We start from the raw sequence: 144,179 nt of genomic DNA on the forward strand, positions 1-144,179 counted from the left end.
TATGTTGTGTTCTTTTTTTCTATCCCTTGGCAAATGGTGTGCATCATCTATTTTGTTCCAAGGGTTATCCTGCACTGTTGTTTCTTAATTTCTAAGTAGGTAAGACTATGTTGGTAAGGTTTTCGTAATTTATTTCCAATTTCACTTGATTCATGATAAAAGCATAATGTATCAATATATTTCTTTCTCTTGAATATGTATCATATGTGTGTGTATTCAAGAAAAGATACTTTACATACAGGAGAACAAAGATAAGGTTGACTGTTGTTTTCTTATAAGAAGTTAAGTAACCAAAAGTCAATGCAAAAAATAATTACAACCTAGAGTTCTCTTTCAAGAGAAAATACCTATCGAAAATAAAGGTTTAGGGCTTCCCTGGTGGCGCAGTGGTTGAGAGTCTGCCTGCCGATGCAGGGGACATGGGTTCCCACATGCCTTGGAGTGGCTGGGACCATGAGCCATGGCCACTGAGTCTGTGCGTCCGGAGCCTGTGCTCCACAACGGGAGAGGCCACAATGGTGAGAGGCTCGCGTACCGCAAAATAAATAAATAAATAAATAAAAATAAAGGTTTAATAGCCATTTTGACCGGTGGCTATTATAACCTTTATTTTTGATAGGTATTTTCTCTTGAAAGAGAACTCTAGGTTGAAATTTTTTTTGCATTGACTTTTGGTTACTTAACTTCTTATAAGAAAACAAGAGTCAACCTTATCTTTGTTCTCCTACACACACACACACACACACACAGAAAGTTTAAAAAAAGACATTTTAAAACAAAAGCTGACAGACTTATTATTAGCAAATACTTACTACAAGAAATGTAAAAGGAGTTCTTTGGATAACTCTTCTAAATAAAGGAATAAAGAGCACCAAAAATGATAAATATGTGAGCAAATATAAAAGTGACAGGAGGAAATAGAAAACAAAATGCAAACCCTAATCATAAGAAAGCTGGAGTGGATATGATACAAAGTATATTTCAAGACAAAGAATATTAGTAGCTATAAAGAGGGACATTTCATAATGATAAAAAGGTCAAGTTTTCAAGAAGACATAGCAATCCTAAATATGTGTATACCTAATAATAAAGATTCAAATCATGAAGCGAACAATAACAGACCCAAAGGTAGACAAATATAGTTTAATACTCATCACTCAGTGATTAGAATAAGTAGAAAAAAAGTCTGTAAAGGTTTAGAAAGTTTAGACAATATTATCAATTAAAAATTTCTTCTCAGAAAAATATATTGTCAATGAAATAAAAGTGCAAGCTATACCCCAGGAGAAAATATTTGAAATAAATATAACTGACAAATGATTTACATATAGAATATATAAAGAACTCCTACATTTCAATAATAAAAAAACAAACAACTCAATGAAAATAAGCAAAAGATGGACAGACATGGTGCCAAGGAATATATGCAAATGGATAATAATTACATGAAAAAAATGCCCATCATTATTAGTCATCAGCTAAATACATAAAATCACATTACATCCATTAGAATGGCTAAAATTTAAAAATAATAATACTAATTATTGCTGAGAATCTGGAGGAATGGATTCTCTCATACATTTCTGATGCACATCTTAGAACATTTAGTGAAAGTAAGGATTATTATGGGGTTAGATTTTTGCTTTTAACTACTGTGCAAGAGAACCCGGGAAAAGAAAATGATGAACTCAGGGTTTTCAATTCCTAGCTAAATATTCATATGCAAGATCTAAAAATTATGACTTCCCTGAAAGAGACCTTTACCTCCTATAGTCACAGGGCCCAAAATTCTGAAAATCAAACCTAATCTAACACTGCAGCTGGTTGAATTACAATGCAAATTGAATTTTCAACTTCACAAGTCTTTGTTGTTAAAGCTAAGGCATTTATTGGGAAGGAATGGGATTCTGAGAATTGGGATTGGAACATGAGCAGATCCTGATGAAGCCACAGACACTGAGCATCAAAATTTCCCTGAGCCTTCTTGCTAGTAGAAACAGCTCTTCCACCCCTGCTTGAAGAATTTGCGCTCTCTCTCTTAAAGAAACTGTAATTAATTATTACCTTTCAAAAGCCCATTAAAAGTGGTAAAAAAAATGTTTTTAAACCTTCCTTTAGTGGTGACCTAGCGTTAAGACCTAAAAAGCCCAAAAGGAATATTTTTAATTGAAGTAGAGTTGACATATAATATTACGTTACAGGTGTACAATACAGTGATTCACAATTTTTAAAGGGAATACTCCTTTTATAGTTATTAAAAAATATTTGCTATATTCCCCATGGTGTACAATATATCCTTGTAGTTTATTGTATGCCTAATAGCTTGTATCTCTTAATTCTCTAACGTTATATTGCCCCTTCTCCTTCCCCTCTTCCCACTGGTAACAGCTAGTTTCTTCTCTATATCTGTGAGTCTGCTTCTTTTTTGTTATATTCGCTAGTTGGTTGTATTTTTTAGTGTCCATCAACGGATGGATAAAGAAGATGTGATATATATATATGTATATATGAATGCTAACAACTATCTCATATTTATTTCTTGAGGTTATTATGATAATGGACAGAAAGCTGTCTAGCAAATAATTATTTTATTATTATTAATATTTTTGAAAGGAAATGCTAAGCAAAAGGAATTTATCTTACTTTGTAAGGGGTATGGTCATAATATCTCCATTAATAATTGGCCCTCAAGCTGAGTCTTTTAAAAATGGCTCAGTTGGGTAAAGATGGGGAAAGGTCATGCAGGTAAAGAGAAGACATACCACTAGGAGTGAAGAGGACGGATGTGGTTGTCTGCGGTGTAGCACCTGAGGTTTGATTACCTCATTCAGGTAGAAGATAAAAGATGCTGACAGTGTGGTGTGAATATTCACCCACTGTGCTCTACCATACAAAGGTGGAGGCTCCTTCCTCTAGGATTCTACGTTCGTGAGCTATATCATGTCACTTGTCACCTCCTTTGGGAACTCTGTGTATGCATATATCCCCTCAACTAGATCCCAGGCCCTTTGGAGGACAGGGGCTGGGTTTACTTCACTTTTTTTTTTTTTTTTTTTCCTGAGTCTACAACTCAGACCCATTTCCTGAGTTTTGAGTGGAGTCCAGGGAGGGGCCAGCTCTGCAGCGGGCTCAGGCTGCAGTACAAATGGCTCCATCACTTGGGCCTTTTATGATCCAACAATAGAAGCCCTGATAAAGAGTCACAGCACATGCACATAAGCTCTTGGAGGAATTCTATGCTGTGTTCTGCAGAGAACGACTTTTCCTCCTGATTTAGCTGCAAGCTTGCTTCTAGGACCTGGTAGAGACCGAATGTTTGGCCATGGGCCTTCGAGTGGCCATGTGATCTGGCAGTCTGTATTCCTAACTAGCATATTACCTGGCACATAGGATTCAATACATAAGTGTATATTAAACAACAGTAGTGAGTGCTGTAATCGAGTTCAGAGCAACGTTAATGTGCAGAGAGGCAGGGAGCCGCTGACTCTGCTGAGAGTGCTGCCAAAGGCTTCATAAACAGGAATGTCCATAAGCATTTTACCAGGATTTTTGTGTTTATGCTACTAGATCACCATTCTCAAAGAGAAAGTTTCTTAGACAGTATGTGACTTGTTTCAGTGATCCCTCAGGATCTAGAATTTTTAACTGTTTGTCCCTCGAAGTTTAGGAATGAATGTTTCTACAGCTGCTGATTTATTAACATTACTAAGGTTATACAAACCTGGTGTGTCTGGGCTGAATTGCAGCTTATCTGGACTAAATATATTTTCTAACCCCAAAACCAGAACACATAGTCTGACAAGTAAACTTTTGGGAAAAACAGAATACGATATTTGAAATGGCAACTGTCTTGGAAAATCTCTGTAATCTCTGGTTGCTATTAGCATAGCCTGTTACTTCCTCGTGCATAAAGAATGTGTGAACTACTGAGGGACCCATAGGTGATGGTCTGTGGTTGATAAAGAGAACTGGATGTGAGTAGAATTCAGTGGGATTCTACAGAAGTGTGGGGCATCCACAAAAAGTGGACGTAGTAGGAAGAGGAAATGGAAGATGCACTCTGAACTTAGAATTAGATGCCTCTGAAGAAGTCAAACAGAAAATCCAGGCTTTCTACAACCTGGTTTGTAGTTAAAAGGAGGGAAAAGAAAACTAAAGAGGGAAGGAAAAGGAAAACACCAAGCTCAGTATTGATAGATACCATGTATTCCAACGTGTCACCTTTCTAGCTGTGTGGCCACGAGCTCATCACTGACTCCCTTTGAGTGTTAGTTCCTCATAGAATAAAATGGAGTAAAAGTTCTGGTATCATAAAATCATGTGTGTATCCACCAAGAATATAAGCAAATTAAATTTGGAGTAAGAAGGAAGCTGTATTATATTGTATTTTTAAAATATTTTTATTGAAATATAGTTGATTTACAATGTTAAGTTTCAGGTGCACAGCAATGTGATTTAGTTATATTCTTTTCCATTACATGTTATTGCAAAAAACTGAGTAGAGTTTAGTTTAGAGTTTTCTTTTCCATTACAGATTATTGAAAAAAAACTGAGTAGAGTTTAGTTTAGAGTTTAGTACTGTATACTTCCCTGTACTATACAGTAGGTCCCTGTTGGTTATCTATTTTATATATAGTAGCATGTATGTGTTAATCCCAACCTCCTAATTTATCCCTCCCCCACCCCTTTCCCCTTTGGTAACCATAAGTTTGTTTTCTATCTCTGTGGATCTATTTCTGTTTTGTAAATAAGTTCATTTGTACCTTTTTTTTTTTTAGGTTCCACAAATAAATGATATTTGTCTTTGTCTGTCTGGCTTACTTCACTTAGTATGATAACCTCTAAGTCCATCCTTGTTGCTGCAAAAGGCATTATTTCACTTTTTTACAGCTGAGTAATATTCCACAGTGTATATATACATTGTGTATATATTGTATATATTGATACATATACCACATCTTCTTTATCCATTCATCTCTCAATGTACATTTAGGTTGGAAAGCTGCATTGTAGAAATTAAAAAGAAGTAGTAGAAAGGAGTCAAAGATGAGAAAAAAAGAGCAAGTTCAGAAAAAGATAGGAAGAAATTAATCCCAAGAATGGATGATATAATCTTACCCCAAAACAGAATTTTGTAACACCAGAGACTCTGAGGGAAGAGAAACTAGAAGTGGGAAGCTAATATAATCTCATATGTAGAAATGATTTGAAAAGTTAAAGAAAACATCCAGATGTGAGGAGTCACTAAATACTAAAGCAATGTAACCATGAGCCAATATCAGGCTTTCACAAGTGGTCATAAAAGTATAACATCAGATATCAGTCCAGAGTTCCGGATTTGGCGGAATGTGACAGATGGCCCAGCTGGCTGAAATCTGAGACCAAATACCTTTTTAAACAAAGGAACTAGGCAGACGCTTTATAAACAAGCCTGACCACAGACTACAAGAAAATATTCATGTGTGCACTCCTGTATCCTTCTCTTTTTCTTACTCACTTAGATAAACTATGACTTTATTAGTGTTAACCTCCAAAGAGAAGGATTTAAAAAGAAAAATTATATTTTTTATATGCATATACTTTCATCCATGGATCTTCAATAAAGAACACACAGACATTATTCAAGATTTTCACTCTATTACCAACCTCAAAAATACTCTTTAATGTAGAGTTTGTTAACAGCACACTGTAGAGTCTGGCATAAAAGAAAATGAGCTCCAGGACTAGAACCAGAAGATCCCCACTCTAGGCTCAGCTGCGATGATGCTAACTGTGTGACCTTGCCAAGTCGTTCTATGTAATGTGACCATTTTAATCCTACCTACTATGACCACTTCACAGAGTTATGAAGACAGTCAAGTGAAATAAGGTTGAGAAAAGCTGTACAAACAGCAGTTATTATTAGGTCATTGAGTACTAAAGAGGCCAAAATATCTCATGTAGATATCTGGTAGACCAATTAACTGTTCATGATTCTGTATCAACTGGGTTAATTTGTATTCCAGACTCTCGGGACACAGATACTAAGGAATAAGATATGGCTCCAGGGCTTCCCTGGTGGCACAGTGGTTGAGAGTCCGCCTGCCGATGCAGGGGACACGGGTTCATGCCCTGGTCTGGGAAGATCCCACGTGCCGCGGAGCGGCTGGGCCCGTGAGACATGGCCACTGAGCCTGCGCGTCCGGAGCCTGTGCTCCGCAACGGGAGAGGCCACAACAGTGAGAGGCCCGCGTACCGCAAAAAAAAAAAAAAAGATATGGCTCCAGCCTTTATTCAGCTCACAGTTAGGAACTGGCTGGAAGAAGGGAGCAATGCAATGGAGATTAGCACATATTATTGCTCTTTCTTCCGGTGATACCTAAAGAAGTGCTTAGTTTCTCTGCTCATGCCTCTGATGATTGACATTAGCAAGATATAACAGGGAGCAAACTGACCTGAATGACGGGAGAAAAAAGCCTTATTTTGCAGGTTACAAAATCTCTTCATACATATTATTTTATTTATTCCTCATCACCTCTTTGTGTTACAGAAAATATAGGTAGCCCTACTTTTGCAGACAGGAGTCTCAGGGAGTTACTTCTGCTGCCCAAGATGGTATAAAGGAAGATCTAGCCTACTACTACTCAGATTTTGTGATTCGAAACCACATATATTGGGCCAACAGGAGAGAAGTGATGGTTGTAACTAGAAAAGCCATTTTTTCATCTCTAAAGCCTAATATTATCTACACATGATTTTCTGGAGTCTGCACTTACAGTTCAAAAAGACATTGATTTAGTTTTTACCAAAATATGCCACCTGTATCTTTAAAACCTCTTGCAAATCTGTTGGCTGTCTTGAGGAGCTAAGATCTGAGTAAATACTTTCATTTGGATTTCAAACGCCTTTATCTTCATGATGCAGACACTCGAGAGGTGGACGATAAATAAAATGGAAGGTCCCTCACACAAGCTAAAAATATACACTCTTTTGCTTCTTCTACCTATTCTTATTCATTCTAGAAGGAAAATTTCCCATTCTTGCCTGGGAAATTTTGTCAAGATAAGAAACATGCAATCCCCAAATACCACTAAACTTTTTTAGAGGAATAAAGTGTACTTTTAAAGGGGTAAGATTAGCTCCCTATTCCTGCTTACCTCCTAAAGTGAAAGAAATGCCATTAGAATGAAAAGTCACAATAGCTACCCACCGGAAAAAATCAATAATTATATCTTTTCTCTATTTTTTTAATGGTTAGCAAGTTGTCTGGAATTGTGCAGGGATAAAGAACCTGAGAGTTGTCTGACCTACTTACACAGAAAATGAGCAAAACCAAAGAGTCAAGGAAATTCAGTGCACAGATACTTTAAAGGAGGTGAGTAAGTGGCTACCTGCCTGGAGGAGTCTGAGATGACTGAGGTCCCTCAAGCCTCCTGATTGGTGCCAGACTCCCCTCCTCTCAGTAATGGTATTTATCACATTGGACAGCAAAAGTGGTGGGTTGTAGGAAGGATATTTTTTCCTGAGGGCATAGTTAAAAGCCACAATAATTTCCTTTCATGGCCTGTCCTAGGAACTTGGGAAGAAAGGGGTATCTGGAATTTTTCATGTCCAGACTTCTTCAGAAGTTAAAATACCAGACCTTTGTTTTTCTAACACTTGTCAAAGAAGTGAATTCCTTAACTGTTCCACATAATTATCCTATCCAATGGGCAGGGACATGTCTTTAGTGAAAACATACCAGAGGAGAGGAATGTCACCCACGTTAGTTAGGTGGAGTCTGATGGGTGTAAGGGAAGTCCCCCAGGGAAGATGATATCGCTGCCCTAATTTTTTAAAAATGTGTAGGTGTTAGCTAGGTGATAAAGAGGGAATGTAGTGAAAAGAACTACCTCATGCAAGGCCTACAGCATGAGGAAGCATGGCACATTGGAGTTCTGCAAGATGTCACCTAAGGCTGGCTGGTATAGAGAATATTGCAGATAGGGATTCAGGGTGCTATTCTCTAGGACAGTGGCAAACCAAATTTTAGAGTTAAAACAAATTTTTAAGAGTAAGAGTAATTTTGAGGTCATCCGTATGAGAGTAGATGTAATATCACTGCATATTAATATAAAATATTTGAAATGATAAGCTAATAAAAATTCAGGAATGTTTTTAAGTGAATTTGTATTTGCTTTAAAACTTGAATATTTAAAATAGTACATGGATTTGGAGGTGTTATTCAATCAATGGGTAGTGAACAGTGTCTATGTGTCTTTACAAATCTACAAGACTCCCTTTGTACCCTGGGACAGGAACCTATCAAGACCATGGAAACTCATCGAAGGGTTTTAAAGAGGGGAATAGCATGATCAGATAAGTCATGAGAGAAGTAACACGATCAGATAAACACTCTAAGCTGTTGAAGATTTTGTGTTACTCCTCCTAGGCGAATTTACATTTAAGAAAGAACAATGATAGACAATGCTTAACAAAAATTGAAAGTTGAAAATGGTAGTTTGCAATTGGTAGTTAAGGAATTTAGCATGAGAACTTTTCAAGTTCTTCAAATCCCAGTAAAGAGTAAAACAATACCTAATAGTTGCTAGAATAATATGTAGGATAAAAGACTGTTCTATGTCCATAAATCTTTATTTATTATTCAGTGCTGTCAGGGCATGAGGCCATATATAACGTATACGGATGATCAGTTTTCAAAAAATAAGGTTACAATAGACAGACCACTATTTCCCTCAATCAATGCTATCGTCCCCTCAGTCGAAACACCCTCTCCCTCTGGCTGTCTTCAGGAAAGTCTTAAGAATTAAGCAATGTGTATCATCCTGCTAGATTTAGTCACATTAAAGTATGAATAGCTAATAACTTTCTAACAGGATATTTTACTTTTTAATGTGTAGTTTGTTAAACATGAAGGATATCTAATTGGGAAAATTATTAGAGGGGTAGTGGACAGGAGTACACTTTTGAGAAGCACAGTTTTTCTTGGCCATCCCTACCCTACCATTTCTCTAGTATCTTACATTCTTTGATATCAACTTTCAGAACACCTATTATTATAGATATGTGAATAAGGCATAACTCGAATATTGTTCCAAAGAAAAAATACCACAGAATGGGAATCAGATCATTGGTAAGAAGCATGCTGTTATCCAGACATATAACTTTGGACAAATCATTTCGGCTCAATGAGTCCCAATTTCCTTATCTTTAAAATGAAGACAGGGAAGAATAATTTCTAAGGATGGCAGAGTGGGTTTTTGTGTGTGACTGTGTTGCTGGACTGATCAGGGCAGTTCGCTGATCTGACTGGCCAGGCAAGTGGGTGCCTCCTTTGCTCCCACGGCCTCAGGTGTTTTCAACCCCCATACCCCCTAGATGCTGGTATCTCAGCTGAAGAGAACCTTTGCAGAGAGCGGAGGACTGGACTTTCATCCTAGGCATATGAGAGCATTTGTGGTGTCTATTCCAGCTCTGACATTTTCTGAATCTGGATTTTTCTCATCACCTGGAAACCGTGCCCCATAGACATAACAGAAGCCGGCGGATAACAGGAATTCTTGAGCTCGTCTTGCAGAACAACAGATAGGGGAACAGCTTGTTAACACCCCTCTGCCTGTAAACTACCTTTCCTGATTAAGCTCACTTTAGGTTAATTTTTCCTTCTTTCTCCACCCACCCCTTTAATTGTATACCTTCCCAGCTTCCTATAACTTCAGGAACTAGGAGTCAGCTCTTGTCCAGTGTGAGCCACTTAAGGCTGGTTGGGGCCACCGATCCTAAAACTGGGCCTGAACAGCTGTCTAAGGAATGGCATTTTGACATCAGAGGGCTGGAAAGCTCCAGCTTCAGATCATGCTAAGTACCTCCATCTTGAACATGCAGACACATGTAAACAAGATGCACCTGTGCAGAACACCGATTCCCTCACCTTTTCTCTACATCCAGCCACCTTTCCCCATGTCTAAGACCACCCTGCTTATCCCATAAATATCCCAACCCCCTCACTTTCAGGGAGATAGATCTGAGACATGTTCTCCCATTTGATCGCTTGGCCGCTTTGAGAATAAACTGTTTCTCTGCCACAAACCTTGGCATGTCAGCCTTTGGCTTACTAAGTGGCAGGTGAACAGACCTGATTCTGGAACGACCCCTGTTCTCGTTGTCAGTAGAAATGTGAGTGAAACTCAAGTAGACATATTATGGCTTTCACTGATAAATTAAAAAGTAGTCAAAATAAATATTCAGTTAAAAGAAATACAGGAATATCCATCTTCATTCATCCTTATTCATTAATGACCCTGGACTCCAGTTCCTATTTAAATATCTGTGATGTTCCATAAGGATTCTACTTAGAAGCCAAGAGGCTTTGGGCTTTTAGTGACTCAATCTGAGGCAAAGCATCTATTCGTCACAGGTCACAGACAGGTCCTTCTAGCGGCAGACAAGGCACCACTTCTTCAAAACATAACTAAGACTTCCAAAGTCACCTGTGGGAGAGCATACCCACCCCTGCCTGTCTGTCACACACTCTGCATCCTCCCAAGGTGGGAGTACTTTGGAAATGTGACATTAACTAAGAGACCCGGCGGCCTGGCCATGAGGCCTGGCTCCCAAGGATTGAGTGAAGACTGCCTCCTCATAAGCTTGGCTTTCTGGTACAATTTCCATCCACATTTCAAATTGTTTTTAATGAGTTTAAACATTGAGAAGGTAGAAATAGACTAAAAAGTGGAAAAGCATGGAATTTGGACCAGGAATTTGCTAGATGAAACTAATTTACATGTAGAATACACTGAGGTATTGGGAAGCCATCTGAAGAGTTAAGGTATTTGGAAAGTGGTTTGTGAACAAAATAATTTTCAAGATACAGCTGATTTAGAAAATGTAAAATTAGCAAAAGACACTTTATAGATTGGAGAGCTTGGAGAACATGGCTTACATCACTAACATGATAGAATGGACTCCCACTAGGGCAGGGGTGGATTTAGCCTGTTTTACTCAAATTAGAACCAGTAATCTTAATGTTTGAGGGATCACGTGTGGTTCCTTTTTTCTTTTTTTTTTTTTGGCGGTACGCAGGCCTCTCACTGCTGTGGCCTCTCCCGTTGCGGAGCACAGGCTCCGGATGCGCAGGCTCAGCAGCCATGGCCCACAGGCCCAGTCGCTCCGTGGCATGTGGGATCTTCGCGGACTGGGGCACGAACCCACGTCCCCTGCATCGGCAGGCGGACTCTCAACCAATGCACCACCAGGGAAGCCCAGCGTGTGGTTCCTTTGGTTGAATGGATCAACAGCAGTCTGAGAGGCAATCTGACCTGTAAGCTTTATTCTGCCACTGATTCACACAATGACCTCGAGGCATCACTTCTCTGTGGGGCAGATAAAAGTGTTAGTGATCTTTGATCTAATAATGCTTCTTGGTGGAAACTGTCAGAAAATCATCCAAGATAATTCAAATAAAGAGGAGAATAGAATAGATGGTACTGAAATGATCCATGGTGATTGCATCTACATTAAATATACCTAGGCTTCATGGGAACTGTGAATGAGAACTGAGAAACTGTCACAGGCCAAGCAGACATTCTCTAATCTCTCAATTCCTCTCTCCCATTCTCCCTTCACATGGATTCTCATCATTGTTTCTCTCTGTAAACTGATTCTATCCATGCCTCTTTCTGTATACAAACTTTCCCTTTCATCCAATCCCAACCCCACTAGTTGTATAATCTGAGGCCATTACCTAAGCTATCTGAGCACCAAATCTAAGGTCATAGAATTGAGTTGCTTGCAGTGGCACATGGTTTTCAGATCTTTCACCAGTGCAGGAAGAGAAGGGAATAACTATACTCACTGAATATTGCAGGGTCCAAATGGTATAATGTGCTCAGTCAGTGCTAACAGTGAATACCTGCATCAATAAGGTGTTGCCATCTGAATCCAAGGGAAAGTAGTAAACAGAGTGTATGAATATCGGGCACTTTGTGTCTCCCTTTCTGAGTTTAGCTTGTCAGGATGTATTACAGTTGATATTTATTAGGAGAGGGATCCTCCCAATTGATCAAGGGCTCACCTGGTATAAGGAGCGAAGTGAATAACAAGCCTACCTTAAGATAGAGTTTCATATCAAGAATGTTCAGGAGTCAAGAAGGACTCATATGAGGTTATTATATAGATATATATTTAATAGAATATATGTGATTGTGGTTACAGATACATATTTGGTGCTTTATCAAGAAGTATGAGTTACATAGTATACAACGTATTGGTTACAAAATTAGAAGATAAACACATTGTTTCTAAATGAAAAACTTATAAGATAAATGCTGACAAATGGATTTCCAAACCTTTCATTTCTACACTTTTCTCTGGGCTGGTCTCCTGAAGATGAGTTGCGAGTTGCAGCATTCTTAAAAAATTTAGTCCCCCCACATTCTAATAACATATGACATGAAAAGAACTTTTGGCAAAAATTATCCAGATTACTTCTCTCCATTGGAAAAGTTTTCAGCATTTCCCATTGTTTTGTCTATGCCTTAGTTTATACATTTTCCTAGATAGTGAGTTAAATGCTTTTAATTGTATTCATTATTAGATAACAGTGGTTAGACTCAACTATTTAAAATGTATCCTCATACAGGGGGAGAAAAGAAATGGAGATATAGGTGTGAGACAGAAAGGAAAATTGTCTCAGGTGAAAAAACAAGAGGCTTATCAAACTGGATATAAATGTTGGTTTTGTAGCTTCTCTACTAGAAATGATTATTATTAAACTGTGAGGTGAGGATAATATTCCAAAGTTCGGGTTGTCTGTCTCTTTCCCTTTACTCTCTGCTATGAGTTTCCATTCAAAGCTACAAATGTCTCTGTTGGAAGTCTTGATCTTTTCAGTTCCAGTATGCTGGGGAGAGCCTTTCTTTGGATATCTATTGCTCTGGTCGGCCATATAACCTATTTGAATGAAAATATGTTTAGCACAGTGAGTAGTTGCTAAATTGCTAAGGAGCCTTATCCAAGGCAAGAATTGAACACACTCTTATAGAATGGAGAGCCTGGAAAACCCATACACTGAGATGTATCAAGACATCGTGTCCAGAACCTACAGAGAGTTGCCTGGCCCTTGGGTTTGGACATTTGGATGTTAGAAACTGGGTTCTCCATGCTCTGCTCTCTGGCACATGCAAGCCCACTGGGGAAAGAAAATCTTCCATGTTTCTTCTTTTATCTAATCAAGAATCCCTAGGATATTAAAATGGATTTTCACATCAATCTGCATTGTTAGTCAAGAAAAGCCTTCCTGCAAGTCTTGATGGTGACAGCAGAAACTATTTGATTTTCAATCAAGTGGAGCTGCTCTTAAATGTCTCCTAGTGAATGGTCTCACTTTGTAGGTCTGGGCACTTACTTCTTTACCACTTCCCATCTCTCCTTTCCCCCCTTTCTTTTCTCATGACCCTATTTCTCACAAACTTGCTAAATTACCAGGAAACAAGGAAAATACCTGCTAGAGGGAATGATTTCAGGGATAAAAATGATTCCTCTGAAATATGATAGCCTTTGAAATGATTCTCAAATTATCAAATTTGTGATGGGACGGATAGCTTGACAAAGCCCTGGCAGAGAATGTTTATTAGTTTACCAATTGATTTACTAATGGTCAAGTTTTTATTGAAACTTCTGGATATCTATTATTCTTTGGGAAATAATAACAAGTCCACCCTGTTGAAAGGGAGTGTATACAGAGAGCACATCAACCAAGCATAATCCATGGCTTTGTAGAGGACAAAAGTAAAAACAATTTCTTTAACAACTTCTTCTCTTTATGCACTAAAAACTGAAATCTGCTTAAAGCATAATTTATACCATAGAGAATTAGAGTACATAGGTGGTATGGGGAGTGGGGCACAAAATGTTTTCATAAATTTGATTCTATTGATTTGAAAGCAAAGTTACTGAAACACCTCAGTTCTGCATTTCAGAAGATGTCTATCTGAGAGAAAGAAAATGTGTATGTGTGTGCATGTGTGCGTGTGTGTGTAAGGAGTTGTTCACATAAACAAGCATTGCTTTAGCAGATGAACATGGAACACAGCCTCCTAATTTACTCTGAGAGTCTGTCTCTTTCTTCTGGTCAAGTTTAGATCCTAATCAGACACCAACCACAACCACAAACTATATCAAACCCAGGCAGAAAAACAGGTTATGGTGGTTACCTGACCTACCTGCCAATCTTAGGTTTCTCTCAAGGATGAGAAGCATATACTCCTATTCCCATTGACTACCTCTCTACATTCCAGATTCACTTATGACTGTTACATTTTCACAAGGAAGGAAAATGTCAGCACCACAGGGCTCTCTCCTGCATTGAGTTTCATACTTTCCCAGGCAATTTACTCAAGGGAGAGTGTGGAGGAAGGGGAGGAGGCAAAGGGAGTGATAAACAGATGTTACACATCTTTTTTCCTGGAAAGATCATCCCAGTTTTCCTAATTTCCCAAAATTTAAAAGAATGTTTATTTTGTTTGTGTTACTATGGCAACTTCTAGCAGCTCAGTTTTTTTTCTAAGTTTAAAAACACCAAAGATTTCAAAGAATTTTCTAGGGCAATTTTTATACATTTGCTTTTTCATTTTGGGCTGTGATATTTGTACTCCTTTTAATTTTATTATTTAGAAGAGTGTGTGTGTATGTGTGCGTGTGTGTGTGTGTGTACTGCTTTAAATTTAAAATCATATTTACATATATATTACATGTCACCGGTTGACTGAAAGGCATTCATGCTTCTTGTAGCCTTTACAGCATTGTCCTCCTGGTGCTTTTCCTGCCCTCTGCCTCCTGGGTTCAGCTTATGAAAAGGTGAATGTCCTTCTTATCCTCCACTGACAATTCTACCCACTTACATAGGATGTGCAGTCAGTTTGTGAATACAGTCAGTCCGAGTCTTTGTCATATCAACCATCTTGGTGAACTCTGTAATCTCTAGTTAATTCTCTGGGTATTTTCAAACATTTTGTTGTTTCAAATAATATGAATAAAATATTTGAAATATTAATGACATCAAAATTTTTCTTAAAAGTGTTTTGGCATTCAAGAAAAACATAACTCACCTAGATTCTTCAGTTCTTAAATTTTCTAGCTGCATTAGCAAGTAAAGGATTGGTGATTTTATACTGATTTGGGGCAGCATAGACAGATGCTGAGGATGGTTGTGCTGGGAATTCTTGTTGTGAGTTGCTTGTCACTCCTACACGAATAGACATGGTGAGAACTTCTTTTTCATGCTCACAATGTTGGTCTGGCCTAGCTGTCGACTGCTTGATGACGGAGTTTCTTTGAATTGAGCAATACTGACAAATATGAATGAACTCATACCAGACTAGCAAGAGTTGGCAGTAGACCCAGTCACTCCGACCCACTTTCAGAGTTTGAAATGGCAAGTATTCAGGAAGGGCACATTAGCCTTTGAAATACAAAAAAAAAAAAAAAAAAAAGGAAAACCCAACAAATACAGTCAGTGTTTACTCAAAGAATACAGTCATATAGTTGCTTCGCTTTCAATACTCTTAGGAATTAAGTGAATAAATGGGCTACAAACATGTGAAACTAGGAGTGTGTGAAAGAAAAAAAGAAACAAAAGGAGTAAATACAAGACTAAACAATGTAGTCTTCTATTTAAACATTTCAGATTTTTATTAGTCCTTTAAAAATTACTTGTTTAGTTAACTCTGTGTCCTCACCTTGGTTATATTCATACATAGTTTGACTCTATTACTAGATTATGTAAATCATTGTTTAATCAAATCTACTAAAGATAAGAAAAAAATTCTAGCAAGACTTATAGTAAGGAAATACAGAATTAAAAGTTTAAACCTACTAAAAGTACCATGGCTTATCAATTGGTTGTGTGTAAGGCATGTTAGGGGTATAAATGTGCATTTTGACTATAAATACAATTCATTAATGCAGGGAGCAAAATAGGGAGGGAAGTGAGGGGTTGCTAAAAGATCAGATTATTTTGCAAAATGCAGGGTACTTTAAAATTTTATCTCACTTAGAACGTCTCTGCCTTTAGTCAAATTAAGTTTTCCAAAGATAATTTGGTGTTTTAAAGATAATCGTCTTTTACTAAACAAACTGATGGCATCATAGGAAAACTAACCATTTTAGGCTTGACGAGATTTTCCCATCTTAGTGTACAGCCCTCTTGATATTGAGGTGGGAGACCACTGCAATGAGTAGCAACTGTTTTATATGATTGGAGTCAGAAATTTTGGAATTTTATACTCACACGAATTTTAAATAATTTGAAAACTGAAACTTTGTGCCTACATACTAGAGGCATAGATACCTGTATAAAGTAGTCCCTTGTCAATCTCAGGTCATTGATTTAATACAGAATTTGGTAACTTTATGCATGGGAAGGTATGAGGGAAGTATAGGGAAAGAAGTTATATGGATGGCGTTCAGATCGATTTTATATAAACACAGCATATTTATGTATCTATATCTCTTGTTTATAATCTCTAGCTAACACAAAGATGCTCTCAGAAGATCAATATTTTTTAACAGCGTATTTGCTTAAAAAATCCAATAGTGGCTCTGCCTCATAAAATTCTTAGCAACTTTTACTAACCAAGTTCAGAAATAATGAGAGGGGTGACCCCCTCATGGATCAGAATTTTTTTAAAAATGAGATCAATTAGTTTCAGTTGAAACTGGTCTTTCCACATCCACATTCTTTTTCATACCAATTTAGGGGGAGATCCATTACCTAAACCAAATGGACCTACATTCAATGATATCATATTCTTATCTTATATTTCCTTTGATAGATTTTTTTCTGTCATTCTGATTGAGTTTCACAACAACATACAAGAGTAGAGCTTAATTAAGAATGGGGGCAGGAAGAGGAAATTGGAAAAGGAAGGCATTTGGGCAATAGATAAACATCCAAAACAATGTGGGCAAAGGAGGAAGCAACACTCTCTGGGGTTTTCCATTTGAGAGTTTTTGAGCAAAAGCTGCTATAGGAAAATATGTGGGTTGCTGGAAAGTGCAGGGTTATTGTGGAGGAAATAACTGTCAGGATGATTCTCACAGACCAACTACATTGCTACTTGATGAACTCCTGATAAAACCCAGAGCGCACAAAGCGAGGCAGTGAATCCTTTTCCATCAGAGCATGGATTCTTTTCTGGGCCACATCAAAGCTGCTTGGGGAAGGTTCCGCCAGGTTCTTCACTGTGATGTCCTTCGTGAAATGATCAATATTCACCTATGAGACAGGAAACAGGGTCACTGAGTCAGCCAGGTTATGGGATTTGAGGAGGGGTTGGGAGAGAAGTGGAATTTCTCACCAGTATAACACACGAGGGGAAGAGAGTCATAGCAAGTGAGAAATATCATTTCTACTTTATACGCAGTGGGGTAAGGCAACTTCAACAAATGCTTCAACAAATGCATGACTCAGATTAAGATCAACCAGTGATAGACACCCACTGTTAGAAACAAGCAGCCAACACATGCAGACCTCATATAATCCTCACAATAACCCTAAGAATGAGTCTTTCCTTTTGTAGGGGAAAGATAGATAGATAGATAGGTAGATAGATAGATAGATAGATATAGATAGAGACTTCTTCAAGATCACAGAACTAATAAATGTATTTGAATGCAGAGACTCTGAATTTGAATCCAAGTATCCTGATGCCTAATCCCACAATCCTCCTACCACAGCATTTTGTTTCACACCTAGTGGGGAGAATGAAGAGAGAGAAAGAACTTCTGACCAGGAATCCAAGAACTTTTGCATGGTTCTCGAAGAATAAAGAAATTTGGTCTTTTCCTGAAACTAAGTGGGAAACAATGGTTCTAGTGCAACAATAATAACAATAGCAGCTAATACTTAATGAGTGCGGAGAGCTTAACTTTTACAGGCACTGTGCTATGAATTCATTGAATCTTACAACTCTAGGAGGCAATACTGACACCTACATTTGACACCTGAGGGACAGAAATGTTAAGTGACTTGCCCAAGATCATAAGTGGTAGAGAGAAAACTCAAAAGCCCAGCAATGTTGCTTTTACCCAGTAGACTGCAGTGTTGGAAGGCATTATGGCGTATTTGTCCTGAATGCAGGGCTACTACATCGAACCATTCCCAGGGACACCATTCATGTTAGGGTCCGTGTAAATGGCCCCTGGAGTTGTACAGTGTACAACCTGCCTGGACTTGTCTGAGTATGATTTGAGAGAAATCACTGTACAACACGTAGTATGTTTCAATGACTCTTAAGGTGTCTGCATGTAAAAGAGAAAGAAACAAATCAACCAATATTTTGAATTGGAACATGAGAAAATGTTTTAGGTCTCTCCTGGCCTGCTAGAAGTTCTTGATACTGAGAAAAGCTATTTGGGCTCAGAGAATTATGCAGCAGCTTTAGGTCAGAGTCAGGGACAAAGACATGATTGGGGAGTACCAGGCCAGAACACACAGGAGTGACTGTGACTGAAGGTCCAGGATGAAGTGAGTTGAGGCTATGACATGTTTTCCACAGGTGAGAGGGGCCTGTGTGCTTTATGCAGGAATGGCAGAAGACTACACAGACACCACTGGAAACAGCCCCAGAGGTGAGGTAGTCTGACTCCTGCCTTCATGGGTGAAGACTCCGAGACCCAGAGAGGTCATTACAGGCCCGCAAACAGCTAGTGAGGGACAGAGGTGAGGCTATCATGTATATTTCTCTATTCTCAGTCTGTTATTCTTCTCACCACACGAAAGCGATATTTCTTCCTTCTTTTAAATATATACTGAGCTAGGTGGGCAGCCTTACTCAAATAGTTACATTTCTAAAAATTATAGAATTATCTCCTAATCCTACTTTTTAAAGAAGTGATGTATTTAAAACTTTCTAACACATTGTATGCACCAGCAAAAGCAGCTATTTGTCTTATAAGTTTTATGTGCATGGGCTCCTCTAATGAATCATTTTGATATATACTCGTCCGTTTGCTAGAGAGCCAAGAAAATATTTTTCATTAATTTAAAATATGGACAGTTGACAACTTGCAATATACGAGTTTTCTACTTATTGAACTACGCAGGGTCACTTCTCTTTTTTTAATCTTAGTTCAAATTTTTTTACAACTGTATCTCTCCTTCAGTTCCTTATCTTAAAGAACTGAGGTGAATATTCAGAGAAAGAAAATTTAGATTACTATTTGCCTGGGTAGATTTGTTTTATAGGTCAATCTGCTGGTCACCAAAATGAAATAGTAAATTTGGGGGTCAAAATACAAGAGTTGGAGAATTTAAAAAATTACAGCTACAATTTATTAAACATCCTCTAGGTACACATACATATATGTGAGAGGATTACAGTTAAGGGAACAGAGAATTAGAGAGCTTTAGTGAGAAACTTGCCCAAAGGTACACGTTGAGAAAGGTCTGGGTTGGGACATCTGCACCCATTCATCTCACAAATATTCACTGAATGTTTATTATGTGTCAGGAGTGATCCACATTCTCTCTGATGCCCAGCTCAGAGACTGGAGGCCAAGGCTATTTTATTTTGAGCTCACAGGTCCTCATAATGAGGGCCACCATTTGTGTGTTCTAGTAACTCAGCCAGGGTTTTGTTTATTTTGAAACTTCTTTTTTTTTTTTTTTTTGCGGTACGCGGGCCTCTCACTGTTGTGGCCTCTCCCGTTGTGGAGCACAGGCTCCGGACGCGCAGGCTCAGCGGCCATGGCTCACCGGCCCAGCCGCTCCACGGCATGTGGGATCTTCCTGGACCGGGGCACGAACCAGTGACCCCTGCCTCAGCAGGCGGACTCTCAACCACTGCGCCACCAGGGAAGCCTTTGAAACTTCATTTTTAATGTCTCATATTTTCATGATAAACACCAATGTTCTAGTAAGGAACCTCGAGAACAAAACTTTCCTGGAGCTCAAAGCAATAGTCCAGATGAGTCTCCACGATGTACAGATATTGCAACAAATCCTAGACTTCTGTAAATAGGAATGATGTTGGTAGGAAGATAGGCTGGAAATGGGAGATCAGTTGAAGTCAGAAAATGGGTGTCAAATTTAATACTAATCTCCTTGGTAACATCACAAATAGAGATTCCACGTGGATAGAAGAATAATGTCCCAGCACAAAAGGCATCAGAAATAGGGGAAGTTAACATATATGCATAGGGTGGGAGCCTGAGGAGTAGAACAGGAGATCTGGATAAGATTCCACAGCAAGACTAAGCCCAGTTCCATCTTAGGACTCTCACTTTCTCCACCTTGACCCATGGTGCTCTATACTCTTATGCTCCTGACCTCTACCTCCTGTGTCATGGAGGGAGCTCATCTGTTGGTATTAGGTATATAATTTGTCCATCCATTCAAACATATTTATCTTTCAAAAAGGATCAGTGATGAATAATCCATTACCAAAGGAATAAATATCAAATGGTGGGACCTCAAGAGTCTAGAGCACCTGAGAGAGAAAAAGGGTATTGGGGTTTTCCCCTCTCAAATAATCTTAAGTTAATTACTGCCTACCTAGAGGGTTTGTTCAGATCACCCCTGTGATTGACCCCAAATCTTGATGAAATGTTTGATGTCCAGATTGGATTATGGGATGCAATGTGAAATTAGTGACCTGACCAAAACATGATGAACAGGTCTTGCTGAGGCCATCCTGAATTCCACAGAAAGCCTTTTCAATTCAGTTTCATAAACAGCAAAGGGCAGATAAACTACCCCAAATCCTCTTTGAAATCAACACACATCTTGTCTTTAGCAGTCAGTTAATGGTACATTTTCTTCTGACATCTCTAGCACTATTATCCTGTAATCATTTGATTTTTTGTAAGTAGAAACCCTGTTTCCCCTGACTAGAGTGTAAATGGAAAAGGCTTGGGGGAAACAACGGGATGGGGGACAATAGAAGGGAAAAGAGAGAGTTTTCATAAGAAAAGAAAGGGAAGGAGGAGAAGGGGAAGAGGAAGAGAGAAGAAATTAAGTGGTAGAAACATTCAGTAAGCATTCATTAGTTCAAATGCTGAGATATACATTTTCACGTCCGCTCTTTAATTTCATCCTCACAACAATAGTGCAAAAATAGCCTTCATTACCCTCATTTTTCCCAAAGAAAGAAACTAAGTTCAGACAGACTCAATCATTTATCTAAGATCATACAACTAGTATCATTCTGACTTGCGATTACATACTACTGAAAAGAGACCCATGATTGCTTAGAAAGTGACCTAAACAGAGTTCAAGTTCATACCTGCTCGACTGTATTGCTCTGCCTTTCCACTCAGTAGGCGCTTACAAAAGGTGGCCCACTCTCAAATAGGAATAGCCTGTGGCTGCAAAGTGTACTGCAGTTGGAAATCCTTCCTGGGAAGTTGTTGAGCTGACCACACTCACCCACCTTCCCATCAGGACCAACCTCTTTAGGAGCCTCTGCTTGGATGAATTCTTCATAAATTTTCTTTGCCTTCTCAGCCATCTTGACAGGGGACTTGATCTTCTTGTAATCCTCACAGGCCATCCAGAACTCAAGGTTTTCCTCACTAAATTCAGACCTCAGGAAACTTTTGAAACTGGCAAGTCCGTCTAGCAAGGAAAAAGGTTATTTGAGGAAATGTATTCACCCTATCTATCTATCTATCTAACACTATATCCCACGTTGTAGCCTAGGTTTATTTACTATATATTCCTGTCATTTATGCCATAACCTTACAAAAGTTAACTCATTTGCTCCTCATTACGAATCTATTTTACAAATGAAGTCAGAGAGATCAAGTAACTTGCCCTTAGTTAACCAGCTGCTAAGTGGCAGAGCTGGGATTCGGATCCAGACAGTCTATACTTAGGTGATGAAGGTTTACCTGTATACAACAACCAGGGACACTGTGAACACTAATGCCATTCTGGATACTTATCAATTACCAAAAGGAAAAAAATACATTTAAAACTTGATTTGGTAGTGTAAGTAACATTAATGTTGATTCTCGTGTATGAACTACTTGCAGTCTTTTTGTTTTTCTACAGATGATTTTTGAACAAATATCATGTTCTGGGAATTATGGCAAGTAAAATAGACATGGTTCTGGCCCTAATGAAGTTTATAGATCCTGGGGGAGGTAGAAAAGAAAATGAAGAAACACACACAAATAAATGTACACAACAAAAGAAAACCATACGAAAGATAGTAAGAGTAACAAAAGGGGTCCTAACCTCGTTTTAGGTTTAGGGAAAGCCTCCATGAGAAAGTGACATTCCATTTGAGACCTGAAGGAGGAGTGGGAAGGGGCCCAATGAAGTCACCACTTGCAGAGTAGTTACTATGCCCGTCAATTATACATCAGTCTATAAACATATTAAATTCAGTATAATTATAACTACTGTGATTCTGTTTTCAGTGCACTGTTGCTCCTGTAGAATATATTTCAGCTTATAATTTAAATATATATACATCTATATACGAATATCTATCTATCTATCTATCTATCTATCTATCTATCTATCTATCTATCTATTAGAGATTCTTGGGCCTGATCCTTTTGTTTTCTTTTTCTTTCCTACCCCTCCAGCTCTAACCTCCAAAGTGGTAGATAAGTAGAAGGCAAGGTCAGGATTTAGGAAGGCACTGGAGAGGAACAAAGGAAAAATCACTCTTTATCTTCAATATTTTCTTCCTTTTAAAGCTGTCTCTCTCTTTCTATCTATCTATCTATCTATCTATCTATCTATATATATATATGCTTTTTTTTAAACCCAAATTCTAACAAATGCATATGTACTGAGAGAGAATCCATGTCAATTTACTATGTAGGGAAAGTAGATTTCTAAAGGAAGGAGAGAAAATTCTAGTTTTCCACAGACTGTATCACAATTACAGACATGCCTGGCATGTCATTTGCCTCTCAGGGCAGAAGGTTGGACTGACTATAACCAGTACATCAGGGTCCACCTTTCTAACTTGTTCCCCATCAGGAGACACTTCTTCAATTCATTAGTTTTACTTGCAGACATATTCATGTACTGAATTCATTTCCTTTGACCTAATTTCTATCTATTTCCCTTCCCCTTGAGTATTTCTCCCTACTCCTTTTTATGGACTCTAAATTTTCATTCATTAATCATTGCTTAATACATCGATTTTATACAATATGCACAAAATGTGATGATTAAGCCTGAAATATATGGTTGTCTTTTTTCAATTTTCCTTCTGTGCATTTTTATTGTCTTCATACCCCTCACAGTTCCCTGAAACTGTGTTCAGTTCTAAAGAAACAGAATGACTAAGTTATAATTAATTGGATTAGGGTCACCAGTGATTCTGAATCCAAACAAAACACTTTGCATTTTAATCCCCTCTCCCTGTACTTAACCTAAAACCATTTTTTATTGATCAACACCTAAAAATACTTTGGGAAGTGATGGTAGGTATGATAAACAATTTTCTCTAGAAACACAGCTAGAAGAATTACTTTGAAACCACTTGATAATGTTTACCTGGTTAACATCAGATGTATTTTCCCTCTCTCTCTGCCCGTATTTCCCACCATATTTCCGGCACTATTTGTTATCATTTAGTGGCACGGGAGTCAATGGTACATGCTGAAAGAAGAAATAACCCCCGAATTCTCTCTCTATCATTCTTAAAGTTTTCATTGTTTCTTAAACAAAAGGTGTCAGGTAGTCTTTGTTGAAATGAGAAAATTCCCAGGCACTTTCTAGCTACCGGGAAATGACGATAGGAATGAAGTCTTATGAGCGCCCACACAATCAGGTCTAAGATTGTAGACAAAGCAATAACTTCACAGAATAAGTCTGGGCCAATTTATTCTCATTAGCCCCATGTCCCCACAACATGGTGATTCAGGCACTCTGAATCACCCTCTCCACATCTTTGAAAAAGGTAGAGATAAAATTCTAGTCCTCAGAAACATTGTTATTTATGACCTGAGGATACATTCCAGGATTCCACAGCAATGTTAACATTTACCATACATATACCAAGTCGTCCGATACAGAAAATGCACTTGGAAAATAACTTTCCAGTGTATTGAGTCCATTTCCTGGGTACTGGTTTCATCATTCTCTTGAATCCTCAAAATCAAGACTCATAAAGTGGATTTATTATTGGTCTGGGAGATGTTTAAAGCTATTCTTTCTCTCATCTGGATTTTGAGGATTCTCTAGAGGGTCCCTTCCTAGGACCCTCTAACGCCACTCCCCAGATGATTTCTCCTCCTTAACTTCTGGTTTTCTACTGGTCCATTCCTCAGAGACTCTGAGGAATTCCCATTACCCCTGAGGAAGTCCTCTTGGGTCAGAGTCAAATCTACTCTAGGCCAAAGTCTCTATTCTGTGAGGAACACACATGTCTTCTTTGCCTCACATTATTCCCCTGCCCACTCCACACCCCAGTAGAGTCCTCAGTACACAGCCCTGAAAAATCCCTACATTATTCCTTGCTGAGCCCACACAGAGCCTCAAAATACCATTCCACACACATCTTCGGGCATCCTTTTCCTAAGAAGTAGGTGAAACCCACCTGATCTTCCGGTCTGGTGGCAACACTCTGGGTTGTGACCCACATTATAATCCCAGAGCTGGCCCTAATGAGTGATGCCACTTTTGACATCCCTGTAAAATAAAATAACAACCCTGCCAAAGAACAAAATGAAACCACCTATAAAACCACTTTAAAAATAAAAAGAGTATAAGACAAATCCAAGTCCAACTGGTATAAAGGAAAAAAATGCTGAAAAGTAGATTAGCACAAATCTCTTCTCCTAGAGGAAAAATAGTGAAACGTTACTGATAGTTGGTAAATACCATTTCATAGTTTACTTTCAAAGCATGGACTCTAGAGTTAAGATTGCCTGGAGGTTGATGCTTACACACCACACTACTACAGTAACTTGGGCAAGTAATTTAACTTCTCCAAGCCTCAGTTGCCACATCTGGTAAGTGGGGTACTAATGGAAACTACCTGACAGGGTGGTAATAAGTGTTAAATAATTCATGGAAAGCTCTTACATGATGTTGAACATAATGATAGCTCAATAAATGCTGACTTTCATCATTATTATTCATGCCCAATTTAAAAGTAATCTTTATCACCATTCAAAACCCAACTCAAATGTTGCCTCATATACAAGGTAGTCTTTACCCAGTAGCTCCAACTTGCTGTTGAGGATTTTTAGCATCATAAGAGGAGAGATCACTTTCTCGGTTTTGGTTGGGATTATTTGCTTCTATGGCTATCTTTCCCAGGAGGCTGTTGATGATTTGAGTTCAAGGTTTGAGTTTCATTTATCTTTGCCCTTCTTTTGAAAGCATCCCACCTCCTAGTCTAAATCTGTGGGCCTAACATTTAATAGAGGTTCAAACTGAATAAAATAAGACCCATTGAGACAAAAGTTTCCTCTCAAGTCTCAAAACTGAAGAATACAAACATTAAGGAAAAATAAAATGACTGATTTTGCTATTGCTGTAGTATTTTATTTCATGGGCAAGTTACCTAAGCTCTCTATGTCTCAGTTCCCTTTTCTGAAAAAATACGGATTGTTTTTGCACCTGTTTTTGTAAGTCCTAAAATTATTGAAATCGTTAGATAAACTAATAAATGCAAAGTGCATAGGACAGTGCCTGGCACATGGTGAATAATAAATGTAAGCTATTGCTTTTATTGTTATAATTGTTGCTTTAAAGGGAATTGTGGCTACCAGTGAGTAAGATGATGATAAATGTGAGCCAGAAAATAGAAGGGAGGAAATTGGAAACAAAAGAAGAGAAGCAGAAGGAGAATGCAAAGACGGAAACAAAAAGAGGAGCCCGGAGCCAGGCTATTCCATTCCCCATGCAAGAGTCCAAATCTCAAGCGTGTCTCAAGGAAATGTTCTGACATTTTGGAACTCCTGGGGCAAAAAGATTCACGTAAAAACTTTGCTACTACTGGGTTGTGTTTCATTCTTCGTCTGCTCTTAAAGACAGTCGTGTGGAAGAGTTTAATGTCACTGTCTTATGTAAACTCCCACGTGCAACCTGTTTTTGTGTTTAAAAAGCAATACAGCAGTTATGTGCCCCATGGACCTTCAAAAAGAAAACAGATGGTGCCACATATAAAACTGAAGACAAGAACGTAAGGACAACTGCTGTCCTTTCAGAACAGAGTCGAATACACTGGGCTATTAAAAACTAGTTTTCATAGGTTATCAGGTAATGCCTATTAGGTTTTAATAGGTTTAATAAGTGATTATCTTGTAATAACCTATAACAGAATATAATCTGTAAAAAAATGAATCATTCTGTACACAATGCAGTATTGCAAATCAACTATATTTCAATAAAAAAAAGATTTTTAAAAACTGAGGAAAGAAAGAGAGGAATCTTGTGGAAGAGAAGAGATTGAGGAGCAGCTTAACCATCCTTTTTTAAAGAGGTTTGGTACCAATTGATTTCATTTCCACTCAAGAAAATTTAAGAAAAATGTGGATTTAAGAAATGCTTGGGGAACTGAATCAATATCTTACATTAGCACAAGAGAATGCCAAATGTTCCTCATAAATCAGCAAATATGCCATTCCTTGAGGTTAAATGATTTAATTTATCAAATCAAACATGCAAGAAGGGATTGTGAAGTTTTAAATACGCATTCTTCAAATGTATCTTTCTTCATTACCTATTCTGCATCAATCACAGCTAATGTCAGAACTATCATGGTTCTGGTTATAGACCGTTAGATTTGCAGATTCAAATAAGAATATCTCATAAGAACTGAGTTGCCAAAGTTTGGCTTAAAAGTTATTCACGGTGCACGAAAGCTGGTGTTTGGGGAAAAAGGTCAAAAATTGTTTCTTTAGGGCTTCGCTGGTGGCGCAGTGGTTGAGAGTCCACCTGCCGATACAGGGGACACAGGTTCGTGCCCGGGTCCGGGAGAATCCCACGTGCCGCGGAGCGGCTGGGCCTGTGAGCCATGGCCACTGAGCCTGCGCGTCCAGAGCCTGTGCTCCGCAATGGGAGAGGCCACAGCAGTGAGAGGCCCGCGTACCGCAAAAAAAAAAAAATTGTTTCTTTAGGTTGACGGTGTTGGGGTAGAATTACTTGGGCATGCCTGTCATTCCACTAGTCCTCTTCTAGAAATAGCTGGACAGAGGGCAGTAGAGACAAAGTGGCAAGAGACAGACACAGCAAGAGGGAGAGTCATAGAAGCAGAGATAGAGGGCAAAATGGAAAGAGAGGAAGAGACGAGACACAGAGCAGAGAAACAGAGGCAGAGGGAGGGAGAAGCTGTCTTATTCGCTCATGGCATCACCTCCCATAGAGCATGGCACTCTTTTGTTTCTGTGAGATCTCTGTATCCATACCAGAAACCCTCTTTTTCATTCATGCTAGTTTGAATGGATAGATATCTTCTCAAGGAAAGAATTTTGACTAGAACAGTTATCAAATGCTTTTCCATTTATTGCTTGGGGAAATTGCCCAAGTCTTAAAAGTGTTAATTACTTAAAAGTTTAATGATGTGGAACTTAAGAACACACATATATATACACAGACATATACTATATATATAACATATACAGTATACATAATTTTAAAATATATCTAATTAAATAAAACATTGTGAATTTTATATATATTTACACACACATGCATATACAGACTTCCCCTCTAAGAAGCAGAAAATATTACTGTGAGACTCTCAGGCCTCAAGCTCACATCATGAAAATCATCTATTTGCAAGCTGAAGAACTTCAGTCCCTCAACAAATGCTAAGGTGTTAACACCAACTGCCTCTGGCTTAACTTATAGTTAAGTTCTCCTGAAAGCCTGAAATATATGAACATGTGGCCCTAAGGATTAGTATGACTGAAAAGGATTTTATATGGCCACATAAATATATATCCTTCTCTTTAATGGTTTTAAAAACATGGAAGTGGTTCTGCTAATTCTCAGGTTTGTTGACAATAAATACCTGTACCCAGGGTACTTAGAATTCATAATATATAATATGTCATCTGTCAGGTTGCTACTGGCCCTAAAACCACTGTGTAACACAATAAATAAGTCAATTGATAAACATAAATATTTTCTCCTAGTTGTCTTCATGGACTTTCTGTGTCCTAGAAGAATAATGAAATCATTCATTAACCCAGTTATTCAATAAGCATTCGTGGAACAATTTATATGTATCAGGACTGGGTACTCTGTTTAACACAAGAAATAAAAAGAAAATAAAAAATGGATAATATTGAGAAAGTTCCAAATCAGAGGCTTTGGTGTTCTGCCTCCAAATATAAGATATTGATTCTGTCACAGGTAAGCAGATTAACTCACCAAAAACAAGAAATAAAAAACGTTTGTATACAATTCAACATACATTCTTTGCTATGTAGCCTGTGTCTATTAATCTTGATGGTCCTGTGGGAAATATTTTTTAAATTCTTATTTTTGCAAAGCATTTAACAAAGTTTCATATTCCATCTTGTGATGAAAATGGAAAAATATGGGTTAGATATCTTACATTGAATCCTATTTTTAGAGTGAACGATTCAACAAATATTTGTTTTCCTATTACCGTGCACTTCCTGTTATGAAATTATCCAGAAGAAAAAGACTAAATCCTGGCTGTCAATGAGTTTATAATCTGTCATAGGAGGGAGACGGCTATGATCAGAGTACAATGTAGCAAGTAACAGCGGCATAAAAATGTGCAGACAAATTGCACTGGAACCTCAGAGAGAGGATAAATCATTCTGGACGGTCAAGGAAGACTGGGCATTTAGTATTTAGATTCGCTTTTATAGGAGAGGAGAATTTCAACAGACAGAGATATGAATACAAAGTATTCCAGCCAAAGGGAATACATGTAGAAATCCTATATGGAGGGGAGAACAGTTCAATTTGACTGCAGACCAGCCGTATCATCATTATTATGGAGAATCCTAAACATTGGAAATTTGAACTTGGTACTTTAGGCCTGGGAATCAGTAAGGATTTTGTATTGGGGAAAGGCAAACGGTGCTCAGGTATATTGGTATTAGCTTGGAGAGGAGTTCTTACTGGCACTTTTTTCATGTCTTGAATGGAGATATAAAAGGCCTGCTGCCAGAAGAGGAAACTGTGGTTAGGGGAGGTTAGCAACCCATGGCGGGTTACAAAAGCAATGAATAGCAGTTTGAACTGGGACATACACCCAATCCATTCCTCATAGTACAGTGATATGTACCCTGCTACACTGAATCCACAGCAAGCCATTATGAGGCCAAGCTGGAAGAGGCAGTATCTCTATTTTACCGATGAAAATTTTAAGAACTACACAGATCAAGCCACTAGCTCCGCTCACACAAGTAAGCAGGACAGATGGGAATACAACCTGCACTCAGGAGTCCTCAGGACACCTTATTTGCACATTCTCCCACCATGAGCTAGATAACTACACTCCCCTGGCATTCTTCCAAAATTGAAGAAACGTCAAAATTGGGGAAGAAGGACATGGGCAGCCTAAAGCGCTTTTTTTTGCCTCTGTCCTTCCCCTGACCTTTATAAAGATAATTCAGACTTACAGTTGTTCTGCAAGAGCTTGTCCAGGGAATCACGCCACTGCAGGGCCTTGTCCAATGAGGGTCTAAATCAAGTATTAAGAAAGAAAAAGGAGACAGCCATAAGAAGGGAGTTAAGCACATATACCAACAAAGACTTGGATTTGCTTTTCTTTGAAATGTTACAGTTGATGACCCATTCTCAGGACAAGGGAGTTAGAGCTGTTTTATTCTGAACAAGTGGGTATGATGAGCTGGGTTTGCTTGCCTACGTCTATCTTGCATATTTTCATCTCTTGTTGAACAATTGGGTTAGGCCTCTCCCTTTTCAGAAGGGCCTATTTGTCATGAAGCCACGTCTTGATATTCTTGTGTATCCCATAACAGTGCCTCCAATTGTGGTCTTTTTTTCCAAAAGTAACTGAATAAAATCCAGTTGTCCCATTATAGGGCTTGAACTCATGTTCCCTGCTTCACTAGTGCTGCACTTTAAACACCAACTTAATCCGCAAAGGGCGTCACAGCCCTTCGCCACCTTATTGGGATTGATGGAAGATGCAAGGTGTGAAGCTGCCTTGTGTTGGGAATGTGCTCACAGGAAGTCTACATTTTAAAAACTCTGGGTGCATTTTCCTGCCTAATTAGAACAGGATAATTTTTTTTTTAAGATTTATTCTTTCTGAGAAGAGTTGTTAGACACCGTGCAAAGGAATGTTGTACACAAATGCTCAGGATGCTGAAGGTACGAGTCAACACATAATTCCCCCTTAGGCTGTTTTTATTTTAACGTTTATATATGCAGAAACCCTGCAGCTCTTTCGTTTTAACTACCAATTTTTCTTTCACAGCAGAATTGTGTCAACGTGGGCTGGTATTGTCTGGGAAAAATGGCTGACTGTGCTCTCCCAGGGCTCCCCCCTCAGCCCCCGCTCTCACTCTTGTGTTACAATGTGAGTTCTTTGTTGTCAAATCAAAACAGACTAACAAGGCATTTATTAGAACATTAAGGCCAATGAAGGTGTTTTTCCTAAATTGGAATTTCCTTAGCTCTTAACTGGTTGATCAGCTGTTCAGACAACCCAGGAAAATTCCTGCGTCTGGCTTTTAAAAAAATAATATCTTAGGGCTTTAATTCTTTAGGTTATCAGTGAGATTGATAAGAGTTGCTGATTCTCCTTTTCGTTTTGCTTTTGAGGCTCAGAGTCAACCTCACTTTATCTATGTAACGAGTGCAGGATGGCAGTAGATTTTTTGGCTAAAATGCTGTGACCAGTTCCTTCCATTCTCTATTCCTCACTGTGGAGCATGTGCAGATTTTGAGTCTTAATTATACGACTTTCCATAAAGTTTTACGCTTTTACTAGTTGAAGGTTAAAACATGCCAATACTGAGAGTAACAAACCTGGTGGAATAATCTTAAGTGGTTTCATTTTCCTGGCTAGAAACATATGTATCATAGATCAAAAACTCAACACTAATTCCCTGGAAATTTATTTTTAATGAGTGAACTACCTTCTCTCCTCCCGTTTTCTTCTGGTTAGTGTAAAGAAACACAGGGAGGAGAAATGACATGAGGAAGGAATTTCAAGCATGCCCATATATTTTTCTGCCTCATTTTATTTCTAACAAGAAAAAGAGCTATTTTCTAGAGGTCAGTAACTCCTTTTGGCTCTTCTATATTACTTCATGCTGAGAATTTTTCCTATGTATATATTATTTTGTACCAACGTTTTTAGCACAGTCTTACGAATCTTAATTTCTTCACTACAGTGGGTTCCATGTTTTACATATGACACCCGCGAAGTCTTTATTGTTGACAGAAACAACAAGACATTAAATAATTGAACAAAAGAAACAGAGCAAGGGGAAGGCTGAATCGCCTTCTGATTTTGTAAATACCCCTCGTAAAATGAAATCACCTTCCTGCCTTCCATTTCCTCTGGCTATTATGGAGGGGCACAAGAAGAAGAAATGGCAAGAGCAGGTGCACCGAACTTAAGCATGTTACCAGATCCAAGCTGTCCCAAATGGTCTTGTTAGAACCAGACTAATGGTCACAATCAGCAGTGCCTCACAGCCAAGATTAAATTCCTGAAAAGGATATGTGCAGAACCCGCTTGGGGGTAATATTAGTCCAAATTGTTTCAAGGACACAATCGAGCAGAACACATCCTCCACACCTCGAAGCCCAGTATTCTGATTCCCAGCCTAGGAGGTGCCACAGGTTCATCCTGTTGTGATTCTCAGAATCTGCCATTAAGTCTGAATTCTTTGAAATGAGATAGATGCAGATCTAAATGACCAATAAGTGTCCTGGTTTGCAAGGTTGTAGCTGCCCACAGGGAGTTGACATGGAGTTTCTGTGTGTGGGTGTGGAGGGAAAGAGGAACCCAGTTCCAATGAAAGGCAAAATAAACATTTATAGAGATGATTAACTGTTTTATAATGGCCAGTGTAAATGTCACTTGGTCCAGGAAGTGATGATCTCAGCTGGAAGTGTTCTCTCCCTCTTTACTGTACTCTTACCACATTTACATCTTGAATCTCCTACAAGGCAATGATGCACTCACTGCCTGGAGGTATAGCTTGTCAGCCATGGAGAACTTTTCCCATTCTACCCTGTCCGACAGTGCGTTCCCTGCAGCATTCATCTAACCAGCAATATGATGTCAGATTAATGTGTAAATTAATAACGGTTCAGTTTGCTCAGAGTTAGTCTGGTTGATGAAAGCCACAAATAACCCAACACTTAGAGTACAGAAGTTTTAGCCCCATGAACCATGACTACAGCTATAAGCAACTCTGGCATTTACTAGCTCTCACCTTGGGAGATTATTTTAACCTCTCTAAGCACCGGTGGTTTTCTTTTTTGTTTTCTTCCTTTTTAAAAATATCTACACAGTCCCTGGCATACATTTAAACACTCCTGATAATGTTTTCACGTGCTCTTGCCCTTGACAAGGAAAGTGAAATCCAAGTTATTTATTGGCACTTAAGTGCCTGTTCAGTTCTCCCTTCCTTCCTGCAACGTGTCTGCTCATGTCCAGTCTCAAGTTCATGGACATTTATTGAGCCCTCCCCCCACGGCCAACAGTGACTTGGGCACCATGGATGGGAATGCAGATAAATACACCTGCCACTTTTTTTGTTTTTGTTTTTGTTTTAACATCTTTATTGGGGTATAATTGCTTTACAATGGTGTGTTAGTTTCTGCTTTATAACAAAGTGAATCAGTTATACATATACATATGTTCCCATATCTCTTCCCTCTTGCGTCTCCCTCCCTCCCACCCTCCCTATCCCACCCCTCCAGGCGGTCACAAAGCACTGAGCTGATCTCCCTGTGCTATGCGGCTGCTTCCCACTAGCTATCTACCTTACGTTTGTTAGTGTATATATGTCCATGCCTCTCTCACGCTTTGTCACAGCTTACCCTTCCCCATCCCCATATCCTCAAGTCCATTCTCTAGTAGATCTGCATCTTTATTCCTGTCTTACCCCTAGGTTCTTCATGACTTACTTTTTCTTAAATTCCATATATATGTGTTAGCATATGGTATTTGTCTTTCTCTTTCTGACTTATTTCACTCTGTCTGACAGACTCTAGGTCTATCCAGCTCATTACAAATAGCTCAATTTCGTTTCTTTTTATGGCTGAGTAATATTCCATTGTACATATGTGCCACATCTTCTTTATCCATTCATCTGTTGATGGACACTTAGGTTGTTTCCATCTCCTGGCTATTGTAAATAGAGCTGCAATGAACATTTTGGTACATGATTCTTTTTGAATTATGGTTTTCTCAGGGTATATGCCCAGTAGTGGGATTGCTGGGTCATATGGTAGTTCTATTTGTAGTTTTTTAAGGAACCTCCATACTGTTCTCCATAGTGGCTGTACCAATTCACATTCCCACCAGCCACTTTTTGATGTCTATCCATGGGCCAAACATTGTGCATCCATCTTTAATCCGCACAGTAAGGCTCACTCTGCAGTTTACCAGGCCGGAGTGTATGTAGGACAACAGTTTGTAGTGGTTCTCCCCCATGCACGGGCTAGGGACTGTTTATGTGTGGAGGTCATTCTAGAGTTATAAAGTGGCAAAACAACAGCAACAACAAAAGATAGTTAAAATTAGTGACATCAACAGAGAGTAAATGAACATCTAGAATATAAAGTAAACTATAAAAATATCTACACCAGCTCTTGAGTATTTTGCAATTGATTATATTATGAGCCATGATAATAGTTACTGTAAACTAAATTTACATGGTCTTGTAACATCTTTATTTTTCATTATGAGGACCTATAGCAGAGCCTTAGGGAATGCTCACATATAGAAGGTGGACAAAAGTGAGAGCCCTTAGAGAGAGAGAAGGCAGTGGGAGAATTCAAAATTAGAAGTTAAGGTGGAGAGTTTTAAGGTGGCCAACTGGTGAGCAGAGTCAAATGCTGTCCACGAGTCAGGAGTTAGCACTTGGTGATGATGGTTTCAGTTAGGTAGTAAGGTTTAGACCCAACAAAAGGAGTTAAAGAAGAAATTGAAAGCAGTGACTTTCCATTTCTAGAGTTTTCCAGCGTAAGCAAGAGAAGAGATATGAGTAGAAGGGGTGAGGGGCTGGGAGGGTGTTTTTCAGAGTGGAATATGGTACTTGTTTGTTCTAGTGGAAGAGGGTCTAGAGGGAAAAAGAACAGTTAAGAATACTAAAATGGTAACAGAGGCTGGCCTTGGGTGGTAGGGATATAGGCAACTTTTTTCTATTTTTTTAAATGGTTCAATTTTTTTCCTAACGAGAAGAATAAAAATATATTTTAAAAAGAGAAAATGCTTTTTTAAAAAGGGATTGCTTTTTCTAAAAAGATGAGAGGAGTTAAAAATACCTTCCATCCGGAGAAGGTCTATTTTCTCCTCTGAGATTTATTTTCTTCTCCTTGAGAAGAACGTGGGTAAAAAAAATACAGAGAAACTTTTAAGTGAGGAGAAGCGAGATCAGCTGAGTTCCTGCAGAACACAGTCTTCTCCTGCTTGTTAAAAAGCATGGAAATTTGCCAAATATGAGTGAAATGGGGTTTACGAGTTTGGAAGAGGATAGGAAAGATTTGTAATGGTCACTGTTAAAAATGCAGTAGAGATGCACAAGTATTCTCTAGGGATAAGAAAGATTTTTTTCCAAAACAATTCAAACTTCTGGACGAAAAAGGGGGCTAAGAGACAAGAGAAGAAAATAATCCAATGAGTGTCAGCCCCAAGTTATCTTCCAAAACTGCTTCTCTCCAAATCCTTGTTAAAGCCAAATAGTTCAAGTGTCTGTGTGGGATATTAAAGCAGAGAATCAAAGGAGGAAATGTAGCACTGTATTTATTTTTTAAAAGTTAATTCCAACAGATCAATAACCACCACAATGTTTATTTCAAAATAGACTTTTTCATCTTTTGCTATTATGAAATGTGGTTCTTATTCTCTCCCAGTACCTGGTGTCCGCCACTCCACATTGAATTAACTTCCCTTTTCTAAGCACAGAAAACTCAATTATGCCTCATTTCCGGTTTGGGATCACTTTGAAGTAATATAAGGAGAGTGGAAACATCCACTTAGATTGATGAAAAAAATTTAAAAGGAATAACCTGTCTCTCTATCCCCCAACCAATCCAGCTATATTAATTTGAAGGTCATTTGGAGAAAAGATTGGCCAATTTATACAAATATTAAATTTTAAAAGAAATGGAGATTAAAAGGGATTCCTATATTTTTACCACACTTCTGTGATCTCTTCCAAGCTTTTAGGTAGTAGAGTGAAGGGGTTTGAATACATTTGGCTTTTCTTCTTCCCACTTTCCTTTCTTGATTTTAGTGGTGTCTCTGTTTTAAAGGGAAGATGGAGTGTATCTGTCTAGTCAGTGTCGGGCTGTGTAGCTAGTGGAACAACGGTAAACACCATGAATGCTGTGAGTATTGTTATTAAGTTAGAGTAATGCCAATGAAATTGTGGGCTACGTTCACTGCCATAACATCGTGAATATTGAGAATTACAGCTTCTCTCCATGCCTAAATTGATAGAAGTATGTTGGTGCGTGGTTAGGGACTGCAGAAGTCCTGTCAGGACTATTAATTTATGGACTGGGGAAAAATTGCTTGACGTGCATTAAATAGGAGTATCTGGTCAAGTATTCATTCCTCCACCAGGGAACAGTCCTCTGCTCCTCTTTTAGACCTTGAAGGGACAATATCTTGGAGAAGAAACCTTTAGGCTTAATAGTCTGCCTTGAACTTAGCCTCTTTTTGAGGGAAATGTCACCACTTGTATCTCCCTGCTGAGGAAGTAGCCCTCAAGATATTTCCTGAGCAGGTGAGCATCCAGGGATCATAATTAATTGAATCAGCGGTGCTCACCTGACCCAAGAACAGCAAGTGAGTGGGTATTTTTAACCACGCTTCTGTGTGATGAGGTGGCTGGTGCCATTTTATAAGACACGGCCTGTTTCTCCAATGATGTCCCAATATGTGGCCTTATCTCCATTTTTTAAGCATCCTGCCAGTAAGCAATATTATGCTCCATACACGAGAGAGTGAAAAAAAAATCCTATTCACAAACCAAGTCTCTGAGTACTCTTATGATCTTCAATGAGTCACTGAAGGGGGGAGTTCTACAGAGGAAGGATGGTGCTATACACTTGAAGAATAGCCATCCTCTGGAGGAAACGAGTGGAATCCATAATCATGACTCACTTCTGGGTCTTGGCTGGTTTCTCCGCCTTCTCAGGGTATGGAATGACAAGGTCAGCAGCAGACTCCGGCTTCTGGAGGAGAATTCCCAACTTGATCTTAATTTCCTTGGCCCTGAAAGAAGAGATGTATGAGGGGAAATGGACAGCATATTAGCATAAAGATCTAAAAAAGGGATTTCATTCCGTGTCAAAGAAACAAAAATGAGCAAAACCCCATTTCACTGTTGTGGCAGAAAGAATACTAATGTAGAAATTGGGACACATGAGTTCTAATAACATTTATCATGCTCTTAACATGTCCCTGGCTAATATGCATTATCTCATTTTAATCTTAATTATTGTTTTATATGTATTCTTTCATGTTATATATGGCAGATACTATAGTAGTCCTATTTTACAGGTGAAGAAACTAATGACAGAGAATTCAAATAACTTACTTAAGGTAACCCAGCCAGTATGTGGTGGAAATGGACTTGACCCCAAGCTGTCTGACTTTAAGTTCACAGGTGGAACTCACTGTATTGCCTACCAGTCTTCTGAGGGCTCTGGTCCCAACTCTGCCATTAATTAGACATATAATGTTTGAAAAAATAATCATGTTTTATTGCCAGACCTCCGTTGCCTCATCTGTAAGATGACAGAGTTAACCTAGATGTTTTTTTCAGTCATTTGCACCTATAAAATTAAATTATTCTGCTTGATGATTACTTCTCTGTAAACTGTTCTTCTTTTATACGGATTTGACTTTTTTCCAACCCCTTGCCCATTGTTCCACAATGGCTATTGTAGTATCTTACACGCAGTAAGCCTTCAATAGATGAGTATTAATTACCAACAGACTGACAGAATCATATTACTCCTTTCTATCTTCAATATTTTAGTGAACAGACATGGTCAGAATTCTGGGCACTTCTCCACCCTAGAATGCAACTGTTTTCATGCCCAGTTCAAAACTAACCTCCTAAGTTACCCATCATTTTATCACAAGTCTGAATTCAAAAACACCAAGCAAATCTTAAGCATTAATCCATAAGACAAGCCATTGTATACTGAGAGACCCAAAAAGCTGTCCTTTCACTGTCCCCTTGGCACTTCCTACATGCTTTTAAGATAGGGCTTATCATACTGCATTATGGTTACTGATTTATGTGTCTGTTTTCCAAGCTGGATATAAGAACTTTTTGCAGGTGGGAATTGAGTCTTAAATACCTTTTCAACCCTGTGCATAGCACAAAGCTTGGCAGCATAGTCAATATTCAAAAATATTTGCCAAAGTGAACTAAAAATATCTTGATTTTTGTTCCTCACAAATCTGCCGACATTTATTTCCCAGTCAATGCTGATCATAACCGAAGCCTCACAGAGCTGTGTCGGGATTAGGATATCATGCTGTTGCCAGATAGAGTTTTGTTACTATAAACACACTTTCCTCATCCATTCACACGGAGACAGTGATGAGACAATTTAAATAAATAAAATGTGTGACATTAGCAATTATGGATATTAGGGAGAAAAAGTTAAGGACATATACTGTATAACTTAAAAAAACATAAATATTCAATCATATCGTAGGTTCCTTTAGTATAGTAAAGTTATTTTGAAACTCTGATTTAGAATTAGTAACCTCCACAATGTCTTTTCCTTTTCGTTTCTTCCTGCCTCTGTTCTCTCCCGAGGGCCCGCTCTCCAGCTTAAGACAACTCAGGTACCACATTACAGCAGATCAAGCTCCGCTGAGCACATTACAGCTGAAACAGAATGTTCTGCTGAGGGAGCTTATATAAAACATGAGAATAAGAATAAGTGTACTTTGATTCCAGGCTCTGCAATTTGCTTAAACTATCTAATGTTAAGTTTTCTCACCTAGAAAGTGGGACTGATAAAATAGTACATACTTATACAATTTTTGTGATGATTAAATATGTTAATGCATGTGAATCACTTAAAGCAGCAGTTGGCATACAATACTGCTTCTTCCAAGTTAGTTCTAACTGCATAATAATTTTTTTCCAGCCAAACTCAAGCCATGTTCCCTAGCTTTGACTACCAAATTAAAACATTCAGAAATTTCCCACATGTTACTAAGAATTAATACACCCACTGCCTCCCATATTCTACCTCTGGAGACAAGAACTGCCAACTTTATATTTATCTGAAGGATGAAGAAAACAGTATTTGGGGCGAAAAATGCATGCAATACATGTGGCTACCCTCTGCTGGCCAGTGTATAGTACTACAGCCAGAAGCAGCAGGTTCATCTTTTCCATCAAGACACGCTATCCCACCCAGAACTTGAAGAACTCCATCCATAATACCTCTTCTGCTAGCTCTACATGCCCCTCAGTTCCTGCCCATAAGGGGAAGTCGTGAAGCAACTGTTTGAGTTTCACTTGACCCAATAGTTCATTCACCAATATTTAGCTAAAGATTATCTAATGAATGTCTAATGAATGTTTCTCCTGTGCTTGGTATTTTGGTTGGTTCTTTAGATTTTTGTTTTGCATTTTTTTTCCCCATCTCAACTTCTGTTTCTTTTTTCTTTTCCTCTTTTGCTCCATTTGAGCCATTTGCTTTTGTAAAAGGCGGAGAGATATTTGTGTTTGATTGCCTAGTGAAAGAGTAAGTGGGACATGAACAGGTTATTAGAATGAAGGGGTTGAGCATTTTAAAATTTCATTTATTCATACTACTTTACTCCTTGATCATGTTACTGTGTCATCAGTACACAGTAAACAGACAAACACTCACAGGGTTTTGTCTTTGCCTGCAGGGTACTTATAGCCTATTGAAGTCTCAAGCTTGTGAGCAATCACAAGCAGGTATTAAAGAAGAAGATGCCCAGAAAGCAGCATCTCTCTGGGCATCCAGTGTCCACAAAGGTGAACAGCAGAGCACGGGGAGAGGACCCCAATGTCCACAAGTGTGAGTCAGTGGGGCTTCTCAGAAGAGGCAGGGGTAGAATAGCAGTTAGCCAGGTAGACAAGAAAAGGCTGGGACTTCCGGGTAGGAAGAGGATAATGTGCATATCATTTGAAGGGATGCAAAAGTGGTTCTGCATTGCCTGAGTGTAAAGTGTGACTGGAGAGAGAAGAATGCCATGTTAGATGAAGCCTGCTCACTCTGCCTCCCCTTCCTGATGGAAGGGTGGATGATGGAAGACCTCTGCATAGTATGCAGCCTTCAGCAAATTTGGTATGAAAACCAAAAAGAGGTAAAACTATTGAAAGGTGCCTTCAAAGACTTCTTCTACATGAAGAAGTGGCAGCCTGTCTTACAAATCTATTTCAAATTTTTCTTTTGCTAATTCTTTCAGGATGCATTTTCCCATGAAAACACTGTCTATACATGGTGGTTAAATTCTCCAAGACATCCCACAAAAGACTTTTAAAACCAGAATGAACCAGAATCCTGGTATAATTTTATCTATATCACTATTTAAATTGTCTTTTTGTGGGATAATCTAGAAATCAACCATTTATAACACTGCCCATAGAAAATCAGATTTCACTTCCTCAAAGTAGAGAAACATGCCAGAACACCAGATTACTCTTTTCCTCATACTTGCCCTGCGGATGTAAGGGAGAAAGGAAATGCAGTGCTTCAGAAAATACTTCTCTCTATGGTTTAGTATAGGCTCAAACATAGGACGTTAAAATGTTAACGCACATAAGTCGGGAAGACCATTCGGTTGAATTAGGAGTTTGACAGCATATAGGGAGTGAATAACATTATTGTCTCTCTTATAAAACAGTGAATGTTTAAAAGCTGAAGAGTTGACCAGTGCTGAGATTGAAACTACTTGAAACATTTTACTCTTTGCGTAGGAATAAACTGTGTGACTACGTTTGTTTTTCTCCTTAAGAGTTCCTGGAATAATATTTCATTCCCCCCTCTCCCCTTCCTCCCCACCATACGGACATATCAAAATATGGGAATGAAAAAAGAAACAACAACAAATGGAAAATCAAGCAAAACAAAAGCTCAAAGCTTCCATTTTATTTTCTCCTTTAAAAATAAGCTTGAATGTATCTGACATTCATTTAATGTCAAAAACAAACCCATCCAGAGAAGAAAACTTTTTAATATGTTTATGATTTCAACTCAGTCCTTGGCTCTGTTTGACCGCCCACCAGGCAGTTTTCCTGGCTATATTACATTAATGCCTGTTAACAAGAAATGATTCGTATCTCTTCTCATCACACCCCCAACCCTGCTATCCTTTGGTTTTACAAAGAAAAACTTGTTTTGAAATAAAATCATTGGAAATGCCTGGGTGAAATTTAAATTAAGGGTCCAGAGGAAGATAATCCTTTCACTAGATGGCTCACATTAGTGATTTCAACCTGAAAAGAGTTTGAATAATTGTAGAGTTGTGCAATTTTAAATCTGTGCCCTGTGTGGGTATGCTTTCAAAAGGCCTTGGACCACCTCTGTCCTTCCAACTAATTGGTGAATTGAGTGAAAATTATTACCTTAGGGTGAATAAGTGTAGAAAACAGTACAAGCAATCACTAAAACAAACACATACCAGAATTTTTCAATACAATTATACAATTTTCAATACAATTATATTCAAGTAAAATTTATCAGTAACCAGCTATATATAAAGTCCTGTGCTAGGTGTTTCAAGGATTACAAAGATGTTCCTTGCTTCAGCGACACGTGGAACTAAGGAAATGTAGGACATATACGTGTAAACTGTATGCTAAATATTTTTCTACTCATTGATAAAAGTGGAGGGGATATATTAATAAAAGAACATAGACCCTAGCCTCAAGGAGCTCAAACGTGATAACACGAAGATAGTGTAATAGGAGACACATGCTTTAACAGCTGCCCCTACTATATTCGCAGAGGCCTCTGTATTTTTCCTTCATGGTCCTTATCAATTTGCGTTATGTCTCTGTGTATTTATTTGAGTCCTGTCTGTCTCTCCCATTAGAATGTCAGGTCCCCAAGAGCAGGGTCAATATCTGTTTTGTTCACAGCTCCAGTCTCAGCACTTAGTCCAGGGCCTGGCACTTAACAGACATGCAATAAATATTTACTATATAAATTGATGAATCAGCAAACGAATGAATGAATTGAATTGCTAGGTTATAGTAAAACTGCATTTTGGGGCGGGTGGGTGAAATATTGGGGTGTAGCACCAAATAAGCCATCGAGGACTTAGATGTCTCTGATTTGGTTAACTGCAGAGAGGTAGTGTCATTAAATGACTGCAAGGACTCTGACTGAACTCGATTTCTGTCTGTTAGAGAAGTTGGAAATAGACGAATGGGGGCTGAAACGGAGTATGCTCTTCAGTCCCTCACACCAGATAGGACACACTCTGATGAGAGGAGGCAGGGAGGGTAATTACAATCACTCAGTCTAATCAGAATCCATCATGAGACCAAAATTTATCAGGATTTACTTAAACAAAATTATTCCTGAGGCACAGACTAGTTCTGAGATTGGACATATGTCGGGAACAGCCAGGAAGGAAGACAGGAAGGAGAAAAATTGGGAAGTATAGGACAGGGTATTTAGGACACATTTCTGAAAGAGGTGTTCCAACCTGTCCCCTGTCAAGGACAATCCAATTTAAATCCAATCCAACTTAAATCTGTGTTGCAGATGCCCTCTGCTGGACATGGGAAATTGTGAGCATCAATGAAAAAGAGCAGATCTGTTCCAGGCTGCTGCTTTCTGAAGAAATACCACAAACCTTGTTTCTACAGGAGCAAAAAGGACATGCCTTTTCTTGGCTCCAAAAAGTGTGATAAATACCCATTAAAGATAAATAAAAGTTCCTAAAACACTTGTTAGCAACAAGATTCCACAGCTGGAGAGTACTACAGCCGGATCTGAAAAGCAGAGGAAGAAATGAGCTTTCTAAGTTCTTTCAGCCAAGATCTGAGTCACGTAGACAGAACCCCAGCAGATGTTCATGGAGAGAAGGGAGCCCAGAGGACTTATGTCCACTGTGCTGGACCCATCTAGAGAGATTCATTTGGTTCAAGAGTGGAAAACCTTCTTGTTGACTGCTCATTGAAAACTTGAGATCGATGGAGTTTGTTACTGATAGATGGCTCCTGAGACACAGGGGTGATCTTGAAAACCCTTAGTAGAGTATAAGGAAACATCTGTGGAAAATCAGGTCAATTCTAGAACTGAAATTCTCAACTCCCCACGATCCTCCATGCATGGCCCCTTAAAATCAAGACTGACTCTCAAGTGCAGGGGGAAGTCCCTCCAGGGTCATTTTGGTGGAGAGAGAATGTATGAGTTTGGCATCTACCATTTTCCTGAATTAACCTTCTTCTACTTGAACCAAAGAAAGTCCACCCATTGCTTATGTTTTAGCAGAAAATGAAAAAGTAGTTTACTAATGCAATGTGATACCCTGTTAAAGTCTGTATTTTTTTATCTGACACATATTAATATATGATACATTATGGAAAATGACTCTAGGTTAGTTAATATGAAATACTCCTCAGTGGTCCAAATGATAGAAAAATGAAGAAAATGCTAAAGAATATACGGTATTATTATTATTCATGCATTAGGATATAACGCCAGAAATCTGTTTCCAAACACAATTGAATCATTCCCTGGTAGAGCTTTAGGTTTTCACTTATATTAATCATGAATTAAATAACAATCCATGTCAAACTGTAAGATGGCTGGAAAAAATGGAATTGATGAGGACTTCCCTGGTGGTGCAGTGGTTAAGAATCCACCTGCCAGTTCAGGGGACACAGGTTCGATCCCTGGGCCAGGAAGATAGCACATGTCACGGAGTGACTAAGCCCGTGCGCCACAACTACTGAGCCTGTGCTCTAGAGCCCGTGAGCCACAACTACTGAGCCCACGTGCCACAACTACTGAAGCCCGCGTGCCTAGAGCCCATGCTCCACAACAAGAGAAGCCACCGCAATGAGAAGCCCACATACCGCAACGAAGAGTAGCCCCCGCTCGCTGCAACTAGAGAAAACTGCATGCAGCAATGAAGATCCAACGCAGCCAAAAATAAAAATAAATTCATTTAAAAAAAATGGAATTGACAATGTCAGTTGTGTCAAATGTGTGCATAGAAGTCACTTTTGTCTATTATAACCTTCCAACACAGTATTTTCTAACCTCTTCTTTCAGTAAGTTCTCTTAATGATAGCTATTTTCATTATGTTCAAGCTCTTACCTCAACTACCCCAGGTTGATTCATCACCAGGGCCCCTCACAGGCAACCTGCTATAAAAGACTAAGGATTCCGTCTACAAGTTTACTGACTTGGTTTCATAGGATCACAGTTGAGATTGAAAAGACTGGCCTCAATAGCTTCTCCTCTTGCTCACTTATTTTTTCAACAAATTAAAAGTATGCTTATTAAATGCTTGCCATGTGCCGTAGACTATTACAGGTTTTGAAATCCCCAGTAAAACAAAAAGACAAGATCCTCTCATGGAGTTTATATTTCAGTTGGGCAAGACAAACACAAAATAAGGAATGCAAACAATGAAATGAAAAATTTCAGCTGCTTGTAATTGCTACAGTGTGACACTGGGTAAGCGTTAGCTTCTGCTACTTGCTCTAATCACAGTGGCAGTCAACAGGCTTGTGAAAAAGGCCCCACTCCAGAGGTGGCTGCTAAGTGCCTCAGCTGTCTTTATAGAGAGCAATACCAGTTGCTTTGTCAATTAGCAGAGCACGTTAGAAGTGAGTTTTTACATGTAGGTTTGTTCAATAGGGAATGGGCTCTCTCCAGTCATAATAATGATATTCAAGTCATTTGTGCTAGAGACACTATTGTGCAAACTCACACCCACTCCATAGAAAGGTTGTAAGAATGTAAATAGCTCTTTACTCTTAGAGATGGCACCTGTGGCTCGATCCCTAAGTAGTCCTATATCTAGGCCTTGATACAGAGATTTCTTTTTGCCTGATACCAGCTACAAAGGTATTAGAATCCAACCTCAGAATATTAGTGTCAGAGTAAAATTTTCCTACACATTATAGTCGGAGCACAAAGAATTGTGCCTTTATTGAGATTACAGAGCCAGTTGTATAAATATTTTGCGCCAACTTGTTAGTAACTATCTGCCTAAGTAAGTATGGAACAATTGGGTTTCATTATATATATGGTGGTCTTGCTTTCACTAGCTGGTAGTGAAGTTGTGGAGAAATAACTAATCATCACCCACCACTAACCCCTAATAACTACAGTTATCTACCAAAAAGAACCTAAGAGTTGGATGTGAATAAATTGGTTTAGGCTACTTTTCAATAGCCACTTACAATCTATGGAACCTTATGCAAGCTAGATAATGTCTCTTGGTCTCAGTTCCGTCATTTGTAAAATGAAGATACAATTAGTGCCTGCTGTAAAAAGTTTCCGGGTGGAGTGCATGAGATGATGCATGTAAAAGTTAGCCCAGTGTCTGGCACGTAAATAGCATGTCATACATGGTCACCATCATCATCATATCTACTTATTTAATACTATCTTATACCACTTGGTGTTACAGTTTGTAGCAGTTTCCCTTAACATCTGGCGTATTAATATTTGATTGCATTACGCTCATTTTCTCTCACTTGGTTGAGTGAATTATATGCCTTAAACAGTACTTGCCTGGCGAAAAGCCAGAAGCAATTTCTGGTGACTCTGTACGGGGGAAGATAGGAGGAAAACTACATGTTAAAAGCCAGGAAGGTACTGGGCTGCAAAGCAATGACGAAAAAAGAAAGCGAGGCCCTGACTCACTTAGAAGCAGTGGGGAAAAGTCTATCTTCGCAGCATCTTTGCTCCCTGTCAGTCAAATGCAGGCTGGATGTAGGCAGGTTAATAGAGCCTGTCCCTACCTGATGATGTATCCTCTTCCTCCATCACCTGGGGGAGAAACACACTCTGTCTCCCCACATCCCTGATATTTCCAAGTGTCGAAGACCATGTGAGGTCACTGGACCTTCATTTTAATCACAAGATCCCTGAATCTAGGTGCAAGCATGCCAGCTGTGGGCAAGAGTTCACTCCTCATGGCACACAGGCAGAAAACAGGTGGCCTGTAGCAACTCTTAAAAGTAATAATAGGGCTTCCCTGGTGGCGCAGTGGTTGAGAGTCCGCCTGCCGATGCAGGGGACACGGGTTCGTGCCCTGGTCCGGGAAGATCCCACATGATGCGGAGCGGCTGGGCCCGTGAGCCATGGCCGCTGAGCCTGCGCGTCTGGAGCCTGTGCTCCGCAACGGGAGAAGCCACAGCAGTGAGAGGCCCTCGTACCGCAAAAAAAAAAAAAAAAAAAAAAAAAAAAAAAGAAAAAGTAATAATAATAACATATAAAATATTAAGGTACTGAGGTGTTAATTCATGTTTTCCTCTACTTATAGTTTTTCTTCTGACTTTCAAGAAGGTAGCTAGGCATTTCTTACCTCTGAGGGAGTTGTGTTGTGAGGCCGAAAGCAGGTATTGATGGAAGATGGTATCCCATTTCTGGCCTTTGTTTTCCAAGACCCTAAATTCACTGGGGAGATATGCTGGCTTCGTCCGAAAGAGAAGGATTGCTTTTGATGAGTGAGTGGTAAAGGAAGAGGCAGAAAAAACAGAGAGGGAAAATAGGGAATCCCTACGACAAGGTCAGAAGACTGTGGTTTAGGGTTCTCTAACTAATTGACACCCCACTCTCCCCTGTCACACACACCTTTGTGGGACTCCAGGGAGGTGGGAGGATCACAGAGGGGGATAGTTATATGCTGCCCATAATGAGACTTTGCCCTTAGCCCCAGAGCTCCCAGCTTCACCCAAGCTGATACCCAGACCCAAGCAAGAGTTCCTGGAATGACTTTAAGGCACTGTGACGCTTCAAACAAGAAAGATATAAATAATGATATATCCATTTAAAAATTGTTCAAAAGCCAGCCACCTCTAAGAGTGAAAAAGCCCTCACACACACACACAAAAAACGGGAGGGTTCAGGAGAACTTACTAACCGTATGGTGATAAAAACATGGAAATAGTGAACTAACTGTGGCCAACTTTCCATTGCTGAAGAAAATTCGTCAAGAAAAGACAAAACCAGCTGTTTTGAATAACAGCTAAGTCATATGACATCTGGATCTGTCCAGATGATTTCATAAGATACTTTCCAGATCTTGAGTCCATTATTATAGTCACAAGCAGCATGCTGGATTGTGTTCAATCTCTCCCCGACCTTGGCAGAGAAAATTCCAACTCCTAAGTGTGGCAAAACTCCCGTCTCAGGTTATATAACTGGAAGAGTTTGCAAAGCAAGTAGGTTTCGGGTCAAAGAGGCTGTTCCCAGAGAGAAAGTGAAGTGAAACATTGAGGTATTCCCCAGAGAATGTAGCTAATGCCAAAACTAAGCAATTTTTCCTAAAAGGCAATAGACAGTATAGCACAGTGGTTAAGGGCATGAATGTTGAAGTCAAAGTGACCAGATTTATCTTACTACATGTGTGACTTTTGGCAAATTTCTAAGCCTCAGTTTTCTCATCTGTAAATTGGAGATGATAATGGTACCTACCTCAAAAGGTTCTTATGATGATGAAATTAGTTATTATATGTGAAGCACTTATAGTAATGCCTAGCACATTGACAATGCACTCCATAAATGACAGGATGTATTATTTACTATTATTATTATTAATTATTATTATCTTACAGAAAATCCTGTGCCAATGAAGGAACATTTACACACAAAAAAGCCTATAACGTATTATGTAACAGTAGGAAGGAAATTTAGGAAAGAAACAGTAAACATGGTAACATTTGCCCTTAACTAAACCCTATTTTCAGCTCAGTCACTAATTCGCTTGGTGATCTTAAGAAAGTTATTTGAGTTCTCTTGTCTTCGGTGAAAAATAAGAAAAGAGAGAGAGGAAGGAAAGATGGAAGGAAGGAAGGAAGGAAGGAAGGGAGGGAGGGAGGAAGGAAGGAAACAACTTTAGTGAGAAAAGCTCTAATATCTTCTCTAGCTATTATAAACTAAGACTTCAAGATCATCACAGTCAACATCTCGAGAAAATAAAAGAGAAAGCGAGGACCTGAGCTGTGAAACGCCTTGTAAATAGTACCACAGATTCCTTTTCTATTCCGTCCCCCTTCCCAACATCCCATGTTTATCTGTAATTACAATATTCTCCTTCCCATAATTTATAAACTCTCTGATTCACATTAAACTGTTTGTCTTCTTCATTCCCTGTAGATACTCTATCACAAATGTTGTTCTTTCTTCCTAGAAAATTCTTTTAAATGTGCCTTTTCCTCTCCATATCTAAATTTAGCATCTTTCTCCAGGCCTGAGTTACTAGGACATCCCACCTTATCATTTCCTTCTTCCTACTTGAATACATCCTGCACTCACTACCAGAGTACAAACACTTTCCTACTTGCTTGTAATGGCTTTCTATTTACCATGAAGTTTCTCAAACTTGAATATATACCCCAATCACCAGAAGGTCTGGTTAAAACACAGATTTCTCAGCCCCATCCCAGAGTTTCTCATTCAAGAGTTCGGAAGCAGGACCGGAGAATTTATATCTCTGGTCCCAGGACCACACTTCTGAGAACTGCTGATCAACTGATTCAGTTTCAAACATCACTTTCTTGCTTCCAAAGTCCTCCACTTCTAAGCTTATTTCCCTTGGCTCCCCATAACTACTTGTATACCTAGTCCCATTGGCTTCCTCCTTAACCTGCCTCCTGACTGCCACCCATATGACAATTAAAACTATTCTAATGCTCTAGGACCAGAAAAATCTCACTTTTTTCCTGAAACCTCTGTAACTGCAAAAACCTAGAGTGCTTTCTCTCTCCTCTAACATAAGATCCTCTGTTTTGTGATCATATTTAATGGACCTTACAGAGCTTTTAATTTGCCCTACCCTTATTTTAAAAGTAGAAAAATTGAGGTTTGTGTAAATTAGAATATTTTTCGAAGATCTCATACGATGTTATTCTTAGATTTCTAGTAAGTTGCAGAGCAAGGGATAGAATGCTTTCCTTCTGCTGAAGTTACGGACAGCACATTTTCACCCAATTACTCTACTTTCTCGTGAATGCGTGTCTAAGAGTTCCATGTGTATGTACTCCCAGTGAGATAACAAGCCCATTGAGGGTGGGTACCATATTTTACTTCTTTGATCTCCCAGAGAATCTAGAAAATAACTTTAAAGTTGCTTTAACTCCTAGGATGGTATAGAGGATAAAAGTACAGTTCTATACTGCTTTCGTTTATATTCCAACTCTTACTTACTAGTGGAGTGACTTTGGGCAAGTTACTTAAATTCTAAGCTTCCAATTGTCTATGTAAAATAGTGACAATATAGTTCCTACCTCACATATATATTATGGAGCTAAATACGTTAAGGCATTAAAGTGTTTAGAAGAGCAATTAGCACATAGTAAATATTCCTTAAAAGTTACCTATTATTATTACTGTTCTACTGTATTTGTCCTACTATCCTATCACAGCATCTTGCACATGGGTGTTGGGTAATGTTTATTGAATAAATAGAATAGAATAGAACTCAACAAAGATCTTTTTGACTGACATGCGAGATAAGCTCCTTTCAGAAAGTCTCCACCTGGAAATAATGCAACTAATTCTGAAAGCATAGAGGATATACATTTCTGGACAGCACTCCTACAGAGAGACAAAGAAAGCAAATTTGGAGACCTCTGCTGCTGCCTAGCTCAGCTCAGAGTTACATTATAATATCACCAGCCTTGTGCTGCTATTTTAAAATGAAAAAAAAAAAAGTATTGTTTTTCCCAAGCACTGGCTACTCCCTACTCAAGGATTCCCATGGAAATTGAGATAATTCCCATGCTTTTATGGCCTGTCTCTTACATAGTCATCACTCAGAGTAGGTTATTAGGAGTAAGGAAAGAGACAGTGGAGGAACAAGACAGACAGGGTAGAAGTCTTTTTTTCCCTTTGACCTTAAAATCTGTGTCTTATTCAAAATATTGTTGGCAGGATTTCTGGACTTTTTGTAATTCAGTTTGGAAGCCAGATAATGAACAGTGGGAAACTGGTCTTCAAGTTGAGGAAGACAGAAATTTGTGGTTTATTTTGAGCTCCAAAGGTGGAGAGGTCAGAAGGCATTCCCATGAGAGCCTCTCTGAACACTGGTGTGACCCATAGCCTTTGAACATCTCCATCTCATTTGTGTTAAATTATAAAGAAGGACCTTCTAGAATGAAGTTTCTAGTTGTACATGGACTCTAGTTGTTTTATATCTTATAAAAGCAGGAAATAAAGGTGGTAATAAAGGGTATCGGAAAAGAGGGAAAGAAAGAGTAGTAAAGTAAAATTTACCTAAACCTTAATCAACGTGAACATATATTACATCACTTAATAAAACTACAGTTCCCAAAACTTAACGTGTCCGCTGGCAATGAATTTATATAATAGATACAAGTTCGTTGCCTTGAATAATCAGAACACTTGGTCAACATTTATCTTTGCCAAATTATTATGTGTTGAGCAAAATAACGACATAACGATGAAGAATAAGAGGACCTTTACTTGTCTGAAGTACAGAATTATATTTCAAACCATTTCTTCTCTCCCTCTCTTAACATAATGTAACAATACCTTATTATTCTCAAGATTTCTATTTTCAAGAATTATCTGCTTATTGCTTCATAAATTCACTTATCCATTCACTTATCAGACTCTAATAGCGCAACCACTGTTTGTCAGGCACTGTACCAGATAGTATGGAGCGTGCTTTACAAAATTAATAAGAGATTGTTCCAGACCTCAAGTAGTTCCCATTTTATAAAGAAGATATATATACAGTTGTCACTCAGTATACTCAGAAGGTTGGTTCCAGGACCCCTACTCCCCACAGATATAAAAATCTGCAAATGCTCAAACATTTTATTTTCATATAAAATGGTGTAGTACTTGCATATAACCTACACACATCCTCCTATGTACTTTAAATCATCTCTAGATTACGTATACTACCTAATACAATATGCATGCCATGTAAATAGTTGTAAATACAATGTGAATGCTATCAAAATTGTTGCCAGCACTTAGCAGATCCAAGTTTTGCTTTTTGGAGCTTTCTGGATTTTTTTTCGCATGCCTTTGATCCCTGGTTGGTTGAATCTGCAGAACACCCCGGGACGACGGGTCAACTACATACATAGTTTTCTTTGGATGTAGCTATGACAGATAGGATGAGTCCCAGGTTTGAAATTGGCACCCCAGAACTCAGGCATGTGGAGTGTATTGTCTGACCTTGGGCTGGATATTTAACTTATCTGTGCTTCTTTATCGGTAAAATAGTAATGTTGAAAACATCTACCTTGCAGGGTTAGACTAAGAATTAAATTAGATAATGTCAAATACCTAACCGAAGTTGAATCTGAGGGAAGTTGGTTAAGAAGTGATAAGAAATACAGGGACGATGAAAAAATTCTGTGAGAGTTCAAGGGATGCATTGTTAGCTTCTCCATGAAGGAGAAAAGAGAAGGCTTCTCGGAAGGGTTGAGATTTGGGGATGTATGATTTGGTTGGAATCCTGTGTGCGCAGGGAGGAGAGGGTATTGGTTGGATCCCAAAGCAGCTGCTCTCTTCCTGTCTTTCTCCCAGCTCCCCAGGGATCCTTCCAAAAGTTTAATATGGAAGTCCCCATCTTCCTAATATGTTTTCTAAAAATTCCAAAGATGCTTTCAAGGTCCATGCATATGTCACAGGTCAATGCATATGTCATTGCATTCCATGCAATGCTGGAAACTTCTCTCCAGCATTCTTATAGCATTCTCTCATGTTTCTCCCAATGAGCAATGAATTCTGACCTGTGGCACTCACACATCAAGGCTTGGTGAACAGGGATTCTTCCAATTGTGTGGTTATTGGGATAGGAGTTACTAAGTTAGAAGTCTGGGTTCTGGGTGGGGACAGGGTCCAAGAACCAAGCAGATGGTCACCTAGCTGCTGTGCTGCAAGAAAGATGCAAAGCAGCTGTCTTTGAACTGAGCTCTCTCCTCTAGATTGAACACATAGCAATCTTAGACAAATGCAAATGTAACTTTATGTATTGCAGATGCAAATCACAGCTGATAGGAGACCGTCAGCTATAAAATGGAACAAGAGAAAAAAGACCTGAGAGTTTGGGGAAGCAGGCCCAGAGAGCGTGCTAGGGACGTCCCACAGAAAAAAGAAGGAAAGAATAATGGCTTCTATAGGGCAAGTATCTAGTTAACCCTTTGAGGTGTAGCCTGCACCTGAGAAATTTTCAATTAAGATGACAGAAGAATGGTCTGCAGAGCATAGAAACAGGCATAGAAGGAGAGGGGGAGCGAGTCACATGACAGAAGTTTCATTCTCATGTCTCCCTCGGTGGTAGGCTAAATAATAACTCCCCAAGATGTCCGCATTCTAATCCCTGGGACATGTGGATATGTTGCCTTATGTGGCAAAAGGAATTTTGCAGATGTGATAAAGTTAAGGCTCTTTAGGTAGAGATATTATTCTGGATTATCTGGGTGGGCCCAGTGTAATCACAAGGGTCCTTGTAAGGGGAAGGCAAGAGGGTCAGAGTCTGAAAGCAATGTGTCAGTGGAAGCAGACTGAGAGAGATTGGAAGAAGCTACACTGCCGGCTTTGAAGGTCAAGGATAGAACCACGAGACAAGGAATGTAGCTGTCTTCCAGATGTCAGACCAAGCAAGAAAATGACTCCTTCCCTAGACCCGCCAGAAAGAATGTAGCCCTAGGACCCATTTTAGACTTCTACTTTCCGGAACTATATGAGAATAAATATGCATTGTTTTAAGCCATTAAGCTTCTGGCAGTTGTTACAGCAGCAACAGGAACCAAATATATCCTCTCTTAGCTTCCGTTTTTCAGACTTGATTCACTACAGAAAATAGACTTAAGGCAGTCAGACTGTCTTCTCATCCCCATTCTACTTTTCTATTTTCAGTTAACAGCTAATCTCAATTCTTTTCACCTTTACTGAATGGTCTATATTTCAGCATTTAGCTTTCTGAATTTCCTCCCTAGACCAGCTATTCTTTTCTAATCTTTCTCCTTCTCTCCTAGCCCCAGGAGCTCAAGCCAGACACAGCACCCTATAGGCTTCGGTTTCATGGCATAGCTAGCTAGGAGTTCTTCCCTAGAGTCCTGTATTTTGCAGTTACAGTTGGGTTTTTTTTTATTTTTAAATCAAATTAATTTAGTAACTATAAAACTATCAGGAAAGTCAGGATAAGGTGTTCTGACTTGACATTACCTAAGAATTCCTAACGGAGCAGACCTGAGTTCAGAGGAAAAAACTCATTACCTACTCCTAAAAAGAATATCCCCCCTAGGCTACCAAATTCTATCAATAGTCCATTTATTCCATCAACACCCAGGCTCAGAGGGGTTATCTGTGATCCCCCTTCTCTCCTGCTTCCTGTCACCTATTTTTCTCATTTGCTTTCTAATGTTCCACGCAATGGGCCCTTCCATTTGAGTCCCACTTCTATATGTCCTGTTTAGCTCTGTAGGGAGATGAAGGTAGTTTAGGATGCTTTCCAGTTCCCTGCTCTGGCCCCATTCTGAGACATGGCTGCAAGCGTATCCCAACATGAAAATAACTGAGAAACATCACACACTTAGAAAAAGTACATGTTCCCCAGCTAACTAAATGGTTTACTCAACCCATATAATGCATAACCCTATTTAGTGTTTATAACAACCCTGAGGGAGGTATAAATGTTATTCCCATCTTGCAGATGGGAAAACTGAGTCACAGAGAAATTAGGTGATTTGCCCAAAAATCATCCAGTAAATGACAGTGGTAGGAGTCACACCCAATCTCACTTCAGCTCCTGAGCTCTTAATTACTAGGCAACACCTCTCTCATGTGTTCAGATATTGTAATTGGCAGTTGTAGGCATCTGGTAAATAGAAATTTTGTTCCAAATCATTTTTTTTCTTAAAGACTACTGTTTGTTTCCTAATCAAAACCTTTTGAAAGATGGTGTCTATGGAAGAATAAATATCTTAAAAGTGAAGACACAAAATTCATAAATTAAAGTTCATCAGATAAAATAAAATGAAGGTGATATGGAAATCCAGAGACCTTGAATTATTTCCAACTCTAACTAGCTATGTGGTCTTGGACAAGTCACCAAACAGTTTGGACATGTTTTCTCATCTATAAGAGAAGGAATTTGTCTGTGACACTGATCCTGTTCTCATTCTGTGATTCTAAGCTGGTCACCTTAGAGAAGGGGAAAAAAAAATCACATCCCATCTCAAGGGGCAGAATCTATGATTTCGAGTCACCAGACCTTTATCGTGTGTATGTGTGTGATCAGAATTGTGCTAGGTACTCAATTCTACACTGTCACAATTGTCAATTGTCTTTGCTAATCTTGTCTTTTTCATGCTCTTAAACTGGTATCCATTTAATAAAATATTAAAATAAGTAGCTAATGAGAGTTACATATTCCTTTCCCTCAGCTGCAGTCCAGCCATCTGCACTCACATTTCCGCATAATTGCAAACATCAAGGCCCTATCTGAACCAGGAAGGGAGACAAAGGTTAAATTATTCTTAGAGGATCTGGAAGATAAATGTTAGAGGGCAATTAAAATTTTTTAAAGGCTTTTTGAACTATCAAATTACAATTTTGAGAAAATCTCAACTTACAGAAAGTTTTTTTCTTCACTGTTGCCTACTAAAGGAAAAGTGTAAAATTCAACCTGTGAAGGGAGGAAAAAAAATCCCCACTGATCTACATTCATCTATATGAAAAAAAAATTGCTTCCTCCTAGCCAGCTCAGACACTTTCAAGCTGTCTGTGTGAATCTCTGATTTCAACAAACAGTCCATCTTTTTTCCAAGTCATAAAAAATATCAGGTGTGTGTGTGTGTGTACATGTGCACATGCATGCATGTGTGTGTGTTCAAGTGACATACTGTTTTAGACTTGGGGGATTCAGCAACAAAGTCCAATACTCTGAAGGCTTGTTATTCAGAAAGCACCAGACCTTAGATAGGGGGCTCTCCTGGGAAAGTCTTCAGTGTGACCTGCACTGTTGACCTTATCCTAAAGTGCACAGGTCATTCAGTCCCATGTTCCTGTAGACCCAGGTATCTCTTGTAAACTATTACTTAAAATGTTACCAAAATACAACAAACTACCTTGTTAATGAGACATCTTGATTCTTTCTAAACTTCCTGAATCCCCACAGACAAGTGCCTCATCAAGAAACAGATGGTTTGCACAAAAAAATATCAAAAAGTAGTAGCTTGACAAAAACAGCTCCACGCACTTCAGTACCAATAATGAGCACTTACACAGAAGAGCACTTCACATGTTTTTCAGGTTTTACTTCATGTTTCATATCTTCCTCAGACTCTAATATGATAGTTCCCACAACTTTCTAGAATGTAAAATTTAGGAATCTGAGTGACATTTTGTCCAGATGGGTTAGGAATTGTCTTGAGAAGTGTCTGGGGAAGCAGTTGGAAAAGAGAAAGGAAAGCATGTAGAATACAGAATAATGGTCTTAGCCTTATTTGCTATTTGTGAAGCCAGCTGATTATCAAGTATCTACTGTCCAAAGTGTTCAAAGACTGCTTAGCTGAATCTTTTCAACCCTGAAATATTTCCTTTTTGAAGGAGAAAAAAAATGTCAGGGCAAGGTATTTTATCTCAGCATGGCAACTGAATAGAATGCTTTGCAGAGAAATACCTTGCCTGGACTTTCCAGGAGAACGATGGTCAGGGTGAGTAAGCTCGAAGTCGCGTGTGCATTAGTTGGGTTGGTTGTGCATATATCCTATGATTAGGCTGGCCACATCTACAGATTTTCTAGGAAAGACCCAATTTCTAATGCCTGGTCTAGAGGCAGGCTATATGTCCTCATTCTAGTCAGAAATTGCAGTCACTGTGCATATTTGTGTCTGACATGGATTCATGTATTCAGAGGCAGTCTTCATGCCACTTGAGGAATTGTCTATACTCCAGTATCTACTCAACTGGTAGATGAAAATTGGTTAATTATGTAAAAGCCTAGAAACCCCAATTCACCCTTCTTATTCCAGCCTCAAGGATGGAAACTCTTTCACTGTTAAGTTGATGGATGTGTCTCCTTCTGGGCAGCATTCAGAAGGGCATGAGCGGACCACAGTTTCCACTGACTGAAGAAACACGGGACCTAGTGTGAAAGCAGTCAAGGCGGGCACTGCACACCCAAGGTGAGGCGTGTCTGTGTCCTTATTTCACTTTTCCTCCCTGCCCCCAAGGAAGTTATACTCTTGAGATAAGAGAGAACTAAATTAACTGTAAACAAAATACATTGACCCTTGAACAACAACAGGGGTTTGACCGGCACAGGTCCACTTCTATGTGGATTTTTTCAATAGTAAATACTACAGTACTACACCATTCAGCAGATGCAGAACCATGGATACGAAGGAGCCAGTGGATTTTCCATTCCAAGGAGGGTTGGTCCCCCAACGTCCCGAGTTGTTCAAGGGTCAATTGTACAAGAATCATAGACTGTTATAATCCATGATCTTTGAACCTAATTCACCCTCGAATTTTACAAGAAACTGAAACCATCTGTTCCTTTCATGGAATTTGCCAAAATAAAGAGTCACCTTCCACTACTTATAAATATATGTTTTTCACAAACTGGGAGTTTATTCTGAATTTCATACAAGCATTTTTAAGACATATAGGGTACTGAATTTAGTCCATTGAGATCCTAAGTGACTGGAAGAATATTTCACACTTTTAATCACTGTTTTCAAGCTACATCCAGAAGTTAGTTTCTGGGCCTTCCTGTAGGACTTGGGAAGAGCTGGAAAATTAAAATAAAAATACAATCTTTCTTCAGAGTACATGGTGTCCAAATCAAGAACAATGAAGTAGTGGAGCTAGAAGGAGTGAAGAGGATCATATAATTGATTTCTCACCTTTTACAAATACAGTAATGAGGCCTGGGGAGGGAACTGACTCATAACTCACCCTCTGCTATTTAGTAGAAGCCAAGTTTACAGCTCAGGACCCTGGATTCCCCACCCACATGTTACATAGCCTTTTATACTTAAATCTAAAAATTCTGTGTTCTACAAATAAATTGCAAGGAAAAAAGAAATAAAAGACCGGAAGCCCATTGATTAGGAAAGATATAAGAGGCTCTGGACCAATCGCAGTGTGTGACCCTGGGGTTTATGTGGTGTTGGTGCCTGGGTGGTGACTTGGGGTTACTCTTTCAGTTGTTTTTTTTTTTTTTTTTTTTTTTTTTGCGGTACGCGGGCCTCTCACTGTTGCGGCCTCTTCCGTTGCGGAGCACAGGCTCCGGACGCGCAGGCTCAGCGGCCGTGGCTCACGGGCCCAGCCGCTCCGCGGCAAGTGGGATCTTCCCGGACCGGGGCACGAACCCGCGTCCCCTGCATCAGCAGGGGGACTCTCAACCACTGCGCCAACAGGGAAGCCCTCCTCTTTCAGTTTTAAAAGAATAGGGTGATTGCATGTGAATCTGTTCAACAGTGCCTCAGGGAAGACGGCTTAGTCTCCTCAACTGTTGTGAAGTAAAAAAGCAGAAAAAGGATCTGTGCCCCAGCGGCTTCCAGCTCCAGGCATGGTGTGCGCTGCACACAGTAGGATCTTAGTAAACATGATTTGATGTGGAGGAGCCGGTGGTTCTGCAGTCACTTAAGGGATGTGAAAGGTGGGTGAAAGGGCACTGGAGACAAACCCCTCAGGTCATCTTGTTTATGAACCGTGGATGCCTCACCACACTCTACCAAGCAGCTCCAAATTAAGATGGCTAAAGTGCCCCCACCAGATAGAAGGCACTGGTCTCTCAGTCTTTCTGGGACCTTAAAGTGCTTTTGCAATAAGTGCTTTTCCATAACTAGAGCCCAATTAATTGTAGAAAGAAGTAGAAATTGCATCTTTGGGACTGGTTATGTTCTTATCAGTCTAATAATAAAATTTAACAGTAGTACAAAAAAAAAAAATGTGTGACCCTCATTTGGACCCTGAGGGGTCAAACAATCCAACTGCAAAAAGGTCATTGAGGATATTTGGACGCTTACTGACTATTTAAGGATATTAAAGAATTGTTAATCTTTCAGTCTAATCGTGGTTTTTAATGTCTTTTAATGTTTTGTAAAGAGCTTTTAAACGGGATACTTGCTGAAAGAATTATGGGCAAAATCGTAAAAATACTGTATTATTATACAAACTCATCATTATTATTATTTTTTTAATGAGGCTATGATGAGGAAGGAGGAAAAGAAATAAGCTTTATGAAAAGCCGTGGCTCAGGGTTTCCACCGCCTCTCCCACCACCTCTGCTGCCTCAGAACCTGCCGCCGCTGCAGCTGCTGCCGCTGCCTCCTTCTCTGGCCTCTCCGCCACCTCCACAGGACCCAGGCCCTCTGTCCTTGAGAGGAAGCCGTATTCGGTCTCCCTCGCGGGCCCGGGGGCGCAGCCATGACAGACAGCGGGGGAGGTGGAGGCACCGGCATGGTGGGTGGCGGCCCCACCCACCCGGCCTCACTGCCTCCTGGAGACCCGCAGCTCATAGCGCTCATCCTGGAGCAGCTCAAGAGCCGGGGCCTGATTGACAGATTTCGCCGGGGCTGCCTGGCCGACGTGGACACCAAGCCAGCTTACCAAAACCTGAGGCAGAATGTGGATAATTTTGTGTCAACACATCTGGAGAAGCAGGAATGGAATCCTACGATGAACAAAAGCCAATTGCGAAGTGGTCTGAGGCAGAGTGTGGTATAGTCAGGGATGTTGGAAGCTGGAGTGGACAGAATTATTTACCAGATGGTGGATCCCAAGCTAAACCACATCTTCAGGCCACAGACAGAACGAGCAATTCATGAGTTCCTGGCAGCCCAGAGAAAAGAAGCTGTGCCAGCACCCCCTGCAGAGCCTGAAAGCCAGGACCCTCCAGCCCCATCCCAGGATGCTTCCTAAGAATAGACCTGACACATTTTGGAAGCTCCATTGAATTAATGGTGAAGAATTGGATTCAGTTACATAAGAGTACAACTTCAGAATGAAGACAGGCCAAGGTCATCACTGACTTCAAGATGCAACGTTGACTGTGAGGCGGTGTCCAGATAAATTAGGGAGCAAGTGGGCCAGTAGGAAAGTTGACCATGTGGGCCCCCATATTGTGCTGCCATCTGGGCAGCCTGTCCAAGGGGATGACCCCCAGTAGACACTACAGATATATTAAGAAACACTACCTCAACTCGGGGTTGTCCTGAAACGAACCTTTGTACTTGAACTTAGAAACTGTGTGTGAATTTTAGGGTTTGTGCGTGGGGATAAGCAAAAGCTATAATGAAGGAACATAACCAGTCCCAAAGATGCAATTTCAAAGAATGACACTAAAGGTTCGCCAGGAGTAAACATTAGACAATGCTTATTTGATACTCTTTCTCAGAGTTGTACAAGTCATTAGCAGCAAATAGCTTTAAGATCTTTGTGACCCTCTTGTGCATGACTCTTTGTATCTTCCATTTCCTCTCCCCTGTAAGGTGTCAAAACATGGGACCTTAGAATGCATGAGAAAATGTAGACTTAGATGTACGGAAAAAACATTTGCAGGCTCTCTGTCCAAGGCTTCTTCCTATCCTACAAGGGCTAGTGAGTCTTGGGTGTGTTTATTTTATTCTCATGTTTGTGTTTTTTAGAAGGTGAATAATTAATAAGTGGCTTAAGTTTTGTAATTAAATCATTTGATACTCTGGGGGAAAAAAAAGCCGTGGCACATAAGTGAAATTTAAATGTTGTTTTTCTGACTACCTATAAAGATGGAAAGAAGGATGGAAGGAAATTAAGTATTTAATAAGGGTCTGCCTACTAAAAACTAGTTACCTTATATACATTATTTCATTTATTTTTTATAGCATCTCTCCCCAACAAGATAAATATCCTCATTTATGGATAAGGAATGAAAGCCAGAGAGGTTTAGTTTCTGGAGTTTATACAACTAAGGAAGTAATAGAGGTGCAGTTACCACCTCCATGTTTTTTTCACTCCACTACATTGCTGATGTTAAGGTAGGGGATAGACTGTGAACTTACATCCTTCCTTACTCTGGGTTTTCTTTAATATCCCTAAAATGTGTAACCTTAGGAGTTACTTTCTCAGTGAAAAACAATCAGGCTTTCACTGTCTTTATCCTCTGGGTGACTCAGGCTTTAAAATAGAGGGCAGGTTTAATGTTATCTGAGACTCCATTCGAATGAACTTTAAAGGAAGAAAGAGATAGGAACCTGTTGTCTTCTGGCCTCCAGCCACATTCTGGTTCCTGTTACTAATGATTGATCCTGACTGAACTAATTAAAGTTTAGTTCCTTTGCTTTCTGGCCAGCAGGACAGACAAAAGCCATTAACACACAACCCCAGAAATATAAACTCCCTCCCTAGATAGCATCTATCCCATAATAGTGTGTAGTCCTTGTTAAAGAAGGAGAAACAAATTAGATAACCTTTCAGGTTAGCTTTCCAAACTTAAGATTCTGGGATCTAAAAGCGTTTTGAATTGATATCTGGTGTTTCAACATAGCTCAGAGTAAATGAAAGAAAAAATAGGAAGAGGCAACAGAATACAGAATGTAATTCATTAAAGAAGCTGGGACAGTACTGCATGAGAAATAGCCAAAGTGATATAATGTCATGAGGTTCATCTTGCATTAGAAGCAAAAGAAGACTCACCTCTTTAACTAGGTTTTCCTGATGAAATTATAGAAAAGCTTTCTTCCTCTCCCAGTCTCTTCCACTCTGCCCCCCAAACAGGAAGCCCTCTTTATTTTACAACATACACTCTTTATCCTATTGTAGCATAAAAAAGTCATTGCTCTTGTCCTTCCCAATCCCTTTGGAAGCAGAGAAAGCACCAGGACAACCTGGAAGCAGGTCTGTCTCCACTTGCTATAATAAATATTTGTGCATTCTTTTGACAAAGTATTTAAGTGCCTACTACGTGCCAAGTACAGATTGTCTTTTTAGTCATTGAAGTCTTCAGACAAAAGGGGGGAAAATCTTCTTCATGAACAGATCTTTTCAATCCTCACAGTTGGTGTGGACAGGCACTGGACAAGTTCCAAGGAAACAGTATGCAGGTCGAGGTGCATGAGAGGTTAACTGTAGCTGGAAATCCAAAGTTCCCTCCTTGCTTGCATGAGAGAGACAATACAGACTGCACAAAGATGTCATAACATCAATCCCCTCTCACCTCCCAGCCTTTGCACATGCAGACGTGCCCCTTGGCCTGGGATGACTTCCTTCTCTTTCCTCTTCCTCTCTGGACCTGACCAACTCCTCAGTCCTTTCAGGCTTAGTTCATAAACCTTAGGCATCATCCCCTGTGACTTCTTAGTTTTCCATAGCTACCCAAAGCTCTATGAGCTCCCCACCCATTCCCCCCACTTTTGTGCTTCTTAGCACTTGGAGCATTTATTCCTCTATAGTGGATCTCAACACAGAGGGCTACTTACTTCTTATTTATCTCCTTACGTGGACTGAAATTTCCCTGAGAGTTCTTTCACCCTTATGCTTAAGGCAAGTATGGAGGTTGGAAAGGCAATCCAGAGGAACAATAGAAATTGTTTCATCAGTAAGAATTGAAACAAAGTTTTTCTTAGGAACATCCCCTTGCTATTTTATTAAATAGTTTATTCACTTCCTTAAGATTGCAGGGTTTCACTGAAATATTTGCAATTATGTCACAAGACTCTCTATCAGCAATAGCAAGCTTCAAATTCATACTTGTTCCCAGAAAGCATGATCCCAAACTCTACTATCTCTTTAGGCTTCTTTGATGATCCTGTGTCCGTTCTGATTCATTTATCACTTATTCACGTTCATTGCTACAGTCTTTAATTCACTAGGTGCTTATCTTTTCTCTATAATTGGTCCAAGGTTGTGCTCATGCCTTTGGAAAAAGCTGTATTTACTTAATCCTGTGGACTCAGGAGCCTTGACCCACTCTATTTGTTGTTTCTGTGTGGCTTGACAACCTTACAAGATTAGTTGATTATGTACTTTTCTACTCTAAATTATCCATACTTAGACCCACATAAATTGAAGAAGATGGGGAAAAATTGAATGTTTAGTAAAATGATAATAAACAACAAAACAAAACATCACTTTCCCCATTTACTTTCTATAGCTCCTGAAATTCCCAACATTGCCACACACTTGAGGTGGCCAGAAGCCCCTGTGTGAACTATGGATTAAACACATTCCACAACTAGCAGCCTTTATAATCTTAAACAGAAATCAGATGTAGGTCAGATATCTATAGAAGAGTTTGTGACGCTTTATTAACAGCTCAGGGAAAATTCTTTGTCCGTAGCTGTCTTCATTACTCCTTTACTCCCCTTTTTTAGTTTATTAGAGACTGTAAATTTGGTATCAGGAGTGGTCAACCCCGATGGACAAAAACAATAATAATTACACTGGTTGCTTTATATAATGGTGACAGCTTTTGGGGAATCACAATGATAACACTCTTTGTTTCAGAAGACTTCCATCTTTTTCCAAAGAGCAATATTTACTTTAAAAATTAAACTTGTTCAGAGAAATTCAAGACACTTAAAATAAAATGAATTTTTTAAAAGAAGCCTAAAATTCATAGCGGAAAATCACTGGTAAAAATAAGACTTTCAATTGACTCAACTCTTTCCTTTTCCATTGACTCTAAGATTCCCACCCATACAGCACATGTTTCAATAGGCTAGAAGGTAAAAATTGTGGGGTGGGGGCCATTTATTGCCCAAATATTTGGATTATTGGTCTCTTTAAATATATAAAAAATGTGAGGTCAACTTTGAGTTTTAATGAGCAATAGTCTTAAAAATATAAATAAATAGTAAAACAATAGTTTCTACAAATACGTCAAAGTTGACTCTGGCTTAATGCTTCCGTAAACATTGAGAAAGGACTATTTTCCAAAGCTCCTCTTACATGAAGTAAATGTTGCTTTCTTGGAAGTCAGATTCTCACTGAGTAGATTGCTTCTGCCACAGCCATGATTTCAACACAGGGTTGAATTCTTGACGATTTTCATTAATTGGCTCCCAAACTTTTAGAGAGAAATAAATTAGGAAAAATTTTCCTTTACTTGCATCTCTCGCTAGTCACTGAAACCAGGTGTATTTCACTTTATTTAAACTATGTTGTGATTAGAAAGGATGTTAGAGAACAGCTAATCCAACTTTCATTTACTAAATAAGAAAATAAAATCCCAGGACAGTGAAATCACTTGCTCATGGACACAAATTAGTTAATGAGAAAACTAAGTCTGTTCTTTACTCCGTAACCAGTATTCTTTCCACTATGAATAGAGCCAAGGAAGGCAGGTTTGGAAGGATTTATTCAAGTATCATTTTTCCCTTAGAGTGGACAGTTTTAGGTTCTTTCCATGAGAGTGTGCTAACAGCTCCCTAGCTCTACAATTCCACTTCTCCAAATCACTCATTACAGTTATTGGAAATATGACTATATTTGCAATGGTAACAGATCATGAAAAAAATGTAATAGGACACAATAATCACAGGATTCTACCATATGCCTTAAAAGTTTCAGGCAATCTACGCAAAAAAGCTTGCTCCTTGGTCAGTCTATAATATACTGTGTGAACATTAGTTATATCCTGGAGCAGAAGAATTTACTGTGAATTAAAAGATTTGTAAAGTGAATCAATAGCAATGTTGGTAGTGAATTAGTGAATCAGATATGAAACAGTTATAGGAATCAATGAAAGAAATGTGCACTCCATGTGCCTCAGTAAACATTATGCATATTTACAAAAACAAATCGGGCAATATTAGTAACAATGCCAAACTTTCAACAAATATTTATTGCTTTTTCACTAAATGCCAAGCAGTGGGTCATAGGATCACAAAATGACTGGCAGACCGACGTTAACAATCATTCTGAGGCAATAGTTCACTAATTAACAAGGTTAAGATTTACCCATTACATGAAAGTACATGATTTCAAACAATAAGTGGGCTAAAGACATGTGTTAAAATTGTTGTAAAAGTCAAATCTGCAATTCTCAGAGTTGTAAAAATGGAAATGGAAAAAATTATGCATCGTCATGTTCAAGGAATTGCCTTTCACCCCTGTATTCCCCCTGTTTCTCAGGCTTTCTCTAGGGGGAAAGATAGGCTGATAAACAGTACCCAGCACTGAAACCTGTCTTCCCCCCTGAGGATGGTCCAATGGCCAATATTGCCCACCTAGTTACAATCTAGTCCTAGTCTAGTTACTTAAGTCCTACTTTACTTTTTTAAAAAATATACACATCTTTCAAAAGTAATCTGTGCTTTTTTTTTTTTTTTTTTTAATCTGTGCTTTTGACAGCACAAAGTGAGAGAGGTCTTTATTTCCGGTCACTAGACAGTATTGTTGGAGACAAATTCCTTTGCTAGGATGTTATCTCTTTAAAAATTATTTTGAGATTATTTCTAGGGTCGAAGTCATCAAAAAGAAAACCTGAACTTGTAAGAGACAGAAGTACAGATCCATTGAACAACACAACCTTCTTAGGCAAACATTGACAGTGCCTTTAGGGATGAAGTTAGGCTGTACGAGGATCACCTTTATTTCCTTTAAATAACGTAGGATCAAACAAAATTTAATCAAATTCATTCTTAAGAACTAAGAAGAGGAGAAATATCCCTAATTCTCTGCATCAGGTAGGATTTCTGGGTTAAATTTTCTAACAAGTCAGATATTTGTTCTCCTCCTGTTTACTTAGTCTAGATACTTAGGATTCCCTCCAGAACATTGTCCAGTCTGAAGACAACCACAGAGCCTCAAAGATGCTCCTCTGTATCTAAAGAACAATGATAGCTAATAAATAATCTCTATGTCCCAAGGGCTGTCTTCCGTCCAGCAATCCAGCCCCTTCCATCTGATGGTATCCAGATACAAAGAACAATGAGAAGTCCTCTCTGCCTCATTGCAAATCTCGGTCTTCCTTTCTTATTCCATGTACATTAATAAAGGTTAACATTTACACATTTCTCATATGTGCCAGACAGTGTTCTGAGCATTTCACATACAGTAATTCAATCCTCATAACCAGCTAGTGAGGAAGATACTTAGTAGATCCATTTTTACCAGTAAGGAAACTGAGATACAGAGTTTAAATAAAATGTCCAACACCACACAAATAGTAAGTAATGTAGCCAGGATTCAAACCCAGGCAGTTTGATGTTGGAATCCATGCTCTTAACCATACACTTCTGAGTCTGAACAAGTGCTTATAAAATAGGCATCTCCTCAGAGGAAATGATGTTCTGGATATAAATGGTTATGATATATCTCATATTGCATCAGTCTGCTAGCTCAGATCTTTCAAAACCTTGCCATTAAGAGAGAGGAGGCAATTCCCAGTCTATAATCAACCACCTGTTTTGCCACAAACTACAGTGGCCCTCTATTGCCTCTGAGTATCCTCCCCTGAGAGAAGATTCTCCTTATCTCCACCTCTTAAGTCAAAATAACTCACCTTTCCAGGCATGAGTGGGGCAAGGCTGCAAGTCCTTTACACATTTTGGCAAATGGCTTAGGTCCTCAGCTTTGAGCACAAGTCCTTATCAGCAGAGTAAGTCTTTGAAAACTTCAAATCCGTCTGGGACTGCCTTTTTCTCTGAGGAATATATAGAGGCTCTTTCCCAGCCCTCTGTCACTCTGTGGACCAATCCAGAGCCTAAGAGAAAATTGCAGGCTGGAGAACAGCAGCAATTGTGTGGGAGTTGGAGGCTGGAATCTTTTCTCTGCTGCAGGCGCTGCTGCATTAGGCTTCCAACTGCTCTTATCAGAACACTTACTCTGCCAGGGCAAGGGGAGTCCCTAAACTGTGCACAAATCATTCACGTTTTAGCTCATAATTTTGAACCAACCACAGCAAAGATGTGGGCTTTGTTATGAAGCAGAGGGCCTTGGGCTAGTTCAGATATGTCAAAGTCGTAGATTGTTAGGACTGTAAGGGCCTTTGCAGATCATATAGCCCAACGTTGTTTCACAGTGGAGGAAACAGTGTTAAGAGAAGTTCAGGGGACATGTACATGAGTCCCTATGATGTGCCAGGCACTCAGGTGGATGCTAGGAATTCAAAGAAGAAGGTACTCTCTGCTCTCAAGATCCCCAAACATCATATCAGTACGATATAAGTGAGCAATAGAGGCAGGTCCAGGATATTGTGTTTTCAAGCACCACAAGGGAAGATGTTTTTTGGAGGCAATAACCCCTGAGCTGAGTGATGAAAGAGACAAAATACCTTACATGATTCTATCTACTAGATTTTAGCCCCCAAGTTCCCCTAATTCTATAAGTGGTATTCTGATTGATCTTTATTTGATGACTAGGTTAGGTAATTCTTCGGAGCACCACCCCCACCAAGTCACTCATCCTTGGCTAGATTTGTCATGCTTTCCCCTTCAACATTTTCCTGCTTCCCACCATTCAAGGATTATTTTCACCAAAATTTATTTTATTTGTGTTTCATCCTCTCAGGACCCAAGGGGCTGATAAATTAATATGTAAATGCAAATGCCTAAGGGTAGGCATGAATCCCAGCTAAAAATAAAGAACATCACATAAGCTGTAAGAAAAGCTCTAAATTTGGAATTAAATATGATGCTCATAAAGTTCCTTGTTATTTGAAATTATTTGTTTTAAACTGTTTTAACTGTTGATCAGGAACTGTAAAGTCAATATAGTGTATTATGACCTCGTGCTTTAAATTAAATAAATAGAGGATAATAGGCAAATATCCAATTACATTGCATGAAGAAAGTTAGACATTGTTTTCCGAAATTTTTGCTTTAATTATCCATATATATGTGTGAACATGGTCATTAGATAAACTGTATTTCTAACTATAAATCATAATCAAAAAGACTTGAAAGCTATAGCTCTATACTATACATTTGTTTTAACATCTTTATTGGGGTATAATTGCTTTACAATGGTTTGTTAGTTTCTGCTTTATAACAAAGTGAATCAGTTATACATACACATATGTTCCCATGTCTCTTCCCTATTGCGTCTCCCTCCCTCCCACCCTCCCTATCCCACCCCTCCAGGCGGTCACAAAGCACCGAGCTGATCTCCCTGTGCTATGCGGCTGCTTGCCACAAGCTATCTACCTTACGTTTGTTAGTGTGTATATGTCCATGGCTCTCTCTCGCCCTGTCACATCTCACCCTTTGCCCTCCCCATATCCTCAAGTCTGTTCTCCAGTAGGTCTGTGTCTTTATTCCTGTCTTACCCCTAGGTTCTTCATGACATTTTTTTTTCTTAAATTCCATATATATGTGTTAGCATACGGTATTTGTCTTTTTCTTTCTGACTTACTTCACTCTGTATGAAAGACTCTAGGTCTATCCACCTCATTACAAATAGCTCAATTTCGTTTCTTTTTATGGCTGAGTAATATTCCATTGTATATATGTGCCACATCTTCTTTATTCATTCATCCAATGACGGGCACTTAGGTTGTTTCCATCTCCAGGCTATTGTAAATAGAGCTGCAATGAACATTTTGGTACATGACTCTTTTTGAATTTTGGTTTTCTCAGGGTATATGCCCAGTAGTGGGATTGCTGGGTCATATGGTAGTTCTATTTGTAGTTTTTTAAGGAACCTCCATACTGTTCTCCATAGTGGCTGAACCAATTCACATTCCCACCAGCAGTGCAAGAGGGTTCTCTTTTCTCCACACCCTCTCCAGCATTTACTGTTTCTAGATTTTTTAATGATGGTCATTCTGACTGGTGTGAGATGATACCTCATTGTAGTTTTGATTTGCATTTCTCTAATGATTAATGATGTTGAGCATTCTTTCATGTGTTTGTTGGCAGTCTGTATATCTTCTTTGGAGAAATGTCTATTTAGGTCTTCTGCCCATTTTTGGATTGGATTGTTTGTTTTTTTGTTATTGAGCTGCATGAGCTGCTTATAAATTTTGGAGATTAATCCTTTCTCAGTTGCTTCATTTGCAACTATTTTCTCCCATTCTGAGGGTTGTCTTTTGGTCTTGTTTATGGTTTCCTTTGCTGTGCAAAAGCTTTGAAGTTTCATTAGGTCCCATTTGTTTATTTTTGTTTTTATTTCCATTACTCTAGGAGGTGGGTCAAAAAGGATCTTGCTGTGATTTATGTCACAGAGTGTTCTGCCTCTCTTTTCCTCTAAGAGTTTGATAGTTTCTGGCCTTACATTTAGGTCTTTAATCCATTTTGAGCTTATTTTTGTGTATGGTGTTAGAGAGTGATCTAATATCATACTTTTAAAGGTACCTGTCCAGTTTTCCCAGCACCACTTATCGAAGAGGCTGTCCTTTCTCCACTGTACATTCCTGCCACCTTTATCAAAGATAAGGTGTCCATATGTGCGTGGGTTTATCTCTGGGCTTTCTAACCTCTTCCATTGATCTATCTTTCTGTTTTTGTGCCAGTGCCATACTGTCTTGATTACTGTAGCTTTATAGTATAGTCTGAAGTCAGGGAGCCTGATTCCTCCAGCTCCTTTTTTCGTTCTCAAGATTGCTTTGGCTATTCGGGGTCTTTTGTGTTTCCATACAAATTGCAAAATTTTTTGTTCTAGTTCTGTGAAAAATGCCAGTGGTAGTTGGATAGGGATTGCATTGAATCAATAAATTGCTTTGGGTAGTAGAGTCATTTTCACAATGTTGATTCTTCCAATCCAAGAACATGGTATATCTCTCCATCTATTTGTATCATCTTTAATTTCCTTCATCAGTGTCTTATAATTTTCTGCATACAGGTCTTTTGTCTCCTGAGGTATGTTTATTCCTAGATATTTTATTCTTTTTGTTGCAATGGTAAATGGGAGTGTTTTCTTGATTTCACTTTCAGATTTTTCATCATTAGTATATAGGAATGCCAGAGATTTCTGTGCATTAATTTTGTATCCTACTACTTTACCAAATTGACTGATTAGCTCTAGTAGTTTCCTGGTAGCATATTTAGGATTCTCTATGTATAGTATCATGTCATCTGCAAAGAGTGACAGATTTACTTCTTCCTTTCTGATTTGGATTCCTTTTATTTCCTTTTCTTCTCTGATTGCTGTGGCTAAAACTTCCAAAACTATGTTGAATAAGAGTGGTGAGAGTGGGCAACCTTGTCTTGTTCCTGATCTTAGTGGAAATGCTTTCAGTTTTTCACCATTGAGGATGATGTTGGCTGTGGGCTTGTCACATATGGCCTTTATTATGTTGAGGAAAGTTCCCTCTATGCCTACTTTCTGCAGAGTTTTTATCATAAATGGGTGTTGAACTTTGTCAAAAGCTTTCTCTGCATCTATTGAGATGATCATATGGTTTTTCTCCTTCAATTTGTTAATATGGTTTATCAGATTGATAGATTTGCGTATATTGAAGAATCCTTGCATTCCTGGAATAAACCCCACTTGATCATGGTGTATGATCCTTTTAATGTGCTGTTGGATTCTGTTTGCTAGTATTTTGTTGAGGATTTTTGCATCTATGTTCATCAGTGCTATTGGCCTATAGTTTTCTTTCTTTGTGACATCCGTGTCTGGTTTTGGTATCAAGGTGATGGTGGCCTCGTAGAAGGAATTTGGGAGTGTTCCTCCCTCTGCTATATTTTGGAAGAGTTTGAGAAGGATAGGTGTTAGCTCTTCTCTAAATGTTTGATAGAATTCGCCTGTGAAGCCATCTGGTCCTGGGCTTTTGTTTGTTGGAAGATTTTTAATCACAGTTTCAATTTCAGTGCTTGTGATTGGTCTGTTCATATTTTCTATTTCTTCCTGATTCAGTCTTGGCAGGTTATGCATTTCTAAGAATTTGTCCATTTCTTCCAGACTGTCCATTTTATTGGCATAGAGTTGCTTGTAGTAATCTCTCATGATCTTTTTTATTTCTGCAGTGTCAGTTGTTACTTCTCCTTTTTCATTTCTAATTCTATTGATTTGAGTCTTCTCCCTTTTTTTCTTGATGAGTCTGGCTAGTGGTTTATCTATTTTGTTTATCTTCTCAAAGAACCAGCTTTTAGTTTTATTGCTCTTTGCTATTGTTTCCTTCATTTCTTTTTCATTTATTTCTGATCTGATTTTTATGATTTCTTTCCTTCTGCTAGCTTTGGGTTTTTTTTTTTTGTTCTTCTTTCTCTAATTGCTTGAGGTGCAAGGTTAGGTTGTTTATTCGAGATGTTTCCTGCTTCTTAAGGTGGGCTTGTATTGCTATGAACTTCCCCCTTAGAACTGCTTTTGCTGAGTCCCATAGGTTTTTGGTCGCTGTGTCTCCATTGTCATTTCTTTCTAGGTATTTTTTTATTTCCTCTTTGATTTCTTCAGTGATCACTTCGTTATTAAGTAGTGTATTGTTTAGCCTCCACGTGTTTGTATTTTTTACAGATGTTTTCCTGTAATTGATATCTAGTCTCATGGTGTTGTGGTCGGAAAAGATACTTGATACAATTTCAATTTTCTTAAATTTACCAAGGCTTGATTTGTGACCCAAGATATGATCTATCCTGGAGAATGTTCCATGAGCACTTGAGAAAAATGTGTATTCTGTTGTTTTTGGATGGAGTGTCCTATAAATATCAATTAAGTCCATCTTGTTTAATGTATCATTTAAAGCTTGTGTTTCCTTATTTATTTTCATTTTGGATGATCTGTCCATGGGTGAAAGTGGGGTGTTAAAGTCTCCTACTATGAATGTGTTACTGTCTATTTCCCCTTTTATGGCTGTTAGTATTTGCCTTATGTATTGAGGTGCTCCTGTGTTGGGTGCATAAATATTTACAATTTTTATATCTTCTTCTTGGATCGATCCCTTGATCATTATGTAGTGTCCTTCTTTGTCTCTTCTAATAGTCTTTATTTTAAAGTCTATTTTGTCTGATATGAGAATTGCTACTCCAGCTTTCTTTTGGTTTCCATTTGCCTGGAATATCTTTTTCCATCCCCTTACTTTCAGTCTGTATGTGTCTCTAGGTCTGATGTGGGTCTCTTGTAGACACCATATATATGGGTCTTGTTTTTATATCCATTCAGCCAATCTGTGTCTTTTGGTGGGAGCATTTAGTCCATTTACATTTAAGGTAATTATTGATATGTATGTTCTTATTCCCATTTTCTAAATTGTTTTGGGTTCATTATTATAGGTCTTTTCCTTCTCTTGTGTTTCTTGCCTACAGAAGTTCCTTTAGCATTTGTTGTAAAGCTGGTTTGGTGGTGCTGAACTCTCTCAGCTTTTGCTTGTCTGTAAAGGTTTTAATTTCTCCATCAAATATGAATGAGATCCTTTCTGGGTAGAGTAGTCTTGGTTGCAGGTTTTTCTCCTTCATCACTTTCAGTATTCCTGCCACTCCCTTCTGGCTTGTAGGGTTTCTGCTGAGAGATCAGCTGTTAACCTTATGGGGATTCCCTTGTGTGTTATTTGTTGTTTTTCCCTTGCTGCTTTTAATATGTTTTCTTTGTATTTAATTTTTGACAGTTTGATTAATATGTGTCTTGGTGTATTTCTCCTTGGATTTATCCTGTATGGGACTCTCTGTGCTTCCTGGACTTGATTAACTATTTCCTTTCCCATATTAGGGAAGTTTTCAACTATAATCTCTTCAAATATTTTCTCAGTCCCTTTCTTTTTCTCTTCTTCTTCTGAAACCCCTATAATTTGAATGTTGGTGCATTTAATGTTGTCCCAGAGGTCTCTGAGACTGTCCTCAGTTCTTTTCATTCTTTTTTCTTTATTCTGCTCTGCAGTAGTTATTTCCACTATTTTATCTTCCAGGTCACTTATCCGTTCTTCTGCCTCAGTTATTCTGCTATTGATCCCATCTAGAGTACTTTTAATTTCATTTATTGTGTTGTTCATCATTGTTTGTTTTATCTTTATTTCTTCTAGGTCCTTGTTAACTGTTTCTTGCATTTTTTCCATTCTATTTCCAAGATTTCGGATCATCCTTACTATCATTATTCTGAATTCTTTTTCAGGTAGACTGCCTATTTCCTCTTCATTTGTTAGGTCTGGTGCATTTTTATCTTGCTCCTTCATCTGCTGTGTTTTTCTGTCTTCTCATTTTGCTTATCTTACTTTGTTTGGGGGTCTCCTTTTTGCAGGCTGCAGGTTCTTAGTTCCCATTGTTTTTGATGTCTGTCTCCAGTGGCTAAGGTTGGTTCAGTGGGTTGTGTAGGCTTCCTGGTGGAAGGGACTAGTGCCTGTGTTGTGGTGGATAAGGCTGGATCTTGTCTCTCTAGTGGGCAGGTCCACGTCTGGTGGTGTGTTTTGGGGTGTCTGTGGCCTTATTATGATTTTAGGCAGCCTCTCTGCTAATGGGTGGGGTTGTGTTCCTGTTTTGCTAGTTGTTTGGCATAGGTTGTCCAGCACTGTAGCTTGGCTGGTCGTTGAGTGAAGCTGGGTGCTGGTGTTAAGATGGAGGTCTCTGGGAGATTTTCGCCATTTGATATTATGTGGAGCTGGGAGGTCTCTTGTTGACCAGAGCCCTGACTCCTGGCTGGAGCACCAAGAGCCTTTCATCCACACGGCTCAGAATAAAAGGGAGAAAAAGTAGAGAGAATTAGTAGAAGTAGGAAGAAAGAAAGGAAGAAAGGAGGGAAGGAAGGAAGGAAGGAAGAAAGAAAGAAAGAAAGAAAGAAGCAAAGAAGGAAAGAAGGCAAGAAGGAAAGAAAGGAGGGAGGGAGGGAGGAAGGAAGGAAGGAGGGAAGGAAGGAAAAATGACAGAAAGAAAGAAGATACAGTAAAATAAAATAAAGTATCATAAAATTGAATTAAAAAATAATTATTTAGAAAAAAAAAAAGGGACGGATAGAACCTTAGGACAAATGTTGGAAGCAAAGCTTTACAGACAAAATCTTACACAGAAGCATACACATACACCCTCACAAAAAGAGGTAAAGGGGAAAAAATCATAAATCTTGCTCTCAGAGACCACCTCCTCAATTTGGGATGATTCGTTGTCTAAAGGAGGGAGGGAAGGAAGGAAGGAAGGAAAGAAAGAAAGAAAGAAAGAAAGAAAGAAAGAAAGAAAGAAAGAAAGAAAGAAAGAAAGAAAGAAAAGTATAATAAAGTTATTAAAATTAATTATTAAGAAAAAAATTTAAAAAAAAAAACCATGGACGGATAGAACCCTAGGACAAATGGTGGAAGCAAAACTATACAGACAAGGTCTCACACAGAAGCATACACATACACATTCACAAAAAGAGGAAAAGGGGAAAAAATCATAGATCTTCCTCTCGAAGTCCACCTCCTCAATTTGGGATGACTCGTCTATTCATGTATTCCACAGACGCAGGGTACATCAAGTTGATTGTGGAGCTTTAATCCGCTGCTTCTGAGGCTGCTGGGAGAGATTTCCCTTTCTCTTCTTCGTTCTCACAGCTCACAGGGGCTCAGCTTTGCATTTGGCCCCGCCTCTGCGTGTAGGTCGCTGGAGGGCGTCTGTTTTTTGCTCAGACAGGACGGGGTTAAAGGAGCCGCTGATTCGGGGGCTCTGGCGCACTCAGTCCGGGGGGAGGGAGGGGCACTGCGTGCGGGGCGGGCCTGCAGCGGCAGAGGCCGGCATGACGTTGCACCAGCCTGAGGCCCGCCGTGCATTCTCCCGGGGAAGTTGTCCCTGGATCCCGGGAACCTGGCAGTGGCGGGCTGCACAGGCTCCGCGGAAGAGGGGTGTGGATAGTGACCTGTGCTCGCACACAGGCCCCTTGGTGGCGGCAGCAGCAGCCTTAGCATCTTCCGCCCGTCTCTGGGGTCCGCGCTTTTAGCCGCGGCTCGCGCCCATCTCTGGAGTTCCTTTAAGCAGCGCTCTTAAACCCCTCTCCTCGCGCACCAGGAAACAAAGAGGGAAGAAAAAGTCTCTTGCCTCTTCGGCAGGTGCAGACTTTTCCCCGGACTCCCTCCCGGCTAGCCGTGGTGCACTAACCCCTTCAGGCTATGTTCAAGCCGCCAACCCCAGTCCTCTCCCTGCGCTGCTCCGACCGAAACCCGAGCCTCAGCTCGCAGCCCCGCCCGCCCCGGCGGGTGAGCAGACAAGTCTCTCGGGCTGGTGAGTGCCGGTCAGCACCGATCCTCTGTGCGGGAATCTCCCCCTTTGCCCTCCGCACCCCTGTTGCTGTGCACTCCGCCGTGGTTTCGAAGCTCCCCCCTCCGCCTCTCGCAGTCTCCGCCCGGGAAGGGGCTTCCTAGCGTGTGGAAACTTTTCCTCCTTCACAGCCCTCCCACTGGTGCAGGTGCCGTCCCTATTCTTTTGTCTCTGTTTTTTCTTTTTTTCTTTTGCCCTACCCAGGTACGTGGGGAGTTTCTTGCCTTTTGGGAGGTCTGAGGTCTTCTGCCAGCATTCAGTAGGTGTTCTGTAGGAGTTGTTCCACGTGTAGATGTATTTCTGGTGTATCTGTGGGGAGGAAGGTGATCTCTGCGTCTTACTCTTCTGCCATCTTCAAGGTCCCCCTATACTATACATTTTTTAAAGTAAGGAACCCTGTTGTATTCACCTCTGTACCCCAAGCACTTCATACAACATCAGGCACATAGACATTTATAAAGATTGCTTGAACTAAATGCAACCGTCCAAGTTCTGCTGTTACTGGCTACTTAAAACCAGAAAATCAATGAATCTGAGTGATGGAACACTCAGTTTTCATAGAGATGTAAACCCTGTTGTTGACTATTGAGTCTCATAGTGGGAATATGTGTAAAACAAGCAGAGGAGACTCCTTGGAGCTAGAGCCTAAATTACTGTTTGATACCCAAGGGGCCTTGAGGAGAGAATAATATGGAAAAAAAAATTAATGTAAAACATTGGAGAGTGATGTCTTGCCCAGGGGTGGGGATCAAAGCAGGTTTCTGACTATCCCAGAAGAGTTCATGTGATGGGTGGACCATTCAAAAATCAAGATTCTATCAATCATAGTAAATGATGGACTAGGATGGGCTAGAACCCAAAATGAAAAAGAAAAAAAAAAGCAAACTTCAATAGAAATAAATATTAATCCAGCATATATTTGTTTTAAAAACATCATAAGGATGAGGTAACCAGAGGGGATATAAAAGAGCTTGCTCATTGTATTAGGGTTCTACAGAGAAATTGGCAGAGATTTATTATAAGGAACTGGCTCACATGATTATGGAGGCTGGGAAGTCCCAAGATATGCAGTCAGCAAGCTGAAGACTCAGGAGAGCCAATGGTCTGTGGTCCTAGTCCAAAGGCCTGAGAAGCGGAACCGATGGTATAAGTTCCGGTCTGAAGACAGGAGAAGATCCATGTCCTAGCAAAGACAATCAGGAAGAAAGGATGAATTGTCCCTTCCTCTGCCTTTATATTGTACTCAGACCTTCAATGGATTGGATGAGGCTCACCCATGTTAGGGAGGGCAATCAGGTTTACTTAGTCTTCTGATTCAAATGTTAGTCTCATCCAGAAACACCCTCAAAGACACACCCAGAATAATGCTTGACCAAATATCTGGGTGCCTGGTGGTCCAATCAACTTGACACATAAAATTAACCATCACATACAACTGAACTTACTTACAAAACAGAAATAGAGTCACAGATGTAGAAAACAAAGTTATGGCTACCAGGGGAGAAAGGGGAGGGGAGGGATAAATTGGGAGACTGGGATTGACATATATACACTACTACATATAAAATAGATAACTAATAAGGACCTATTGTATATCACAGGGAACTCTACTCAATACCCTATAAGGACCTATATGGGAAAAGAATCTAAAAAAGAGTAGATATATGTATATGTATAACTGATTCACTTTTCTGTATAGTAGAAACTAAAACAATATTGTAAATCAACTATACTCCAATAAAAGTTAAAGTGGCACATATATACAATGGAATATTACTCAGCCATATAAAAAAACAAAGTCGAGTTATTTGTAGTGAAGTGGATGGACCTAGAGTCTGTCATACAGAGTGAAGTAAATCAGAAAGAGAAAAACAAATACCGTATCCTAACACATATATATGGAATCTAAAAAAAAAAAAAAAAATGGTTCTGAGGAAACTAGGGGCAGGACAGCAATAAAGATGCAGATGTAGAAAATGGACTTGAGGACACAGAGAGTGGGAAGGGTAAGCTGGGAAGAAGTGAGAGAGTGACACTGACATATATACACTACCAAATGTAAAATAGAGAGCTAGTGGGAAGCAGCTGCATAGCCCAGGGAGATCAGCTCAGTGCTTTGTGACCACCTAGAGGGGTCGGATAGAGAGAGTAGGAGGGAGACGCTAGAAGGAGGGGATATGGGGATATATGTATACTTATAGCTGTTCACTTTGTTATACAGCAGAAACTAACAAAACAATGTAAAGCAATTATACTCCAATAAAGATGTTAAAAAAAATTAATCATCACCCTCTAAAATAACTTTGTAGTTCTTTTTAAAACAAACATTTTTTTTTCTCCTCTTCCCTCCTGAACACCTCTCAAAATGATAGTAAATGTATGAAAAAGGTATAAAGCTATAATAACATAGAGAAAGGGAAACAGGCCATCACATTCTGAGTGGTTTCAATCTCTTTATCAGAGGAGGAAAGATGGTTAGGAGTGGTAACTAAGGAAACAAGGGAAAGAATTCAGAGAACACCCTCCAAAAAGCTATCCATTTGCCTTGCAGGAATAACCTCACAGGGGTTCAGACCCAAATGCTAGATACTACAGGGGACAGGAATTAGCTGAGGAGATGGAAATGGTGGGAGTAATGGAAAGTTTTCATCAGATGAAAGGGTCTCCTGCCCACACACCTCTCTCCCCACACACAACTGCTCTGATTCATTTCTAATTCATTTTCTTAGCTAAATCATGTATTGATTTATTTAGCTATTATTAGCAACACGTTTATGGAGACACATTTTACAGCCAGTGATGGCACCACAAGGAGAACGTCCAATCTGGTGACCTCCGGGATGTGTGATGGACGATGAAGAGGCATCACCCACCCACTGATTCATCTCCCTTATTGCTGCTGAGTTTCACCCTCAGGCAAGCTAGGAGCACACCTTACATGTTGCTTGATTTCTTTCTTTCTTTCTGATAAATTTTTAAAATTATATACAAGGTCAATTTTCAGTTCCACCACCCAGAAGTCAACACTGTCAACAAGTTGTGATATTTGCTTCCAGGCTTTTTTTTTTCTTCTTTAAATTAAGCAGCAATAGAACTAAACTTTTAAAAGACCATTCCTATTTCCATTTATTCCCCATTTTCACACACATAATCCCTATTAATACTTTGGTGTGTGTTTGTCTTTCAGATCATTTTTTTAATGCCTTCACATACATTGGATTCATAAAAAGTATATAGTAATAATTTATGTTTTGATTTATATATATGGTAATATAATCTCCATCTTAATTTTTTATTTAAAATTATGCATTCTTGGTTTTTGTTTTTAGCGTGCAGTGTTAGCTAACACTTATGGAACATTTTCTATGAACCAGGAACTTTTAAAAACACTTTTCATACATTTGTATATTTAATATTCACAATAAAACCATGAGATAAGTGGTGTAGTTATCATCATTTTAAAAATGAGGGAACAGTTTGATCTTTTAAATAAAGATGAACTTGTTGAGAGTTAAAAAGCATTGATATTAACACTGCAAGTATGGAGCCTACACTCTACCTCTGGTGTATCTTTTTTAATTGGTGGAGAGAATTTATCATATACATATATAATTGCATTTGTCTACAGACCAGCTGTTGAACATTTAGGTCATTCCCAATTTTTTACTTCTCACAAAAGTACTTCAATTAATGTCACTGTTTATGTCTTCTGGAGCAGTTTATCTACAAAGTATTTCATAAAGCACAATTGCTAGATCATGAGATATAATACTACAAAATTATAAAATAGTTAGACCAATTTAGGTCCCCCCAACAGAAATGTATGACTACATAATTTTCTTCTCATTTTCACCAATATACAACATTTTCCAGGCTTTAATTTTTGCCACTGCCAGGCAAAAAAATATCATTTTGATTTTTGACTTTCTGATCACTGATGAATTCGAGCTTCTGTTCATATTTGTATTGGCCATAGCTGTTCTTTTCTTCCATTTGTTGTATATTCTCATTTATTAAACAATCTTACTATTTTGCTGTTTGGCTTTTCAGTATTGATGTGCAATAATTCTTTATATAAAAAATAAAACTAAAAATGGGATAAGGGGGAAGAAAAAAGGTAGAATTAGATTATTGATTGTTGTATAGGCAATAGGTTAGAGTTAAAGGAGACCAATAAAATCTGATAAGCCAGATAACAACACGTTAAATAAGAAACAGGAGGGGGGGACCTTCAAGATGACAGAGGAGTAAGACGTGGAGATCACCTTCCTCCCCACAAATACATCAGAAATACATCTACATGTGGAACAACTCCTACAGAACACCTACTGAATGCTGGAAAAGGACCTCAGACTTCCCAAAAGGCAAGAAAATCCCCACGTACCTGGGTAGGGCAAAAGAAAAAACAGAGACAAAAGAATAGGGATGGGACCTGCACCTCTGGGAGGGAGTGTGAAGGAGGAAAAGTTTCCACACATGAGGAAGCCCCTTCACTGGCAGAGATGGGGGTGGCAGTGGGGAAGCTTCAGAGCCACAGAGGAGAGCGCAGCAACAGGGGTGCAGAGGGCAAAGCAGAGAGATTCCTGCACAGAGGATCAGTGCTGACCAGCACTCACCAGCCCGAGAGGCTTGTCTGCTCACCCGCCGGGGCGGGCGGGGTCTGGGAGCTGAGGCTCAGGCTTCGGAGGTCAGACCCCAGTGAGAGGACTGGGGTTGGCTGTGAGAACACAGCCTGAAGGGGGCTAGTGCACCACAGCTAGCTGAGAGGGAGTCTGGGAAAAAAGTCTGGAACTGCCTGAGAGGCAAGAAACCATTGTTTTGAGGTGCACGAGGAGAGGGGGTTCAGAGCACCACCTAAACGAGCTCCAGAGACTGGCGCAAGCCACGGCTATAAGCATGGACCCCAGGGACGGGCATGAAATGCTGAGGCTGCTGCTGCAGCCACCAAGAATCCTGTGTATAAGCACAGGTCACTATCCACACCTCCCCTCCTAGGAGCCTGTGCAGCCTGCCACTGACAGGGTCCCGTGATCCAGGGACAACTTCCCAGGGAGAACACACGACATGTTTCAGGCTGATGCAACATTACACTGGCCTCTGCCACTGCAGGCTCACCCTGCTTTCTGTGCCCCTCCCTCCCCCCGGTCTGAGTGATCCAAAGCCCCCTAATCAGTGACTCCTTTAATCCCCTCTTGTCTGGGCAAGGAACAGAAGGCAGAGGGTAACTGACCCACAGAGTGGGGCCAAATCCAAAGCTGAACCCCAGAAGCTGTGCAAACAAAGAAGAGAAAGGGAAATTTCTCCCAGCAGCCTCAGGAGCAGTGGATTAAATCTCCACAGTCAACTTGATGTACCCTGAATCTGTGGAATACCTGAATAGACAATAAATCATCCCAAAATTGAGGCGGTGGACTTTGAGAGCACCTGTAGACTTCGGGTTTGCTTTCTATATTTAATTTGTTTCTGGTTTTAGGTTTATATTAGTTTAGTATTTAGAGCTTATTATCACTGGTAGATTTGTTTATTGATTTGGTTGCTCTCTTCCTTTTATATATATATATATATATATATATATATATATAGTTTTTTCCTTTTTCTCTTTTTGTGAGTTTGTATGTGTATGCTTCTTTGTGTGATTTTGTCTGTATAGCTTTGCTTTCACCATTTGTCCTAGGGTTCTGTTTGTCAATTTTTTTTTTAATATAGTTTTTAGCACTTGTTATCATTGGTAGATTTCCTTTTGGTTTCATTGCTCTCTTCTTTCTTTCTTTTTTAAAATTACTTTTTAATTTTTTAAATAATATTTTAAAAAATTTATTTTAATAACTTTATTTTATTTTATTTTACTTTTCTTTCTTTTTCTCTTTTTTTCCTCCCTTTTTTTCTGAGCTGTGTGGCTGACAGGGAATTTGTACTCCAGCTGGGTGTCAGGCCTGACCCCTTGAGGTGGGAGAGCCGAGTTCAGGACATTGGTCCACCAGAGACCTCCTGGCTCCATGTAATATCAAATGGCAAAAGCTCTCCCAGAGATCTCCATCTCAACACTAAGACCCAGCTTCACTCAACGACCAGCAAGCTCCAGTGCTGGACACCCCATGCCAAACAACTAGCAATACAGGAACACAACCCCATTAGCAGAGAGGCTGCCTAAAATCATAATAAGGTCACAGACATCCCAAAACACACCACCGGAGGTGGACCTGCCCACCAGAAAGACAAGATCCAGCCCTAGTCACCAGAACACAGGCACCTGTCCCCTCTACCAGGAAGCCTACACAACCCACTGAACCAACCTTACCCACTGGGGGAGATATCAAAAACAACAGGAACTATGAACCTACAGTGTGCAAAAAGGAGACCCCAAATGCAGTAAGTTAAGCAAAATGAGAAGACAGACAGATACACAGCAGATGTTGGAGCAAAGTAAAAAACTCCAGACCAAACAAATGAAGAGGAAATAGGCAGTCTACCTGAAAAAGAATTCAGAGTAATGATAGTAAAGATGATCCAAAATCTTGGAAAAAGAATGGAGAAAACACAAGAAACATTTAACAAGAAACTAGAAGAACTAAAGAGCAAACAAACAATGATGAACAACACAATAAATGAAATTAAAAATTCTCTAGAAGGAATCAATAGCAGAACAACTGAGACAGAATAAGGGGTAAGTGACCTGGAAGATAAAATAGTGGAAATAACTACTGCTGAGCAGAATAAAGTAAAAAGAATGAAAAGAATTGAGGACAGTCTCAGAGACCTCTGGGACAATATTGAATGCACCAACATTCAAGTTATAGGGGTCCCAGAAGAAGAAGAGAAAAAGAAAGGGACTGAGAAAATATTTGAAGAGATTAGAGTTGAAAACTTCCCTAACATGGGAAAAGAAATAGTCAATCAAGTCCAGGAAGCAGAGAGTCCCATAGAGGATAAATCCAAGGATAAACTCGCCAAGACACATATTAATCAAACTATCAAAAATTAAATAAAATGAAAAAATATTAAGAGCATCAAGGGAAAAGCAACAAATAGCATACAAGGAAATTCCCATAAGGTTAAAGCTGATTTCTCAGCAGAAACTCTGCAAGCCACAAGGGAGTGGCAGGACATATTTAAAGTGATGAAAGGGAAAAACATAACCAAGATTACTCTACCAGCAAGGATCTCATTCAGATTTGATGAAGAAATTAAAATCTTTACAGACAAGCAAAAGTTAAGAGAATTCAGCACCACCAAACCAGTATTACAACAAATGCTAAAGGAACTTCTCTAGGCAGGAAACAAAAGAGAAGGAAAAGACCCACAATAACAAACTCAAAACAATTAAGAAAATGTTAATAGGAATATACATATTGATAATTTCCTTAAATGTAATGGATTAAATGCTCCAACGAAAAAACACAGACTGGCTAATTGGATACAAAAACAAGACCCATATATATGCTGTCTACAAGAGACCAACTTCAGACCAAGGGACACATACTGACTGAAAGTGAGGGGATAGAAAAAGATATTCTATGCAAATATAAATCAAAGGAAAGCTGGAGTAGCAATTCTCAAATCAGACAGAATAGACTTTAAAATAAAGACAATTATAAGAGACAAAGAAGGACACTACATACTGATCAAGAGAGCAATCCAAGAAGAAGATATAACAATTGTAAATATTTATGCACCTAACAAAGCATCACCTCAATACATAAGGAATATGCTAACAACCATAAAAGGGGACATCGACAGTAACACATTCATAGTAGGGGACATTAACACCCCACTTTCACCAATGGACAGATCATCCAAAATGAAAATAAATAAGGAAACACAAGCTTTAAATAACACATTAAACAAGATGGACTTAATTGATATTTATAGGATATTCCATCCAAAAATAACAAATACACTTTCTTCTCAAGTGCTCATGGAACATTCTCCAGGATAGATCATATCTTGGTCACAAATCAAGCCTTGGTAAATTTAAGAAAATTGAAATCATATCAAGTATCGTTTCTGACCACAATGCTATGAGACTAGATATCAATTACAGGAAAAAAACTGTAAAAAATACAAACCCATGGAGGCTCAACAATATACTACTAAATAATCAAGGGATCACTTTGAAGAAATCAAAGAGGAAATCAAAAAATACCTAGAAACAAATGACAATGAAAACACGATGAGCCAAAACCTATGGGATGCAGCAAAAGCAGTTCTAAGAGGGAAGTTTATAGCAATAAAATCCTACCTTAAGAAACAAGCAATATCTCAAATAAACAATTTAAACTTACACCTAAAAGAAGTAGAGAAAGAAGAACAAAAAATCCCCAAAGTTAGCACAAGGAAATAAATCATTAAAATCAGATCAGAAATAAATGAAAAAGAAATGAAGAAAACAATAACAAAGATCAATAAAACTAGAAGCTGGTTCTTTGAGAAGACAAACAAAATTGACAAACCATTAGCCAGACTCATCAAGAAAAAAAGGGAGAAGACTCAGATCAACAGAATTAGAAACGAAAAAGGAGAAGTAACAACTGACACTGCAGAAATACAAAAAATTGCAAGAGATTACTACAAGCAACTATATGTCAGTAAAACAGACAACCTGGAAGAAATGGACAAATTCTTAGAAAAGCACAACCATCCGAAACTGAACCAGGAAGAAATAGAACATATAGACAGACCAACCACAAGCAGTGAAATTGAAACTGTGATTTAAAATCTTCCAACAAACAAAAACCCAGGACCAGATGGCTTCACAGGCGAAGTCTATCAAACATTTAGAGAAGAGCTAAGACCTACCCTTCTCAAACTCTTCCAAAATATAGCAGAGGGAGGAACATTCCCAAACTCATTCTACAAGGCCACCATCACCCTGATACCTAAACCAGAGAAAGATGTTACAAAAAAAGAAAACTACAGACCAATATCACTGATGAACATAGATGCAAAAATCCTCAACAAATTACTGGCAAACAGAATCCAACAGCCCCTTAAAAGGATCATACACTATGATCAAGTGGGGTTTATCCCAGGAATGCAAGGATTTTTCAATATATGCAAATCAATCAATGTGATAAACCATATTAACAAATTGAAGGAGAAAAACCATATGATCATCTCAATAGATGCAGAAAAAGCTTTTGACAAAATTCAACACCAATTTATGATAAAAACCCTGCAGAAAGTAGGCATAGAGGGAACTTTCCTCAACATAATAAAGGCCATATATGACAAGCCCACAGCCAACATCATCCTCAATGGTGAAAAACTGAAAGCATTTCCACTAAGATCAGGAACAAGGCAAGGTTGCCCACTCTCACCACTCTTATTCAACATAGTTTTGGAAGTTTTAGCCACAGCAATCAGAGAAGAAAAGGAAATAAAAGGAACCCAAATCAGAAAAGAAGAAAGAAGTAAAGCTGTCACTCTTTGCAGATGACATGATACTATACATAGAGAATCCTAAAGATGCTACCAGAAAACTACTAGAGCTAATCAATGAATTTGGTAAATTAGCAGGATACAAAATTAATGCACAGAAATCTCTGGCATTCCTATATACTAATGATGAAAAATCTGAAAGTGAAATCAAGAAAACACTCCCATTTACCATTGCAACAAAAAGAATAAAATATCTAGGAATAAACATACCTCAGGAGACAAAAGACCTGTATGCAGAAAATTATAAGACACTGATGAAGGAAATTAAAGATGATACAAATAGATGGAGAGATATACCATGTTCTTGGATTGGAAGAATCAACATTGTGAAAATGACTCTACTACCCAAAGGAATCTACAGATTCAATGCAATCCCTATCCAACTACCACTGGCAGTTTTCACAGAACTAGAACAAAAAATTTCGCAATTTGTATGGAAACACAAAAGACCCCGAATAGCCAAAGCAATCTTGAGAACGAAAAAAGGAGCTGGAGGAATCAGGCTCCCTGACTTCAGACTATACTATAAAGCTACAGTAATCAAGACAGTATGGTACTGGCACAAAAACAGAAAGATAGATCAATGGAAGAGGTTAGAAAGCCCAGAGATAAACCCACGCACATATGGACACCTTATCTTGATAAAGGTGGCAGGAATGTACAGTGGAGAAAGGACAGCCTCTTCGATAAGTGGTGCTGGGAAAACTGGACAGGTACATGTAAAAGTATGAGATTAGATCACTCTCTAACACCATACACAAAAATAAGCTCAAAATGGATTAAAGACCTAAATGTAAGGCCAGAAACTATCAAACTCTTAGAGGAAAAGAGAGGCAGAACACTCTGTGACATAAATCACAGCAAGATCCTTTTTGACCCACCTCCTAGAGTAATGAAAATAAAAACAAAAATAAACAAATGGGACCTAATGAAACTTCAAAGCTTTTGCACAGCAAAGGAAACCATAAACAAGACCAAAAGACAACCCTCAGAATGGGAGAAAATATTCGCCAATGAAGCAACTGAGAAAGGATTAATCTCCAAAATTTATAAGCAGCTCATGCAGCTCAATAACAAAAAAACAAACAACCCAATCCAAAAATGGGCAGAAGATTAAATACTTCGGAACAAACTTAAGAAACGTATAAAACTAACACAAGGAAAATTTTAAAACACTCTAGCAGACACAAAATTTGAGTCAATCATGTGAAAAGACATCCTTCTCTTTGACTAGGATGACTCAACATTATAAAGATGTCAGTTCTACCTATATTAGCTATATTAACTTCTAAAATTAACACAATCCTCATAAGAATTCCAGCAAGCTTTTTTATGGAGTTAGCTAACTTGATAATAAAGTTTAACTTGGAAAAATAAACACACATGAATATCAGAACATTAAATATTGTATAATTAAAACAATGTAGTATGAGTAGATAAATATATGGGGAAAACAAAATAGCTCAGAAATAGACCCAACTATGTATGAAAATTTAGTATATAAAAAAGATATCTCAAAACACTGGGACCAAAATAGACATAATAAATGGTGCCAGACAGTTGGTTTGTCATTCGGAAAAAGATAAAATTAGATCCATACCTCATATTCAAGAATATACTTCATATGGATTAAAGATCTAAAAGTACAAAATGAAACCCTGAACACTAGTAGAAAACATGGGTGGATTTCTCTTTAACCTAAGTGTAGGGAAAGGCTTTCTAACTAGCACTCAAAATTCAAAGACAATAAAGAAAAAAATTGGTAAATTTGATACATTAAAAATAAAGTCATAACAAAAATCCCAAAACTGAAATCAAAAGAAAACTGGCAAACTGAGAGAAAACTTGTAGCACAAATCCCAGACAAAAGGCTGATATCCCTAATCTCCATAATGAACTTAAAAAAATTGAAGACAAAAAGATCAAAATCAAACAGAAAAATTGAGGAAAAGACATACTGGCCTTTGCTTTTCAAAAGCATTAAAGTCATGAAAAGCAAAGAAAACTGAGATACTGTCACAGACTGGAGGAGACAGGCCATGTGGTGTCCTGGCTTAGTTTCTAGATAAGGAAAAAGGCATTAGTGGGACAACTGGCAAAATTCAAATAGTCTGTAGATTAGCTAATAGAATTTTATCAATGTTAAAACCCTGGTTTTGAACACTGTACTTGGGTTATGTAAGTTTTAACATTAAGAAAAGTTGGGTGAAAAGTATATAGGAATGCCACAGTTTTGCAATTTTTTCATAAGACTGAGAGTATTTCAAAATTTAAAAAAATTAAATTATTATTTATATATTCTAATCTTAATTCAGTGTTTTGTAAATATATTCTCCCATTTTGTAGCTTATCATTTTACCTTGTCTATGGTACATTTTGATTTTGTCAAGTTTATCTAGTTTTTTCTTTACCATGTGAGGGTTTTGGTCTTATGCAAAAGAGCTTTTCAGTACAACAAACCCACAAAGATATTCTCCTATATTTTTGCTTAATAATTTGATATTTGCTGTTCACAAGAAGCTTACTCTCCCTTGTTAGCCTTTACAAAGAATTAATTTATATTAGTGTTGACCATCTCTTTTGTTTCCTATTTTATTACTTTGTGTGTTTTTATCTGTATTGTTTCCTATTTTCAACTTTTTAATGTTTATTCTATAGTGTGTATTTTTAAAATTAGTTTATAGTTTAAACACTTGGCTAATTTATATTCAGTTTTCCTTTCATTTGAAGCCATAAATTACCTTCTAAATACCTGTATTATCTTCATTATACAAGTGTTGATATGTTATTTAGTCTAAATATTTATAATTTTCTTTTTTTTTTTTTCCAGTCACACCACTCAGCTCATGGGATTTTAGTTCCCCCACCAGGGATTGAACCCGGGCCCTCTGCAGTGAGAGCATGCAGTCCTAACCACTGGACTGCCAGGGAATTCCCTATAATTTTCATTATAGTATTCTTTTAATCCATGATTACTAAGAAATGTGGGTTTTAGTTTCTGTATTTTACCTTCTAAATGTATAATTTTTAAAGAAAAATTTTCTATTGTGGACTTGTAATTTAATTGTATTACAGTCAAGATAAATTCCTTATCTGCTTGGAAAAATGTATATTTTCTTTTTGTTGGTTATAGGCAAGGTTCTATACATCTCTTTATTGTAATTATTCATCGTATTCAAATCTTTGCTATGCTTATTTATTATTTCTGTTTATCAGTTCCTCATGGAGATATTTTAATACTTTTCAATATGGCAAGGATTTTTCAGTTTCTTCTAGTAACTGAGACAGTATTTACTTTGCATATTATGAAACTATATTTTTAGATGCCTGCAAAGTCATGATTGTTATATCTTTTAATTGAATGGCTTTTAAAAAAACCTGTGTGTAATATCTGTCACTGTCTCTTTCAATAAATTTTGCTCCAAAATCTACATTATCTGATACTAACATTTCTATCTGACCTTTGTTTTGGTTAGTAATTGCTTATGTCCATCATTTCTGGGTCTTTCTTTTAAATTAAAAAACGTATCTCTGTGTTTCAAATCCAATAGTTTATGCCTCTTAATAATTGGTAAGTATAGTTTTTTTCCATTTATTGTGATCAATAATATATTTGGATGTATTTTTACAATCCTATTTTGTGTTAACATTTCCCCCCTTTGTTAATCTTCTCTTTGAGACAGTAAGTTTTTTTTTCATTTTTTCTTTCTATTATGCTTTACTTGCTTAGCAGTTATAGACTCTATTATTTTAATGGCCACCAACAGATTTTTCATATGCATATTAAATGCATTTTAACAGTGTAAACATTACTTAGTATTCCCCTCTTCCCCCGAAAAAAAATAAAAACCTTAGCTTCCATAAAATACCTTTCTCTCATGTTATTATTTTCCTGCTAAAAGAAAAAGAAAACACACACACACAAAACAGTAAGCTATTGTTTCTTTCAAAGTATTTTATAGTCACTATATACTATAAGTTTATTCTCATGTCATACTGATTTTTTTTCTACTGTGGCTTTTCATCTCCCATTTTTTCTTTCTCATTCGTCTTCTTTTCGTAGTTCTTTCAGCAAGGATCTGTGGGAGTATACTTTAAGAATCCTTGTATTTCTAGAAAAAAATGTTACGCTGGTTGTAGAATTTTAGTTCACAATCTTTTGCACTGAGCACTTTGAAGATATTTACTGTTTTCTGGAACCTATTTCGTGCTGATGCAAGCTCTCCTGTCAATGTGCTTGCTCTGTTGTGAGCAATCTCTCTAGGAGCCTTTAGGATTTTCCTCCATTTTTCAGTACAAAGGGCATACTGTGTCTTTGTTTTTAATTCTGCTTGATATCAAGGACTTTTCAAAATGAAATTCCATGTCTTTCTTCAATTTTAGAAATTCTCAGCCATTCTCTGCACATTGCTTCTTTTTTCAATAGTCTCTATTAAAGTCTTGAAGCTTCCAGTAAACAATGCTGAGCATCACATTCTATCATCCCTTTTTTTAAAAAAAATTTTTATTTAGTTTTGGCTGCATTGGGTCTTCGTTGCTGTGTTCAGGCTTTCTCTAGTTGCGGCGGCCGGGGGCTACTCTTCACTGCGGTGTGGTGGCTTCTCTTGTGGAGCATGAACTCTAGGCACATGGGCTTCAGTAGTTGCAGCACACAGGCTCAGTAGTTGTGGCTTGTGGGCTCTAAAGCGCAGGCTCAGTAGTTGTGGCACACAGGCTTAGTTGCTCTGCAGCATGTGGGATCTTCCCGGACCAGGGCTCGAACCTGTGTCCCCTGCATTGACAGGCGGATTCTCAACCACTGCGCCACCAGGGAAGTCCCTATCATCCCCTTTTTAACTTCATTTTTATATTCTCCATCACTTTAAATTTCTGAGTGGCATTCTGAAGTACTTTATCAATGTTATCTGAATTCAGCTATGACAATTCTACTATTTACCCTTAAAATCAGGTGTTTTTTTCCTTAAAATTATAATGGTAATAAATTTAATTTCTAAGATTTCTATTTGATCCATTTGAATAATTTTGTTATAGTTTTATGGCTATAATGTCCTGTTTTATTGCCTTGCAATTTTAAAAACCACTTATTGTAAAGTATTTCAATGGCCTTTCAGGGGAGCAGTATAACATAATGGATAAGCACAGACTGGAGAGAGAGAGAGCCTCAGTTCAAACTATAGCTCTACCCCTTACTGTGTCACTGGACTAATCACGTAAAATTTGGGCAGCTTGATGTTTTCTATAAAGTGAAACTTAAAGGAGACTGTGCCTATTAAGTACTTATAATAGTGCTGTAGATTAAGCACTCAGTAAAGACTCACTATTAAAATTGTCTCTTGTGTTTTTAATTTGTTTTCCATGACATTGAATCTCCTCATGGTTTTTAATTCCTGTCTGGGATTTTACCTTTTGTAAAATTACCTCCTGTGGGAGTTTTCTCCCAAGAGTTTCCTAGGGTTTAGATACCGCATTATGGTCAGGTTTCTACATTGTCTGCCAGGCTGTGCTGGATGGACTGGTTTTGAACCAGGTCTTGTCTTATTATATTGGTAAACCTGGAGGATGGGCTGGGGACAAGAACAGTTTCAATCTGGATCATGTGTATGGAAGACCCACACTGAAACGGTAGTGTTCCTGAATGAGTCAGGAGGAAGCAGGAGTGAAAGCCGTATACTTTGCTTGTTTCAGGTTCTAGTCCAGCTAGTTGACTGAGAGAATAACTTGAAGTTCACCATTTCTGAGAAGTTGTGGGTTCAGAATTTTAAGAAATTTGCTAGTGAATGGGAGTTGAAGACATTGAAGCAATTAGTAAACACTATTCTTTCAAGACGTTTGAGGGTGTTTGGAAGGAGAGAAATGACATGGTAACTTGAGCAGCAATAAGTAAGTAAGAATTACTTTTAAAAGCATGAATGAGACGTAAGCATGTCTACAAGGTGACTAGTGGGCCAGCTGAGGTTTGGAAAGAATGTAGATCCATCTGAGACTAAGTAGAAAGAAAATAAAATGATGATATTTCTAAGGATATTTATGGCCAAGGGAACAGAAGATACGGAGGCTTCTTTGATAGCCCCAGTCTATCCATTTAGGATGAAGTGAAAGCATAGAATCTTTGGAAAGATTCTCACTCACTCTTTCCATTAGGTTCATGTTTTGTTAAATTATTATATATTTTGGTAAATGGAATTGTCTTTTAAGGATGGCTTCAATGTATCTAAACACTAGACGATTCCTGTGGAAATTCTAGGAGGCTCTCACTACATAAGTTAAATTAGAAGTAGAATGGAGTCGGGTCCAGACTACATGTTTTTTCGCATTTAGAAGACATTAAAAACAAGGAGTCCTACTTTGTTAATAAAGGGAACAGACAGCATAGTTCTGTGAGAGCTGATTTTCTGGTATAATTACCCTTAGGTAGTATTTATCTTCAAGGTCAGTAGTGACTGTTAAAAAGGTTGTCCCTTTCCCTGGAGAACTGCATCCTCCCCTGACAAATAATTTCTGCTGGAAGAACATTCTGTAAGTCCATGTTCTCATTACAAATATCCAACTTAGCACTGGAGGACATTTAAAAAACAAAGCCTTTTTTGATCTTTCTGAACCAAATGTCTTGGACTTAATTCTTAATTCTCTTTCCACGAAATAAGCAGCATCTTTTAGGTGGAGGATTAATCTTTCAATCCTTATCTCCATCTTCCACACAAGTGTTTTTTGTTTTTGGTTCACACATCTGAATGAGGAATTTAGATAGATGACCTCTAAGTTCCCTTCCATTTCTAACATGCTAGAGCTCTTTAAATCTGGGTGATTACAACGATTTGTGTCTTATATCCATACTATAGTCTAAGTTTCTTGAGGCTAAATAGGGAACACACTTTGTCTTTGGGTCCCCCAAAACACATAGGGTGGAGTGCTTGTATCAGTAAATCTGTTACTGAAAATATAAATGAGTTAATTAAATAAATGACAATACCTCTAAGTGGCACAGCATTGCCCAGGGATATCATCTTCATGAGAATTAGAAAGAAGAGGCAATTCTGGGTGGACCGAACACCTAACTGCATGGCTTAATTGGTGGACCATAGGCTGAGACTCATCCCCAGCCTCCTTTCTTGGTCAGAATATAACCTCTATGACTGTACAGGGCTCTATGGCCCTGCTACTGCCTTACATCATTCTACCTCTCATGAAGCCAGAGGAGCTGGCTTCTTCATAGCTCCCTCGTAGGTCTGCATATAACCTTAGAGGACAGCTGTCCTGAGAACCATCTTGCTACTAACCTAGGCATCTAATCCGCAGCCACAAAGACATACACACCCTCCTCAGAGTTACTATTAGGGCTCGACATCATGAGGCCTCCTATCTCTCGTTACCTCAGGCACCTCCAGAAGTAAAGCCTTGCCGTTCATCACTATTAACCTCATACTAGTCTGACCCAATCCCTTTTTCTCTTACAGCCCTATCACTGGATGCTTTGTAGCTCTGTCTTTATAAATTGGCTTATTTTCCTTAACTTAAGTCTTTTCTCTTACCATTAACTGAAATTGAACTTGTCCTCAAATAAGAGGATTTTTATTTTTGCTATTGTTTTGTTTTGTTTCCTCATATCGTGTTTCATTTCCTGTTCCTGACTGCAGATCCGGAGGTATCTTCATTTTCTTCCTTTCTATACATTGTCCCTTCAAGATTCATATGCCTCCATGCTCTCACAAAATCAGCTTATCCTCTAAGACTCACATCCCCTGCATATAGCATATGGCCGATACTACTAATTGCCTATACACTACACATTCTCTTTTTTTTCCAAAACAGAAAACTGATTTTGTATGGAATAGCAATATGCTGAGATTTTTTTTTTTTTAATTAAGATTTCCCTTGCAGCTGAGATTAGCCAAGTCACACGATTTTATCTAATGTAGTGGAAACAGAAATCACTGGATAGGATTTGCAGAAACTCACTTGATAAAGTAGACTCAGCTGGATCTCTACTTTTGTCCCTCGCCTTTCCCTTCTTGCTGACTGTAGTGACAACTTCATGCTGTATGTAGCATTAAGTTGGCATTTCATCCTGGCAAGCATGGGGGAGCAAGCATGAGGGCAAAAGCCACAAGCTAAAGATGGTTTAAAAGAAAGAGATAAAAAAAGCCTGTTGGTATCAGCCTAGAGAGCCTATATCCAGACTTCTTGTTATGAAACAGAAATAGAACTTCTCATTTATTTGACCCAAGTTTGAAGCTAAATAAGCATCTAACTTCTCTGGCTACTCCTACTCTCTGAGGACTTTGACCACGAGATCACAGTTTTTCTTTAGCACTCCATTCCTTGATTCTTTTTTTTTTTTTTTTGGACATGAACAATTTTTTAAAGTCTTTATTGAATTTGTTACAATATTGTTTCTGTATGTGTTTTGGTTTTTTGGCCATGAGGCATGTGGGATCTTAGCTTCCCAACCAGGGATCGAACTGTACCCCCTGAACTGGAAGGTAAAGTCTTAACCACTGGACCGCCAGAGAAGTCCCCTGCTCCTTGATTCTTGCCATCATTCATTGTGGTATAAGTATCCAAGTTGGGGGGGGGGGTGTCCAATCAACATTTACACCTAAAGTTTTTTTTAAACTCATTTCTGATTAGCATTGTCTCACTCCACCAAGGACTCACACAGGATTTTGTCATAACCCGAAACTGCACCACCTCCAAAATCTAAAATCCAAAACTTCTTGTAGAGCATTTCTTGTTCTACAAGATAAGTTGATCAAGTAATCCCATTAAAATAATCTTTTGATCTTGTCGGACCACCAGGCTATTGAACTTGCTACTGTATCACTAGCCTTAAAATCCCTCCTCTATTTACTTCCCTACTTTCCCAGGCAAGACTCCATGAAACTGAAGTGTGATCCCTCAAACACTCTCAACACTATTCACTCCTGCTCCCTCCAATTTATTCACAAGGCAAAAACCTACGTCTAGCTTCAGTAAGCAATTGAATATTCTAGATGAGAATTCACAAGTTTTCACACAGGGGAGATAGGTTTCATGTTAATTTTGTGATCAACAACGTCAAATGTGTACTCAACTCTCTCCCAAAATTCCAGTAGGTTGTAAGAAGTTTAAGTTCCCATTTTTTGAAATAACTGAAGAACTGTCTCACATCTTCTCCTCAGGGTCTTGGATCTTATTTCATTGGGGGAAAAATAAAAGAACTTCAAACCTCCAAAAACTAACTCCTTCATATTTCCATCAGCAAATACTTCCTCCTCACTGGCAGCTCCCTACCAGGAGGCAGGGGCCTACCTCCTTCGAATAATCCCCCTCTGTCCTCCTCGCTGACAGTCTCTTCCTCCCTCCTGGCTCACTCTCCATTATCATACAACCATGCTCTACCTCTCTCATCTTCACAAACCTACCCCTGATCTCAACCCCTGCCCACAGCTACCTCTATCTCTCTCCTCTCCTTTTGGGTCAAAGTTCTTTAAAGAATTTTCTTCACATCCAATCTCCATACCTTCACCTCCTATTTTCTATTTGCATGTGTATTTCTTTAAATATTTTTTCTTGCCGTTTGTTTTTTGAAAATGGGATTTTTTTTTTTTTAGTGCAGCAGATAATATAGCAAACACTCATATACTCATGACCTAGAATCAAAAATTGCTAACATTTTTGTCTTTTTTTTTTTCAGATTCTTCCATGTTTTGTTGTTTTAAATAAATAAATCATCACAGGTAAAGTTGAAATCCCCTTTGCTCTCTTCCCTACGCACATTCTTTTTATTACCTAGAAAATTATTATGATACATTTAGCTCACATCCAAATCATTTTTTATGCTTTACTACATATAAATATATATCTTTTAATTTTTATTTTATATACTTTACTATATAAAAAGAAATATCTATCTATATTTATGTATATATATATAAAACCATAAATAATCTAAATCTAGTTTTGTGTATTTATTTTAAAACATACATAAAATTGAATGATTCTGAAACTTTCTTTTTTTCCTGAAGTTCAGGCTTTGAGGTCTCTCATGATGATTCATATTTATCTATATCATTCACTGTAAATATTGTATTCCATCATGTGTGTTCAACATCATTTATTTGAGAGGCTGCATTGTATGGTGATTAAGAGCAGGGGCTCTGGAACTAGGCTGCTTCGGTTTAATCCAAGCACCTATCACATACTAACTGTGTGACTTTAGGCAAGTTATTTTAACTCTCTGACATCAGTCACTTCATCTATAAAATGTAGTCAGTACATGTAGCTGCCTCTTTGGATCAAATGAGGATTAAATGAGTAACCTACATGAAGCACCTAGTTCTTTCATGACCTATAATAAGCATGCAATACTGGTGTGACAGTAGGAAAACCGATGGCACACTCAAATTTGGATAATTTGACAAAGGCTTACTTATACAAGGACTAATTACAAAAGTGTAGGCAGAGAGTAGGGATGCCACAAGGAACAGGTTAGTAACCCACGGCAGCAGGAAAGAGAGCGAGCTGCTAGTACTCCTAGGCCAGAACAAAAACAAATACATCATTAAGAAACAAATAAATCATTACAAATGAATTGAATCTGGCTCTGCTCCCTTTCTCAGTCTTTTTCCTTTCCCTTTTCCAAGGGAACTGCTAATAGGCATCTGGTTTGTATCCAAACTATATTTTTAAACTTTTATATACACACAGATGCAGATACCTAAACCTCTTCAAAGAAAGAAGTTACAAGAACCTAGGGTAGAGTTGTGTAATAGAGGTCTTCTTTAAGAGGAGCAGGGTCCTTTCAGTGAAGGACACAGCTTGGGATGCCTTCAAAGGGAGGGAACTATATACCCTGACCTCTTTCTTTTCTTTTCCATCCATCTCTTTCCAGGGTTCTCTATTGGCCAAACGCAACCAGAAACCAGAGGGCAAGGGAATCTCTTTTTTTTTTTTTTTAACTTTTTATTACAAAATATTTGGATATATACAAAAGTAAATAAAATAGTATAGTGAGCCCTCATGTTTCAGTCATCCAGCCCCAATACCCATTAAACCAGGGGCAATTATGCACCCCCAACATCCTTAAGTATTTCTATATGTACAAGGGAGTCTCTTCTTAAGGGCTAATCTCCTAGGGCAGATTGCTTTTGGAAAGTGAGTAGAGTAAGCAAATGGCTTTTACTGTATTTGTCCTTTCTTCCTGTCCTCCTGTTTGTAATGCCAACCTGATACTGGAAGTAGAGCAGCCATCCTGCAACCCTGAAGCAACCAACATGAGAACAAAAGCCACAAGCTAAAAATTGTTTAGTGGAAGGGAAAAGCGTCTGTGTCACTGTTGGCATCACATGGCCCTTGTATCAGCCCGGAGAGCCTACTCCCAAACTTCCTGTTATTTAAGAAAAACAAAACCCTTAATTTATTTAAGTTACTGTTTGAAATTAAGTGGAATAACTACCCTTACCCTCACCCACCTGGTATCTCCTTCTTAATCTGAAGCCTTTCAACTCCTGCCTCACAATTTCCTCAAGAACTCTGTAACTGGTTCTTTTCATCATTCATTATGGCCTCAATATTGATGTGACATTCCCAGTCAACATCCAGTACTTTTTGAGAAGGGTGGAAAGTGGGTGTGGAGGGGAGAATGTAAGATATCAAGCACTGTCCACCCATCTTAGGTCTTAAGTCCACCCCTCAAGTCTGCATTCACTCTCATCCTTTATCTAGGAGAAAAGTTTGTGAGCTGAACATAGGGTACAAAGTCCTATCAGCTACCATACCATCATGGGGAGAGGTCGATTTATTCATACTCTGACCATCTTATTGGTGCCCTGCATTCCAATTATAGTCATTTCTTCCCCCTTTGTAACAATTCATTTTCCCCCTGATCATTAGGACCAATCACTAAGTCCAGTAAAGTGACTCCCGCTCTGCCAATTGGTTTAGCATCATAAGAAGCCCCAAATGACCAGCAGGCAGTCTTAGCTTCCAATTTCTTGGAGGCATGGAGATATTTCCTAGTAGAAGCAATCTACTCTTTGGTACCAGGATTTCCAAACCTAACAAGCCTAAGGTCAAAGTACATAAAACCAAAATTATAAGCTGAGATGTTAGCTACAGCAGTGGGTGGGGTCATTTCTACCTTCACTTCTTGGCTTCTGAACTCATGCGTTCTATTTGTGGTGAAGCTGGCTTACAAATGGGCTGCTGGTTTGAAGTATGCATTGTATCTATTAGCACAGAACCCCAATATTCAGGTAATCAACCTCCAACTGATGTTGTAACTATGCCCTCACCATGCCATTTAGCTGTTTTATCAAGCCAGCTACTTCTGGGCCTTGTGACCTACAGTAAAAACCAGTGAATTGCACGAGTATGAGCCATTATCACATACTAATTTGTCATACTATGTAATCTCTGATGGAGGAGCAGCACTCTAAGGTGATAAATCAGGCATTTTGTAAAACTTTAAATGATAATGCTGGCAGAAATGCTGCAGGCAGTAAAGGTAAGCCCATACCCACAATATGGGTCTATCTCTGTGAGGCCAAGTGTTGCCTTCTCTCCCTTCTACAGTTATGGTAATGACCATATCAGGGCATCAACATTGGCCTCTGCCTTTGACAAGTTGGATATTTTCACTCTGTGTTTGGAGAAGATAGTATACTTCAAAGTGCATACTCAAAAATGCCATCTTTACCCCCTATATTCATTTCAACTGTAAATTCTTTGTAGGCAAATTTAAAAAAAAACAAAAAACCTGATAGATTATACAAGTTGCATCATCAGACTGAAGAAAGCATAAATAATCTTTGAACAGGTCTTAAGGTCCCTTCTTCCCACATGGAGGTCCATCTTTTTCCTCTTCTTTCCTTTCACTTTCCTTTCACTTCTTTCCTTTCACTCCTCCATCAATGGAGGAGCAGATATAAATCTGATTGGCTAGATTCCAAACCATGGATTAGTATGGGTACTAGTGGTCATGAGATCTCATATGTGGTCCCTGCCTCCATGTGGTAAGCTGACTTAAGAAAGACATGATTTTGCAGTGAATGACAGCCTTCAACCCTCGTCTCTCATTCTGACCTCAGGCTTGTATGCAGGGTTTACTGAATTAGGGCCTCTCGTGGGGCTGAGGTTTTTCCCTTCACTATCCTTCGTTTTGTTCTCTTCTCTTCTTTCTGGTCTCTTTTCTCTCTGCTTTTCTCCTCTTCTCTTCATATTCTTTCTCATATCTCCTTCTCTTGATGGGATGCAGGACATGCTACTTCAAAATATGGCCCCTTGGCATATTGACTATTTTAATCTGAAGGAGTTTGAGAAACCTGCAGAAGTAGGATAGTCTCTTTGACCTTCCCTCTGCCCTTCTCCCCTGAAGCTGGTCATAAGACCCTCGTATGAGAAGTGCCCTCCCTGTACCAGGAAGAATGGAGCATCCTTATATCCAAGATGGAGGGACACCAAGAAGAACCCAAAGCAAGAGACCTTGCAAAGTTTCCCCCCGTTTACTACACTTAGCTCATACTCTTTGCTCTATCATATTTCTCCATGACTTTCTACTTTTCATCGAATCTAGCATAAAAACACTCAGTTTAACTGTTTCTCCAGATCTTCATTTCCTTATGAAATATCCCATGTTACATAAAACTTATATTAAATAAATTTGTATGTTTTTCTCCTCTTAATCTGTTTTTGTCAGTTTAATTTTCAGATCCAGCCTAGGACTCTGAGTGTCAAGGAAAACTCCTTCCTCTCCTACATTCTTCACTCTCACCCCTCCCCTTCCTCTCTCCATCTCTATCTGACCTCAAGATAGGTGGTGTTACCCTTATACATCAAGTCCACAGGACACCTTGCTAGCTGCTTCTCTTCCTGTTCTTTCCTCTCTGCTATATATCTGTGTGGATAAGAGTTTTAAAAATCCAACTCTTTCTTCTTAACTTATTCTCTGTATGGCCAGCCAAAAACTGGTAAAATTCAATATTTAAAATGTTCTTAACCAGCTCTTTAACAAAGTTTTCATTGAGGAACCAAGAGCTTGCAAAGTTATTAGCAAAATAATACTTCTGGTTTCCTTTTTGCTAATGATTTTGAAAAGGCTGGCCAAGGTAGAAGTATTTGCCAGAGTATTTTTTGGACAATCCTGGGTCTTCTGTCCATAATAGTCCTAAATCCCCATTCTAACCCCACACAATTTTCAACATGAATAAATACCACTCTCTAATTACTTTGTGAAGGATTTATTTTTTTTGCTAAATAATTCATGAATTAATGAACAAACAGGAAGATTTATGATGATGATATTAAATGAAAATGAGGTAGGGTCACCTATTTCATCACTGATGGATGTCAGGCAAATTCTTCACTATCACTACCTGGAGTAAAACAGAAGGGAAAATATTTCTCTAACAAAAACCAATGGATTTGACCTTGATTCCACCCCCAGTTCTTCGGCAATATCACTGCCTCCTATGCAATCCACTGTGCTCAGAAGACACAACTGTTTTGAGGAAACAAGTTGGTTTTACTATAACATAGGAGCATTTCAAAGTCTAGACTAAATGTGGGTGGAATAAATCATAAATATAATTTTACCTGGTTTAGTTCTCGTAAGTCAGTTGGAAACACTGTGCTCTCATCATATGTCCTTGAAATCATGCCAGGTGGAACCCTGTCCAGAGATCTCCATGCAGCTAATCAATTCTTCCAATGGCCACACATAATTCAGGTAAGAAACGACATAATTCAAGCCGTATAGGAAGCTTCATTCTCAGAAAGGCAGGAAGCTTAGATCTAATTCAGGGCAGTTCCTGAAATAACTGTGTTCTTCATAGGAGGCTGGATATCGCAGTTGGCTAAGGAGTGCAGGTTCTACTGCTGGCTCCAAAACTGTAAGAATAGGATACTTACAGTTCCCACTTCACAGGGTTCTTGTGAGGCTTAAATACAATAATGCACATTAAATATAACATAATGCCTGGCACAGAATAATGACTCATTAAATGTTAGTCATTGTTATTCACTTTGTACAAAAACAGAAGTAATTACAGTAGTCTCTAATCAAACCCAAATATCATAAAACACTTTGTTTTAATATTTTAGAGGCATCTACACACATTTATATATACACTAAAATTTGGAAATATACAAAGTGTTGGACCCTTACAAGCATTTGGCTCTTTATTTACCTCTGTCTCATTCAACAAACAAATTTAAGAAAATGAAAGAATCATTAAGACAGAAATGCCAAGCTGTTTACCTTTTCTGCTTGACTGTTCATCTTTTTTCTTTTCCCACTTACTTTTTCCACTGCCAAATCTCTTACTCCAGATTTCTGCTAATTGAACTTGGTTCTCTAGGTTTTCTGAAAAAATTTCAAAGAAGATTTATTTATATTTCTTACACATTTTGGAGAAAAAAACAGTCACAAACAATTTATGATCCAGTAAATGCCAGGATTGTCATGGAGATGAAAGGAAATCAGCATTTATAACAGGACGGGCTAACAATAAAGAAGACATTGGCTCCTTTTCTCTTTCTGAAAAGACCAAGAATACAAAGGTCAGGTGATCTTTTCTTTTTCTCAGATTCAGTAAAGATTTAATGAGTCCTTACTGCATGCCTATCCCTTCCCCAAATTGCTTAAAGTTTTACAAGTGGTAAAAAAAGTTGAAAAAATTTACGTGACAAAACAAACTTTACTTAACACTTCATGAAGCAGGCCGTCTATGTTCTCAAGAGTCCAGAGAACTGTGAGTCAGGAGAGAAAACAGCAAGTTTTTAGGGTAAATGAACAAGGAAGAGAAAGATGAAAAACAAGCAGGAAACAGGGAAAACATTTGAGTTGCTGGGAAATTAGGGAATTGTCACCTGGATGGCATGATTTCTGCGCAGGTGGAATCCTTAAAAAAACGTGGAACTTGGGGCTTCCCTGGTGGCGCAGTAGTTGAGAGTACGCCTGCCGATGCAGGGCACACGGGTTCGTGCCCTGGTCCGGGAAGGTCCCATATGCCGCGGAGCGGCTGGGCCCGTGAGCCATGGCCGCTGAGCCTGCGCGTCCGGAGCCCGTGCTCCGCAACGGGAGAGGCCACAACAGTGAGAGGCCCGCGTACCGCAAACAAACAAACAAAAAAACGTGGAACTTTAAATGTTAGATTTTGGTTTGGGGATGTAATCTCCCAGTTTACTGAGGAAAGGCCACTGTTAGGTTAATTAAAGATTTCTACCTAAGGTAGAAAATACTTGCAAAACAAACAGAAGGTGGAGTTTGTCTGCTTTCCACCAGTGTTTCCCAAGTGTGTTCAGTGGAGCACTGGTTTTGTAGGATGTCAGTGGGCTTCTTGTCAAATAACTTTAGGAACAAAGTTTAAAACTAAATTGACCAATTCTTTTCACCAAGACATCTTAGAGCTTTAGTTGTGCTAGAGTAGGAGTCAGGGATGGGTCCACAAGTTCACATGGGGATAGATGGGCTAGCTAGATCAGATGCCAGAGCTAGAGACAATGTCTTCAGATGAAAACATTGCTCAGTGCTTGCATGCCATTTCTTGCAACTGCTTTGGCCACTGCATCCATTACCAACTACATGGACATTACTTGCTTGACCAACAGGTGTTTGAGTTCCACATCAAAGACAAACTCCTTGCAGAATAAAAACAGAACAGACAGAAAATGGAGCTCATCACATCTGGCCTTTTATTATTTTTTTTTTTAGTCGCAAAAATCTATGCAAACAAAAAACACTTAAAACTCAACAAGAAGACAAACAACCCAATTTAAAAATGGGCAAAAGATATGAGCAGGCACCTCACCAAAGAGGATATATAGATGGGAAATAAGCATAAGAAAAGATAATCCACATTATACAAAACAGTGAGATATCACTGCACACCTATTAAAATGGCCAAAATTCAAAACACTGACAATACCAATGCTGGTGAAGGTGCAGAGCAACAAGAACTCTATTTCATTGTTGGTGGAGATGCACAAAGGTAAAACCACTTTGGAAGACAATTTGGTAGTTTCTTATAGAACTAGACCTACTCTTACCATATGATATAGCCATCATGCTCCTAAATATTTATCCAATTAAGTTGAAAATATCTCTCCACATAAAAACCTGCATATTTATATTTATACAACTTTATTCATAATAGCCAAAACTTGGAGGAACCAAGATGTCCTTCAGTAGGTGAATGGATAAATACATAAACTGTGGTAAACATCCAGGCAGTGAAATATTATTCAGTGCTAAAAAGAAATGAGCTATCAAACCAGAAAAAAGACATGAAGAAATCTTAAATGCATAATACTAAATAAAAGAAGCCAATCTGAAAAGACTACATAATGTATGATTCCAACTATAGGACATAAGGGAAAATGCAGAACTATAGAGACAGTAAAAGGATTGGTGGTTGCCAGAGGGTTGGGAAGAGAGGGGTTAATAGGCAGCGCACACAAGACTTTTAGGGCAGTGAAACTATTTGGTATATATATATCAGTCATTATACATTTGTCAAGACATATAGAATGTACAACACAAAAAATAAACCTAATGTAAACTATGGACTTTGGTTGATAATGTTTCAGTGTTGGTACATTGATTGTAACAAATGTATCACACTGGAGAAATGTGGAAACTCTGCTTTTTGCTCCCAACCTAAAACTTCTCTATAAACTAAAGTCTATTAATTTTAAAAATATATATACAGCTTTTAAAAAATGGTATTTTTTAAAAATCAAATGTCACGTTTGCTGTCATAAAGAAGTCTACGTGATAACAAAATATTTCACATATTGTGTGAACATTATCATAGACCACTTCATCCGTTAAACATTCATCTGGGATAGGTAGACCAGGTAAGATTATTAGACAAAAATATGTTGATTAAAAAAAACCCCATGAAAAACCACTCATCTGTGTAAGGTACCCTGCTAGGTAAAACTTTAATTAAAACAAATATAATCCTTACACTTTGGGAATCAAGGTCACTCGGATAATCCTACCTTAAAAGGAAAACTTAGTGATACTTTGTTTTAAATTTAAAGAATAAATTGAACAGCTGGATCCTATTCTATTGACACCACCATTAATCTTCATAAATTATCAAGTGTACAAAGTGAAGCCTAAAGAACATTGATTAAACCAAGCTTATATTTGTCATTTGTTAATTTAAACTATGTCTAGTTATTCATATTTATAATGACTTAGATATTCTTTAATATGATGACTCAACATTTTATCATGGATTTCAGTTATATTTATATCTTTATCATTTGATTTTCAACTTGTTTATGGTATTTTTTTTCTACGAATAATTACATGAGTGACAGTTTTCAGTATTTTGATTAAAGTTTCTGTCTTGATGTAATGCTCTATTTTCTTTTGGTTCCTTGTATGGTTTACTCTTACAGATTTATATCTTTAGTTCATCTGGAATTAATTTTTTGGATGGTATTTTTAAAATGTTTTGCCAGTTATCTTTACTACACAGCTTTTTTTGTAAAAAAATCTGTATGCACCATTTTTTGTAACATTGACAAGTTGCTGCCTCTTTCACATGGTAAGACTCAACTATTCAATCCATCTTCCCTGTGGAACAGAACAAAACCACTCATGACTTTACACTTATGCCTTTTTTGGATGAAGAAACACAGTTGCTATAGGATGTCCCCTGGAAGATATCATCACTTGGCACTTATTTCACTGCAGAGGGAAGAAATTTGGGGCCTAGATCAGAGCACAATCAATATCTTTCTACATGTTCTCTCCTATAAATTATAATATTAAACAAAATCATTATTTAAGACCAATATTCATATATATATATATGCTGATTAGCATTGTGAATCTATAAAATGAGAATCCTCTATGAAATGTTTCCTGAGCATTCTTGTTCACTGGGACTTTTTTTTTTTCTTCTATGTTTGCTTTACTAGACATCTCCTTCCCCGGATTAATATCACCCCATACAATTCACTTTGGGAAATAATGCTGGGAGAGGTGCGAGAGGTGCAGAGAACCTGGAACCTTGATGACATCATGGAGCCACTGATGGAAATAATTCTGAACCTGAATTCTACCATTGTTTGAGACTTCTCATGTGTGATTAATTAATTCTTATTGCTTAAAACTGCTTGAATCAGGGCTTATGTTATTTGTAATGCAAATCAACGGGTACAAAAATTGGTACTCAGAGTACGGTGCTATGAATAACAAATCCTAAAATGCAGAATCGAGTGTAAGAGGTTGGACATGGGGCAATGAGGAACACGCTATTTATAATGGTGGTTTGTGTTGACCATTTATTGTAGATCTGCACAAGATTAAGAAAAGCTGACTCTAAAAGTGTCCAATCTAAAGAGTGAGGTGGGAAACGTGACTTAACTATAGTCTGCAGACCCGGTGGACCTAAAGTCTGGTAATATGGAGCTATGCAAAACTGGTTAGAAAAATTGAATCTGACCCATTAGTTCTTAATCTGATCTCCATATATCTTAGGTGCTTTGAGGCTCTGTTAACAAAATTCAGAGCATATATGTATTTGGATGGAGAAAAGAAATTACATCTTTCTTTTCACTAACCTCTAAATGAAATTTAGCATTTCCTTTAATTATAAATGTAGACCAAACAAACAAACCAACTCACAGGTGGGTCTGTGTGATTTCATTTGTTATCCATAGAATTCACAGATACTTTCATATCATATTATAGTTATTACAGATGTCTCAAAATATTATTTAGTTAACTACTTTGAAATTTCAGTAGACTCACTGCTAGATATTAAATTAATTTTGAGTATCCTAAGTATTAAATTTCATGAATTAGTAAACAAATATTTATCAGAAATATGTTTTTAATATTTTCATGTCTATATTTCAATCTCATTTTTCTTGTAACCCTATGCATTTTATTTTATGAACTTAAACATAAACACATTATTCCATGTCTGTAATTGTCACCAAAGTTCCAAAGGAGTTAGTGGCATAAAAAAGGTTAAGAACAATTACCCACAGTAAAATTAGTGAGAGAGGAGATGGGGAAATAGGAAATTTAGGAATGGGATTGTGGTAAAAGACAAACATTGCCTCAGGCTACTCCCTAATAAATGTTCTCCACCCTACAAAAGGGACAAAGGTATTTATTGTGAAGATGCATCTGGGAAAGAGCTGGGGACCAAGAAGTGGATTATGGCGGTGCTTCCACACCCAAAAGTATTGTTTATAATCCCTCAGACTGAGGTCATTCATGTGAAGGCCAGAAGTCATGGGCTGAAGTCAAAAGCTTGTTGCCAGGAGCCTGGAATTCTCAGACTCTGGACAGACTTTATGACTCTGAGTGGTAAATAGATTTGCAGCTTAATAAGTTTTTATAATATTTTTGATTATTTGTTTTATTCTTTATTGAAGTGTAATAAGTATAAAGAAAAGTGTTACAAGGCTACAGATCTATAAATTTTCAAACTGAACACACCTATATAACCAGCGTCCAGATTAGGAAACAAAGCGCTAAGAGCACCCCAGCAGTGCCCCCTTGAGTTCCCTTCCAGTCATACTCCCCTATTGTCACTTTTAATAGCATAGTTTAGTTTGCCTGCTCCTGTACTTTCTATATAAATGGGATCATACAGTATGTACTCTTGTGTCAGTCTTCTTCATTAGGTTTGGGAAATTAATCCACATTTTTGCATGTTTGTTAAATTGCATTGTTGTGTAAGCAGAGATTTTCAAAGTGTTTTCTAGGGATTCCGGGGGTTTCTGGGACCTCTTCAGGGTTCCCATAATGCCAAAAGCTCAGCCTCTGTGCACAGGTGCCGAATCAAAACTTGGGGACAGAATTTTGGGTGAAGTAGAAAAGAATAGCTTTATTGCTTTGCCAGGCAAAAGGGGACACAGCAGGCTCCTGCCCTCGAAAACTGTGTGTCCCAACCTGGAAGGATTTGGTGAGGAGTTTTATAGCAATAGTTCAAGGGTGGGGTTGCTGGTAAGATTAGGGTTATGCAGGGCCTGCATTCCTTTAATCTGGCCTCAGGTAATGTCTTGATGAGCTTATCTGGTTACTTTAATCTGGCCTCAGGTGGTCTTCTCTGGAATGAAGAATGCTACATCTTCTATTTGGGAGATTTCAGTTCCATAAAGAGCTCAAAAGTATTGTTCTGTGTATCCCTTGAGATGGAACAGGACCCTGCCCCAAGGTTGCACTATTGTTTCTTGACTGCTCCTCCCTTGTCTGTGCATTCCCTCCCTTCCTTGATTAGCAACTATTTGAACCTGTCCTTTGGAACTCAGGGAAGGTCTTGGAGGCTGAACAGAAAGGCTTCCTTGCTCAGGAGCCCCACAGCGTCCTGCTCAGTTTCATCCACAAAGTCTCAATCACTTTTTTAGTAAAACTAAAATATCATTTGCCTTTTCACTCACATTCTCTCAGGAGTGTATTGTGGAGATTCCTAGAGGCTACATGACATGTAAAGGTACTTACGTATTCCCATCTTTTAAAATTTCTCAGTCTTAATTTCCGATAATGTAAAGACTGATAGATATAACCCACATAAACAAAAACTCCTTGGGTTTTGCAGTAATTTTTAAGAATTTCAAGAGGTTCTGAGACCAAAAAGCTTGAGAACCATGACTGTAATTGTGAGATTATACCATAATTTATTTTTTCATTCAGTGTTGATGAGCATTTGGGTTGTTTCCTGTTTTTAGCTGTTATGAATATTGCTTCTATGAACATGACTTTTGGTGAATATATGGACTCATTTCTGTTGGATATATATACCTGGGAGTAGGATTGCTGGAACATAGAGTATATATTTAGTTTCTAGTAGATACCATCAGTTTTCCAGAATGTCTATATCCACTCCCACCACCAGTTTATGAGTTTCAATTCTATATTCTCACCAGCAGTAAGTACTATTTATCTTTATCATTTAAATTATTCTGTTGGTCATGTGGTGGTAGTATATCAAGGTTTTAACATGCATTTCTCTGATGACAAATGAAGTCAGGCACCTTTATATGTATGTTGACTATTTAAATATTGTTTTGTAAATTGTTCAATTATGCTACTGGGTTGTGTGTCTTTTCTTATTGATTTGTAGGAATTCTTAACATTTTAAATGTTTTTTCTGTACCTATTGAAATAATCATATGTTCCTCTGTCCCTTTTTTTTTGTCAATGTACATTACACTTATTAATTTTTTAAAATTAAACTACCCTTGAAAAATTGGGTGAATTCTACTTGGTTATGATGTATATCTATTTCTGTATATTGCTGGATTTGATATGATAATTTTTCAAAAGGCTTTTGCACCTATGTTCATGAGAGAATTTCATCTACAATTTTCCAGTTTTGAAATGTCCTTTTCAATAAGGTTAGGTTGGATTCTAAAAATGATTGTAAAATTCTTTTCTTATTCTCAGGAAAATGTTGTGCAACATTGGTGTTATTTCTTCCTTAAACATCAGAAAGAATTAACCCATTAAATCATCCAGGTTTGGGGTTTTCCTCTCTCCCTCCAGTTTTATTGAGATATAATTGACATGTTAACATTTTATTAGTTTCAGAAGTACAGTATAATGAATATATATTATATATAGAAATGATCACCACAATAAGTTTAGTTAACATCCATCACCTCACATAGTTGCAATCTTTTTTCCTTGTGATAAGAACTTTTAAGATTTACTCTCTTAGCAACTTTCAAATATACAATACAGTATTATTCACTACAATCACTATGTTGCACTTTACATTCCCCAGAAGTTATTTATCATATAATTGGAAGTTTGTCCCCTTTGACCACCTTCACCCATCACCACCTGTGGCAACCATCAATCTCTCAATTCTATCTTTGAGCGATTGTTTCTGGGGACAATCAGTTTCAGTTTCTGAGTCAATTAGGGTTCAGTTAGGAGGTAAGAATCATATGTAATTTTTAAAGAATGCAATATGAAAAACTGTTAAACAAGTTTAAAACTGTTCACAAGGTATATTTAGAGACAAGAAAAAGCAAACACAATTATCACTGAGGTAGAAACTGCAGGAAACAGCTACCAACTCTAGGAGGACAAAGAGGTAAGGCTGGAAAGACTAAACTGAACAGCTTAGAGGAGTAGGCTATAACTGGAACCCACACATCTGAGGAGGGAACACTGCTCAATTGGTGTTTGTGTCTCCGAGCTCCACAGAGGGGCACTTAGGACTCGGACCAAGACCTCTGAGGAGCAAGCCCGTTCCATGAATCTATCGTGGTTTCTGAGATGTCCCTCAACTCTACTAAACATGCTCAATATGTTGGCCACGGAATGTTCTGTGACTTGATTTTGCCCATGAAACAAACACCAATCATGTGTACAAAGAACAGCTAAACAGCAGGATTACTCTCTTCTAATCAACAATAGAAAAATGATTACAAATGGTGCTGAGTTTTATGTGACGTGAGTCTTTGAAGATGATTGCTGTCATATCCAGCTGAAAATAGGGTTTTATTGTTATCTGTGCTTAATTCTCCTAAGAAAGAAAACTAAATAAGCCTCTTGCTTACTCCATAATGGCCCTTCAAGGCCAAAAGTTATTTTGCTTTTCTCATCCGCTTCAGTTTTTTTGAAAAATCATCATCATAAACACTGGTCATTCACTTAAGTGATGTGAGTGACAAGACAGCAGGAGCGATAGTCCTAAGTGATAACCAGAATACACCACTGTCACTCTTTCCACTGCTAGCAGCCTGGTCCAAGACACCAGCATCTCACATATGAATTAGTAACTTAACCTCCTAGATGTTCGCCATTTCTACACACTTCTAAGTGTCCCTTTCAATCTGTTCTTGACACAGCCACCAGGGCGATCATGCTGTGTTAAAAGCTAGGTCAGAGTATGGTTATTCCTCTGTTAAAAACATCCTGATGACTTCCTATCATGCTATAGAAAAGGCAATGCTGGGGTCACAGTAGCCTTTAAGGTCTCGCGAGAGTTGCAGATCTCCCCTCCATTCCCTGGCTCAGTGACTGCTACCTGTCTGACCTCGCTTTCTGCTCTTCTCTCCTCACTCACCTGTCCTAGCCACACTACCCTCCTTGCTGCACACTGTCCACAGAGGCAGGCATGTGTGAACCTCAGAGCACGTGACCTCGCAATGCCCTCTCCTGGAAAACTTTCCCCAGATATCTGCATGGCTTTCCTCCACATCCTCCTTCGGAATTTTACTCAGATATATTTTCTAAGTGAGACTTTCTCTGTGATTCTAATTAAGATTTTAACACACACAGACCTTCTGTTCTTATCCTCTTCCTGCTTTATTGCCTGACTTCTCCCACAAAGATCTAAGTTCCATAAGGTCAGGGATTTCCACCTCTCTCTCTCTTTTTTTTTTTTTTCATCACTGAATTCCCAGTATCTTTCAGATACCTGGCTCATAGTATGGCATTAACAAATATTTACCAAATTAATAATTAGATGAGCAAATGATATATAATAAACTAACAATTATTGGCTGGTTGGAAGCAAGCCTCTTCGATCTCTCTCTGTTTAAATATTAAATCATAACAGGTGGTACTGAAGAAATTTACCTCTTAGAGGGCCCTGACAACCATATAATCCTGTGCATTTGTACAGTGTCTTAAGATTTGTAAAATACCTTTACATATATTTATGTAACTAGAGTCGCAATAACTAGAGCAGTTATGATTATTTTTCTCATTTTCCAGGAAAGAAGATAGAAGCATGGTTATGAGGGGGCTTGCTGAAGTTTGTGTACTAATAAAAGACAAAGCCTGTGTTCGTATTATGAGGAACTGGGAGGGAAGGATGACTTCTGGGAATGAGGGAAGGAAAACCTCAGATTTTGTGATCCCCAAATGTAATCTCTTGGGAAAAAACACTTTGCCTGGAGTACTTAACAATAGTAAAGCAAACAATGTTCCAGGAATAAACATTGGGTCTAATTTTAGTCCAGTGGTATGCACAAGCCTACAGTAAGTCTGAAGGAATGTGTTTTGTATGATGAAGAATAAACTGAACTTATTTGGTACTGTTTCCTTTTATCCACTCCCTCAGCCTTGAGTCCCGAAGACCATTTATGCTTATTAAGGTTCTGTTATCTTATGCACTGGGAATAAACAAATGGTAAAATGAGACAAAGGCTGAATGGGAAATCTCTTTGGTGTTAAAATTGGTGACTTAAAATACATGGAGAATATCAGAACTTCCACCTTCCCTTGCTATTGCTACATGTGCAGAAGTAGAGTATTTCCACAACTATAGTAATTGATAGAAACTAAAAGATGTATTTTTCATATTTAAGGGCAAAAATCAGAGAAGTTGAAATGCAGAGAAAATTTTAAAAATAAGTTATGAGACCTAGATTCTAGACCCATCTTTCCTGATAATTGTGTACCTTGAGTAATTAATTTACTCTTACTAGACTTCCATTTGTTTTGTTTTGTTTTGTCTTGTTATACTTTGTTTTGTTTTGTTTTCCTGTAAAATGGGGTGGGGATGGGGGGACAGCGAACTAAGTGTCACTTAGTTTGATTTAAGATGTACCACTATAATTCTTTGATAGGTTGTTTTATGGAAAAACTATGGGATGGAGACTGGTCAATTTGTCTAAAATTTAAAGTAGGCACACAGCTTTGGTATCTCTTCATTCATTGTTCATACTCAGTGATATCTTCCTGTACCTTTTGAAGGAAATATGTCTGATATAGTTCTGGTATTGTTTTCTCCAGACTCTTAAAGATCAGTAAAAACTGGTTATGGGACACCTAGTTTTGTACTCAGTAAGTCTGGGTACAATATTGGCTGTGATTGGAAGTTTGCCATGTGTATTAGTATAGATAGGTATATGCCTCTTGAGAGATTGGGGGTCAGTGGGCAACAAGGGAGTCCACTAGAACAAGGTGAAGCAACATGTAAGAGTGAAAGTTATTAAACAGAAGACATGCCCAGGCACTGAATCTTGCCTCTTCAGTCTCCTGGTATGCTGTGACTTCCAGTTGATCAACTAACCAGTCAATACAATAATGTATTGCACACAATTGATACTACAAGAGTTCTGAGGAGGGAGAGATGATTATGGACTGAAGTCATTAGAAAAGATTTCAGAGAAGAGGTAGAATTTAAGAAGGAACTTGAAGAAACAGGAGAAAATGCATAGGTAGAGAAAATAATAATAATGTTTCTGATGTGAAGGACAGCATAAGCCCAGATGGAAAGAACAGAAATGTCTCTGGGAGTACTGGGGCAGATCAGATTAACTAGCATCAAAGATTAAGAGTGGAAAGCAAGAGGGAGGAGATATGGGGATGTATGTATATGTATAGCTGATTCACTTTGTTATACAGCAGAAACTAACACACCATTGTAAAGCAATTATACTCCAATAAAGATGTTAAAAAGAAAAAAAAAGAGTGGGAAGCAGTGAAGACATGTCTGTAAAGATAAATTAGGTTGAGACTGAGGATGGTTTAGAAAAGAAGTCTGAACTTGAGATTGTAGAGTTTAAGAGGTTGCAACATCATGACCCACGACTTGGAACTGACTTTCTGATATCATTTCTTCCTTCCTCCCCTCCTTTCTTCCTTCCTTCCTTCCTTCCTTCCTTTTGCTTTCTTTCTTTCTTTTTTATTTTCATAGGATTTTTAAAACCAGGATTTGAATGCAGTATGCTAAGCATGTGTTATCCTGTTTATGATAGTTTCCACCATTTTTTAGAAACACTTTTTATTTTGAAATTATTTGAAAGTTATGTAAGAGTTATAGGAACAATAAGGCACTTCTTCATATCCTCCATCTGTACACACACATAGAGACATCTACTTTATTCTGAATCATCTGAGAGTACATTACAAATATAATAACCCTTTATGTCCTAAGAATTCAATATGCATTTCCTAATAACAAGGGCATTCTCCTATAAAACCACTGTACATTGATCAAATTCAGAAAATTTAGCATCAATATAATAACATGATTTATTATACTGCCTATATTCAAATTTTATGTTCTCTATATCACTTTTTCCCTAATTCAGGAGCCAATTCAAGAGCTCTATTTTTTTTTTTCATTGTCATGACTCTTTAATCTTTTAGCCCATTATGACCTTGACATTTTGGGAGAGTAAGGGTCAGTTTTTAGAATGTTACTCAATTTTTAAAAATATTTCTTCATGGTTACATTCAGGTTATGCATCTTGGACAAAAATACTACATGAGTGATGTTTTGTTCTTTATGGTACCTCATATCAAGAGGCACATGTTTGGTGACATTAACCTTCTCCCATTATGTGTCCCATTATTGGTGATATTAGCTTTGATCACTTGATTAAAATGATGTCTGTGAGGTTTCTCTGTAGTAAATTTAACCATTGCTTAGCTTTGTAATTGATAAGTGATATGTGGGGAGATGTTTTGAAATTCTGTAAGTATCCTGTTCCTCTTTAAACTTTCACCAAATAACTTTGCTATCTATTGATGATACATGAGCAGGTTATTTCTTTGCTTGAGTGGTGGCAGGACTCTTTGGAAATTTCTATGTGAATAATCACGTTATTTAAAAAAATATATTTAAATCAATCAATATTTATTCATTTCCCACCCCAAACCTTTTATTTATGTTTCTTGACCTACTATTTACTAGGACCTCAAGTACAATGTTGAATAGAAGGGATAAGAGCAAATATCCTTGTTTTTTTTTGGAGCTTAGGGACAAAATATTCTGTCTGTTCATTGTAGGATTTTAATAGATGTTCTTTATCAGAGGACATTCTTTTCTATTACTATTTTTCTCAGTGTTTCTTAATCATAAAAAGGCATCAATTTTCAAATTTTTATGCATTGATTGAGATGACCATAGTTTCCCCCTTTATTCTACTAAGATGGCAAATTATTGGTTGATTATCATTAGACCAAACTTGCATTCCTGAGATAAAACTCACTTGGAACTAATGGATTTTTCATTTTATAAATTTTCTGATTCAATTTTCCAATATTTTCTTAGGGATATTAGCAGGTACGTTCAAAAGGGATATTGACCTAACACTTGTAATAAATATACTTTGTTACATCAGTTTTACTGACATCAAAAAACTAGATGTGAAATGTTCCTTCCTCCTTTATTTTAGGAAGAGTTTGTGTAGAATGGCTTTATTTATTTAATAAATATTTTATAATTTACTTGTGAAGACATCTAAGCCAGGGGTTTTCTTTGGGAGAAAAATTTTGATAAAATCAATTTCTGCTTTAGTTGTCTATTGCTGTGTAATAAAGCACACATGCATTTACGGGCTTAAAACGATGACAATTTATTGTTTCTCAAATTTCTGTGAATTGTCTTACTTTGTCTGGGCTCACTCATAGGTTTGTGCTAGGAGTCCCAAGATGGCTTCATCCCAAGTATGTTGGTTGGGGCTGGCTGATGGTTCAGCCTTTTCCTTCATGTTTTCTTTCATCCTGAGAAGTCTCAGAAGGATGTTCCAAAAGATTAAAGGTGGAAGCTTCATGACATCACATTCTGGAATTCTGCCAGGCCTCAGTAGTTACACACCTTCACTTCTGCACATTTTATTGATCAAAGCAAGTCACAGGGCCATTCAAGATCAGGAGCAGGGGAAGAGACTCTGCTTCTGAATGGAAAGAGTAAAAGGACATACAGAATATAAAGGGTTGTTGCAGCTAGCTTTGCAAATAACCTACCACAGTCAATTAAGGCCAGAATAATCCATACCCCTTCCACGTGCAAAGCATACTCACACCTCTTTCAGACCCCAAAATTTCATCCAATCAGAGCACCAAGCTTAAAGTCCCTGATCTCATCACGTAAATCTTGTCCAGATATAGATGAAATATTTTGGATGTAGTTTGTCATGTAGTTCCTCCATACTCTTAATGCAGAGACCTGTGAACTAAAAATAACATTATCTCCTCCCACTCACACAAGATATAGTGTTGAAAGAGGGGTAGGATATTGGCTATAGATACTCCATTAAAAAGTCAAAGGACAGGAAACTCATGGAACTGCTGGTCTGTAGCAATTCTCACCTCTAACCATATATGTGTTAATTCTACCTTCTACGGGCGTAAAGAATGTTTCTTGATTAGGGCCCAGTACTAATCCCTGAGAGGAGTCCCCTAACTCATAGTTCTTCTCAGCTCTTGGTTTTTCTCTCTGGGTGTCAGTACTGTGCTCTAGATATCTTTCTTTTTTCATAGGAAATGGCTGTGCTTGTAGCTGACTAACCATTCCAGCTTGCTTTCAGCCTGAAGAAAGTTAGGGTCCCAGAGATCTCTTTCATTTTCCATTGTCTTTGACCCTTCTTAGTATAATCTAATAACCTTTCCTTAAAAACTTTTTGGGATTTCTATGTATCAGGTTCTAGTTCATTCCACAAGATAAAATCCGTTTACACAACCTATTTTCAGACAGACTTCCCTCTACTTGGAGCAGCATGTCAGGACAGTGCCTTTGAGGTTCTTAGATGCTCTTTTGCTTAGCTGAGAGAGTATAGCAAATATCACCTTAAATCTTTCAAAGAATTTTTAAAAAGGGTTTTACACTCTTGCCCTTGGTTTTATCTGTATCCTGGGGTGATTTCTTACTTTGAGAAACTTACACTAATTATAGAGACTCGAAATGTGAAAAAGTTTCATTTTCTAACCTTATGTATCCTTGGTCCATATTTCCTCTGAATTGTTTGGAAACTATTACAGCTCTAGATTGTTTCTCTTTTCTCATACCTTATGCAACTTAAAAAAATGGATACTTTCAAACTTCTGCTCGAGAAACTTCTTATCCTTGCTTTGTTACAATCTATTTTTCACACAAAATACAGAATGATCCTTGTGAAAGTTCATGACAGTGGTCCACCTCTAACACAAATAGTGTTTTTGAGTGAGTTTTAAAAAGCTGTCTCTTCCTGAAGACATTTGCTGATATCTTATGGAGAATTGTAATGGATATACATATCTATGATGTCTACAAATGTGAATGGCAGCCTCTGAAGTTGTACAGTGCAAAATCTGTATATCTCTACGACTGGTTCTGCATTATTCCATGCTCAAAACCTTCTGATGCCTTCCCTTCACAGTCAGAAAGCAATAAAGTTGAAAGTCCCATGTACACAGAATATATACATAATTCCTACAAACTAATAATGTAATTGGTAAAACACTTGGATAGACTCTCTACAAAGAAAGATATAAAAATGGTCAATATGCACAAAGTATTCAACATCATTAGATTTCAGAGAAATGCACATTAAAACTCCAATGAGGTAGTTCTATGCACCCACTAGAATGGCTAAAATGAAAAAAGGCTGACAATACCAAATGTTGGAGACGATATGGAAGAACCAGAACTCTAATGTTGCTGAAGGGAATAAAGAAGGATACAACTCTTTTAGAAAGCCATTTAGCAGTTTTGTTTCATTTAAAGTCAAAAATACACTTACCCTATGACCTAGCAATTTCAGTTTAAAATATTTACCCAAGGGAAATGAAAAGCTATGTCAACACAATGACTTGTACGCAGTAACGGCCAGAGGAAATAATTCAAATAAATACTAATGAAAATAGATAAATAATTTTGGTATGTTCATATATTGGAATACTAATTAATTAGAAGTAAAAAATAGGCTAATCATACATGCAAGAACCTGGATAAATTTCAAAAAACATATTGAGCAAACAAAGACTTACCAAAAGAATGTATACTCTGTGATTCCATTCATATTAAGTTATAGGATGGGTGAAACTAATCCATGATAGAAAAAAATTAGACTGTATGCTTCAGGAGGCAGGGTGGAGACTGACTGGAAGTGGATATGAAAGAACTTTCAAGGGTGATGGAAACATTCTATACCGTGTTTGAGATGGGGTTACAAGGGTGAATATAATTATCAAAATGTATCTAATTCTCTACCTAAGATCTGTGCATTTCACTGTATACTAATTTTATTTAAAAAAGAATCAGGGGCTTCCCTGGTGGCACAGTGGTTAAGAATCTGCCTGCCAATGTAGGGGACATGGGTTCAAGCCCTGGTCCGGGAAGATCCCACATGCTGCGGAGCAACTAAGCGCATGCACCTCAACTACTGAGCCTGTGCTCTAGAGCCCCCAAGCCACAACTACTGAGCCCATGTGCCACAACTACTGAAGCCCACGTACCTAGAGCCCATGCTCTGCAACAAGAGAAGCCACTGCAATGAGAAGCCCACGCACTGCAATGAAGAGTAGTCCCTGCTCACCACAACTAGAGAAAGACTGCGCTCAGCAACAAAGTCCCAACGCAGCCATAAATAAATAAATTTTTAAAAATTTAAAAAATAAAAAAGAATCAGTGCCTGGGTCCAACACGATCCTTCTCCTGGCTGCTTCCCCCGTCTCATATCCTACCACTCTACTCCTAACTTAGAGTGCCCCAGGCACTATGCCCTGCTTGTTCCTCAAACCTACCAAATACACTCGCTCATTCTCTTTTTTTTTTTATGTCTGTTCAGTTCTTCTGCCTATTTTTTAAAAATAATTAATTAATTAATTTTTGGTAGGCTTTCTCTAGTTGCAGCGAGTGTGGGCTACCCTTCATTGCGGTGAGCGGGCTTCTCATTACGGTGGCTTATCTTATTTCAGAGCATGGGCTCTAGGCACACAGGCTTCAGTAGTTGTGGCACACAGGCTCAGTTGTTGTGGCTCACGGGCTCTAGAGCATAGGCCCAGTAGCTGAGGCACACGGGCTTTGTTGCTCTGCAGCATGTGGGATCTTCCTGGACCAGAGATCGAACCCATGTCCCTTGCATTGGCAGGCGGATTCTTAACCACTGGTGATAGTATTTACCAGAAGAAACTTGAAGTCTACAGTCAGGAAGATAAAGCCCATGTGCTCCATGACAATGGTTTTACAGTTTTAACAAATTAATATCCATACACAGAACACAGAATCCTCCAAAGTCTGTTTCAGGTTTAATTCCCAGAAATTGCTTCAATAAGTAAATACTTTCTAACTCACTTGCAGCTTCACTATGTCCTGCTAATTCATTGTGCTGCTCTTGCTCAGGAATGATCTTCAAAGCATTTAACCTAGCAAAGTTTATCAAACACATTGTTCCCCAACTGCTTGAAGCTTATCCTACAACAACTTCTATGACTCACGGAGAAAGCAAGCTATAAGGATTACAAGTGATTTTTTAACCTTTTTAAACAACAACAACAACAACAAAAACTTTAGTAGAAACAGTAACATTTATAAGAAGTAAAAAAAAAAGCAAATTAAAGAACGCAGAAACTAAAATGAGCGCAGTTTTTCCTCAACTCTAGTTTTGACTCACTGCATTCTTGGTGTCAAAAAGCAAGAAACAAAATATATTCACGGAAAAGAGTAATCCATGAGAGCAAGATTGAAGACTGAAGAATCACAGGACTCCATATAACAGAATCATCCAGGAAGTTTAATTAATTGAAGGCTTTCAGGAGAAAAGGGAACCCTCTTGCACTGTTGGTGGGAATGTAAATTGATACAGCCACTGTGGAGAACAGTATGGAGGTTCCTTAAAAAACTACAAATAGAACTACCATATGACCCAGCAGTCCCACTACTGGGCATATACCCTGGGAAAATCATAATTCAAAAAGAGTCATGTACCAAAATGTTCATTGCAGCTCTATTTACAATAGCCCGGAGATGGAAACAACCTAAGTGTCCATCATCGGATGAATGGATAAAGAAGATGTGGCACATATATACAATAGAGTATTACTCAGCCGTAAAAAGAAACGAAATCGAGCTATTTGTAATGAGGTGGATGGACCTAGAGTCTGTCATACAGAGTGAAGTAAGTCAGAAAGAGAAAGACAAATACCGTATGCTAATACATATATATGGAATTTTAGAAAAAAAAATGTCATGAAGAACATAAGGGTAAGACGGGAATAAAGACACAGACCTACTGGAGAATGGACTTGAGGATATGGGGAGGGGGATGGGTAAGCTGTGACAAAGCAAGAGAGTGGCATGGACATATATACACTACCAAACGTAAAATAGATAGCTAGTGGGAAGCAGCTGCATAGCACAGGGAGATCATCTCGGTGCTTTGTGACCACCTAGAGGGGTGGGATAGGGAGGGTGGGAGGGAGGGAGACACAAGAGGGAAGAGATATGGGAACATATGTATATGTATAACTGATTCACTTTGTTATAAAGCAGAAACTAGCACACCATTGTAAAGCAATTATACTCCAATAAAGATGTAAAAAAAAATAGAAGGCTTTCATTATAATAGTTCATGTATAACAAGTTCAATGACATGGACACTAAAGAATCATTGTCCCAGGCTTCATTGTCATTGGGGAAGGCTTGGTTCCATAATACACATCTAGAGTTCCACCTCCTGACTATTCTCTCTCTTTTTGTACCCCCTAAAGGCACACAGACCTTAGATTCATTTCCTTCTCCCTGACTCCCCTATTATCTAGGTAGACAGGGGTGAGAGAGTACTGGAGAGAGCTGATCTGAGAAATAAAACCTTAGATGATGACATTATTGAATGTACAGCAGAATGTATTCTGCTGAATAGATTTCCCCCAAATAGCAACAGTGAAAAATATGTATTCCTGAAATACATCAGCAATTTTATAGCTTTAAATCTCTTCCAATATTTTTCTTGGGAAATAATCTATGGTCTTGCTCTTTTCACCCACCTCTACCTTTCAAGCCTTATTCTCTCTGATAATCACTCGTGTACCCTGAACTCTATTCATTAATCTACCTATTGACTTCCAAGCATACCCTATATACTTGTTCAAGAACCCTTGCCCAGAATTCTCTTCTTCCTCCATGATAACTTGTAGGAATAGTTCTTTTGAAGTTTCACAAAGCTCTCATCTCTTCAAAAGAGGCTTCACAGTTGTCTCTTTTTCTTTTAAAATACTACTGTAAGACTTTCTGCTTCTAACAAGTTAGCACTGATGTCATTTTGCTTTCATAAATGTCTGATTCCTCAAACATTATAATATCCTAGAAATCAGTAACCACAACTTTTATATTTTTGCACCTCCTGAAATTCCTGACATAATATTTATTGAATCAGTATTGAGAAGGCAAAATCAAATCCTAGCTTTTACCACTGACCAGCCATGAAAATTTAAGAACAGTATTTTATCTCTTGGAAACTCTGATTTCTCTTCTGTAAAAATGATTACAAAAATGTAAATTTCAAAGAGGTGCTGTAAAGACTCACTATGACAGTATATTCCACTTGGAATGGCACTTGACCCATTGCGTGTGTTCAACAAATGATAGCTTAAACAACTTCTGTGTTCTGTACGGTTGAGGTGTAGTAATTATATTCTCCAGATAACTCATTCAGATAATGTCCTCAGTTTGGCCTGCAATTAAAAGCAGGACAGCCACCTGTGAGAAAGAATATCTAAGTACTTAATGACAGCTCTAATCTACAAGAAGAACAGCTCTTCTTAAGGTGACTTATTGTCACCAAACCCACTTATCTCTATGAACAATTTACTCTGCAACTAGTCTAGTATTAGCTGCCAATTCCTCTGGGATTTATTGCAATGATAAACTTCCCAAACAATGGGAAGTCTTCCCAAGGGACATTAAATAGCTATCTGGATAATTTAAAGGAAAACTTTGATGGGAAAATGCGAGTTTTGTTCTAGTCAAGTGAATTGGTGGGGTTTCAGGGCTCTTCACAGCCTTGCAGTATGGTACCATTCTTAAGCCATGTCTTTCCAACCATATTGTCTGTGACATGGGTGAATTTCTATTTCAGATCAATTTAGTATGTAATCAGTAACTATTAGGATTGACTATCAGGCAAACATGTTCAACTAAATTACATTTAACTGTACCGTAACTTTTCAAATCATCTATATACTTCTTTAGTTTTTGAAATTATATTGCATATTGCAATTGGATTGAAGTATGTACATATTTCCTTTCCTGGAAAAATGGCCACTCCTTCCTGACTGATCCCATTGTATATTACACAAAGTTCTTTCACAGCACTACCAATACATTATTGCTCCTGGGGGGCAGGCAGCAACTAATATTTACTCATCTTTTAATCCTACTCTTAGAACCTAGCACAAAGCTGGCCCATGGTAGAGGATCAACAGTTTATTCTTTCAGTCAATTCATACGCTTTCTCAGTTGCTCCTACTCCATCACTAAGTTTCTCTGTGATGTCGAGTAGATCATTTCTCTGGGTAATGTCTCTGTTTCCTCCATGGAAAAGGAAGGACTTGAATCTCTGAAATTCTATAATTTTATGAAAACAAGGACACAGAATGAAAAGAGACATTCAATACAATAGGTTTATCCCTAGGGCACTCACAGATATGTGGGCAAGGCAGTCCTGGTGCTCAGCTTTCCAGATCTCATTTTCTTCCTACCCATATTATCTCCCTCAGGACAGAGAGTGACAGTGTTAGTAAGAGCAGAGATAAAACCACCTTCTTTATTAGATCTGCGTGAGACCAACAGGCCTCCCATACATGTAGAGAGTCAGATCTTCCTTGGCTTTAATATGGTTAGAGAGCGTTGCTGGACCTCACCCTTTAATTTTTTAATGAACTGATTACCAGGCCCAGGGATCAAAGACTCCTGTTTTTTATCTTTACTCTTTTAGTTTAATGATTGCTGACACTCAATCAGGGTGTCCTAAAGACCCAGATGAAGTTTGATTGTCATTCAAGATCAAATAATAAAAAAACTCACCAAGCTCTATAATGTCCCACTATGAACCTAAGGGGTGATGGACAATAGCATTACCCATGTTTAAAATGAGCTATCCCTGATCCTTATTTGACAGATAAGGAACCTAAGACTCAGAGACAAACTGATTTCCTTGTTCTGGGCACTAGTCAAGCAGGGAAGCAGGGTTTCCTCAAAATATTAGGGAAGGATTTTCCTAGAAAAACACTGCTTGATGAACACAAATCTTTTATTTTTATCCCCGCTGATGCTCCTCTTGGAATCCCAGGTGTTAATGCTTCCTCTAGGATTATAGCAGGTATATAGAGATAAAAGGTGGAAAGAATCAGCTTTACTGATGGCTGTTCAGTAAACACAAAATTCAGAACTTCTTGATAAGTTGGATTTGAAATTGTGGCTAGGATCTTGGGCCAAACTAGGACCATCTTAACACTTCGCCCTAAATGTAGACGTTGACATCAGTGGGAATGGTAGGGTTTGATTTACTCATTCAAATGGCAAGGAAGAAACTGGAAAATGGTCCACCTTCAACAAATGGAGGAACATCTGCCCTGTTTATCTGCTTCGTGATGGGAGGAAGAGTTGTCTCCTCTTATAAAACTAGGGGCAGAAAGTACACGAGAGAAGGAGAATGAGAAAAGTACTTATAATGCCATTCAATTTAGTAAACATACTGCAAGTGAAGTTACCCCACTGAGCATGAGGTTCTCGAATTTCAAATCATCTGCACCTGCTCCTTGAGTTGGAACAAAAATGGGTGGAAAGAGACAGGAAGTGTCCACTCTAATAATCTACTTTATGGAGAGTAGAGTAAAAGTGTCTCTTCTATGGAAATGTAAGTAAGGAAGAATCAGTTCCTCCTTCTGGAAGCTTTTAGTTTAGGTCTTCATTTCTCTCCTGTAGTATGGCCAATAAGCCTCTTAGTATGTTTATCAAGATTCTTCTAATTTATGTTTTTCATAGCATGAAGGAAGGTCTTCTTTATAGAAGATTAAATAATGCCTCCAACTTTCTACCAAACCTTCAATATTTCCTTGAGAAAGTCATCCACTCTTTCCTCAGATTCCTGTTAAATGGGGGAATGATGGTAATTGCTGTGCAAGGTTTTTGTGAAGGTTAAATGAGTTAATATCATAAATCACTAGTTAGTACTAGTTATTAGTTTCCTCATTATATTTACCTTCCACTGCCTTCTCTCAGCTACCCCTAGCTCAGTACATGGTATTCCAATCAGTAGGTACAATACTACCATTGTTCCTAGGGAAACATGGGCTTGAGCCTGGAAGTACTTAGCTCATTCATTTAATTTAACAACACCTTATAGATCTCGGCTGACCCAGGACACAAGGCCCCAAAGACATCCATTGGGTTCTCCAGTTGAGTCCTAAGTCTTTCTGCAAACATGGGTTAGGCTATGGTGTTGCAGAGCTAACTGCTGATCATCTAGAACTGAGGCACTAGTAGACAACATGACTAGAGACACAGTTGTGAATTTAATATTTCGGAAACAATCACTACAGCTATGAAATTATCATAAACTGAGTGCAAGGAAAAAACGAAAGCCAAAGACAAATATGTAAAGAATATCTATTTTTAGAGCAATGACCTTTAACCATCTATGTGTCTTGAACCAATCATGAATATTGTCTCAAGTGTTCCCACAGCAAATTTAAAAGGTGGTTAGGGTGAGTCATTATAGCTTCAAGATTAAATGGCTTGTCCAAAGTCACACCGTGAGCTAGTTGCATAGCTACGAATAGAACCTAGGTTTCCTAAACCCCTGCTAAAGAAAAGCTGCTAAAGTCAGGTATGGTGGGACTGGAGAAAGCCTTACTTTTGCTGATGTTAGGGTGAACTTTCAAGATTTGGTCTTTGGAGCAGAAATGCCTTTCCCTGCTCACCTCACTACTTTTAAACTCTTGGCAGAGAGAAACTGAAAACATAGAAAATATTATTAGTGTTAGAAAAGTGCCAATCTCAGCTAAGCTCTGTTGAGTCAGTAATTCAACATAAGAGGATTGGTAGAGAGGGTAAGAATAAATAACTTCTAAGGTTCTCTGAGCATTTGAATTTATGATCTATAAAATTCCATCCATAAAAGGGAAAAAATTTGGACATGTAAAATTATAGACCAGTTCTGCCCAGGGCTTAGTCATTAGCAAGGGAGTTTTTCATAAATAAAAGGTTAGGGGTGTTTCTGGGTTTTTAACAGACCTAAATGTCTCAGATGTTATGGAAACTTGCTAAGTGGAAGGCACCGTGCAAAAAACTTGATAGGTACTATCCCTCACCTTATGAAGCTTAGAATCAAGAGGAGAAAAAATTCAGTGCTAAAAGTTGTCCAGTAATGCATTAAGATTGTTTTCTTTTTTCCTCAAGTTACATTTATGTAAGACAACATAACACATACCCAGAGGAACTCAATCCTCTGTCATGCCTATTAAACATCTTAGCCAATATATTCCTTGATTTAACAAGTTCTTTGTGAAGATGTTGGTTTCTCAGTGGAGCCAGAGTATATATAAGGATCACTGAGCAAGCAGTAGATTTTTTTTTCTTTGGTCTTTAAGGAGTTTAGAAACATAACAAAAAAGTTTTAGTTGTACTTTTTTCATTTTTGAAGGAATAAAGCTACACTGAGAAAAATATGAGAAAGAAAAAACAATGTCACCCCATAATCCCACTATTCTAACACTCTCTGGTCACATCTTAGTTTCTTTTGCTGATCTCTCCTTTTCTCAAGGATTCTTAACTATCTTGAGACCTAGGACTTGGTCCTTGAACTTTTCATCTTTTCTATCTTAACTTTCTCCAAAGTGATCTCACTTAATCTCCTGGCTTTGTGTGCCATCTGTACGTTGATGACTCCCAAATGTATAACTCCAGCCTAGATTTCCAGCTAACTCCTTTATTGTTATACCCATCTCCCTCCTTAGGCTCCAGCAACCAATAGTATGTTCACTACCTCTATAATTTGGTAATTTTGAGAATGTTACTTAAATAGTATCATACAGCGTGTAACCTTTTGGGATTAGCTTTTTTTTTTTTTTTTTTTTTTGCGGTTATGTGAGCCTCTCACTGTTGTGGCCTCTCCCGTTGTGGAGCACAGACTCCGGACCCACAGGCTCAGCGGCCATGGCTCACAGGCCCAGCCGCTCCGTGGCATGTGGGATCTTTCCGGACCGGGGCATGAACCCGTGTCCCCTGCATCAGCAGGCGGACTCTCAACCACTGCGCCACCAGGGAAGCCCCTGAGATTAACTTTTTTTGTTCAGCATAATTCCCTTGAAATACTTTCAAGTTGCTACATATATCAATTGTCCATTCATTTTCTCATTATGTATGTACCACAGTTTATTTAAACACTTATCCATTGAAAGATACTTGAATTGTTTATAATTTTTGGCTATTACAAATAAAGCTTACAAATAATGTTCTATGAACACTCATATACATTTTTGTGTGGACATTTCATTTCTCTGCAATAAACCCCCAGGAATGTGATTGCTGAATTGTATGTTAAGCATATATTTAGTCTTCTAGGAAGCTGCCAAATTATTTTCCAGAGTAGCCGTACCATTTTACATTCCCATCAGCAATGTAGGAGAGATCTAGTTTCTCCACACACTTGTCAACACCTATTATTGTTTGTCTGTTAGATTACAACCATTCTAGTGGGTGTATAGTGGTATCTTGTGGGGTTTTCTTTTCCTTAGTGTTTAATGATGTTGAACATCTTTTCATGCATTTACTTGCCATCTGTATACTCTTCTTGATGAAATATCTTTTTCATGTCTTTTGCCCATTTTTCCAGTTGTAATTTTTTTGGGAGTTCTTTATATATACTTGATAAATCTTTTGTCAAATATGCGGTTTGCAATTATTTTCTGCCTGTAGCTTGTGTTTTCATTCTCTTTACAGAGTATTTTGCAGAGAAAAGTTAAAAATTTCACTTAACTGTGTTTATTCCAGTTTTTCTCAATTGATTTTACCATGATTACCTTTTTTGGCCCATAATTAGCATCTTAAGATAATGAGCATCTGCAAAACACAGATTTAGAAATGCTGTTTCAGCCATTTCCTTACTCTACCTCTGACATCCAAGTGTACCTGTCTGATGCACCCAATTCTCTCAGGGTGGGGGCCAGCAGCTAATCTGAAATCCAAATTTATGGCAGTGAGCGCTATGAGAATGCACCATATCCCCAGTTTCATATTGTATTCTGTCAGGGGCTTTCTAGAGGCAAACTCAAAGCAAGTAGGAAGTGATTTGGAAGGTGAAAATTTTAGTCTCCATGGAAGCTGGCAGGGAAAAGACTTCAGATTGCTAAAAGAGAAGCACTAGATATGGATTCTAATCCTAGATTGGTCACTAATTGTCTGTGTAACATTAAATAAGCCACTCCATTCTGGGCCTCAGTTACCTCATCTGTAAAAGTGAAAGGGCTAGCTACAGCAAATTTAATATTCTATCATTCTAAATTACACCAATACACCAGCTGATTGCAAATATGAATCTCATCTTTGATGAAGTTATTTCATGATTCTACTTGGAAGCCCTTAAAGGGGGATAATTTGAGCATTGGGTGTGTTTAAATAAGCCCTTAGACCCCTCCAGGGTGAGTCAATTTTCTGCACCACTTTTCCAATAAAGACATAAGGTTTTCACTCTGCTTCTTCTAGGATCAAAGTGTTGAAGCAAGCCTCCACTTCTACAGGTTGCCCATGTCAAGATACTCTGAAATCTACACTCTGGTTCTTTGATGTTTTATTTCTAATCTAAATCAACATTGAAAATCAGTGATCAGGAATAAATTAGGACAGAATGAAACCATCTTTTCTAAAGTTAAATGGAGCTTGAGGATAGAGAGGGTACAAGAACGGGAGAAGAGGAAGAGGAAGAGGAAGTTGGTGAAAAGGTTAGGATGATGATTAATTAGCCAGTAGGCAGATACACATCCATCCAATAAAAAAGTGTCATTAAGATTGGTTTATAATTAATTGCAACAGCATCTTTGCTTAAAAGGAACTTCACACAAAAACAGTACATCACTTAAACAATTTGGTAATCAGTTTCAAAAGATGCTTTTTTCCCAACCTGTCATCCCAAGACAGGGGAACAAAGAATACTGTCCATATATGGAGGGGAAAGAAGGATGAAAATAACTGTCAATCTAACAATGCTGATATCCTGGTGCGGGAGGAGAGAAAGGCAGAAATGTTAAGTGCAAGAAACAGGTACATAGAAGTCTAAGAAAACAGACAGTGAGGGTTGATGTGGAAGAACATCATCACAAAATCATGCTGATATTTAGAAAAATAGTAGTTAGATCAGTAAAAGTTTAACAATCTCAGATCTGAAAGGATTTGGAAGGTGATGTTGTCAGCCACCTTCCCCTTTTTCGTGTGCTCACATTTCTTTTCAACACAATCATTCATTCATTCTTCCATTTAGCACTTATTTTTTTGAAGCCCTACTATGCACCAAGTACTACCAAGAATCCTGAGAACACTGAAGTGATTAAGACACAATCTTTTTTTTTTTTTTTTTTTTTGCGGTACGCAGGCCTCTCACCGTTGTGGCCTCTCTCGCTGCGGAGCACAGGCTCCGGACACGCAGGCTCAGCGGCCATGGCTCACGGGCCCAGCCGCTCCGCGGCATGTGGGATCTTCCCAAACCGGGACACGAACCCGTGTCCGCTGCATTGGCAGGCGGACTCTCAACCACTGCGCCACCAGGGAAGCCCAAGACACAATCTTTTTCATCAAGGAGCTGTCATTCTAGTCCATTCTAGTCTAGATTCGACAACCAAAGAAATATTTATGAAATAATGTGATGTGTTTTTTGGCAATACCGACTGGGGGCTATTGAAAGCAAAAAGGAAGAATTCTGCCCGGGTGAGTGGGAAACCCACAGGAAGTGGGTGTGGTTTGGGAGGGTAAGATTGGGAAAGGATTCTTAGGATTATTTAAATCTAGAATTCCCTTTGGGAATCTAACAGCATGAGTTTTTTTCTCTCTTAAGTATTCAACTGGTGAATGTGAGGTGGGGAGGATGGGGGATCTTCAAATTACCAGCCTGCCACCAAACGGCAAAATATTACCCTCTTTCTGTTCTTGAGAGCAGCACCATAGAATGTTAGCACTAGAAAGTATCTCGCAGAAAGTGACATTTCCAGAAGGAAACTGAGGTCCAGAGAAAGATAGCAACACACACACTCGAAAGTCTAACAGAGTTGGGACTAAACTCCTAATCCAGTTTTTTTTTCCATTACCCCTCTCTCCCCCACCCCATGCCCCTTTTCTCTTTTTCAGGCTATACTTATAACCTCCCTAGGGTGCTAGATAATACTTGCATATTCTAGCTATTTTTATTTTCACGTATTTTTCCCATGAAGATTTTGTTGTTTCCTCTTTCAGACATGGCCCAAGACCACAGTCTGGCCTCATTAACTGATCCCTGTGGCACCTTAAAGGACAGTCCTCCCTAGGGAGACACATGGATGGGGATTACTAGTCCCCAGTTACTGCATTCCCACCAGCCCTGGCCCTTTCTGCAGAGCTAAGATGCAAGCAATTTGCAATCCATGTTGAGGAAAATATTTAAGCTTGCAGCCAGTTTGGCTTCTTCCAATGTCGTTTACAACCTTTGTGGTTTGAATCTGTTCACAGAAGAATTAATTGCTGGTTTTGAATGTTATTAGGGAAGAAACCCAACTAGTTCTCAGGATACTCATCTGGGAAATTTTCAGCTTCAGGAAGAATTGTCAGATGGTTTCAAAAAAATAACTTGACAAATTAATGCCCTTTACAGAAGTTAGCTGTGGGTGGGTGGGAGATGGATATAAATCTGGAGTAAAGAGAGATGGCTTAATAATGGCAAAGCCCTTTTCCCTTCTGTATCTTTGTCTTTCTACAGTGACATTCAGAATCCTAAAGCCAAAACCCATATTACACAGAGGAAGAAAAATGCAGCTATATTTACGTGAGATTTGGGAAAGCTAAAAGCCCTCATCTGCTAAAAGTTTCTCTCTCCACTGACCCTCCCTCTGGTTTGGCCTGATACATTTCCCTTTTAGATGCACACACTTTGAGTTATTTAAACCAAACTCACAACCTTATCTTCAGAAGGAGAATACTAAAATGTATACTTTACTACATGTAACATCACCAGCATCTTGCTAGGCATGGAGCCAAAGTGTTCTATGCATGTTAAATAATGATGATGGTTTATTCCTTCATTTGCTAAATTAAATATCTGAACTCCCAGTTTACATCCAGCGCTGTGGTTAAAGATAAACTAAGACAGTTTCAGCCTTAAAGCACTTACAGCCCCTGAGGAGAGAGAGATCTATAAACAGATGATTGCAATACAGTGCAGCAAATAATTATAATGGAGGGAGCCACAAGTATGATGGAAGATCATTGGTACAGCTGGAGACAGGGAATGGCCTGTGATATCTGACTCCTAAAAGCCAGTGGGAGTTATTATTATGTGAATCCTGGCAGTTGCAGAAGTTCTCCATCACTCATAGAATTATAGGCTGGAAAGGGAGAGAGAACATGGCATCAGCAAATCTAGAGTGGCCAGTAGGGGGACAGGGGCTTGCTTGGGAGGAATGCGTGAGGGGCAGGGCAGGAGCCCTGAGCACTGGGTACTCAGGTAACAGACTGACTATACCCTCCACCAGGAAGGGAGGTCACCTAGATAAATGTTGGGGAATGGAGGTCAAGTGCAAATTCCAAAAAAGAACACTGAAGGCATCCTCTGGTTGCTTCAAAATATCCCCATGTTCCACTCTGCTCTTAAACCAATGACATATTACCAGTATACATTCTTTCTGTTCCCACTTCTGTATGTCATCCACACATATCTGTGAGGGGCTACATGGAAGGGAGCTAATTTTTTTTTAATAATTATCATTTATTGGGTGCTTACAGTATTTTACAATTATAATTTATAATCTTCCCAACAGCAAATCAGTGAGTTTGGAATTACTAATCTCCATTTATGTTATAAGACTGAAAAAAAAAAGTTAAGAAAAGTTAAGTAACTTGCCGAGGTAATATAACTGAAACAGGAATTCAGATCCAAAGCCTATGTTTTTTGTTCATGATACGGTCACACTTCACAAGTTTTGGAATCAGGCATGTTTGGATTTAAATTAATAAAAATATATTTGTTCCTCGTGTGATTTTTACTTTTATTTCCCTTTATTTTATTAATAGGGTCTTTGGCTGGTTTGTTTTATTTAAGAATCCTACATAAATATTTGCTTCTCTCATTTGCCTATTTTGGCTTCCTTGAGAAAATGTTCTTAGCTTATTGAAATTATCGTCAGTGCTCCAAAAATCGTGAGTTCCAGTCAAGTCAGTTTAACAGCTTCACTGGGCAAATATCATGTATTCAAAACTGGTGAATACTCTAGATACCTCTCTTGTGCTGATTTATAATTTTCACGTCCCTAATCACCACCTAAAACGTCATATAGTTGTTCATTTGAATATTGTTCATCTCTTTTTTTCAGGCTGTGCAGACTGTTTTATATTCTGCTTTTAAAATATTCCTTAATCTTAATACGTGGAATTTAATATGTGCGGTAATTCCCTTACATAATACGTGGTACACTTTCACAGTTGAACAGACCACATAGTTGCCATTTTTAATGTTTTAAATATTTAATAACTTATTAAATATAATAAATTATTATATTTATTGTAATATTTAATAATTTATTAAATATAATCTTCCCAACAGCAAATAATAATTGGAACTTCTGCAACTGCCAGGATTCACATAATAATAACTCCCACTGGCTTTTAGGAGTCAGATATCACATGCCCTTCCCTGTCTCCAGATGTACCAATGTTCTTCCATAATGTTTGTGTGCTTCACTGATTTCCATACCACCAGAAGCAGAACATTCAAGGACAGAGGAGATGAAGCAGTCTGGTTCTGAGCCCAGACCAGAAGAATTTCTGTGATCTTGAGTCCTTGAATGGGGTGGATTGTACATTCTTCTGAGGGCCAACAGAATGTTGTCCATCTCTTGCACTAGACTGTGAACTCCATGAAACCAGGAACATCCCCAGTTTTGTTCAAAGATATACCCTCAGGAACTAAGCAGTCCTGGAAACCCATCGGTGCTTTACAAATATGTTAAATGATTGAGTGACTATTAAATACTGAAGGAAATATAAGGACGTGTAAGACACAGTTTGGTCTCAATATGTGCGCCTGGTAGGGGACCCAAGACATAAATGCACAAAGTTGCCAACTGACATAAGTGGCAGTTTACCTATTATAAATCTGAGGCCTCATATTCAGATGTGAAGTAAATTTAACATTTCTGTTTAATAACTCAGCCTAAACTGGATTTCTAGCCTCTATTCTGCTAGTGTGGCAGAAACTTTATGTGTTTCTTCTCTTTTCCCCAATTTGTGTCTAGGACTTGATGAGAGCTTGTGCAAGGCCAAGCCCCAGGGGTGAGGATGCTGTCTGGAACTCATTTATCTATGCACACTAGTCATCAATGTGATGACCTTTGGTCCTCTCTCTGTGGCTCCTCCAGGACTGGAGTTCTCTTTGTCCCTTCTTTTCTTGTGCATAAAGGCACAGAAATCCTTGTCCTGTTTTTCAGCTATCTCTTAAAGTCTGTCTTTGGACCTCTCTGCATCCATACCCTCTCTGAGGTTTTGTCACCTTTCCTGGGCTCTGTCTACAGAACTGGGTCCATTCTCTGCTCTTGAGAGTGCCACAGCCTTCATACCACCTCCTGGGATTATGTCAGAGAAGAAAGGTATAGGGTCATTCTCTCTCTCAGGCCCACAGAACTCTGTTCTTATAAACTCCCCTGCATTGCTGCTTCCTTTCCCAAGCCTGGAAGAGTATTTTTCTAGTGTAGGAGGGGGGGAACACCTCATTTTTCTCAATCCATATGTTTTCCAAACATTTTTGTCTCTCCTCTAACCCCTTCCTGTAAGGTTTTAGGAAAACAAAGCCAGGATCAAGAGACTCACAAACTTTGTGCTCTTTCCTGGAATGATGAACACAGATAACTAATATCTTGTATAGAAAGAAGAGAAATGGGGAAATATCAGGGGGGAAAAAAGTTAATATTTCAAAAACATTATTTTACTATATTATTCTCCTAGTAAACCTCTGCATTCCTGTGAAAAGCAGATATTTTTCATCCAGTCGTTTTATCTCTACTCCCTCCCCAAAAGGTTAGGACCTGGGTCTGTCCTAAATTGGGCTCTCCAGGGCAATAATATCATAATCAAAACAACCTACTCAAAAGAAAATAACCTAGTCTGTATAATGGAGCTAACAATCTATAGGTCACAAATCAATAGCCAGACTGGCCAACGTGACTAACACTGGAATTGAGAAGCCAGTTCACATTCTGGGACAAGAGGTGAGCACTCTGTGTTTAATTAGATTTTACTCAAGTACATTGCCTTCTCCTCATAAGGCATTTACTCAGAACATCCATTAGTGTCAGTATTTTAGTAGTTATTTTAGTAATAGGACATGATTTCTTGAGGGTTGGCATGCCCATCGGTGTCCATTCTTGCTCTTGGATGGCACGTTGCTAGAAAGTCTAAGACGTCATCTATTTCAATGGTTCTATGTAGGGCCAGTTTTCTAGGCAGTTGTCTCTGTGCTGCAGACACCATGGGACTGGATTGGGAGGGCATGGTCCTCGGATGGCAAACACATTGCTTTATGCTGCTATCACCATCATTTTCTACATCCGCCACTGTGTGCGAGGTAGTCCCCTTTCCCGTTGATTAGAGGGTCCCCCGCCTCTTTATTCAGTCCCCCAGTGATTGCTCCCACTGTACCTAAAAGAAGCCCTCTCTCCGAGTCACACAGATTGTTGAGCCTTTTTCCATCACTGCTACCAACATCAAAGTTCTTTCTCACCTTAGACATCTACATGGGCTGGCGATTCCTGTGTCTCTTTGAGTAGGAGTGAATTCCTTGCTGGGAGGAAGAACTTGATTTCACAAAGTGGTCTAGGTGGTATCCTGTGCAGCTCACCTCTCAGGTCAGCTTGTCCCCTACTCCCCACTCACACCCACACCTTATGCGGTAAAGAACCTCAGGGACTTCATTACCTGAATTTTACAACTCAAGCTCTTTTCATAAAGTGTCATCTGAAAAATAGCTTGCTTAACATTTGTGGATCTTACTATTTCTATAATTTTAATTTGCTTTTATCTTGCCATCTGTAGGTTCACTGCATCCAAATTCATGGCAATCTGACCATTATGCATTTCCCTAAATGAGGGACCCTTTCTTGAGTCCTCCAAATATTCACTCTAACCTATAGTCAAGAAAGAGATTACTTCCTCAGATTCCCGAATTCAGTTCTTTTACCTTTCTAACCTCTATAGAAGTGGTTTTGAGTATATGTACCTCCCACTGTTGAAATGTTTTTTCTCCTGATGGACAGTCCCCTGACTTAGTTACTAGGTTAAATGTAACTTAGTTACCATTTCTTGAGTGTCTCCCATATTCCAGGTACTACTATTGGGTAGGGAAGGAGTGCCAAGGACTCCCCCAAACCTCATTCCTTCACGGATAAACGCTGGATGCAAAAATCAAAGGAAAGTGGTAAAGAGAAATTAATTCTTTTTTTCGTTTTTAATTTTCTGCCTTCATAGTTATGGTGAGTCAAACAGCAGGAATACATGGTCATAATGTTGTCCAAAAGAACGGAGTGTGATTCTTCCTCCCAGAAAGCTTGGTGTTTCAAAAACATTTTGTTTAAATAATTATCAGTACTTTTATCTTTGAGAGGAAATTGAGAGTCATTAGAGAGAGATAAACAACAAGATCTGAGCCATCCACTTTTTTTTTTAAATCCACTTTTTTATGTTGTTGTTTTTAAGCAGAAATACTTTAAGTAGCATATTGGATGCTCCATCCCTTAGTTTGTGACCTCTTCATCTGACAACTTAAAGGTGTAATCAAGCTGAGTTCAACATCAAGTAGCATGTGTGACGTGGCAGAGGGTCAGTTCCACTCTACCTCAGGCATCTGGGGAAGGGTTATGCCTCCTGTGTATACATAAGCCTTTTTCCTTGGTACAAACTGGCAGAAACACTCTTCTCTTCAACCAGAGGCTTCTAGGAAACCACCTTTTACTTAAACCAATGTGCTTTAAATTACATATTTTTGGTTTGGATTAAGGCCTTATATCTTTAGAGTACCTCTGTGAAATGTGTGCCGGAAGGGGTAAAATTTTATGTTTGTTAAGGCAGTATCTTACCCTGGAAAGAAAAAAGGATGTGTAGTCAAAAAATGTGGACTTGAATTCTAGCTTTATCACTTACTGGCTGAGTGGTTTTTGTTTGGGGCGCTCCAACTTAAATCTCTCTTTATCTGTAAAGTGAGACTAATAGTCATGTCTGTGTCATAGGTTGTAAAGATTAAGTAAAATAATACCTGAGTAACATGGTGTAAACTCTGAGTTGAATAAATGATCATCTGTTCATTATTTATCCCATATTACATCTCACATCTCTTGTCATTAAGCATTCTGGTATGACTCACAATCTTCATTTTCGCCCCACCTCCTGCCAAGATCACCTATGATTGCATCGTGCATGTGGATGCTCAACCAACAACATGGTCTTAAGCTCCTTGACCTCAAAATTATTCCACTTCAATAACCCAAGCACATGACTGAACTTGGACCTTGGAATGCCCTCATCTCTGGAATGGTAAATTGCAGTATTCCAAGATCTGACTATTATATCCTATCCTTATAGCCATTTTACTCCCTTACGTCAACCTATTCTTCAACCTCCTTGAGACTTTTTTGCTTACATTTTTCCTTTTTGTTCTCAATTCATCATTTTCTTTATGCTTTCCCTTCTTTTCCTACTCAATCTAAAGCTCTAGTAAGTCTCCTAAATTACTCTCACTAGTACTTCAATGGCCACAGACTCAAACCTCTATATCCTCCCTGTCAATTCATAGCCATGGGTAAACCCAGACATGTAACCTCACCACTCATACACTTGAACTGCTGAGCATTACAAAAGGCTATTACATACGTATGTGTATTGTTACCACTAGAAATGTGTGGACTCCATCTCAGTGGTACCCCCTGTACTCTGTGACAAACCTTTCACCTGTCTCTGTTCAGTCTCTCTTCCATCCCTCAGAGGAGCTGGCTAGTTCATGCTTTCTTTACACTCCACAGATCTTTACTCCACCTCTCTCGCAACTTCAACACATTTTTATAGGGAAAAAATGAGGTTATCAGAAGCTAAATCCCTTACCATCTTACCTGTGACCCTACAAACCTACAACTTATTTAAGTGTATATTCACCCTTGCTGTTTCTGCTTCTGTATCAAAGGAAGCAGTTTCTCTTCTCCAGTTCAGTACTATTTTCTTCACATTTTCTACATCTGATTGCCTATTCCTATAAGTGAGCTTATACCTTCATTATCCTCTTCTATCATGTATTTACTATCCTTTCTGTTTCTAACTCCTTTCAAATAGGATATAAACATGATCAAGCTCCTTTAACCATAATTTTTAAAACATCTTCTCCTTAAACCTCGCATCCTTCTCTATCTGCACCCTATATCTAGCCTTCCTTTTACAACTCAAGGCAAGACCCAGTCATTTAACTGGGAGTCACTCTAGTCTCCTCCCTTTTGTTGATCTGCTCACATTTACTCACCCATTAAATTATATGGATATTCCTTATTTTATATTTCTTGTATTCATCCCCACATGCACCTCACTGCCATCATCATCTCATCATCTCTGTTTTCATTCTTACAATTGTCACCTAACTTGACTTGCAACCCTCAAATAACCACCAGAATGATGTTTCCAAAGCATAGTGTTTTTCTTCCATGGTTCCCTACATTTTATAGGCTAAAGTTCAAACCCTTTAGAACATGATAAAGGGCTTTCAGTGACCTATCTCCATACCTTGCCTCAAAGTTTAATGTCCACACCACTCAAATCTTTCAATCAAATACTTTATACTTGAATATTTAGCTAAAAATTACTTCTCTCTGTGAATTCTTACTCTACTCTTGATGCCCCACAGGCTCTCTCAGCTCCTTCTGGTAGAATGAGTCGTTTTCTCTTTTGTACAACTAATTTTCTTTGTCTAGACTTATATCTCTGTGTCTTAGATACTTTATTATATTTAGCATTTACTCATCTAATAGATTGCAAGGCAAGAGAAAGCAGGGACATATCTCATTTGTTGTTGTATTTCCAATACCTACTACAGTGCCTGGAAAATACCTAGTTCTCAAGTTTTTGAGGTTTTTTTTGCAGTACGCGGGCCTTTCACTGTTGTGGCCTCTCCTGTTGCAGAGCACAGGCTCCGGACGCGCAGGCTCAGCGGCCATGGCTCACGGGCCCAGCTGCTCCGCGGCATGTGGGATCTTCCCGGACCGGGGCACGAACCCGTGTCCCCTGCATCCGCAGGTGGACTCTCAACCACTGCGCCACCAGGGAAGTCCTCAAGTATTTTTAAAGAAATAAGTGGAGGAGTTGGAACCCTAAGTGGGCTTTGGAAGATGAGTGGAATAAAATGATATAGTAAAAAACAAAGTTGAAAGATGCTCCAGAGAGAGAAAGAGACAATAGTTGTGAAAATTATGCACTTTATGATTCTAGGAAGTGCTATTCACATGGTGTTGTGGAATAAATGTTTGTGTTCCCAAAACATTCATATGTTGAAGCCCTAATTCCTGATGTGATAGTATGTGGAGGTGGAGCCTTTGGAAGGTAATTAGGTTAGATGAGGTCAGGAGGTAAAACCCTCATGATGAGATTAGTGCCCTTGTAAGAAGAGCCACTAGAAAGCTTTCTCTTTCTCTCTCTTTCTCTGAGGATACAGAGAGAAGGTGGCCACCTATAGGCCAGGAAGAGAGCTCTCACTGAAAACTGAATTGGCCAACACCTTGATCTTGGACTTCCCAGCTTCCAGAATTGTGAAAAAATAAAAATCTGTTGTTTAAGCCACCTGTATGGTGGTATTTTGCTATTTTGTTATGTCAGCTTGAGCAGACTAAGACACATGGTGATTATTGTTGGCATGTAGAGCTTCTCTGGTCAACCAAACCAGAGGTTATTTATCTATCTTATGAGACTCTGAAGTGCCTTTCCCCTCACAGTTTCTTACACTTACATGTTGCAAGATGTACATCTGATCTAAATTGAAAGCATCTGGAAAGCCAGGATTAAGTCCGATTATGAACCATGGCCCCTAGATTTGTATAGCCCACAATCCGCACAACCACACGTGGCACTTCTATTCTAAATCTATTCCAAAGTTATAATGTATGCAGCCAGGTGAGCGTTACTGGGGAGTTATGTGAGTTGTGTAAAGGTTAGGGAGGGAGAATAAAGATTTAAGATCATAGATCATAAACAAAAACCATGAAATGAAAATTACATCTTCTGAACTTCTAAACTTTTAATTTATGTGTTATAGATAATAATCTGACAATAATACTTCTAAAATTGCCTGAGCGGTGCCTGACCTCTGTAAGTTTCACAGATAGACATGTGACCATATTTGGCAAATGAATCAAGGAGTTGAATATTAATTTTGTCCAACTAAAAGATTAATTTCATTCCTAGTGATTTATATATAAATAATATACCGTATCTGATCCAACTCATCCTCTAATAAAATTTGCATGAGATTTGTCTGACACTTTCCCCCACTTCCTAAGGTTTCTGTGGTTTTACTAGATAACTCAAAATCTTTACCTGCTCAGTTCCTATTGAGGACAAAAATGTGTAAATGAGACACTAAATATTTTGGTGCTAGAGTTGTTAGGCTTATCTCCAAAAAATATAGTTATTCAAACATAAACAATACCTTCTAGTGAAATAGAGCCACAGTTTTAACTGTAAGAAACTATTGACATAAGAAAAAGCTTGAAGTACGTAACCCAGAGCCAAGGGATTTTTCCTCATTATCAGAGAATACTAGAAATACATTAGAGGCCACTTCTTTCAATACCTTCATTTTACAGACAAGGAAACTGAGGTCCTGAATGTTGAAGCAGCTCAAATAAGGTCTGTATTGACTATATTTTCTCATTTTCTATATCCTTGATGCTCTTGCAAATGAGGCCTTGATACTGGAGACACTGCCCCTCCTAGGGCTGGCTAATTCTTAAGAGATAGCAAATGACTCCCCTGTGTGTATGCTTTTGATACACAAATCAACCAATCCAGAGCCCCCAATCCCAACTATCTCCTTTATAAAACTCTCACACACCAAGTCAATATTCCCTCTGCCCTAAATTACTCCATGGTGCTGGGACTGTGACTGTAAACTTCTTCCTTCATGACAATCATTTCCGTGTCTGCTGTCTTATCCATACCTGATTAAAACAAATCCTAGGTACATTTTTATTTTATTTATTTATTTACTTATTTTTATTTTTGACTGCACTGGGTCTTTGTTGCTGTGCGTGGGCTTTCTCTAGCTGCGGCAAGCGGGGGCTACTCTTCGTTGCGGTGCATGGGCATCTCATTGCAGTAGCTTCTCTTGTTGTGGAGCATGGGCTCTAGGCATGCAGGCTTCAGTAGTTGTGACACGTGGGGTCAGTAGTTGTGACGTATGGGCTTAGTTGCTCCACGGCATGTGGGATCTTCCCGGACCAGGGCTCGAACCTGTGTCCCCTGCATTGGCAGGCGGATTCTTAACCACTGTGCCACCAGGGAAGTCCACCAGGTACATATTTAGAAGGAAGTCACTTACACTAATAGTAAAAGATCTGTGACTAGGACTGGAGTCTCCAGACTTCCAGACTCTGTGCTTTGTACTAGCCCCCTGGAGCACCTTCTGCAGTTCTAAAAGGGATGAAGACACCAGAGATGTATCTCCGGAGGAGAGGAGCAAAAGAGGACATAAAGATACATTGCTCTTGGAAAATAAAATATTTTAAAAAGTTCTATACAAGTGTACTGCATTACTACAGTTTCTGGGAATATCTAAAGAAATCTAGGAAATATTTATGTGTGGGCATACTTGTGCTTACATGTGAAAAAGCGTTATTATGAAATTGGGCTGGTGCTGGAGTAGGGCATCAAGTTTGCTCATTTGTGTTTGTATCTATGCAAGGTTCTGTGCTAAGCATAGCGGTAAATTAGAAGATCAAGGGGTCCAATCCTTGCCTCCAGTTGCTTTCAGTCCGGATAATACCTAAACATCTTTTCAACATATCAGGGTCAGAGGGATGTGAGAGAAAAGGCACTACAGGATTACAGAGGAAGGAGAAATCCATTCTGGTTGGGATAATTCAAGAAGGTTCTATGTCCAAACAGTAACTCCACATATTTCATATAAACATTGTTTACCGTATGACAGGGTCACACTTAAACTTACCCTAGAAATCAGTTTGGTTGTTTTGTATACATATGGGAACGAAGATATCCAAGTATCCTCCTGCATGTGTTGATATGCATGGGGTAAAAGAGTCTTGAAGTTTTTGTGCTCCATTCCTGAGACAATTAAAAGATGCTGTGTATTTCTAACCAGGCCCAGGAAGAAGATCTGACACCCGTTAGAGATAAAAGGACAAGGAAAGCGCTAAAAAGGCTGTCTTTATGAGGAACACTGGAATTTGAGGCCCATGAAGTACTGCTTTAGGCCTCAGGTAACAATGTGATGCAGAGATGGGAAAAAGAACTACCGATTGCTCTGAAGAAGCTGGCATGTTTCTAGGAACACCATGAAAACTAAAGGGAACAGAGCTTTCAAGCACATGAAGGGTTTGTGATGTTGAAAGTACAGAAAATTAGTAGTCAAGGCAGTAATGAGGGGTCCCACACAAGTGACAGACAATAAGAATGAGGTGAGGACAGAAAAAAGATGAGAAAACTTATTCCTGAACATTCATGAGATCAAGATTCCTCGACTGGGGTTGGAGCCTTATGGTCCTGAATCATTTTGGGATTTTAAGGCAGGTAAATTTAGGTTATTAATATTAATATTACTTCATTTGTATGTACCCTAGGGCTATAGGACCTGGAGATGTGTTGGTTAAGTTAGGTTACACGTTAAGCTTTTCATTTTATCATCACAGTAGCACCATACAACTATTATGTTATTATTAATTCCCTTTAATATATGGAGAAAAAAGAGAATTGAAGATTTTAAATGCCAGAATCACAGTTATTACTAACAAAATGGAAAATAGCCTCACAGTTTTCTGACTTCTGGTCTACCATTGGCTTCTGTTTCATGTTGTTTCTGAACTATCATAGTCAGCCCTCTGTATCTGTGGATTCTATACCCGTGGATTCTACATTCATGGATTTGAACCGCAGATCAAAAATACTTGAAAATTTTTTTCAGAAATTTCCAAAAAGCAAAATTTGAATTTGCCTTGTGTGGGCAACTGCTTACGTAGCATTTATGTTACATTTACAAATATTTACATGTTCATTCGTATGTTGAATTCACATTGTTTAAGGTATTATAAGTAATCTAGAGTTGATTTAAAGTATATGGGAGGATCTGCATGGTTTATATGCAAATTCTATGCCTTTTTTTTTTTTTTTTTTTTTTTTTTGCGGTATGCGGGCCTCTCACTGTTGTGGCCTCTCCCGTTGAGGAGCACAGGCTCCGGACACGCAGGCTCAGCGGCCATGGCTCACGGGCCCAGTCACTCTGTGGCATGTGAGATCTTCCTGGACCGGGTCATGAACCCGTGTCCCCTGCATCGGCAGGCGGACTCTCAACCACTGCGCCACCAGGGAAGACCCCTATGCCATTTTTTTTATAAGGGACTTCAGCATCCATAAATTTTGGTATCCACAGGTGGTCCTGGAAAGAATTCCCATTGGATATTGAGGGATAACTGTATTTGGAACATAAAAATTATTATTTAAGCTCCAATCTGCATGCATGTAAAACTGACTTGACTGCTTTACTTCCCTAGAATGATTTTTCTTTTCCCCTTAATGAATTCAGTGAATGAGCCATTTATTTTTGACATATTTGACTCTATCAATTCTAATTGGAAAAGGGGACATAATCTCAAATATAGCAATAAAATAGGAGATCTATATTATTAAAGTCTACAGAGTAACTATTTATCAATATATAACTACTTACTATTTTGTGAATGCATAAAGTTATCATGTATGTGCTTAGGGTTACTCTCCCTAACCACTCAGAGATCTTTGAATTCTTGACACAATTCTTTTTCCTTGCCTAAAGAATTCACAAGGACATTATAGCCTGCTATAATTTTGTGTGCCCCCAAAATTCATATCTTGAAGCCCTAATCCCCAATGTGATGGTATTTGGAGATGGAACCTTTGAGAAGTAGTTAGGTCATGGAAGAACCCTCAATAATAGGATTAGTTCTCTTATACCAAGAGGCACCAGAGCAATGATCCCTCTGCCATGTGAGGATATAGCAAGAAGGTGACCACCTACAAACCGGTAGGAGGGCTCTGAGCAGGAACTGAATCAGCCTGCATCTTGATCTTGGACTTCCCAGCCTCCAGAACAGTAGGAAATAAATGTTTTTTTTGCTTAAGCCACCTGGTGGTTATTGTTATAGCAGCCCGAACTGGCTAAGACATAGCCTTATAGTTAATTTAGTCTGTGGGGGTTTCAGAAAGTGAATTTACCTGTTGAGAAGAGAGATTACTGGGCAAATAAACAGAACTACTGGCGCTCTGTCTTAAATTTAAAAAAAAAAATTCTACAGTTTTCATCATTAATGAAATTTGTGCCTCTGTTATTTGGATGTTTCTCCTCTGAAGACAACAGAAAAGCCAGAAGTCCTCTAGGGAATTAAGCAATTAAATTTCCCATAAACTTTTAATATTGAAAGCAGAGTTAATCAAGTCAGACAAGAAGGAAAAAATAATCTTTTGCAACCCAGTCTTTTTCTAAATATACAAAGCCAGACTTGCTCAGAGACCTTGGTCTTTGTCATTCCTCATGGGTTTTTAAAACTTTTTTTGGAATAGCTATATTGAAGTATAATTTAAATGCTATGAAACTGTAAGTATACAATTAGATGATTTTTAGTACATTTATAGAGACTTTCAACCCTCACCACTCACCAGCCTTAGACTTTTTTTATTACACCCAAATTTTCCCGCAAGGTCATTTGCAATCTACTTTTTCACTACGGTTCTCACTAGCCCCAAGCAACCACTCCTTTCTGTCTCTGTAAGTTTCCTTTTTTGACTATTTCATATAAATGGAACCATGGAATGTGTAGTCTTTTGTATGTGGCTTCTTTCACATATCATATTTTAAGGTTAATCTATGATGTGGCATGCATCATTATTTTTTCTTTTACAGCTGAGTAGTATTTTATTGTATAGATGTACCAGACTTTAATCATTCACCAGTTGATGGACATTTGGCTTGTTTCCAGTTTTAAGCTATTATGACTAATGCTTCTGTGAACATTTTCAAATGACTTCTTTTGTGGGCATATGCTTTTATTTCTCTTGGATAGATTCCTACCAATGGAATTGCTAGGTCATATGGTAAATTTAAGTTTTTAAAGAAACTAAGTAGCAAATGCTCTCTAAATTGACTATAGCACTTTACTTTCTCACCAGCAATGTATGATGGATCCATTTGCTCCATTTCCTAACCAATGCTTCATATTGTCTTTTTGACAATAGACATTCTTTTGGGTGTGTAGTAGCATCTTATTGTGGTTTAAATTTTTATTTTCCTGACAACCAATAATGTTGAATACATTTTCCTTCATATGTCTTCCTTGGTAAAATGCATATTCCTGTATTTTGCCCTTTTTTTTTTTTTTTTTTTTTTTTTTGTGGTACGTGGGCCTCTCACTGTTGTGGCCTCTCTTGTTGCGGAGCACAGGCTCCGGACGCGCAGGCTCAGCGGCCATGGCTCACGGGCCCAGCCGCTCCGCGGCATGTGGGATCTTCCCAGACCAGGGTATGAACCCGTGTCCCCTGCATCGGCAGGCGGACTCCCAACCACTGCGCCACCAGGGAAGCCCTTGCCCATTTTTAATTGGATTATTTCTTCTTACTATTGAATTATAAGAGTGTATATCGTGGAAAAATGTCCTTTACCAGATACATAATTTGCAAATTTTTCTCCCAGTCTGAGGCTTTCCTTTTTGTTTTCTTGATAGTGTCTTTTTTGAAACACAGAAGTTTTGATTTAATGAAATCAAATTTATCAATTTTTTCTTTTAAAACTTGTGCCTTTATTCTATTATGTAAGACATTTTTGGCTAACCCAAGGTCACAAATATGTTCTCCTGTATTTTCCATTAGAATTTTATAGTTTCAGCTTTTATATTTAGGCCTATGATCTATTGTGAGTTAATTTTTACATGGGGTGTGAGGTAGGGTATAATAATAATTAAACCATGAAGTATAATTTTAGGTGTAGGTACTTTGGAGATGCCCTTAAACAGGTTGAGGAATTTTCCATCTATTCTTACTTGTTGAGAGGTTTTATCATCAGTAGGTATTGGATATTGTCAAATGCTTTTTCTGTATTTATTGAAGTGGTCTTGCATTTTGGGTCCTTTATTCTATTAATGTGTTATAATACATTAATTGATTTTTTTCTGATGTTAAACAAACCTTTGATTTCTGGGATAAATTCCATTTGGTCATGGTGTATAGTGCATTTTATATGTTGCAAATTTGGTTTGCTAACATTTAATTAGGGAATTTTGTGTCTTTGTTCATGAGATATTTGGTCTGTAGTTTTCTTTTCTCATGATATCTTTGTCTGGCTTCAGTACTGCAGTAATATTGTCTCACAGGCAGGCTGGAAAATGTTCCCTCTTACCCTGTTTTCTGAAATAATTTATTATAGATTGATATCATTTCCTATTTAAACATTTGATAGAGCTCAACGGAATTCACCAGATAGAAGTCATCTGGTTCTGAGTTTTACTTTGTGGGAAAAATTTTACTAATTCAACTTCTTTACATGGTAGAGATCTATTAAGATTTTCTAATTTATGCTTTTCTAGAAATTGTCCATGTCACCTAAGTTGTTTAATTTGTTGGCATGAAGTTGTTCATAATAGTCCATTATAATGCTTTAAATTTATTTAGGGTCAGAAGTAATATCTCCTCTTTCACTTGATTTTGGTAAATGGTGCTCTTATTTTTTTGGTACAATCTAGCTAAGAATTTGTCTTTTTTTGTTTGTTTGTTTTTTCAAAAAAACTTTTGAGTTCATTAATTTTCTTTACTTTTTTTTTTCTTCTATTTATTGATTTTTGCTCTGACTCTCATTATTTCCTTTGGGTTAGAGTCCACCTTTTTAATTTTTTAAAGGGGGAAGCTTAGTTTTTTAATGTGATACTTTGCTTCTTTTTTGATATAGTTGTCAAAAGCTATACATTCTCTTTAAGCATTGTTTGAGCTGCATCCTAAAGATTTCGATGTTTTAGGTTTTTGTTTTCACTCATTGAAAACAAAAACTGTTTTTTTTTTTTTTTTGGTGGTACGCGGGCCTCTCACTGCTGTGGCCTCTCCCGTTGCAGAGCACAGGCTCCAGACGTGCAGGCCCAGCGGCCATGGCTCACGGGCCCAGCCGCTCTGCAGGATGTGGGATCCTCCCGGACCGGGGCATGAACCCGTGTCCCCTGCATTGGCAGGCGGACTCTCAACGACTGTGCCACCAGGGAAGCCCGAAAATAAAACTTTTTATCAGTATGAAATATCATAGTAACATTTTGACTACAGGATTTTCACTTGGTTCTTTTCTATAATTTCTATCACTTTGTTGAAATTCTCTATTCATTGAATCATTTCTATCATACTTTCTTTTAATTCTTGAAGCATGGTTTCCTTTAGTTCTTTGAACATATATATAATAGTTGCTCTGACGACTTTGTCTGCTAAATCCAACATATGGGGACACTCAGAGACAGTTTATATTGACTGCTATTTTTCCCTAAGTGTGGCCACACTTTCCTGTTTCTTTGTAGCTCTTTCAATTTTGTTGTTGTTGAATATTAGGCTTTTTAAATAATATATTGTAGGTAGTATCTCTGAATTCTGATTTTCCCCTCTGATGTTTGTCATTGTTTTGCTTGCTCAGTAACTTGCCTGGAAAGTTTTGTGGAGCCTGATTCTCTGAAATGCTGGTCACTGATGTCTTTGTTTTTATCTTTTTCTTTTTCTTTTTTGTGGTACTCGGGCCTTTCACTGTTGTGGCCTCTCCCATTGCGGAGCACAGGCTCCAGACGTGCAGGCTTAGCGGCCATGGCTCACGGGCCCAGCCACTCCGCGGCATGTGGGATCTTCCCAGACCGGGGCACGAACCCGTGTCCCCTGCATCGGCAGGCAGACTCTCAACCACTGCACCACCAGGGAAGCCCTATCTTTTTCTTTTTATATTTGAGTTTGGATTCCTAGTGGTCACACCTGTATCTGCATAGTTCAGTGTTTAGCCAAAGATTTAGTCAGATATTGTGCTCAAACACCTCACTCCAAAAAAGCATTCAGTCTCTGCTGATGGATTGTGTGTTTGCTGGTGTCAATCTTCATTTTTTCCTCTGAGATAAATAGAAAATTAATATCGTTCACAGTGAAATTGTTTATGTCACAGGTTCCCTGAGGAGAGGTTTACAGGTTTTGGTCCACAGCTGCAAGGTGGTTGCTTTTTCCCTTCTCACCTTTACTCCACTTCACCTCTAGGCAGTTTCTCTGTGTAGAAGGCTAGGTCAAAGGATATATAAGAATGGCTCCTCTTTCAGCTTTATTCTCCTTGTAGTCTTTATCTGGAACCTGGTCTTTATAGAGACGTTCCCCAACCTCCCCCGTCTCCCCAACCCCACTGCCAGTTATACTACTTTCATACTACCCACACTACTGGGTCTCATCGGTTCAATTAAAGAATCACTGATGAGCTGTCAGGACCATGCCCTGTACTGCTTAAGTTCATTTATACCCTGGCAGATGTCTAAAATAATGGTTATACACTGGTCCATGCCATTGGATTACATGTTATAGCTGGTGGCTACAAGCGTGAAGTTTCTGAGAAGTTATTAGGGGGCCAAAGATCCACCCACCAAATTCCTTCCACATGCCTTCTGAATAGACAAGACATCAAGTACCTCTTTAATAGGATTCCTCCAATATAGCCTCCAATGCATAAACCTCATTACTTTCTACCATAGCTTTCTCATTAATTTGTCCAAATGCTATAAAATTGAGTGGACTGCCTTCATATTTTAAGTCTTCCTCATGTCCTTCTTTCAGTTTATTAAAGATGGAGTTTTATTCTAAATTTTTGATTGTTTGTTATATTCATTGCATTTTCTGAAGGCAGACCTTCAGGGTGTCATTGTAACTTGAAGTCCCCAAATCTATTAACAATCCTTTCTGAACATCCTGATAACTGAGCATCTTGTAAGCCATAAAGACAGAAACTAGATTAAAATTTTCCTTTATAAATTAGATAAATTTAAAAGCAGAGTTTCTATAAGCCCTTTCCTCCTGACGCTAATGCATTTTATTTTCTTTTCAACTAATAGGCACAGTAGAAACTGTAAATTTAGGTCCAAGAAAGAACTCACTGAACCTATTAGCTCTGAAGTTATATGCAACAGTTCTATATTTAGGCAAAAATGCATAGCAATAATAATCATCTGTAAATGGATTTTGAGTCCTTGGGAGAGAATAGAAATGAGAGAGAGAGTTTAAAGTTTTATAACGATATTGTATAGTGGGAAGAGCTCTGGACTGGGAGTTACTTCAATCATTTGTTGTTCCACTGTGTAATCTGATTTCCAACACCATGGTTTTGGCAAAGATCTCCAAACATGACCCAATAGCCAAATCCAGTGATGCTTTTCAAGCCTTATCTTTCTAGCCTTCGCTGCAACATTTGATATTGTTAACCACTTACTTCATGAGATTCAATTCTCTCCTTTAGCATCTATAATCTATTCTATTGATTCTCCCTTTTTCTTCTCTGGTCATTTCTTGATAGTTGTGTTTATGCTTTACAGATTTTTTAAACAGGGTCCAATAGTCTTCATTATTTATGCAGTCTCTAGTTATCTCACCCACTCTCACACTCTCATCATTTTAACTAAGATCTATAGGTTGATGATTCTTGCATATATCCCCCTATTCTGATTATCCTGAACTGGAGACTGACATATTCTTTTGGACATATCAACTTGGATGCCCCACAAGCACCTCACACTCTATGTTCAAAACTGAATTCATTTTTTCTTCCAAACACAAACTTTTCCTGTTCCAATACTTAGACACCATCATCTAGGCAGTCACTCAAATTGGAAACCTGAAAGCAATCATAGACTCCTTACCCTTGACAATTTTACCTCCTCATATTTCTTGAACTGCCTCTCTTTGGCATTCCTATGTTGGCATATTCCAGTTTTATTACTGTTCTAGATCATGGCCTCATCACTACTTGCCTTGGTTGCTCTAATCACTTCCTAATTGGTCGCTTTTCTTCCATACTGCAACCAGATCAAATAAATTCACATTCAAAATATTCTCAGGCTTAAAACCCTTTGAATGCCCCATATTACTGTTCTAAAGAATAAAGTTCAAATTCTGCCAATGTTGCCCTCCGAGACCTTGTGCAACAATCTTAGCAAAGCTCTTGCCACCTTCTTCTTCCACACTCT

General features: G+C 38.5%; 1 protein-coding gene across 2 annotated transcripts; it reads right to left on the minus strand.

The window, feature by feature from the left end:
- Nucleotides 1-12,143: 12,143 nt before the first annotated feature.
- Nucleotides 12,144-97,543, minus strand: RGS5 (regulator of G protein signaling 5). Of its 2 annotated transcripts, none has more exons than XM_067728484.1 (5): nt 97,385-97,543; nt 36,267-36,377; nt 29,563-29,624; nt 21,429-21,595; nt 12,144-17,254 (listed from the first exon to the last, which is right to left on the minus strand). In XM_067728484.1, the coding sequence occupies exons 4-5, from the start codon at nt 21,528-21,530 to the stop codon at nt 17,093-17,095; spliced, it is 264 nt and encodes an 87-aa protein (XP_067584585.1). In that variant the 5' UTR covers nt 21,531-21,595; nt 29,563-29,624; nt 36,267-36,377; nt 97,385-97,543; the 3' UTR covers nt 12,144-17,092. The 2 variants fall into 2 exon arrangements, with proteins under 2 accessions (XP_067584585.1, XP_067584584.1); XM_067728483.1 differs by lacking the exon at nt 97,385-97,543 and adding an exon at nt 64,789-64,929.
- Nucleotides 97,544-144,179: the final 46,636 nt, after the last annotated feature.

Source organism: Pseudorca crassidens, chromosome 2 (assembly GCF_039906515.1).
Source record: "Pseudorca crassidens isolate mPseCra1 chromosome 2, mPseCra1.hap1, whole genome shotgun sequence".
NCBI classification, from domain to species: domain Eukaryota; kingdom Metazoa; phylum Chordata; class Mammalia; order Artiodactyla; family Delphinidae; genus Pseudorca; species Pseudorca crassidens.

Excerpts from the sequence above, each read along its gene's own strand:
- RGS5 (XM_067728483.1), bottom strand. The coding sequence starts at position 64,832 with ATGTGTAAAGGACTTGCAGCCTTGCCCCACTCATGCCTGGAAAG. Across the intron at positions 29,625-36,266 it reads AAACCAGCCAAGACCCAGAA|ACCCTCATTGGACAAGGCCC; the intron begins GTGAGTCATGAT and ends TACTTGATTTAG. Across the intron at positions 21,596-29,562 it reads CAAGCTCTTGCAGAACAACT|ACGGACTTGCCAGTTTCAAA; the intron begins GTAAGTCTGAAT and ends TTTCCTTGCTAG.